The 138717-nt window shown below is 34.8% G+C and overlaps 7 protein-coding genes, 1 long non-coding RNA gene and 1 pseudogene across 10 annotated transcripts; 5 read left to right on the top strand and 4 right to left on the bottom strand.

Annotated features, from left to right (window-relative positions):
* The first annotated feature begins 73876 nt into the window (after positions 1–73876).
* Positions 73877–75940, top strand: LOC112718166 (kinesin-like protein KIN-12C). Its single transcript, XM_072204590.1, has 5 exons — positions 73877–74185; positions 74272–74346; positions 74429–74481; positions 74947–75058; positions 75148–75940. Exons 1-5 carry the CDS (start codon positions 74126–74128, stop codon positions 75253–75255), a joined length of 408 nt encoding a protein of 135 aa, XP_072060691.1. The 5' UTR covers positions 73877–74125; the 3' UTR covers positions 75256–75940.
* Positions 75941–76409: 469 nt separating this feature from the next.
* LOC112715117 (signal recognition particle 19 kDa protein) lies at positions 76410–80926 on the bottom strand. 3 transcript variants are annotated; one of them, XM_072204589.1, is made up of 5 exons: positions 80598–80668; positions 80339–80545; positions 77795–77987; positions 77602–77701; positions 76410–76823 (listed from the first exon to the last, which is right to left on the bottom strand). In XM_072204589.1, exons 3-5 carry the CDS (start codon positions 77975–77977, stop codon positions 76687–76689), a joined length of 420 nt encoding a protein of 139 aa, XP_072060690.1. In that variant the 5' UTR covers positions 77978–77987; positions 80339–80545; positions 80598–80668; the 3' UTR covers positions 76410–76686. The 3 variants fall into 3 exon arrangements, with proteins under 3 accessions (XP_072060690.1, XP_072060689.1, XP_025622656.1); XM_072204588.1 differs by having other exon boundaries at positions 80433–80545; positions 80598–80642; XM_025766871.3 differs by having other exon boundaries at positions 80433–80926.
* Positions 80927–80982: 56 nt separating this feature from the next.
* Positions 80983–83603, top strand: LOC112715116 (small ribosomal subunit protein uS10c). The gene is made up of 4 exons (XM_025766870.3): positions 80983–81291; positions 81797–82157; positions 82828–82887; positions 82989–83603. Exons 2-4 carry the CDS (start codon positions 81900–81902, stop codon positions 83298–83300), a joined length of 630 nt encoding a protein of 209 aa, XP_025622655.1. The 5' UTR covers positions 80983–81291; positions 81797–81899; the 3' UTR covers positions 83301–83603.
* A 756-nt stretch (positions 83604–84359) lies between these two features.
* LOC112717298 (serine acetyltransferase 1, chloroplastic-like) lies at positions 84360–85539 on the top strand (annotated as a pseudogene).
* A 4069-nt stretch (positions 85540–89608) lies between these two features.
* Positions 89609–93735, top strand: LOC112715115 (protein SIEVE ELEMENT OCCLUSION C). The gene is made up of 7 exons (XM_025766869.3): positions 89609–89806; positions 90819–90935; positions 91024–91481; positions 91723–91835; positions 91932–92059; positions 92332–92823; positions 92919–93735. The coding sequence occupies exons 1-7, from the start codon at positions 89639–89641 to the stop codon at positions 93534–93536; spliced, it is 2094 nt and encodes a 697-aa protein (XP_025622654.1). The 5' UTR covers positions 89609–89638; the 3' UTR covers positions 93537–93735.
* A 16734-nt stretch (positions 93736–110469) lies between these two features.
* On the bottom strand, positions 110470–112937 carry LOC112715114 (succinate dehydrogenase subunit 7B, mitochondrial). The gene is made up of 4 exons (XM_025766868.3): positions 112529–112937; positions 112351–112419; positions 111553–111655; positions 110470–110809 (listed from the first exon to the last, which is right to left on the bottom strand). The coding sequence occupies exons 1-4, from the start codon at positions 112583–112585 to the stop codon at positions 110751–110753; spliced, it is 288 nt and encodes a 95-aa protein (XP_025622653.1). The 5' UTR covers positions 112586–112937; the 3' UTR covers positions 110470–110750.
* Positions 112938–114231: 1294 nt separating this feature from the next.
* LOC112715113 (putative multidrug resistance protein) lies at positions 114232–119670 on the bottom strand. The gene is made up of 5 exons (XM_029289362.2): positions 119322–119670; positions 118662–119119; positions 117444–117984; positions 114929–116856; positions 114232–114811 (listed from the first exon to the last, which is right to left on the bottom strand). The coding sequence occupies exons 1-5, from the start codon at positions 119586–119588 to the stop codon at positions 114436–114438; spliced, it is 3570 nt and encodes a 1189-aa protein (XP_029145195.2). The 5' UTR covers positions 119589–119670; the 3' UTR covers positions 114232–114435.
* A 4048-nt stretch (positions 119671–123718) lies between these two features.
* On the bottom strand, positions 123719–124893 carry LOC112718164 (uncharacterized). The gene is made up of 3 exons (XR_003160662.3): positions 124530–124893; positions 124257–124315; positions 123719–123898 (listed from the first exon to the last, which is right to left on the bottom strand). It is a non-coding gene; the product is annotated as an uncharacterized lncRNA (long non-coding RNA).
* Positions 124894–133670: 8777 nt separating this feature from the next.
* On the top strand, positions 133671–135669 carry LOC140175572 (protein MAIN-LIKE 2-like). Its single transcript, XM_072204086.1, has 5 exons — positions 133671–133757; positions 134674–134691; positions 134775–135397; positions 135482–135563; positions 135613–135669. The coding sequence occupies exons 1-5, from the start codon at positions 133671–133673 to the stop codon at positions 135667–135669; spliced, it is 867 nt and encodes a 288-aa protein (XP_072060187.1).
* The last annotated feature ends 3048 nt before the right edge of the window (positions 135670–138717 follow it).

The following is a 138717-nucleotide window of genomic DNA, read 5'->3' as shown; positions in this document are numbered from 1 at the left end:
TTTAGTTACCAAATGTCCACAACTAATTGGTAAACTTCTTTGTAATCACCATAGGTACAATAAGATGATAGGTACCATAGAAGGCACCTTATTATTATTGTTGTTGTATACAGTTTTTTTTTATTATCATTATTATTAGTTAGTAGTTAATTACTTCCAAGTTTTAAAGATGTTATTGTGAGTCTATTTCTTCAATTGAAAATATTTAATTTAAATAAATAAAATTTGCCAAAAACTACCACGTGTAAAATTTTCCTATAAATTAAACCTTTAATTCATTCTATGCTATACAATAAACTGAATAAAGTGCACAACATGTATTATAAAAATATATGTTACATTATGTATGAAAAAAAAATTAAATACACAAAATATTTGTAACATAATCATATTAATAACTTACTCATAATATATTTTAGTGCAAAAATATCAAATAGAATTATTAATTTAGTTTAAAGAGATAAAAAATTAAATTTGTTATTACTTAAAAATATTTTACTATATATTAAATAATGTGTTCATTAGTTTTCACTTTACTGTAAAAATTATCTAGATCATAATACTAATAGTATATCATAGGGTTATTATTATTAATGTATTAACTGTATTTTAAAATTTATTATTTATATATTTAAAAATTATATTTGAGAATTATTTATTTAGTTTTATAATAAATAATATTTTTAAATTTGAATAATTTATTAATTAGTTTGTACTTATTTTACCATATATTTAATAATTTATTAGAAAAATAATATTAATATAATAAATAAAAAATAATTTTAAAAAATATTATTTAAAGAATAAGAAGGACAAATAATCTCTAACCTATTTAAATTTAGAGATAATTAGATCCCTAACCATTTTTAAACCTGACACATCAGCATTTTTTGTTCAGAATTGACGAAAAAATTCTTACAAAAATCGCGTTGTGTGACAAAATTAAAAAATAAAAACCAAAATAGATCAATTTTATTTTGAGAGATCACGTTATCATTCTTAAAAATGGACAAAAACCAAATTGATTGTTCATTCTTATTATCGGTGCATTTAGTTCATAGATTAGTATTAGAGTAAAAGTACAATCAGATTCCTAAAATTTTTGATCTTCCACTATTTAAATTTTAAAGAACAAAATGTATTAATTTAGTTCTTTATAATAGCATATACCAATTACGTGATATTTTTCTATTCATTGATGGTATAAAATTTAAAGATATTATTTATATATACGTTATTTATTACGATGTATTTATTTATAAAAGATTGTGATATAGATAATAATTTTGAAGTGAAATTTTATTTATTTTAATAGAATTTATGATAAATAAAAAATAATTAATAAAAATTATATAAAAATTTAAGAAATAATAATTATTTTATTATCTAAAATTATATTATTTTTATATTTATGTAACGGTAACGGGACATGTTTTATAATAAATAATAAAACACATAGAAAATTTCATTTCGTTTCATACAATCCATTAACAGAAGAAGATACATGTCCATTATTTATTATAATGAATAATTTAATTAGTATTTTTTTTAAAAAAATTAATTAATCCAAAATCAAAATCTTCAAAAATTTAATTATCACTTTACTATTATTATTATTAATACAGAAATAAATAGAATTAATAAGTTAAGTATATTATTTAATTATAATAAAAAATACAATACAAGTCTCATATACTCTTTTTTTTTGTTATATATTAGTCTAAGTCATAAGTCACAAAGATTTTTCTTTCTCTATTAGTATAAATAATCATATACTCTTTTTTTTTATTAAATTGAGTTGAGCTAGTTATATTTAAATAAGTTCTTTGCTTATTTTTCTTTATATTTTTATCATGATAGAATTGTTAATTTCAAATGACATTTTAGCAGCTAATAATAATAATAATAATAATAATAATAATAATATTATTATTATTATTATTATTATTATTATTATTATTATTATTATTATTATTATTATTATTGGAGTAATAACTCTAAAAATACTTCTCAAATTGATTTTGTTTTAATTAACGAATTTAAATATAATTTAAAAAATTCATTAAAACATATATGATTAGTTAAGGGTGTAATTGAAAATAAGAATTTTCTCTATGTTACAAGCAATCATATGAGATATGAGAAAGGGTGTTTCCAATCATTAAAGACATTTGATAGAATATATGATGAGCTATATTGATCACCTCAGAAGGATGGATACTTAATAAAAAATCTCTCAAAAGAAGAGATTGTCGTCTTTGGATCTTGCAAACATACAAAGTTGTAGGGTGTTGTAGCTGAGTTTTAGAGAAATCATGCAGAATGCAATGGTAAAATTTTGGCTCCAAAATATGAACTTGCTTCACACGCTGAAATGTTTGAAATGGAGTCTCTTTCATCTCTGAAAAGCAAATAAATGAGATTTATTACTTTAAAAATTAAATTTCTGAAAATTCTTGTCACATAATTTAGTTCTTCTATTACTTATTATCAACTGTTTAATACATGTGTTGGATAAATTTTATTAGAAGACAATTAAATTTTTAATAATATATATTAGAGAAAATTCTATTTTCTCTTTCGAAATAATGTTAAAATGACATTCTTCTCTCCTCTATTTGTAAAATATACATTTTTTTGTTATAATTTTTAAAAAATCTCTTCTTTAGTTTATTTTAATTTTTTTTGTATTAACTAATGTTAATTTTATCTATTTTTTAAGAAAAAATAAATTATTTTTTATAAAAATATCCTTTAGCAAAAATTTTATTTTTTTGTTATTAAATTTTACGTACCAAAATATCCTTTAATAATTTATCAATAAAAATTTAATCAATTTAATCAATAAAAATTTATCCATTATATTCTACTCCCGATAAAAATATAATTTAATCAATAAAAAGATAATTTATTAACGGATATCTTGGTAAACAAAATTTAATAACAAAAAAAATAAAATTTTTATTAGAAAGTATTTTTGTAAAAATAATTTATTTTTTTAAAATATAGATAAAATTAACATTAGTTAATACAAAAAATTTAAAATAAATTAAAGAGAAAATTTTTTAAAAATTATAAGAAAGGAGAACGTATATTTTACAAATAGAAAGAAAAGTGTTATTTTAACATCTTTTAAGAGAAAAGTAAAATTTTTTTATATATTATTATAAGATAAATTAATTTTTTTATAAAAAATTAATTTATCTTAAATTTTTTTAAAATAATAAAAATTTATTATAAATAAAATATTTAATTTAAAATTAGATAAGAATCTATTTAAATATTTATTTTTTATTTTATTTATTTTTAAAAAAATCCGCAACTTGAGAATCCGATAACGACGATTTAGTGGGTCATTTTGGGTGCAGAAGACTTTGGAGTCATTGCTTAAACACTTTATTGGCCTCAGGTACATGAAGAGATATTATTGGCGAGAAGATTTAATTTGTTCTAAGTGCATAAGCTGAATTGGCTATCCATTTAAATCTTCCAACCGATTTTAATGTTAGATATTATTATCTATGTACAAATACTAATCATACTAATTAACCAATTAAGGTGGCAGCGAATTAGTCAATTACAGTTAATTATTAGTTGAACCGTAAAAAAATTCATTAAAAAACAAAAAATTAATTAAACTCATCATCCAAAGTAAGTTTGACACACCCTTCAGAATAAAAAATACGAAACTTTCTCTTTTTTTCCTCTCATTATTAATAAACATCCAAAATATAAAAAAAATCTAAAACCAAACAAAATAAAAAATTTAAGATAATTGAAAAATAAACATCTAAACTTAACAAAAAAGCTATATTTAGGAGAGATCCAAGGAAGAACTTTATGTCTAGAGGTCAAAATTTCAAGGGAGGAGCGAGGCTATGTTCCACAACCACATCAGGATCAGAATAATTTTTGAAGATTCAACAATAATAACAACAACAAGGATGAGGCAAGAGAAAGCAAATTCAGAATCCTCCTAACAACTTGACATGTAGGAGATGTGGAGCATATCATCTGAATACTCTGTGCAGAGCTGATTTGGGTGTATGCTGTTACTATGGTGGAGTTGGGCATCTGTCCTGAAATTGTCTGGAGAAGAAGAGTCAGAAAGCTGGGAGAGCTCAATAGTAGGAATGCGTATTCATTATGATGGCGGATGGTGCTAAGAGATCGAACACTCTGATCAGAGGTAATTGTGAAATTGGTGACAAAACCTTAATTGCTTTGTTTGATAATGGGGTATCACATTCATTTATATCGTTTAAGAAAGCTAGTGAGCTAGGATTGAGAATATCCATGTTAGCATATAATTTTCAAGTAAATACTCCTGCCTCTAAGGCTGTCGTGACTAGGTTAGGTTGTCAGCAAGTTCTATTTAGAATTGAACACCGAACTTTTGTCCATGACTTGATTTGCTTGCCGATAACTGGACTCGATCTAATTCTGGACTCGGATTGGCTATCAAAGCATCACATACTTCTAGATTCTTTTGACCGGTTAGTGCAATTATCTGAAGGTTCAAAAGGACTGGTGATGGCAAAGGAATATTATCTGAATTATGTTATGGTGGACTATAGTGGGACTAAGCGAATTTTTTGAGAAATTTCCTGAAGACTACTTGAATTTCCTCCTTCTTGAGAAATCGAATTTGCGATTGAACTGGTGCCTGTAGTCGGACTAATTTCAATTGCGCCCTATCGAATGTTGCCTTTGGATTTGGCTGAACTTAAAACTCAGCTAGAAGAGTTAATGAGTAAGAATTTTATTTGTCCAAGCGTTTTTCTGTGGGGAGCACCGTTGTTGTTGGTGAAAAACAAGGATGAAAACATGCGGTTGTACGTAGATTATAGACAAATGAACAAAGTAACCATGAAGAACAAATACCCACTATCGAGAATTGATGATCTAATGGATCAATTGCAAGGAGCTAGAGTCTTGTTTAAGATTGATTTGAGATCTGGTTATCACTAGATAAGGGTAAGAGATGAAGATATCCTTAAGACCGCTTTCAAAATTTGTTATGGCCATTACGAGTATACTGTAATATCTTTTGGGTTGACAAATGTCCCTGCAGTGTTCATGCACTATATGAACCGAATATTCTATTCTTTTCTGGATAAATTCGTCGTCGTCTTCATTGATGACATTCTAATCTATTCTAAGACTGAGGAGGAGCACGCGGAACACTTGTGGATCGTCTTACAGATTCTAAAGGAGAGAAAGCTCTAGGTAAAACTGTCTAAGTGTGAATTCTGGAAAGAGGAAGTGAAGTTCTTGGGTCATATGGTGAGTAAGCAAGGAATAGCTGTGGATCCTTCAAAGATTGAGGCAGTAACTGAATTAAACATATTCTCTAACTTTCCAAACCTCTTTAACACATGTTTAGGGTTCGTTAGCGAATTTTTAAGCTTTGGAACAAGGCTAAATATGTTAAATGAGTTAAGGGGATATTGAGAACGATTTGCGAAGTGATAACTAAGTAATGAGGTGTTGGTAATGCTGAATAAGAAGTGATTGATAAAGATGATGATAATAATGATGAATTATGATTGAATGAGATATGAATTAATGGTGAGAATGACATTGATAAATGATGAACTAAAATCTATTTGGGATGAGCATTTGAAATTATCTGAGACACGAGTTTTCCTGGTAGACGCAGTGGCTTGCCGCAACTTGCTCCAAGTTGAGATTCGATACTCTGTTGAACCTCTGTCGCAAGATGTGACCGGGAACTTTAACTCGACGAATTCTCCCATGGGCATGCATATATATATAAATTTGAGTTTGAAATTTTTCCGTGGATATTTTTTAGCTTGGGGATGCGCGCACAGAGGGACTATCCAATGTTAGCTACCGGACATATCGGGTTTGGCTATATAACCGACAGATGAGACTCATCATTCGTAGGACAGGCATACATTATATTCATTTGTATGTTTTGCTTGATCGGCATTATTTTGGTTTGCCTAACTGCTTAACTATGCTTATCTACTAATTGCTCTACCTACGGTATGTGTAACCTATTTGTGCTTTTTTTGTTTGATTTGTATGTGTATGTATCTAAGATACCCTCTTTTGGCGGAGATGTGAAGGTTGTTCCACCCTGTGGTTAGGAGGTTTGAAGACAGAAGGTGCAGAGTTAGACTAGAACTAGAATCCCTTAGATAGAATACCGAATTTCTGATTTAGTATAATCTGTAAGTTAAATCTGAGTGTTGGAGTTTCAGGAATGCCTTTGCCTTTTCTGGGGTCTTATATATTATCTATGTGGACACCTTGACTATACTAAGAACCCCCAGTTCTCATTCCGTACATATATTGTTGTTTTTTAAATGTAGGTCGAGAAGCACCTCCCTAAGCATTCTGGAGTTTCTTTGAAAGCGAAGAACTATTTTGGGACTTGATGTTTTGTATTTTTCTTTGTGTGTGTGTGTGTGTGTGATGCAAGTCTAGAGCTCGATATTTGTATCTTTCGGAACTCTTATCTTTATGTATATATTTTAGCCTTCTTTTCGATCTTGTTTATCTAATTTATGTTTATCCAGACGAGTGTGATGCGACTTTTTATTTTGACTTTGCTTAACTTTTTATTCAAGGTTACCTAGTTATAATTTTCTTCAACTATATTTATATACGTCTTTTTTTTAGAGGTAGTAATATCTCGCCACCTCTACTTTACGATTTAAGCGTAGGGCTCTGTGTGGCTGGGTGTTACAGAGAACATCTATAATTATCTAGTTTATAGTATTAACTTATGCCTAGTATATCGTTTAATAAGTTGTTATAAAATTCAATTACCATTATTATATAACGAGTATTACGGATTTAATAAACTCCAGAGGCAAAAAAAATAATCTAAAATCATTTTAAAAACATCTAAAATCTAACAAATGAAACATTCAAAATTATTGAAAAAAGAACATCCAAAACATAACAAAAGAAAACATTCAAAATTATTAAAAATAAAAAAAGCATCCGAAAATTAAGAAAAAGAAATATCTAAATTATCCAAAAATAATATAAAGCCTAAAAAGAAGAAAACATACAAAAAACATCTAGAACTTAATAAAAAAACATAAAAAAACAGAATATAGACAGAAGAAAAAGACGTACGAACTTCGTTGTTGGAAAAGAGAAGGGAGACGCCGAAGGATTTGAAGGTATCACAATAAAAAAATTTAGAAAGAGTGATGCGATGTCACGATGAGCAGAGTTGCACACGAAAGACACAGCGAGAAGCGTTCAAGAGCGAGGGCGCGACAACGTAGCAAAAAAAGTTAAAAAAAAGGTACGATGTCGCGACATGAGAAGTTGGAAAGAGAAGTCTCACCATAAAAAATTGAAGTGAGAGAGCGCATGTCTTTTGAGCGCAATTCTAATTTTTAAAATTTTTAGATTTTTTAAAACATTAGCCGCTTGATTATTAGCCAATTTGCTGCGTGCCATATAAATATACTTAGGTGATTTATACTTTTTCTTTTGGAACAGTTATAATATGGAAAAGTATGAGGAGACAATAGCTTTATTGTACAATGCATACAATGGGGGTTTAATTGAAATTAAAATTAAATTATGGATACAAGTATTAATTATAAAGATTTGATAATTTGAGTTTTTTGAAAAATTAGGATTCAGTTATATGAAATCCAAAACCACGAACATCTCTCTCTGAAGGGCAAGGACAGACCAAAAACGCAGCTTCTCCTGCCGACGGTGATAACGCATCTTCTCCCTGGCTCGTGTCTTGTCACCAGAAGTCCGCACCGGTGAACTCCCAGCAGCGCATTCTGGTCGTCCGGCACGTTTTGACGGCACCGCATCAAGTCCACCTGCGAGAAACCCCAGTGCAACCCAGCAGCGGCTGAGCTCTATGCCGCTGCAACGTCGCCTCTGCTACTCCTCTCTTTTCATTCTTCCCCTTTCACCAACGTAGGTTCCATGCTTCCTCCTTCCCGTGTTCTTTCGTTTATTTATGTTAACTAATTTTTAAATCTGTTTTTAGTGTTTAGATTAGGCTTAGATTAATGGATTGATACTTTTTGGATTCCAAAATGTTTGATGGCTGGTTTTTTTGATTTGATTGCTGCATAAATTGAGTGGAAAATCCTTGTTTACATATTGTGCACATCATATGCTCGATGAAATGCCTGAGTGAAACTTTTTATTTAATTCCTATGTTTGGCCAGCATTTATCTTAAATTTTGTTATCTTTAGGCATTCCGTCGCTGCCGGCTTGCGTCTTCCTTGCGACGTCGGCATTCACAAGTTAGAGGGATTACAAGTGGAGTCAGGTTTGAGACGTCCATCACACCTCGGAAGAGCATAAATGGAATTGAATTTCATTCAACCGCTATGTGGTGTTCTATTGGTCGTCAGTAACGGAAATTCATCAAATTCACATAACAATGATCCCAACCATTGCGTAGAAGAGGGTGAGGAATCCAACAAGGTAAGCAATTTATGTGGGGGCATGCATAGCGGATGGTTATTTGTTTATGATTTTTATTCATTCCACTTAGTGAAAGTAGGGGGCTCTTTTTTATGTTAAATGCTTCAGTAGATGCAACAGAAGCACTCCACATGCAACCACTTCTATGATTTTATTAAATTCTTTTTATGATTATATGGACGAAGAATTCGCATGTGATAATTCAATGTCATGTATATTTGATATGTGCAGAATTTGCGTGTGATAATGATTCCAAAGCTCCACTGGAACCGTATTAGTGAAGTATATAATATAAAATATAGCTAATGGAGATGTGGTTATTTAGACTCTCTGTAAAATAATTGTTAAATATTCAAGAGATATGAATTCATGGTTGACTAAATATTTATCCTGCATATTTAGATTAACTATATTTATATGATGAATAAATTAGATAGAGAATAAATTAAATGTCGCTCCGGTACATGATTAAATTAATCCGACCTTGCACGATTATTTAGTACATTACTATGCAAATAGTTAATTGTTGTCATCTTTTTGTGTTGTTTAGCAGGTGGTTCCTCTGGAGGCCTCTCAAAATATGGAATTTGGCTGTTCCGGTTTGTCGGCATGAGCGCCAACAAGCTGGTAGTTACATGTGTTTGTTAAGCTCATTCGACAGCAGTTAGAATCTGTTGGAAATGGTTTCGAGTACCTTTAATATTTTTCTTCATGGATATAGGATTTCAATAGTTATTCATTTGTCAGCAATTGTAGATGAAGATGATATTTTTCAAAGACGCAAATGCCAAGTGTGATGCTTTTGTTGTTAGCAACGGGTGGCTTTATTCTCTAAAGATATTGGTATCCGGTGTGTTCGTAATTGTTGCAAGAAACTAGACTTGATTAATTTCAATAAACCAATTTAATCTAGATAAGTTCCGATGCTTTGTTGTATAAGGAGCTTGATTAATTTCATTCGGTGTGCAGCTAGTCGCTTTAGATAGTAGTTATATGTTTATCTTTACTTATATGTGTTGGATGTTCATTTATGTATGAAATCGAATGTTTACTGTAACTGTATACGTGGATGGTTGTTTTCGGGTATTCAACCCTTGTAAACTGTAGCAGGTACTCAAAACAAATTATAGTATATTGGTTCAAGAACAGTGATAATGAAGTCAACACTTATCAGATTCAAGTAATGTCAGCTTGAAATACAAAAGAGATATCCCTGTACTAAGAAATAGTATACTGGATGTTCGGTTCACCATGTATCTAGATGGTTACTTTCATAAGAAAAATAGATGGTCATTTTCGACTCACTCGTCAGTGTCATGCTTGAATTCTTTTACACCAACAGATTCACATAAGTTCTAAAAAAAAAAGGGATTCACCACAAAAATGTCATCCCAATGTGTCATAAATAAATTCCAAAGACTCTAACTAGTATATAAGGTAAATATTCAAATCTTATCAAGTACGTTATCTTAAGTATGCTAAGTTTTTTTTCTTTTGAACTTTCTCCCTTTTGGCAATCCTTCTGTACGCTATTTCAACGTCCTCGTGCTCGGAGCCGAGAATGGTGATCTCACTTCCTTTTTACCCATCTGATTTATAGCTTGGACTGTAGGAGAATGTATGATCACCGTGAATAAATACTCACTCAATAGGTTCTCTGCAATCCAAGTGAATATTCTTTTCAGTTTATAATCAAGTAAGAAAAATTAAAATAACATGAGACATAAAAATTGTATTCATTCCAGCTGCTAATAAAAAAAATAGCAGCCCCATATAGAGAAAGGAAATCTTCAGCAAGAATTTAACTGGATTTAGAGACCAAATCAACCAATTATAAATACAACAATGAGCATGGTAAATAAGAATCACACAGCACAACAACATATTATTACCAAACAACAATGGCTACAGCAAAAAATAACAACCACAAAATGAATTAAAGTAACCATCTGTTTCAGTAAACGTCAGGACTGAATATCTAAGACTATAACCTGCTTTTCAGCACCATATATACACTAGTTTACGTAGAAAACAGAGACTCTTTTAGCATTACCTTTTAAAAAGGTGCTGTCACTACAATCAAATCAAAATAGCAATCTCCATTATGAAAAATGACCATCCAATTGCCTGAAAAACTAACCATCCGACATATAATTGATCTCATCATGTGTACATCGAGTTAGTAGCAAATACAAAAAAAAGGAATACATCTAATACCAACGCAACAACGATATATGCAAGTACTAATTAATTAAGGAAAAAGAAATAAAATAAAATTTTCTCGTTTCTAACACTCGACTCTCATTCTATCCTCAATTCCAGCAACAATCTAAGATGCTCTCAAAATCAATTTCAGGAGCATTTAACAATAAAAAATGATCTCATAATATATATAGTGACATAAATTCAAAGACGATCACTCATGAAGATCAAACCTCACAATTTTCCTTTTGTAACCATCTATAAATGAGATAAAAAACTAACTCATGAAGACATAGCAGCAAATACGAAATTCAACCATCCAATCCACTATCAAAGCGACCATCCAAGTTCTACAAATAAAATTATTAATAACCCATGAGGAGGAGCACAGCCATCAATTACAAACACACCAAACACAACCACATATCATACACGGTCTATCAAAATAAAGTATCCCAATTTAATAAGTAATTTAATAACCTATTTGGTAGTAGTTAGTATAATAAATCATTTGTTATTTTCAATAAAAAAATGAGTGATGAAACTAGCTAGACAATAGACAGAGTAAGTAAACAGAGACAAGACAGTGAAAAATCATAGTTTTGCAACCTAACAATTAAACAACCATAAGGCAAGTATGGAAGTTGGTGGAATGAGTTAATCTGACTTCTCTTTGAGAGTCCGAAAGAAATTTACTTTATGTAAAGCTGCAGGTAAAATAAGTTACCATGAGTTATAGATACATACATATATGTAATTTCTTCTTAGTTACTCAAAACTCATGCATTTAATGAGGCATATTGCAAAGAATGACTTATATAGCATATTAATAGCAACCTTTGCTATGATCAGAATTTGCAAATATAATCAGAATTTGCTGTCAGGATAATGAGGAGATACCTCAAAAATATGGTCTTAATAAAAATCTTCAAAGAAAAAGAAAATATCAATTTAGAAGAAGAAAATACTACCCAAACTGGAGAAAAAAGAGATATTTTAGAAAAGAAAATAACAATAAAAACAAAAGACAAAGAAATAACTATTGCCCGAATAAAAAAGAAAATTGTAAATGTTGGTATTGCCAAGAAGAAGGACACTACGCAAATGAATGCCCGAAAAAGAAGGATAAAAAGGATCTTACTAAACAAATAGAAATTGCTAAGTCTTGTTTTATGGAACCATTAGAAGAATCTGATGATAACTTAGACTATATTTTTGAATATGTCTCGGAAACAGACTCAGAGACTGAGTAATAATGCTACATTTATTACTATAAAAATAACAGAAAAGTTTATAAATGCTTTCATAGATTCTGGGGCAACACAATGCTTTGCTAGTTCAAGTATAAAACTTGATTGGAAAAAATTAAAGAAACCATTAAAAGTTAGAATAGCTGACAAATCAATACATAAAATTGACCAAAAAGCAGAGATGGTTGAAATTTTTATTCAAAATTATAGGTTCATTGTTCCATCTATATATATGTTAGATTCTGGAATGGATTTTATCATAGGAAATAACTTTTTAAAGCTATATCATCCATTCATTCAAGAATTAACATATATAGTTTTAAAAGCTCCACACGATTCTTTAATAAATCAAAAATTAAAACGTATAAAAATACCAACTACTACTATAGATAAGATCTTAAAGTTTAAAATATTTTCTATATTAGAAACATGTTATTTAAATCTATACTTTCAGATAAATATTCCAAAAAATAATCTTGAAATAAAGATAGAAGAACTCTTGGATGAAATTTGTGCTGAAAATCCTTTAGATATTAAAAATACAAATAACGAATTAGTAAGCATTAAATTAAAAGATCCCACAAAAGAGATAAATGTTCCAAATAAAATTCCTTATTCCGCAAGAGATAGAGAAGAGTTCTCATTAGAGTGTAAAGACCTTTTGGAAAAAGGAATTATAAGATTAAGTAAAAGTCCTCATGCGGCTCCATCTTTTTACGTTGAAAACAATAATGAAATTAAAAGGGGAAAACGAAGAATGGTAATAAACTATAAGAAAATGAATGAAGCAACTATTGGTGATGCTCATAAACTTCCAAGAAAAGATTCTATTTTAGAAAAAATCAAAGGAGCAACTTGGTTTTCATCTCTTGATGCAAAATAGGATATTGGCAACTTCGTTTAGACGAAGAAACAAAGAAATTAACTGCTTTTACTTGCCCAACAAAGGAATCAACAAGTGTGTTGCTTTATGAATGGAATGTATTACCATTCGGATTAAAGCAAGCCCCAGGTATTTATCAAAGATTTATGGAAGAAAATCTAAAAGAGTTAAATGAATTTGTTTTAGTATACATTGATGATATACTAATTTTTACAAAACAGGATAAAGAAGATCATCTTCAAAAATTATTAATAGTTTTAGAAAGATGCAAGGAAAAAAGATTAGTTCTTAGTAAAAAGAAAGCAAGAATAGCAAAACAAGAAATAGAGTTCCTTGGATTAATTCTATCTACTCAAGAAAAGCTAAAACTTCAACCAAATGTTCTAGAAAAGGTAAATTTATTTCCTAATAAAATAGAAGATAGAAAACAATTACAAAGATTTTTAGGGTGTATAAATTATATTTCTGATAAGGGATTTTTAAAGAATATAACAAAATACACTAAAAGCTTATTTTCAAAAATAAGTACTAAAAAAGTATGGAAATGGGATGAAAAAGATAGCATACAAATTCAAAGAATTAAAGAATTATGTGAAAAACTTCCAGAACTTTATATTCCAGAAGAAAATGACTACTTAATAGTAGAAACAGATGCTTCAGACATAACCTGGTCAGGATGTCTAAAAGCTAAGAAAGCTATAAAATGTTTGGAACAAGAAAAAGAATCACTAGATTCTAAATATCCCCCAAAGGAATTACTTTGCAGGTATATTTCAGGGACTTTTACTCCAACAGAACAGAGATATACTACTCATGAAAGGGAAACTCTAGCAGCAATTAAATCTCTTAAGAAATGGAAAATTGATTTACTACCCAAAGAATTTACATTAAGGACAGATTCAAGTTATTTAACAGGTTTCATACGATATAATTTGAAAGTTGATTATAATCATGGACGATTGGTAAGATGGTAATTATTTTTGTTACAATATCCAATAAAAATTGAATATATTAAAGGTGACAAAAATGTTATTGCAGATACATTAACAAGAGAATGGAGTTCGTCTACAACGCATTAAATCAAGAAATTCAAAAATACGAACAAGAACTCGAAAAATGCAAGCATTGTCAGCAAATAAGGACACAGATCCAATCCCTCAAGAAGGCCATCGAAGCAATGAAATTAACACAACAACCAAAACCATCAGAGTTCAGCCAGCTAAGCGTGGTGGACAAATCAGGTGAGAAAAAAATTCCAGAAAATAAAACAATTGCTGAAATTATCAAAAAATCCACCCAAGATAAAAAATATTATGTAATTTATAATGGCCCCATGAAAGGAGTATATGATGCCTGGGAAAACGCAGCACCATTTACACAGCAATCAAGGATAATTCATAAAGGAGGGTTTTTAACATTGGAAGAGGCAAAGGAATCTTTTAGAGAATATGAAGCTCTTCATCCAGAGCAAACCCTAAAAAGAGCAGATAAAGTTCCAATTCAAACCCAGAGAACAGGGATAATAAGAAACATTCCTACAAGGGCTGAAATCAAGGAAAAGAAAAGGGTTTGTAGATCAAATCTCAGAGAAACCCTTAACATAGTCTTGAATTGGACTGCAGAAAAGAGGGGGATCTTGGGATATTATCCTATTGCCAAAGAACAGCTAACAAAGCTGGTTATATTTCCAGAAGCTTCCCCATCTGACACCTATCAGTTTTTCCAGTATGGATTAATTGATACAATCTTAATTTTTAATGATTTGAAAATTATTAGTGAGTTTCCTGCAGGATTTATTGATGCAGTAAAAAGATTTAAAAATATGATTGACAACGTAAATCCAAGGGATATATCCCTAAAATTTACGAATAGTCAACCTATTTTTAATGAAGAAGAAGAATGCTTGGTTCCAGCACATCAAGTGATCTTCATGTTCGTCTTCCCAGGAAATTTTCAACCAATTGATCAAGTTCAAGATTTAACAATCTACAGTCATGAAGGAAGACTAGCCAGCACACTAGCAAGGGTCTTCGAAAGAACTCAAAAGATAACAAGGGAATCTCACACAAGAATCAATTATAAAAGCAGAAATACTTTGCTTGTGTCCAGTAAAAGGAATGAAATTGAAGAAAGAGAGATGAGACTCTTAGTGGAATTTAAATCAGCATTCTACAACTTATCTGGACTCTTAGAAAAGCTCCCCGAAGGGATAAAGAGGAATCTCTGCTATTTGATAAAAGACAGAGAAGACCACAAGTGCCAGATATGTGTCTCAGAGTTATCTGAAGAAAGCAATAATAAAACGGAATCAACCCACATGATAAAGGAAGAAGACAACGCATCTGAAGGTCACATGATGAAAGAGGAGGACAGCACATCTGAAGCATCTCTCAACATTATTGCATAGTGACGTAAGCGCTTAGGTCATAGAGCACCAACAATGTAGCTGGTACAAGATAATAAACAATGACGTAAGCAATGACGTCATAAGAAGGGTAAGGATGGGAATTGTCCATCAGACCCAACCATTATAAATAGGTTGCTTAGGCAATTGTAGAAGGCATCAAACAATAGAAAGCAGAAGGCTAAGAGTACTCATATGCTAGGAGAGCAAGGAGGAAGCGGCCGAGGCGATTCTATATTTTGAAGAAGAATTCCCTTAGGAAAAACCAATTCTAAACTCCCCTCTGGAGTTAGTATCTACAATCTCCCCTCTGGAGATAAAAACATCTTATGTAAAATATTCTAAATAAAGGAAGTTTTTTTCCAGAAAGGTACGCCTTTATCTTAATCTCATAGTTATGAATTATTTAGAAAGTCTAGAATTAATGGAAGAATCTGATTATTATAGACTATCTGCCTTATTAGATAATGAAAAACAAGCTGTTCTAAAAACAGAATTAAATCTCAAATCAAATGAAAATTTTAATAAACAAAATCTTTTAAAAGAAGTTTTTAATAGAAAAAATATAATATACTATGGAAAAATTCAACTTGAAGCCCCTATAAAGATAAAATCTGCTAATGGAGAACTTGAAATAGCTCTGATAAATGATGAAGAATTGAGTAAACAGATTGAGAAAATTAAGGATCAACAAAAAAGATCTAAAATTGGATGGATTCATATTAGTACTATACAAGTCTTAATCAAATCTACATACATGAAAGGAATTAATTCACCAATAAGCTTAGCAATCTGTGACAAAAGAATTACTGATGACCCAATAGATCAAATAATTGGAATTGTTCATGGAAACTTGGCAAACGTAAATGTTAAATTCAATGCCCATCTTGGATATGCTATACCTTTATCAACTGAAAATCTTGGAAGATCTATAAGTTTGGCTTATAAATTTCACAGAAAGAATCTAATGGAACAAGACGATAAACCATTTTCAATTACATATGCAATAAATTATGCTTTAACAAATAGCCATCATAGTATAATATTTAAAAACAGAGAAAGAATTTATGTCGATGAATTATTTCAGAAAATTATAAAAACAGAAATACCAAAATATAAAGCTATTGAAAACCCAGTTCTTTTACTAAAAGAACCATCAGGAAAATTAGTTTCATCGAATTTTCAAATAAGAGAATCCAAAATTAATAGCCCTTTAAGTTTATCTAAGTTAAAGATTAAAGAAGAAAATTCTGAAATAAAAGAATTAACAAAAAAGGTCGAAAAATTAAATGAAATCCTAAACACTAAGTTATGACAATAAATAAAGAGAAAATATATGTAACCTATCAAGACAAGAAACAAGAGCTCTTTGAAAGAAAAAATCGGTTGAATTATTTACAGTTTTCTGAAATAAATCAAAGAGCATTTGAAACTCTAAAAATAATCTATGACAAATTGAAAGGAGAAGTTGAAGTGTTAGAAAAATTAATAGAATCTCTAGAAAATAATGATGAATCGATGATAGAATCTGCAGAAATTCTAAGATAACTAATGAAGTATACAAAGATTGAAAGACCAGAAAATAAAATAAAAAGAAAAAGGGCGAAAAAATTAAAAAGTAAAATAAAGGAATATAAAAGAGAATTAAATAATCTTCAATTCGAAATTAATGACCTTATAATAAAAAGGATAGAAATAAGAACAAATATAAACAAGCTGGAGCTAAACTTAAAAAATTTATAAATGTCTGGAACACCATATTATGATTTAAAAGAATTAAAGCTGTTAAAAGAAAAAATGGAGAAGGAAATTGAAAAATTAAACAGATACTTAGAAACAGGAGAAAGTAAAGAAATAAAAGAAGTTATTGAGGATTTGAGAAATTATATTAAAGAAAAAGACAAACAGATAAAAGATTTTATATACAATAATCCATGCAAAAAAGAATATTATAAACTAAAACAAGATTGAAAAATTATGGTCAATACTTTTTATAAAGCACCTATACAAATAGAAATTTCGAAAAAGAAATTAAAAGAAAAATCCAAATTAAAAATTTGGTATCAGAGCCAAGTTAACGATTAAGGGTAACACTTTCTCTTTAAGCAACACTTTTAGTGATACGCGTTTAGTTACCAAATGTCCACAACTAATTGGTAAACTTCTTTGTAGTCACCATAGGTACAATAAGATGATAGGTACCATAGAAGGCACCTTATTATTATTGTTGTTGTATACAGCTTTTTTTTTATTATCATTATTATTAGTTAGTAGTTAATTACTTCCAAGTTTTAAAGATGTTATTGTGAGTCTATTTCTTCAATTGAAAATATTTAATTTAAATAAATAAAATTTGCCAAAAACTACCACGTGTAAAATTTTCCTATAAATTAAACCTTTAATTCATTCTATGCTATACAATAAACTGAATAAAGTGCACAACATGTATTATAAAAATATATGTTACATTATGTATGAAAAAAAAAATTAAATACACAAAATATTTGTAACATAATCATCATAAGAAAAAAGTTTAAAATATATCAGTATATTGGTGTTTTAATAATTTTAAATCGTTGATTTTAATATTATATATATATATATATATTTTATAATTAAAATCAACGATTAAAAATTATTGAAACACCGATATAATAGTACACTTGAAAGCTTTTCCTCACATATAATATAGAGCAATGCTAGAGGGCCAGCAATTTTTGTGATTGTTAGCCATCAATTAGCCATCAATGATGATTTGATGGTGTGAGATTTCATCCAATGGCTCACCTTCCTCTGCTGATTACATGTTGGCCAAAATTCAACAAAATTACTGGTCCCTGAACTTTTCCTATAATATATACACTCTCGTGCATGCATATATAAGAGCGGAATAATTTGGTCTACTTATAAGTAGCATACTATAAATTAAAAAAAAAATAAATAATTACTCCGTGAGAGAGAGAGAGGGGTTAATTATATTGTTGTTTCTTGGTCCATAGAGTAAATGAGTTTTAGACATTATTAGCTAGCCAGCAGGTTGGAGTAGGTGGATATGTTGCACGGTTGCACCAGAAGCGTGCTTTGCATTTCTTTATATTATTACTATTCACATAAAGTTTTTTAACTTATTAGCTATTAAAGGGATTGGTTATTTAATATTTAATGGCGAGTGGCAGGCATGAAACTTAACACCAAATCAAGAAGTTAAATAGTTTAGTGAGTGAGAATTTAAATGTCTTCATGTCACCTCAAAATCTCTTCTTTGTTGAAAAAACATAATAGGTTTTGTTACCTCAATAGTAAGAGCAGTTGCACAGAAGAAATCAGATTGAACCCAAAGAGTTGCTGTGTTAGACATGCCTAATTCTTGCCCCTCCATTGAACCTTTATCTGATGCCTTAGTGCTATTTGTAATAACAGGTAGTAATAATATGGCACTGCCAATTTCTGTTACATTTATTTACGTCAGTGCCATTCATCGTTATATTATTAGGTTTACGGTTTACCTATAAACTAAATATATGGCTTGCTTTTTGGCACATGCACTCTTTCTCTGCATAAATCAATTCACTATTAACACATTATTATTTCTTAGCTTATATTTATAATCATACATACATATCCTGAAATCTAAATTGTGCATGACATATTCATGTTATTATTCTTTACTAGAATATTTGTATAAATTTCAATAGCAAATTCTACCATATATCAAACTAGGAGGGTGTTTCTTGTAATATCTCTTTTTATTTACTCTATATTTAAAAAAATTAAAGATCAAATTCTAAAATTTTTGGTTATAGATATTTTAAAATTATGTTATGAAATATTTTTAAAAAAAATTTAAATTAATAAAAAAAAGTATAAAATGATTATATCTTTAATATTAAAAATACATAAAATGATGACAATACAAAAAAAAAAAGTTAAAATTGGATGTAAAAATGGCAATAATTATGTACTTGTAAATCTCAGGATAAATATAATCTTGACTCTTTATTGGCGATTATGGTTGTGGCAAAAGGTGATGATGTTGGTAGAAATATGATTAGTTGGGATGATCTAATCATTGATGATGAGAATCTCTCATCATACGATAATGGTGGACAAGTTATTGTGGTTGATCAAGGTCGTAATGGAGATTCAACAACAGTTCAAGGTAGGGGCGAGCACGGATCGATTTAGTTCGGATTTATAGTAAAATTAGAACCGAATCGATCAAAATGTAATTGATTCGGTTTAGTTTAGATTTACATTTTTTTGTACATGTACCTGAATCAAATCAAACCGATTACAAACGGGTTGGTTCAGTTTAGGTAATTGGGTACCCGATGACTTTAAAATTCATAAAAAAAATCAAATTTTTATCTTAAAAATTCAACAAGTACAATAAACATGTAACATCAATAGAAATAATCCAAACATGTTAAACACTAAATACATTAAAAACTAAACTCATTAAAATCTAAACATATTAATAATAATGAATAATCATTGTCTAATAGAAAAGCTATTTATATATATATTTTATTATTTAATTAATATATAATTGAGTTCGCGGGTTGGTTCGGATTCCACATCCCCAAATCGATACTCGAACCAATCACTAACAAAAGCCATCGGTTTGGTTCGGGTTGAACCCAATTATCCGTTGGTTCCAAAACCAATTTAATTGATTCGATTTGGGTTCGGACGAGTAATCGGGTACCCGCTACCTATGCTCACCCCTAGTTCAAGGTGCTGTTGATCAATAATGCTAGGAAACCAAGAGGAGTCCAGCCAAAAACCTACCAACTCCTATTGGGCTGGGACCAGGAAGCCCACTTCACCTCATCAACCTCCAAAATTCACCTAGGTAAACAAAATTAACCTAACTAAACCCTCTCTTCTCTTTTCACCGTTTCACCGTAGCAGAACTCCAAAACCATCCACGACAGTGCCACATTATCGTGTTCATCGTAGGACATTTTTCTCCGTAATGCTTCCATCCCATCAACGTAGTCACTGGCGCATTAATAGGAGTCTCGCCCATCTTCGCCGCAGCGACGTCGTGCCATCCAGGTGCAAGGAATAAGGGGGTTCTTCTTCTTACCAAGAGTGCATCGCTGCTGCTGCATGTCGCTGTTGGCAGCGCCATTAAAGCCTCTCTGTTATGCTCTGACGAACATAGTAGGACTCCCCTACCCCAGCCTCGAAACATCGCTTGACATTACTTATTGGTTAGTGTTTAATAATTGGTGTTGATTGATGTAGGGTTTGAGTACCATAAATGATACTTGTTGGATGTTGCCTTTGATTTGGGTATAATTAAGGATTTGTTAGATGTTACTTTTGATTTCATATGCAGGTTTTATTAAAGAATTCGGTTATGGTATTTCATTTTGCTAGATGATCTTTTCTATTATATTTGCATTCTTTAGGTGGGAACTATTGAATGTATACTACATTAATTGATTTTTTCCTAAAATTGATTTTTTTCAACAAGATGTCCCTGATTTGTTGCTGCAGCTTAGCATCATACATAAACATAGATTTTCTTTCATACTTCATATGCATTTCAACTTGTTCTATTATCATATGTGAATGCATCTTCAAAACAATTTTACACTTAAATTTGAGGTGTTGTTAGATTCTACGTGTGATCATGGCTTTTAAATATGAATCAAATTGTGGTATTTCATATTTCAAAACATGAAGTTGAGGTATGTTTGGGTAATACTAAACTCAGCCCCCTGTTAGTTATGAATAGCAATATGTGAAGGATTACCATGTGTTCATAACACGAAGCGAAAGAAAAGAAAGTAATCCTAAAGATCTATTTTGTGCTTAAATTTTATTCTAAAAATATAATATATAGATCAGATATAAATACCTTTAGACGCTTTAGTAAAAATCACTTTCTTTTTCGATAGTACGAAGGCGCTATGTGTATCCACACCGAGACCAACCTTTGCTGTCAACTATTTGACTAATGGACATCTGATCTAAATTGAGAAACCTCTTGCAACTCTTTGCACGCCATAAAATTCTTGTCCAAGAATCAGACTCACATACGTTTATGTGTGTAGAGGTAAAGGAATAAAACCCTTGTGTTTTATTCTCTTCTCTTTTTCATCTTTTCCTCTACTCTTGGCATACATATATATAGTATGAGATTTGTTACTGATTTTAAATTTGAATCTCAATTCAAATTTAAATCATATATTGAAATTCCAAATATGAATCTTTCAAATTTATGAATCATATCATAACTCAATTTGAAACAGAATCAATTAGGATCTCATCCAAATTTAGAAATAGAATACTAATTATTCTCAAATCTCATTTAATATTCTCAATTATCATATTATTATTACATTCTTGGTGCTAGTAAAGAATATAAAAATATTCTATTTGAATTAATATAATTATTTATTTGATTAAATCAAAACAATAATTAAATAATTCCACAGCAAAGATTAGAGCACTCGTTAGTGTGTGATCCCATAGGTTCAATACTAAGCAAAGATTTGATTAAGTCATACTATATTTACTAATCAAGGTTGGTGTCTAGCAACACTCCTCAACTACCCGATAGTATGAAGTAATATATCTTTACTAAGAACCTTAGAAGAACAAAGTATAATTCCTTCCATCTTTTCAGCTCTTGGTTAACCCTTAGAGTATGGTTTAATTGTCAAACTCTAACTTGTTACCATTATTATAATGAACTGTGAATGACTTAAGAAACTCATTTCTTCATTCATTCAATCCCCTTGGCCAATGTTTTATTCATCTCAATCATTATAATCATAGAGCTCAAACTCTTTACCGAGAGTTGACGGATTCCTTATTGACTAATCATTAATTCTACAAGTATTTAAAATCATACCCAATATCCATTCAACTAGCACCCTAGGATATTAGGTGTCCAGAATCAAAGTATAATAAATACATTGTTAATTATTATGACAGTCGCAGGTCAAAGAAAACTCTATTACTATGTTCATCTTGAGAATATCCTATTGACAAATATACGGTAATTATAACCATTAGGAATTCTCAAAGTGAGTCAGTTCAATGGTCATATCTCTATATACACCATCTATATATATAATTTAATAAATGAGATCTATTAATCTTCATCCAACAAAGACCATTATTTATATATTGATCTTTTCAGATTATTAATGTCCTTTTTAATAATCCTATGACCAAGAACAATTTAGATTAAATTATAAAAGATTTATCTCTGAATATTATAATCATCATCACAATGATAAATCTCTAAATTTAATCAAGGACCTTATTATATTAGCATTTTAATATAATAACAATAACAAATTATTTGACACGTAATTAATTGGATTGTGGTCATATTACTTATTTCTAACAATATGATTTTGAGATGTTTGTGTGTCTTTGGCCATTGGTTGATCCTAGTTTGCTAGTTTTATTCTTATTTTTTTCCCCTTCTCTTTGACCCTACTTACTAATTATATCCAATTAAATGTTAGTCAATGGTTTAGTGGAAGATTGTAATTGATTATATTGTACGCATGCCAATTTTTGTTGGTTTCATTAATTGCGGTTTTAAGCAGGACAATATTTTAGATAGTGAGAAAAAATGGTGATTTATATAGCATGACCAAAATTTTAATTCATTTGAACAATCACTTTGGTAAGAATTTCTATTATATTTGCATTCTTTATGTGGGAACTATTGAATGTATACATTAATTGATTTTGATTCTCACGGGATAAAAGCTAATTTTCTATTTTGCTTTATAATATAGTGTTCTCTCACATGCTTGCAAATTGAACTTGGTTTGCATATATATTTTCCTAAATTATTATTTGATTCAAGATAGTTTACTAGGATTGTGTATTTGATGTGCACAACAGTTTTATACTGATTTAAGAAACAAATTATATGTTCACTATTTAAACTTGAACTAAATTGCTGACATGTTTTCCCATTACATGAATTCCTGTTGTTCATTATTTAAATTTGAACTAAATTGCTGACATATTTTTTTCACTACATGAGTTCCTGTTTGTATGGCTAGTTTAGTTTATAGTTTCAGATTTGTTAGCCAACTTTAGATTCCAATTAATTTCATTCACTGAGATTTGTTTGTGATCAAGTTGAAGACAAATTTCATTCACTCAAATTTAGTTTATTCTTTTCACTGTCATTGTTATAAACGGTTGGATTTCATCTACTTTTATTTCTTTATTCATTGACAATTTTTTGTTCCAATTATTAGAATAAGTTAGTAAGTTACCACAAGTCCTTAGAACTGGTATTTTTTTTTAAACATTCAACTTAAGCAATTGTCTTTAGTTCATTGAATGTTTGAAGCCTTCTCGATTGGGTATTTAATATTTATCACTTTTCATACGAAATGGATCATTTTAAATATGAATATATACTTAATTAAAAACTATCATTTTGTCTCATTCAAAAAAGAACATTACATAAACTATACTGCAGAGTAATTACTAATTAAGGAGTTGTTGGTGGAGGTAAATTATTCATGATATTAACTTGACAAGAGAGTGGTTGTTTCAGATGTAAGAGACAATAATGGACATTTGTAAGTTGTAATAAGGTAATTAAATTATCGAAAATATATCATTAAAAAACAAAAAATAACTTAAATTTATTTTATTTAATATTTATTAATTATTACTAAAATTAATAAATATTAAATAAAATAAATTTAAATAACGGATAATAAATATAATCCATTAGACCATTATGTTTTATCTTTCTTCTTTTTTGTTTTTGATGGGTTAATAGACAATAACAGATGATACTTGGTTAGTGTCGAATAATTAGTGTTGATTGATGTAGGGTTTGAGTACCATAAATCAGACTTGTTTGATGTTGCATCTGATTTGGGTATATTTAAGGAATTATTAGATGATCCTTCTGATTTGGGTTTTATATGCTATTACTTGATTGGGGTTTTATATAGCAGCAACAACAGTGTATAATTAAGGACTTGTTGGATGTTGCTTCTTATTTCATTTGCAGGTTTTATTAAAGGATTTGGGCATGGTATTATGTAACTATTTTTTGTGAACAAGCACCAGGGTTGTGTTGCCGAAAAGTAAATCAAGATGGGAAAAAAGGTAAAATGATATTTACCAATATTGACGTGTCATTCCACATTATCCTATTTGTGACTTACAGCTACTGTTGCCATTGACAGAAATTATTAGAGTCGCGATGCTCACCCAACTACATTCATGACATGATGAACAAGCTAACTAGAAACAACGACATTGAGAAGCTTGCGGAGATTGATGAAACCGGATTCAGATTCTTGAGGCTTGTTCTGAATTGGTCTGTGAAGCAGGCCATCATGGTTCACTTGGCCGAGTCGTATGAGGTTAAGACAAGAACTTTTATACTCGACGTTGGAAACATCTGCCTCAATGCGGAGTTAATCGGGTGGGTTTTCGACATTCCGTCTAGTGGTAAGTTTCGCTCTCCGAATTACTTAAGTGTGTCATAGGCATATTCATGCAAATATCATTGGGTATATATATTTTACCTTGCACTGACGAATGGGAATGTTGTAGGCGATCCATTCCCAACCCTGGATGATGAAAATTTGGCCCATGTGGCCATCAAAAAGAGGTTCCATAGACGGACAACAACTAAACTCTGGGATTTGGTTTATAGCTGTCCTATGGCAACAGAATCAGACAGGATGGAGTTTAGAAGATATTTTCTACTTGTGGTAATGAAAATGTTCCTGTGCCCTACAACACAACAGGTAATTTCGTCATGGCACATTTACCCCGTCTTGGATGTTTCTGATTCTAGAAGATTCAACTGGACGTTACAAACTCTAAAGTGGTTTGATATAATAGTCGAGAAGTATAAGCTTAAAGGGAACAAAACTTGTGAGGGATGCATGTTCGTCATGCTGGTAGGACACATTCAATGACTATTAATAAATTGAGCATGTCATTTTTATTGTAGAGCATAACTTGTTCCCTTCTTCTATCCAGGTACTCTATTTTTAGCGGTTGTAATATGGTCAGCTTGACAACGGTCATGAACATGAGCCATGGCTCACTGCGTGGACCTCGAAAAGTCTAGAAAACAAGGCGCAATATATTATTTTCGAGGTACTTACTTCTTTCTAGAAATCGGTTACTTTATACCAGTGTGTCAGTGGATGCTGCTTCTGAGAGGCAGCATGATATTTTTTTCTTTACTAAATGGTTGTTTCTACATATGTTTTCCGATTTCAGATGTGTTAGTAGTTGGGGATGACTCCATTTTTTTAAGATGTCTATGGTTTTTTTTTGTGTGTTTCTGGTTTTTGTGTTAGTGATACTTGGGTATTTGATTTTGATCCATGATTCTTTTCATTTCTTAAATCGGGGGCACCTCTTGACTAGAAAGGAAAAAAGTGAAGACGTAGAAGACCGATCATCTCAAGCTGAAAGGAGAAAAGCAACAACAAAAAAATCACAACCAAAGCGTGGACGAAAAGCTTCGATTGCACTAAGGGTAAGCACATATTTATGACTTAGCGTGTTAATAAATTGACTTCAGTATTATTTATTTGATTCACACTATTTCTACAAACAGGAAAGCTCTATCGGCAGAGAGAGCGAGCAGGAAGCAATGGAAAGATGACCAACTGGAAGCACAACAAATCCACCTCCAACTAGAAAATGCTCACGGTGCGTGGAGAGATTGAAAACTAGCCCGAAAGTGAGAATACATTTATGGTTGTATATGGATTAAATTCTAGACTAGTTTAAGTATTTTCAAAAGGTTGATTTCAATGTAATTGGATTTTTCTTAAGTAACACATTCGATGTGCATAAAACAGATAAGCAGGTCAGCTACTAAGAAAAGGAGGGGTTAAAAAGGACCGACCACGTAGGTCCAACCCAAAGTCATCTGAAGAAAAAGATCTCCCAATGATCCCAAATGATGACGAGGACAATGAGCCTCTTGCTAAGAGGAGGTGCCGATTGTTTCATCAGGGAGTTGACCAACAGAAAACAAGTTCGGAGACCTCCGATGGCAACCTCAATCAGGAAAACACATCCCATGAAACAACTGACTCCAGAGTTTCCGATGCAGACACACTCTCCGTAGCAATAGTGCAAACATCAAGAATGTGAATTCGACGGGCAAGTTTCCTATGCAAAACTCCTTTTTTTGGGATCTATTTTGCTCGTTAGGGAATTAGGAAATGTATGCATACAAAATTTATTTTTATCTAACATTGGTTGATTTTGACGCAGTAACCCTGATTTCTTGTCGATGCGAGATCCAGAGACCGAAAGAATATGGGAATACCTTGAGCAAATTCAGTACACGGAGCCCCTGTAGACCGTGATGCCAACCACTCCATCTTGCAGGACACCTAGTCCACCGAGCCCCTGGATTTTACCCGGAATGACTCTGATGAAAAAGAACCCTACCCAGTGTACTCCTATAAAGGTGCATCCATTGCTAAAGGGGCGAAACCCCGATGAGGATCATGAGGATTGAGTGCAACGATAGGCTGTCAGTGCATCGTTGGGAAAAGAGCAGGCCGTGGCATCGTATGAAGGAAGGCTACATCTAGTACAGCTCCGAGAGGACCTGTGCACACTGCAACCTCATTGTTGGGTCAACAGCAATGTAAGTAGAACATACTAATACTTTGCTAGAATGAATGAAGTTCTTAATAAAAAGAATCTCTCATAAAGATGACCCTAACCAATTAAAATTGACTGTGCAGATTGTCCAGGGGATGTGTTTCACTTTTAATGACTCAGAATCATCACAATTTACGGATGACTTTTACTGTATTCCTCCAAAAATTTTGGTATGAATGATTTTGTGGATTTTCAGTGTTTAAGATTTGTGTACTTGGTGCACGAAATCACAATCACACTTTTGTAATTCTGCTCAACTAACCAGCAAGTGCACTGGGTCGTCCAAGTAATACCTTACATGAGTAAGGGTCGATCCCACGGAGATTGTCGGCTTGAAGCAAGCTATGGTTATCTTGTAACTCTTAGTCAGGATATCAATAATTCTCAGATTTAATTGTAAAAAGTAAAAGAACATGAAATAAATACTTGTTTTGCAGTAATGGAGAACAGGTTGAGGTTTTGGAGATGCTCTATCTTCTGAATCTCTGCTTTCCTACTGTCTTCTTCTTCATGCACGCAAGGCTCCTTCCATGGCAAGCTGTATGTTGGGTTTCACCGTTGTCAATGGCGACCTCCCGTCCTCTCAGTGAAAATGTTCAACGCGCTCTGTCACAGCACGACTATTCATCTGTCGGTTCTCGATCATGTCGGAATAGAATCAGTGATTCTTTTGCGTCTGTGACTAACGCACCACAATCGCGAGTTTGAAGCTCGTCACAGTCATTCAATCCCTGAATCCTACTCAGAATACCACAGACAAGGTTTAGACCTTCCAGATTCTCAAGAATGGCCGCCAATGGATTCTAGCTTATACCACGAAGATTCTGATTAGGGAATCTAAGAGATACACACTCAATTGAAGGTAGAACGGAGGTGGTTGTCAGGCACACGTTCATAGGTGAGAATGATGATGAGTGTCACGGGTCATCACATTCATCAGGTTGAAGAACAAGTGGTATCTTAGAATAGAAGCAAGCGTGATTGAATGAAAAACAGTAGTAATTGCATTAATCCATCAAGACACAGCAGAGCTCCTCACCCCCAACCATGGGGTTTAGAGACTCATGCCGTAGAAGATACAATATAAAACATGTAAAGTGTCATGAGGTACAGATACAATAGCAAAAAGTCCTATTTATATTGAACTAGTGACCTAGGGTTTACAAGAATGAGTAAATGATGTAAAAATTCACTTCCGGGGTCTACTTGGTTTGTGCTTGGGCTGAGCATTGAAGCTTTCATGTGTAGAGACTTTTTCTGGAGTTAAACGCCAGCTTTTGTGCCAGTTTGGGCGTTTAACTCCAACTTTTGTGCCAGTTCCGGCGTTAAACGCCGGGAATTCTGAAGCTGATTTGGAACACCGGTTTGGGCCATCAAATCTCAGGTAAAGTATAAACTATTATATATTTCTGGAAAGCCCAGGATGTCTACTTTCCAACGCAATTGAGAGCGCACCAATTGGGCTTCTGTAGCTCCAGAAAATCCACTTCGAGTGTAGGGAGGTCAGAATTCAACAGCATCTGCAGTCCTTTTTCAGCCTCTAAATCAGATTTTTGCTCAAGTCCCTCAATTTCAGCTAGAAAATACCTGAAATCATAGAAAAACACACAAACTCATAGTAAAGTCCAGAAAAGTGAATTTTAAATAAAAACTAATAAAAATATAATAAAAACTAACTAAAATATACTAAAAACATACTAAAAACAATGCCAAAAAGCGTATAAATTATCCGCTCATCACAACACCAAACTTAAATTGTTGCTTGTTGGTGCACGAAATTGCAATCACACTTTTGCAATCCCGCACAACTAACCAGCAAGTGTACTGGGTCGTCCAAGTAATACCTTGCGTGAGCAAGGGTCGATCCCACAGAGATTGTCGGCTTGAAGCAAGCTATGGTTATCTTGTAAATCTTAGTCAGGATATCAGAAATTATCAGGATTGATTGTGAAAAGCAAAAGAACATGAAATGATTACTTGTTTTGCAGTAATGGAGAATAGGTTGAGGTTTGGAGATGCTCCATCTTCTGAATCTCTGCTTTCCTACTGTCTTCTTCTTCAAACACGCAAGTCTCCTTCCATGGCAAGCTACATGTAGGGTTTCACCGTTGTCAATGGCTACCTCCCATCCTCTCAGTGAAAGCGATTGCATATGCTCTGTCACAGCATAGCGGAATTTATCTGTCGGTTCTCAATCAGGCCGGAATAGAATCCAGTGATTCTTTTGCGTCTGTCACTAACGCCCCGCCTTCAGGAGTTTGAAGCACGTCACAGTCATTCAATCATTGAATCCTACTCAGAATACCACAGACAAGGTTTAGACCTTCCGGATTCTCTTGAATGCCGCCATCAATTCTAGCTTATACCACGAAGATTCCGGTTAAAGAACCCAAGAGATAACTACTTAATCTAAGGTAGAACGGAGGTGGTTGTCAGGCACGCGTTCATAGTTGAGAATGATGATGATTGTCACGGATCATCACATTCATCCGGATTAAGAACAAGTATTATCTTAGAATGGAAGCAAGCATGATTGAATGGGAAACAGTAGTAATTGCATTAATCCATCAAGACACAGCAGAGCTCCTAACCCCCAACCATGGGGTTTAGAGACTCATGCTGTGAAAGGTACAATGAGAAACGTGTAAAAATGTCATCAGGTCATAAGGTCCAGATAAAATGTCAAATGATCCTATTAATAGTAAACTAGTAGCCTAGGGTGTACAGAAATGAGTAAATGACGTAAAAATCCACTTCTGGGTCCACTTAGTGTGTGCTTGGGCTGAGCATTGAAGCTTTTATGTGTAGAGACGTTTTCTGGAGTTAAACGCCAGTTCTCATGCCAGTTTGGGCGTTTAACTCCAAGTTTCATGCCAGTTCCGGCGTTTAACGCTGGAATTTCTGAGGCTGATTTGCCACGCCGGTTTGGGCCATCAAATCTTGGGCAAAGTATAGACTATCATATATTGCTGGAAAGCCCAGGATGTCTAATTTCCAACGCCGTTGAGAGCGCGCCAATTGGGCTTCTGTAGCTCCAGAAAATCCACTTCGAGTGCAGGGAGGTCAGAATCCAACAGCATCTGCAGTCCTTTTTGGTCTCGGAATCAGATTTTTGCTCAGGACCCTCAATTTCAGCCAGAAAATACCTGAAATCACAGAAAAACACACAAACTCATAGTAAAGTCCAGAAAAGTGAATTTTAGCTAAAAACTAATAAAAATATACTAAAAACTAACTAGATTACACTAAAAACATACTAAAAACAATGCCAAAAAGCATACAAATTATCCGCTCATCACAACACCAAACTTAAATTGTTGCTTGTCCCCAAGCAACTGAAAATCAAAATAGGATAAAAAGAAGAGAATATACTATAGACTCCAAAATATCAAGGAAACATAGCTCCAATTAGATGAGCGGGACTAGTAGCTTTTTGCCTCCGAACAGTTTTGGCATCTCACTCTATCCTTTGAAATTCAGAATGATTGGCATCTATAAGAACTCAGAACTCAGATAGTGTTATTGATTCTCCTAGTTAAGTACAATGATTCTTGAACATAGCCAGTGTATGAGTCTTGGCTGTGGCCCAAAGCACTCTGTTTTCCAGTATTACCACCGGATACATACATGCCACAGACACATAATTGGGTGAACCCTTTCAGATTGTGACTCAGCTTTGCTAAAGTCCCCAATTAGAGGTGTCCAGGGTTCTTAAGCACACTCTTGTTGCCTTGGATTACAACTTTATTTCTTCCCCCTTTTTTTTTTCTTTCTTTCTCTTTTTTTTCACTGCTTTTTCTTGCTTCAAGAATCAATCTGATGATTTTTTTCAGATCCTCAATAACAGTTCTCTTTTTCCTCATTCTTTCAAGAGCCAACAATTTTAACATTCTCAAAACAACAAATTCAAGAGACATATGCACTGTTCAAGCATTCATTCAGAAAACAAAAAGTATTGTCACCACATCAAGCTAATTCAACTAGTTTCAAGGATAAATTTTGAAATCCTGTACTTCTTGTTCTTTTGTGATTAAAGCATTTTTCATTTAAGAGAGGTGATGGATTCATAGGACATTCATAGCTTTAAGGCATAAAATTTCAATCTTATTAATTATGAATTAAAACAAGACTCAAAAATAGATATAAACTGAGACTAGAAAAACGAAAAATAAAAACAAAACAAAGGAAAAAAAAACGCAAACATAGGCTCCTAATGATAGAGGTTTTCACAGAGTTAGGACTCAACAACCTTGATTTTGAGAAGTGGATGCTCCCTCAGCTTGAGAGGAGAACTTTTGGCGTTTCAATTCTTGGAGTTCACGCCCCTGCTTCTCTTGTTCCTTCAGCAATTTGCAGAGCATGCAGTTCTGATTCTGCTGTTCTTCCTTCAGTTGCTCCATAGTCTCTTGCAGCTTGGAGATAGATGCTTCTAGGCTGGTCCAGTAGTCAATTCTTGGGAATTCAGGGAGGAATTCCTGCGCCCTCCTCTTGATAGAGTTGTCTTGCACTTGTCCTTCCATTGACTTCTTGGTGATTGGGTGTTCAATGGGTATGAACTCATCTACTCCCATCTTCACCCCAGCCTCTTTACAGAGCAAGGAGATCAAGCTTGGGTAAGCCAATTTGGCTTCAGTGGAATTCTTATTTGCAATTGTGTAGATCTCACAAGCAATCACATGATGGACCTCCACTTCTTTTCCAAGCATAATGCAATGAATCATCACTGCTCTCTTGATGGTGACCTCAGAACGGTTGCTAGTGGGCAATATGGAACGCCCAATAAAGTCTAGCCAACCTCTTGCAATTGGCTTGAGGTCTCCCCTCTTGAGTTGGTTTGGGACACCCTTTGAATTGGTTATCCACTTAGTCCCAGGGAGGCATATGTCCTCTAGAACTTGATCCAACCCTTTATCTACTCTCACCATCCTCCTATTGAAGGAATCAGGATCATCTTGCAGTTGAGGTAGTTTGAAGATTTCTCTTATTTTGTCCAGATGGAAGTACATAACTTGCCCTCTGACCATGGTTCTGTAGGTATGGTAAGCAGTTCCAGTCATTCTCTGCTTATCTGTTAACCACAGATTTGAGTAGAATTCCTGAACCATGTTCCTTCCAACCTTTATTTCAGGATTGGTCAGAACTTCCCAACCTCTGTTTCGAATTTGCTCTTGGATCTCCGGATATTCATCTTCTTTCAGATCAAATTTAACTTCCGGGATCACTGACCTCAGACCCATTATTTTGTGATAATGGTCTTCATGTTCTTTGGTTAAGAACTTCTCTTGATTCCAAAGATTCTTTGGATTAGTCTCTTTCTTTCCTCTTAAATTGGTTTGTTTTCCCTTAGGAGCCATGATCTTGATGAATCTTGGCTTAGTGATCACGGAAAAGCACACCAAACTTAGAGGTTTGCTTGTCCTCAAGCAAAAAGAAAAGAAAGAAGAGAAGAGAGAGAGAGAGGAAGAGGAAATTCGAATGGTGTGGGGAATGAGGGGTGAGAAAACGTTTATTTATAGAGTGGGGGGAGAGATTTTCGAAAAAAAGCAAAATTTGAAAGGAGATTTGAGGAGATATGGAAAGAAATTGAAAGAAGGGTGAGTTTTGGAACAAAATTTGGGAGTGATTTGAAGAATGATTTAAAATTTTTGAAAATTTGAAAGTGAATAATGAGAGATTGAAATGTATTTTTGTAGAAAAATATGGGTGAGAAAAGGAAAGTTTGAAAAAATCTGATTTGAAAACAAAATTGTGGTCCCCCCACCTTTCTGGCGTTAAACGCCCAGAATGGCACTCATTCTGGCGTTTAACGCCCAATTGGCACCCCTTTTGGGCGTTTAACGCCCAGCCAGGTGCCCTGGCTGGCGTTAAACGCCAGAAAACCTTTATCACTGGGCATTTTTCTGAACGCCCAGGATGCTGCACACCTGGCGTTAAACGCCCAGAATGGTGCCCATTCTGGCGTTTAACGCCCAAAATGGCACCATTCCTGGCGTTAAACGCCCAGAATGGTACCCATTCTGGCGTTTAACGCCCAAAATGCCCCTTACTGGCGTTTTTTCGCCAGTAAGCTCATTTTCTCTGCTTTTTGAGCTGAATCCTTCTGTAACTCTGTGAATTCCTTCATTTTTGATATTTGCCTCTGTAAGAACTAATCATATAACCTCCTAATGACTGGGTTGCCTCCCAGCAAGCGCTTCTTTACTGTCTTTAGCTGGACTTTCATTGAGAATCACTCAAGTCTCAGTTTTGAGCATTCCTGCTCAAAATTCCCTTCAAGATAATGTTTGATTCTCTGTCCATTAACAATGAACTTTTTGTCAGAATCAATATCCTGAAGCTCAACATATCCATATGGTGACACTCCTGTAATCACATACGGACCCCTCCAACGGGATTTGAGTTTTCCTGGAAACAGTCTGAGCCTAGAGTTGAAGAGCAGAACTTTTTGTCCTGGCTCAAAGACTCTGGTTGACAACTTCTTGTCATGCCATTTCTTTGCCTTTTCCTTATAATTTTTTGCATTTTCAAAGGCATTGAGTCTGAACTCCTCTAGCTCATTTAACTGGAGCAATCTTTTTTCACCAGCTAACTGTGCATCCATGTTTAGGAATCTGGTTGCCCAGTAGGCTTTATGTTCCAGTTCCACAGGCAAATGACAGGCCTTCCCATACACCAGTTGGTATGGGGAGGTTCCTATAGGAGTCTTGAATGCTGTTCTGTATGCCCACAGAGCATCATCCAAGCTCTTTGCCCAATCCTTTCTTCGGGCTATCACAGTCCATTCTAGGATTCTTTTTAGTTCTCTGTTAGAGACTTCAGCTTGCCCATTTGTCTGTGGATGATACGGAGTTGCCACTTTGTGGCTAATTCCATATCTAACCATAGCAAGGTGTAGCTGTTTATTGCAGAAATGAGTGCCCCCGTCACTGATTAGCACTCTGGGAACGCCAAACCTGCTGAAAATGTTTTTCTGGAGGAATTTCAGTACGGTCTTTGTATCATTAGTGGGTGTAGCAATTGCTTCTACCCACTTAGATACATAGTCCACTGCCACCAGAATGTAAGTGTTTGAGTATGATGGTGGGAATGGCCCCATGAAGTCAATTCCCCATACATCAAATAATTCTATCTCTAATATCCCTTGTTGAGGCATGGCATATCCATGAGGTAGGTTACCAGCTCTTTGGCAACTGTCACAGTTACGCACAAACTCTCGGGAATCTTTATAGAGAGTAGGCCAGTAGAAGCCACATTGGAGGACTTTAGTGGCTGTTCGCTCACTTCCAAAATGTCCTCCATACTGTGATCCATGGCAGTGCCATAGGATCCTTTGTGCTTCTTCTCTGGGTATACATCTGCGGATCACTCCGTCAGCACATCTCTTAAAGAGATATGATTCATCCCAGAGGTAGTACTTGGCATCTGAAATTAATTTCTTTCTCTGCACGTAGCTGTACTCCTTGGGTATGAACCTCACAGCTTTAAAATTTGCAATATCTGCAAACCATGGAGCTTCCTGAATGGCAAATAGTTGCTCATCTGGGAAAGTCTCAGAGATCTCAGTAGAAGGGAGGGACGCCCCAGCTACTGGTTCTATTCGGGACAGATGATCAGCTACTTGGTTCTCTGTCCCTTTTCTGTCTCTTATTTCTATATCAAACTCTTGCAGAAGCAATACCCATCTTATAAGCCTGGGTTTTGAATCCTGCTTTGTGAGTAAGTATTTAAGAGCAGCATGGTCAGTGTACACAACCACTTTGGATCCCACTAGATAGGACCTAAACTTGTCAATGGCATAGACCACTGCAAGTAACTCTTTTTCTGTGGTTGTGTAGTTCTTCTGTGCGTCATTTAGAACACGGCTGGCATAGTAAACGACGTGCAGAAGCTTGTTATGCCTCTGTCCCAACACTGCACCAATGGCATGGTCACTGGCATCACACATTAGTTCAAATGGCAATGTCCAATCTGGTGCAGAGATAACTGGTGCTGTGACCAGCTTAGCTTTCAGGGTCTCAAATGCCTGCAGACACTGTGTGTCAAACACAAATGGTGTGTCTGCAGCTAACAGGTTACTCAGAGGTTTTGCAATTTTCGAAAAATCCTTTATAAACCTTCTGTAGAATCCTGCATGCCCCAGAAAGCTTCTGATTGCCTTAACATTGGCAGGTGGTGGTAATTTTTCAATTACCTCTACCTTTGCCTTATCCACTTCTATCCCCCTGCTTGAAATTTTGTGCCCAAGGACAATCCCTTCAGTCACCATAAAGTGACATTTCTCCCAGTTTAAAACCAGGTTAGTCTCTTGGCACCTTTTCAGGACAAGGGCTAGGTGATTAAGACAGGAGCTGAATGAGTCTCCATATACTGAGAAGTCATCCATGAAGACTTCCAGAAATTTCTCTACCATATCTGAGAAGATAGAGAGCATGCACCTCTGAAAGGTTGCAGGTGCATTGCACAGACCAAAAGGCATCCTCCTATAGGCAAACACGCCAGAAGGGCAAGTGAATGCTGTTTTCTCTTGGTCCTGAGGGTCTACTGCAATTTGGTTGTAGCCTGAATAGCCATCCAAAAAGCAGTAATAATCATGGCCAGCTAGTCTTTCTAGCATTTGGTCTATGAATGGTAAAGGAAAATGATCCTTTCTGGTGGCTGTATTGAGCCTTCTGTAGTCAATACACATGCGCCACCCTGTGACTGTCCTTGTAGGAACCAGTTCATTTTTTTCATTATGAACCACTGTCATGCCTCCCTTTTTGGGAACAACTTGGACAGGGCTCACCCAGGGGCTATCAGAAATAGGATAAATAATCCCAGCCTCTAGTAATTTAGTGACCTCTTTCTACACCACCTCCTTCATGGCAGGATTTAGCCTCCTCTGTGGTTGGACCACTGGTTTGGCATTGTCCTCCAATAGGATCTTGTGCATGCATCTAGCTGGGCTAATACCCTTAAGATCACTTATGGACCACCCAAGAGCTGTCTTGTGTGTCCTTAGCACTTGAATCAGTGCTTCTTCTTCCTGTGAATTTAAAGCAGAGCTTATAATCACTAGGAAAGTGTCACCCTCTCCCAGAAATGCATATTTCAGGGATGGTGGTAGTGGTTTGAGTTCAGGCTTGGGAGGCTTATCCTCCTCCTGAGGAATTTTCGAAAATTCCTTTGCCTCCTCTAGTTCTTCTTGATCAGGTTGAGCATCTTTGAAGATGTCCTCAAGCTCTGATTCTAGGCTTTCAGCCATATTGATCTCTTCTACCAAGGAGTCAATAATGTCAGCGCCCATGCAGTCATTTGGTGTGTCTGGATGCTGCATAGCTTTTACAGCATTCAACTTGAACTCATCCTCATTGACTCTCAAGGTGACTTCCCCTTTTTGTACATCAATGAGAGTTCGTCCAGTTGCTAGGAAGGGTCTTCCTAGAATGAGAGTTGCACTCTTGTGCTCCTCCATTTCCAGCACTACAAAGTCAGTTGGAAAGGCAAATGGCCCAACCTTGACAATCATATCCTCTATTATGCCTGATGGATATTTAATGGAGCCATCAGCAAGTTGGAGGCATATCCGGGTTGGTTTGACTTCTCCAGTCAACCCAAGCTTTCTGATAGTGGATGCAGGTATTAGATTGATGCTTGCTCCAAGATCACACAGGGCTGTCTTGGTGCAAGCACCTTCTAATGTGCATGGTATCATAAAGCTTCCTGGATCTTGAAGCTTTTCTGGTAAGCTTTTTAGAATGACTGCACTGCATTCTTCAGTGAGAAACACCTTTTCAGTTTCTCTCCAATCCTTCTTATGACTTAAGATTTCTTTCATGAACTTAGCATAAGAAGGTATTTGCTCAAGTGCCTCTGCAAAAGGAATCTTTATTTCAAGAGTCCTTAGATAGTCTGCAAAGCGGGCAAATTGCTTATCCTGTTCCGCTTGGCGGAGTTTTTGAGGATAAGGCATCTTGGCTTTATATTCTTCAACCTTAGATGCTGCTGGTTTATTCCTTACAGAATTGGTTGAAGAAGCCTTGTTAGAGGGATTACTGTCAGCACTCTCAGGTGTCTGATTCTCCCTAGGCGTCTGAACGCCAGGATTGGGAGAAAATTGGGCGTTAAACGCCAACTTTTCCCCCTTTTCTGGCGTTTGAACGCCAGAACTGGGCAAGGAATGGGCGTTTAACGCCAGCTTTTCTTCCCTTTCTGGCGTTTGAACGCCAACAACATTCCTCTCTGGGCTCTTACTGTCCTCAGAGGGATTTTGAACAGTAGTTTGGTTGTCCTCTGTCAATTGTTCCTTGTTTGACTTTTTACTCTTTTGAGCAGAGTTATTCAGGGTCTTCCCACTCCTCAATTGAACTGCTTGACATTCCTCTGTTATCTGTTTAGATATTTGCTGTTTTGCTTGATTCAACTGCAGTTCTATGCTCTTGTTAGCAACTTTAGTTTCATAGAGCATCTCTTTAAAGTCTGCTAACTGTTCTGTCATCAGGAGCAATTGTTGATTAAGCTCAATTATCTGTTTTTGAGGACTAGGGTCAGTGACTACTGTCATGACTTCCTCTTTTGGAGAGAACTCATTGCTAGAATACAAATATTGGTTTCTAGCAACAGTGTCTATAAGCTCTTGAGCTTCTTCAATTGTCTTCCTTATGTGTATAGATCCACCAGCTGAGTGGTCTAAAGACATCTGAGCTTTTTCTGTAAGCCCATAGTAGAAAATGTCTAACTGTACCCACTCTGAAAACATTTCAGAGGGGCATTTCCTTAGCATACCTCTATACCTCTCCCAGGCATTATAAAGGGATTCATTATCCTCTTGTTTAAAGCCTTGGATGTCCAGCCTTAGCTGTGTCATCCTCTTAGGAGGGTAAAAATGATTTAGGAATTTGTCTGACAACTGTTTCCATGTCTTTATGCTTGCTGTAGGTTGGTTATTCAACCACCTTTTTGCTTGATCTTTTACAGCAAATGGAAACAATAATAGTCTGTAGACATCCTGATCTACCTCTTTATCATGTACTGTGTCAGCAATTTGTAAAAACTGTGTCAGAAACTCAGTAGGTTCTTCCTGTGGAAGACCGGAATACTGGCAATTTTGATGCACTATGATAATGAGTTGAGGATTTAGTTCAAAGCTGCTTGCTTTGATGGGAGGTGTACAGATGCTACTCCCATATGCAGCTGTAATGGGGTTAGCATATGACCCTAGAGTCCTTTTGGACTAATTAATCCCACTTAAGTCCATAATGGACAAAAGGGAAATGAGGATGATTGCAAGGAGATAAATTTTGTGTTTTTTTTTTTGAATTTACGAAAAAAAATAGAATAAAATAAAATAAAATAAAAATTCGAAAATAAAAAAGAAAATAAGATCAAAGCAAATTGAAAACTGAATCAATGAGTTAATTAAAAAGATTTTGAAAATAGCAATTAGAAAGATATGATTGAAAAAAATTTTATGAAAAAGATTTGATTTTGAAAAGAGGAAAGAGAAAAACACAAAAAGACACCAAACTTAAAATTTTTAGAAAATCAAACACACAGTTTTCGAAAGTTTTTAAGGGAAAAACACAAAGAGGACACCAAACTTAGAATTTTTATAAATCAAAAAGGGACTAAGAACATGCAAAAATCGAAAATTAAAAGAAAAACAAAAGCATGCAATTGACACCAAACTTAGAATATGAAACTAGACTCAACTAAAAGACTCTAAACCAACAAAAATAAAACAGTCCTAATCTAAGCAACAAGATAAGCCGTCAGTTGTCCAAACTCAACAATCCCCGGCAACGGCGCCAAAAACTTGGTGCACGGAATTGCAATCACACTTTTGCAATCCCGCACAACTAACCAGCAAGTGTACTGGGTCGTCCAAGTAATACCTTGCGTGAGCAAGGGTCGATCCCACAGAGATTGTCGGCTTGAAGCAAGCTATGGTTATCTTGTAAATCTTAGTCAGGATATCAGAAATTATCAGGATTGATTGTGAAAAGCAAAAGAACATGAAATGATTACTTGTTTTGCAGTAATGGAGAATAGGTTGAGGTTTGGAGATGCTCCATCTTCTGAATCTCTGCTTTCCTACTGTCTTCTTCTTCAAACACGCAAGTCTCCTTCCATGGCAAGCTACATGTAGGGTTTCACTGTTGTCAATGGCTACCTCCCATCCTCTCAGTGAAAGCGATTGCATATGCTCTGTCACAGCATAGCGGAATTCATCTGTCGGTTCTCAATCAGGCCGGAATAGAATCCAGTGATTCTTTTGCGTCTGTCACTAACGCCCCGCCTTCAGGAGTTTGAAGCACGTCACAGTCATTCAATCATTGAATCCTACTCAGAATACCACAGACAAGGTTTAGACCTTCCGGATTCTCTTGAATGCCGCCATCAATTCTAGCTTATACCACGAAGATTCCGGTTAAAGAACCCAAGAGATAACTACTTAATCTAAGGTAGAACGGAGGTGGTTGTCAGGCACGCGTTCATAGTTGAGAATGATGATGATTGTCACGGATCATCACATTCATCCGGATTAAGAACAAGTATTATCTTAGAATGGAAGCAAGCATGATTGAATGGGAAACAGTAGTAATTGCATTAATCCATCAAGACACAGCAGAGCTCCTCACCCCCAACCATGGGGTTTAGAGACTCATGCTGTGAAAGGTACAATGAGAAACGTGTAAAAATGTCATCAGGTCATAAGGTCCAGATAAAATGTCAAATGATCCTATTAATAGTAAACTAGTAGCCTAGGGTGTACAGAAATGAGTAAATGACGTAAAAATCCACTTCTGGGTCCACTTGGTGTGTGCTTGGGCTGAGCATTGAAGCTTTTATGTGTAGAGACGTTTTCTGGAGTTAAACGCCAGTTCTCATGCCAGTTTGGGCGTTTAACTCCAAGTTTCATGCCAGTTCCGGCGTTTAACGCTGGAATTTCTGAGGCTGATTTGCCACGCCGGTTTGGGCCATCAAATCTTGGGCAAAGTATGAACTATCAAATATTGCTGGAAAGCCCAGGATGTCTAGTTTCCAACGCCGTTGAGAGCGCGCCAATTGGGCTTCTGTAGCTCCAGAAAATCCACTTCGAGTGCAGGGAGGTCAGAATCCAACAGCATCTGCAGTCCTTTTTGGTCTCGGAATCAGATTTTTGCTCAGGACCCTCAATTTCAGCCAGAAAATACCTGAAATCACAGAAAAACACACAAACTCATAGTAAAGTCCAGAAAAGTGAATTTTAGCTAAAAACTAATAAAAATATACTAAAAACTAACTAGATTACACTAAAAACATACTAAAAACAATGCCAAAAAGCATACAAATTATCCGCTCATCACTTGTCCCCAAGCAACTGAAAATCAAATAGGATAAAAAGAAGGGAATATACCATAGACTCCGAAATATCAATGAAACTTAGCTCCAATTAGATGAGCGGGACTAGAAGCTTTTTGTCTCCGAACAGTTTTGGCATCTCACTTTATCCTTTGAGGTTCAAAATGATTGGCATCTATAGGAACTCAGAATTCAGATAGTGTTATTGATTCTCCTAGTTAAGTATATTGATTCTTGAACACAGCTACTTTATGAGTCTTGACCGTGGCCCAAAGCACTCTGTTTTCCAGTATTACCACCGGATACATACATGCCACAGACACATAACTGGGTGAACCTTTTCAGATTGTGACTCAGCTTTGCTAGAGTCCCCAATTAGAGGTATCCAGGGTTCTTAAGTACACTCTTTTTGCTCTGGATCACAACTTTAACCGCTCAGTCTCAAGTTTTCACTTGACACCTTCACGCCACAAGCACATAGTTAGGGACAGCTTGGTTCAGCCGCTTAGGCCAGGATTTTATTCCTGTGGGCCCTCCTATCCACTGATGCTCAAAGCCTTGGATCCTTTTTATTTTACCCTTGCCTTTTGGTTTAAAGGGCTATTGGCTTTTCTGCTTGCTTTTTTTTCTTTTTTTCTTTTTTTTCTTTTCTTTTGTATTCACTGCTTTTTCTTGCTTCAAGAATCAATTTGATGATTTTTCAGATCCTCAATAACATTTCTCGTTTTCCATCATTCTTTCAAGAGCCAACAATTTTAACATTCTTAAAACAACAAATTCAAAAGACATATGCACTGTTCAAGCATTCATTCAGAAAACAAAAAGTATTGTCACCACATCAAAATAATTAAACTAGTTTCAAGGATGAATTCGAAATCATGTACTTCTTGTTCTTTTGTAATAAAAATATTTTTCATTTAAGAAAAGTGATGGATTCATAGGACATTCATAGCTTTAAGGCATAGACACTAAGATACTAATGATCATGTAGTGAAGACACAAACATAGATAGAACATCAAGCATAGAAATCGAAAAACAGAATAATAAGAACAAGAAAATTAAGGAATGGGTCCACCTTAGTGATGACGGCTAGTTCTCCTTCTTGAAGATCCTATGGAGTGCTTGATCTCCTCAATGTCTCTTTCTTACCCTTGTTTCTCCTCTCTGATTTCATGGAGGATAATGGTTGCTTTTGTTGAGGTCCATGAGTGGGCTCTTTTGTTTGCTCCATCCTCTTTCTTAATGATGGGCTTTTGAGATGAATCTCTCCATCTCTCATGACTCGGAGTTGGAAGCAACTGCCTTCCCTTTCCTATTCCTAGAGGTTTCTCCGGCCTTAAGTGCCATCTATGGTTATGGAAAAATAAAAAGCAACGCTTTTGCCACACCAAACTTAGAAGGTTTGCTCGTCCTCGAGCAAAAGAAGAAAGAATAAAGGAAAAGAAGAAAATAGAGGAGATGGAGAGGTGTGAGTGGTTAAGAGGTGATGGGAAAGAGTATTTGGGGAAGGGTATTATTGGAATGTGTGAAGAAGAGAGAGTGTGAACTGAGGTTGGTGGGGATCCTGTGGGGTCCACAGATCCTGAGGTGTCAAGGATTTCTCATCCCTGCACCAATTAGGCTTGCAAAATGCCCCTTGCTGCCAATCCTGGCATTAAACGCCAGGTTGCTGCCCCTTTCTGACATTTAACGCCAGCTTCCTACCCTTTTCTGGCATTAAACGCCAGCTCTGTGCCCATTTCTGGCGTTAAACGCCCAGAATGGTGCCAAACTGGGCGTTTAACGCCCAATCTGCTGCCCTTACTGGCGTTTAAACGCCATCAAGTTTCTCCTCCAAGGTGTGCTATTTTTCATTCTATTTTTGCTTTTTCAGTTGTTTTTGTGACTTCACATGAACATCAACCTACAGAAGACATAAAATAACAATAGAAGCTAAATAGATAGAATTGGGTTGCCTCCCAACAAGCGCTTCTTTAATGTCAGTAGCTTGACAGTGGGCTCTCTTGGAGCCTCACGAATACTCAGAGCATGATGATGGCCTCTCAACACCAAACTTAGAGTTTGGTTGTGGCCTCCCAACACCAAACTTAGAGTTTGAATGTGGGGGTTTTATTTGACTCTGTATTGAGAGAAGCCTTTCATGCTTCTTCCCTTTCCTGTCTGCAAACCATGGTACTTCCTGAATGGCGAAGAGTTGCTCATCCAGAAAGGTTTCAGAGATCTCAATAGGAGGGTGGGGCGCTCCTGCTACTGGTTCTATCCGGGACAGGTGATCAGCTACTTGATTCTCTGTCCCTTTTCTATCTCTTATTTCTATATCAAACTCTTTCAGAAGCAACACCCATCTTATGAGCCTGGGTTTTGAATCCTGCTTTGTGAGTAGATATTTAAGAGCAGCATGGTCAGTGTACACAATCACTTTTGATCCTACTAGATAGGATCTAAACTTGTCAATGGCATAAACCACTACAAGTAACTCTTTTTCTGTGGTTGTGTAATTCTTCTGTGCATCATTTAAAACATGGCTAGCATAATAAATGACGTGCAGAAGCTTGTTATGCCTCTGTCCCAACACTGCACCTATGGTATGGTCACTGGCATCACACATTAGTTCGAATGGTAATGTCCAGTCTGGTACAGAGATGACTGGTGCTGTGACCAGCTTAGCTTTCAGAGTCTCAAACACCTGCAGACACTCCTTATCAAAGATAAATGGCGTGTCAGCAGCTAGCAGATTACTCAGAGGTTTGGAAATTTTTGAAAAATCCTTTATAAACCTTCCGTAGAATCCTGCATGCCCCAGAAAGCTTCTGATTGCCTTAACATTGGCAGGTGGTGGTAATTTTTCAATTACCTCCACCTTAGCTTGATTCACCTCTATTCCTTTGTTCGAAATTTTGTGCCCAAGGACAATTCCTTCAGTAACCATAAAGTGACATTTTCCTCAATTTAAGACCAGGTTAGTCTCTTGGCACCTTTTCAGGACAAGTGCTAAATGATCAAGACAGGAGCTGAATGAGTCTCCAAATACTGAGAAGTCATCCATGAAGACTTCCAGGAACTTCTCTACCATATCAAAGAAGATAGAGAGCATGCACCTCTGAAAGGTTGTAGGTGCATTGCACAGACCAAAGGGCATCCTTCTGTAGGCAAATACTCCAGAAGGACATGTGGATGCTGTTTTCTCTTGGTCCTGAGGATCTACTGCAATTTGGTTGTAACCTGAATAGCCATCCAAAAAGCAGTAGTATCCATGACCTGCTAGTCTCTCTAGCATCTGGTCTATGAATGGTAAAGGAAAATGATCCTTTCTGGTGGCTATATTGAGCCTTCTGTAGTCAATACACATACGCCACCCTGTAACAGTTCTTGTAGGAACCAGTTCATTCTTTTCCTTATGAACCACTGTCATGCCTCTCTTTTTGGGGACAACGTGGACAGGGCTCACCCAGGGGCTATCAGAAATAGGATAAATAATCCCAGCCTCTAGTAACTTAGTGACCTCTTTCTGCACCACCTCCTTCATGGCTGGATTTAGCCGCCTCTGTGGTTGAACCACTGGCTTAGCATCATCCTCCAATAGGATCTTGTGCATGCATCTTACTGGGCTAATGCCCTTAAGATCACTTATGGACCACCCAAGAGTTGTCTTGTGTGTCCTTAGCACTTGAATTAGTGCTTCCTCTTCCTATGGATTTAAAGCAGAGCTTATGATCACTGGAAAAGTGTCACCTTCTCCCAGAAATTCATATTTCAGGGATGGTGGTAATGGCTTGAGCTCGGGTTTAGGAGGCTTATCCTCTTCCTGAGGAATTTTCAGAATTTCTTTTATTTTCTCTGGTTCCTCCAGGTCAGGCTGAACATCTTCAAAAATGTCCTCTAGCTCTGATTCGAGACTCTCAGTCATATTAACCTCTTCCACCAAAGAGTCTATAATATCAACGCTCATACAGTCATTTGGGGTGTCTGGATGCTGCATAGCTTTGACAACATTCAACTTAAACTCATCCTCATTGACTCTTAGGGTTAATTCCCCTTTTTGGACGTCAATGAGGGTTCGTCCAGTTGCTAGGAAAGGTCTTCCTAGAATGAGAGTTGCACTCTTGTGCTCCTCCATTTCCAGTACTACAAAGTCAGTGGGAAAGGCAAATGGCCCAACCTTGACAATCATGTCCTCAATTACGCCTGATGGATATTTAATAGAGCCATCAACAAGTTGGAGGCATATTCGGGTTGGTTTGACTTCTTCAGCCAAGCCAAGCTTTCTGATAGTGGATGCAGGTATTATGTTGATACTTGCCCCAAGATCACATAGAGCTTTCTTGGTACAAGTACCCTCTAATGTGTATGGTATCATAAAGCTTCCAGGATCTTTAAGCTTCTCTGGTAAGCTCTTTAAAATGACTGCACTGCATTCTTCATTGAGAAAAACTTTTTCAGTTTCTCTCTGATGAGCGGATAATTTATACGCTTTTTGGCATTGTTTTCATATAGTTTTTAGTAAGTTTAAGCTACTTTTAGGGATGTTTTCACTAGTTTTTATGTTAAATTCACATTTCTGGACTTTACTATGAGTTTGTGTGTTTTTCTGTGATTTCAGGTAAATTCTGACTGAAATTGAGGGATTTGAGCAAAACTCTGAAGAAGGCTGACAAAAGGACTGCTGATGCTGATGGAATCTGACCTCCCTGCACTCGAAATGGATTTTCTGGAGCTACAGAACTCCAATTGGCGCGCTCTTAACGGCGTTGGAAAGTAGACATCCAGGGCTTTCCAGAAATATATAATAGTCCATACTTTATTCGAAGAATGACGACGTAACTTGGCGTTAAACGCCAAGTACACGCTGCTGTCTGGAGTTAAACGCCAGAAAAACGTCATTATCCGGAGTTGAACGCCCAAAACACGTCAAAACCTGGAGTTTGACGCCAAGAAATGCCTTAGCTCATGAATTAATCAAGCTCAGCCCAAGCATACACCAAGTGGGCCCCGGAAGTGGATTTATGCATCAATTACTTACTCATGTAAACCCTAGTAGCTAGTCTAGTATATATAGGACATTTATCTATTGTATTAGACATCTTTGGTCTCAGTTTTGTTTTACTCTTCATCTTAGGAGATCATTGATCACGTTTAGGGAGGCTGGCCATTCGGCCATGCCTGAACCCTTTGCTTATGTATTTTCAACGGTGGAGTTTCTGCACACCATAGATTAAGGGTGTGGAGCTCTGCTGTACCTCAAGTATTAATGAAATTCTATTATCTCTTATTCGGTTTCTATCTTATTCTTATTCCAAGATATTCATTCGTACCCAAGAACAGGATGAATGTTATGAGTCAGATTACCCTCATTATCATTCTCATTTATGAACGCGCGTGATTGACAACCACTTCCGTTCTACATGCAACAGAGCTTGAATGTATATCTCTTAGATTCCCCAACAGAATCTTCGTGGTATAAGCTAGATAGATGGCGGCATTTATGAGGATCCGGAAAGTCTCACCTTGTCTGTGGTATTCCGAGTAGGATCCTGGGAATCCGGAAAGTCTAACCTTGTCTGTGGTATTCCGAGTAGGATTCCGGTAATGAATGACTGTGACGTGCTTCAAACTTTAACCTGCTGGGCGTTAGTGACAGACGCAAAAGAGGGATTCTATTCCAGTAGGAGCGGGAACCAACCGGTGATTAGCCGTACTGTGACAGAGTGCGTTAGCATTAGTTTTCACTGCGAGGATGGGATGTAGCCATCAGCCATGGATGATGCCTCCAGACTGGTTAGCTGTGCGAGTGACAGCCGCACAGGATATTTCCCCGAGAGGAAGAAAGTAGCCACAGTTGATGGTGAACCCCTAAACAAAGCTTGCCATGGAAAGGAGTAAGAAGGATTGAGTAGAAGCAGTAGGAGAGCAGGCGTCCCTGGGCTCTACAGCATCTCCATCCGCTTATCTGAAATTCCCACCAATGAATCTGCATAAGTCTTCTATCCTTTTATTATTCCTTTTTATTATTAATTATTCTAAAAAATCATAAACCAATTTAATCTGCCTAACTGAGATTTGCAAGGTGACCATAGCTTGCTTCATACCAACAATCTCTGTGGATTCGACCCTTACTCACGTAAGTTTTATTACTTGGACGACCCAGTACACTTGCTGGTTAGTTGAACGGAGTTGTGAATCCAAATAAAGACAATTTTTGAATAAATCCATACAAGCACAAAGAATAGTGATCACAATTTCGTCCACCAAGTTTTTGGCGCCGTTGCCGGGGATTGTTCGAGTATGGACAACTGACGGTTCATCTTGTTGCTCAGATTAGGTAATTTTCTTTTCAAAAATCTTTTTTAAAAAAAAAATTCTTTTCTTTTATTTTTCATTTTTTCCAACTTTGTTTTCGAAAAAAATCAATAAAAATACAAAAAAATTAGAAAATCATAAAAATCAAAAATATTTTGTGTTTCTTGTTTGAGTCATGTGTTAATTTTTAAGTTTGGTGTCAATTGCATGCTTTTAAAATTTTTCTTGCATTTTTCGAAAATCCCATGCATTCATAGTGTTCTTCATGATCTTCAAGTTGTTCTTGACAAGTCTTCTTGTTTGATCTTGATGATTTCTTGTTTTGTGTCTTTTGTTGTTTTTCATGTGCATTTTTGCATTCATATTTTCCATGCATTAAAGATTTCTAAGTTTGGTGTCTTGCATGTTTTCTTTGCATTAAAAATTTTTCAAAATTATGTTCTTGATGTTCATCATGATCTTCAAAGTGTTCTTGGTGTTCATCTTGACATTCATAGCATTCTTGCATGCATTCATTGTTTTGATCTAAAAATTTCATGCATTGAATATTTTTGTTGTTTTTCTCTTTCATAATTAAAAATTCAAAAAATCAAAAAATATCTTTTCCTTATTTTCCTCCAAATTTTCGAAATTTTGGGTTGACTTGGTCAAAAATTTTTAAAATTAGTTGTTTCTTACAAGTCAAGTCAAAATTTCAATTTTAAAAATCATATCTTTTTCATTTTTTATAATTTTCGAAAATTTCAAAAATCTTTTTCAAAATATTTTCAAAATCTTTTTCTTATCTTTTTATCAAATTTTCGAAAATTAAGCTAACAATTAATGTGATTGGTTCAAAAATTTGAAGTTTGTTACTTTCTTGTTAAGAAAGGTTCAATCTTTAAGTTCTAAAATCCTATCTTGTAGTTTCTTGTTAGTTAAGTAATTTTTAAAATTAAATCTTTTTTCAAAATATCTTTTTCAAATATATCTTTTTATCTTTTTATCTTATCTTTTTCAAAAACTTTATCTTTTTCAAAATTTGATTTCAAAATATCTTATCTAACTTCTTATCCTCTTATCTTTTTCAAAATTTGATTTCAAATCTTTTTCAATCAACTAACTAACTTTTTGTTTGTTTCTTATCTTTTTCAAAACCACCTAACTACTTTTCCCTCTCTAATTTTCGAAAATTCTCCCTCTCTTTTTCAAAAATTCTTTGTTTTAAATTTTTAATTTTAATTACATTTCATCTTTAATTTTCGAAAATACTAACCCCTTTTTCAAAATTTATTTTCGAAATTTCTCTTCTCTTCTCTTATTCTATTTAATTATTTAATTACTAACACTTCTCTTCACCTCTCTTCATCTAAAAATCCGAATTCTTCTTCTTTCTTATACCCCTTTCTTTTTCAACTAACATAAAGGAATCTCTATACTATGACATAGAGGATTCCTTTTTCTTTTCTTGTTTTCTTCTCTTTCATATGAGCAGGAACAGGGAAAAAGACACTCTTGTTGAAATTGATCCAGAACCTGAAAGGACTCTGAAGAGAAAATTAAGAGAAGCTAAATTACAACAATCCAGAAATAACCTTTCAGAAATTTTCGAACAAGAGAAGGAGATGGCAGCCGAAAATAATAATAATAATAATGCAAGGAGAATGCTTGGTGACTTCACAAAGCCAACATCCAAGTTTGATGGAAGAAGCATCTCCATTCCTGCCATTGGAGCCAATAACTTTGAGCTTAAGCCTCAACTAGTTGCTTTAATGCAACAAAACTGCAAGTTTTATGGACTTCCATCTGAAGATCCTTATCAGTTCTTAACTGAATTCTTGCAAGCATGTGATACTGTAAAGACGAATGGAGTTAATCCTGAAGTCTACAGACTCATGCTTTTCCCTTTTGCTGTAGGAGACAGAGCTAGAACATGGTTGGATTCACAACCTAAGGATAGCCTGGATTCCTGGGATAAGCTGGTCACTGCCTTCTTAGATAAGTTCTTTCCTCCTCAAAAGCTGAGCAAGCTGAGAGTGGATGTTCAAACCTTCAAACAAAAAGATGGTGAATCCCTCTATGAAGCTTGGGAAAGATACAAGCAGCTGACCAAAAGATGTCCATCTGACATGTTTTCAGAATGGACCATGTTAGATATATTCTATTATGGTCTCTCTGAATTTTCGAAAATGTCATTGGACCATTCTGCAGGTGGATCTATTCACCTGAAGAAAACGCCTGAAGAGGCTCAAGAACTCATTGACATGGTTGCAAACAACCAGTTCATGTATACCTCTGAGAGGAATTCCGTGAACAATGGGATACCTCAGAAGAAAGGAGTTCTTGAAATTGATGCTCTGAATGCCATATTGGCTCAGAACAAAATGTTGACCCAACAGGTCAACATAATCTCTCAAAATCTGAATGGATTGCAACATGCATCCAACAATACTAGAGAGGCAGCTTCTGAAGAAGCTTATGATCCTGAGAACCCTACCATGGCAGAGGTTAATTACATGGGTGAACCATATGGAAATACCTATAACCCATCATGGAGAAATCATCCAAATTTCTCCTGGAAGGATCAACAAAAGCCTCAACAAGGCTTTAACAATGGTGGACGCAATAGGCTGAACAATAGTAAGCCATATCCATCATCTTCTCAGCAACAGACAGAGAATTCTGAACAAAACACTTCTAATTTAGCCAATATAGTCTCTGATCTGTCAAAGGCCACTTTCAGTTTCATGAATGAAACAAGATCCTCCATTAGAAATTTGGAGGCACAAGTAGGCCAGCTGAGTAAGAAAGTTATTGAAACTCCTCCCAGTACTCTCCCAAGCAATACAGAAGAAAATCCAAAAGGAGAGTGCAAGGCCATTGATTTAATCAAAGTGGCCGAATGCATAGGGGAGGAGGAGGACGAAAATTCTAGTGAGGAAGACCTCCTGGGGCGTCCTTCAAGCAAGAAGGAGTTTCCTACTAAGGATCCTGAGGAATCTGAGGCTCATATAGAGACCATAGAGATTCCATTAAATCTCCTTCTGCCATTCATGAGCTCTGAAGACTATTCTTCCTCTGAAGAGGATGAAGATGTGACTGGAGAGCAAGTTGCTCAATATTTAGGAGCTATCATGAAGCTGAATGCCAAGCTGTTTGGTAATGAGACTTGGGAAAGTGAACCTCCCTTGCTCATTAGTGAACTAGATACTTGGATTCAGAAAACTCTACCTCAAAAGAAACAAGATCCTGGCAAGTTCCTAATACCTTGTACCATAGGCACCATGAGCTTTGAAAAAGCTCTATGTGATCTGGGGTCAGGGATAAATCTTATGCCACTCTCTGTAATGGAGAAGCTGGGGATCATTGAGGTACAACCTGCCTTGTTCTCATTACAATTGGCAGATAAGTCTTTGAGACAAACTTATGGAATGGTAGAGGACGTTTTAGTAAAGGTTGAAGGCCTTTACATCCCTGCTGATTTCATAATCCTAGACACTAAGAAGGAAGATGATGAATGCATCATCCTAGGAAGACCTTTCCTAGCCACAGCAGAAGCTGTGATAGATGTCAATAGAGGAGAGTTAGTCCTTCAATTGAATGGGGACTACCTTGTGTTTAAGGCACATGGCCATCCCTCTGTGACAAAAGAGAGTAAGCATGAAGAGCTTCTCTCAGTTCAAGGTCAAGAAGAGCTCACACAGTCAAACTCTAAGTTTGGTGTTGTGAGGCCACAACCAAACTCTAAGTTTGGTGTTAAGACCCCATATCCAAACTCTAAGTTTGGTGTTGGCAACTATACAACATTGACCTGATCAACTTGTGGCTCCATGAGAGCCACTGTCAAGCTATTGACATTAAAGAAGCGCTTGTTGGGAGGCAACCCAATTTTATTTATCTAATTTTATTTTATTTTGTTTTGGTGTTATTTTTGTGTTGAATTAGGTACATGATCATGAGGAGTCACGAAAAAATCAAAAAAAATTAAAAACAGAGTCAAAAACAGAAGAAAAAAAATTTTTCACCCTGGAGGACGCACGGGCTGGCGTTCAACGCCCAGAAGGTGCATCTGGCCGGCGTTTAACGCCAGAACAGAGCACCATTCTGGCGCTGAACGCCCAAAACAAGCAACAACCTGGCGTTAAACGCCAGGATGGTGCACAGAGAGGACAAACTGGCGCTGAACGCCAGAAACAAGCATGAAACTGGCGTTCAACGCCAGAAACATGCATTACATGGGCGTTGAACGCCCAGAACATGCACCAATGGGCGTTTGAACGCCAGAATGATGCATGAAGGCATTTTACATGCCTATATGGTGAAGGAATGGTATTTCTTTTCACCTCAGGATCTGTGGACCCCACAGGATCCCCACCTACCTCGCCCTCTCTCTCTCCATTCATGGTCATCCCTTCTGTTTTTCATTCACCACCCACATTTATCCACTCTTCCCCATGTCACAATTCCCAATCTTCTTCATCAATCACCCCATTCACCATTCACATCAACCTCCTCTTGCCCACCCAATCGCACCCATATAGCCGAATTCATCTCCCCTCACTCACCTCCATTTTCTTCTTCTTCTTCTTCCTCTCTTCTTTCTTCTCTTGCTCGAGGGCGAGCAATACTTTAAGTTTGGTGTGGTAAAAGCATAGCTTTTTTGCTTTTCCATTACCATTAATGGCACCTAAGGCCAGAGAAACCTCAAAGGGAAGACAAAAGCTTCCACCTCTGAGTCTTGGGAGATGGTAAAAATATAAGCCGTCATAGCTCAGTGGTAGAACATTTGAATGCAAATCCAAGAAATCCCTGAGATACCTCAGGGAATAAATGGTCCTCCACACAACTATTGGGAGCAACTATGGATAGGAGTACCAAAATCACTAGGAATCATTCAACAGAAACAAGGAAGAGACATAAAGGAGCTCAAAAAGCACCATTGGACCTTCAAGAAGGCGCCACCCTCACTCAGGTGGATTCATTCCTTGCTCTTATTTCTTTCTGTTTTCGGTTTTTAATATTGTGTTTATCTATGTTTTGTGTCTTTACTTCATGATCATTAGTATGTAACCATGCCTTAAAGCTATGAATAAAATCCATTAGTCCTTCACTTCTCTTAAATGAAAAATGTTTTAATTCAAAAGAACAAGAAGTACATAAATTTCGAATTTATCTTTGAATTTAATTTAATTATATTGATGTGGTGGCAATAATTTTTGTTTTCTGAATGAATGATTAAACAGTGCATATTTTTGATCTTGTTGTTTATGAGTGTTAAAATTGTTGGCTCTTGAAAGAATGATGAACAAAGAGAAATGTTATTGATGAACTGAAAAATTCATGAATTGATTCTTGAAGCAAGAGAAAGCAGTGAAAAAGTAAGCTTGCGAAAAAAAATAATATATATTTGGCGAAAAGAAAAAGAAGGAGCAGTAGAAAAAGCCAATAGCCCTTAAAACCAAAAGGCAAGGGTAAAAAGGATCCAAGGCTTTGAGCATCAATGGATAGGAGGGCCCAAGGAAATTAAATCCAGGCCTAAGCGGCTAAATCAAGCTGTCCCTAACCATGTGCTTGTGTCATGAAGGTCCAAGTGAAAAGCTTGAGACTGAATGGTTAAAGTTGTGATCCAAAGTAAAAGAGTGTGCTTAAGAGCTCTGGACACCACTAACTGGGGACTTTAGCAAAGCTGAGTCACAATCTGAAAAGGTTCACCCAGTTATGTGTCTGTGGCATTTGTGTATCCGGTGGTAATACTGGAAGACAAAGTGCTTAGGGCCACAGCCAAGACTCATAAGTAGCTGTGTTCAAGAATCAACATGCTTAACTAGGAAAGTCAATAACACTATCCAAAATTCTAAGTTCCTAGAGATGCCAATCCCTCTAAACTACAAAGGAGAAAGTGAGATGCCAAAACTGTTCAGAAGCAAAAAGCTACAAGTCCCGCTCATGTAATTAAATTAATATTCATTGATATTTTGGACTTTATAGTATATTCTCTTCTTTTTATCCTATTTGATTTTCAGTTGCTTGGGGACAAGCAACAATTTAAGTTTGGTGTTGTGATGAGCGGATAATTTATACGCTTTTTGGCATTGTTTTCATATAGTTTTTAGTAAGTTTAAGCTACTTTTAGGGATGTTTTCACTAGTTTTTATGTTAAATTCACATTTCTGGACTTTACTATGAGTTTGTGTGTTTTTCTATGATTTCAGGTAAATTCTGACTGAAATTGAGGGATTTGAGCAAAACTCTGAAGAAGGCTGACAAAAGGACTGCTGATGCTGATGGAATCTGACCTCCCTGCACTCGAAATGGAATTTCTGGAGCTACAGAACTCCAATTGGCGCGATCTCAACGGCGTTGGAAAGTAGACATCCAGGGCTTTCCAGAAATATATAATAGTCCATACTTTATTCGAATAATGACGACGTAACTTGGCGTTAAACGCCAAGTACACGCTGCTGTCTGGAGTTAAACGCCAGAAAAACGTCATTATCCGGAGTTGAACGCCCAAAACACGTCAAAACCTGGAGTTTGACGCCAAGAAATGCCTTAGCTCGTGAATTAATCAAGCTCAGCCCAAGCATACACCAAGTGGGCCCCGGAAGTGGATTTATGCATCAATTACTTACTCATGTAAACCCTAGTAGCTAGTCTAGTATATATAGGACATTTATCTATTGTATTAGACATCTTTGGTCTCAGTTTTGTTTTACTCTTCATCTTAGGAGATCATTGATCACGTTTAGGGAGGCTGGCCATTCGGCCATGCCTGAACCCTTTGCTTATGTATTTTCAACGGTGGAGTTTCTGCACACCATAGATTAAGGGTGTGGAGCTCTGCTGTACCTCAAGTATTAATGAAATTCTATTATCTCTTATTCGGTTTCTATCTTATTCTTATTCCAAGATATTCATTCGTACCCAAGAACAGGATGAATGTTATGAGTCAGATTACCCTCATTATCATTCTCATTTATGAACGCGCGTGATTGACAACCACTTCCGTTCTACATGCAACAGAGCTTGAATGTATATCTCTTAGATTCCCCAACAGAATCTTCGTGGTATAAGCTAGATAGATGGCGGCATTTATGAGGATCCGGAAAGTCTCACCTTGTCTGTGGTATTCCGAGTAGGATCCTGGGAATCCGGAAAGTCTAACCTTGTCTGTGGTATTCCGAGTAGGATTCCGGTAATGAATGACTGTGACGTGCTTCAAACTTTAACCTGCTAGGCGTTAGTGACAGACGCAAAAGAGGGATTCTATTCCAGTAGGAGCGGGAACCAACCGGTGATTAGCCGTACTGTGACAGAGTGCGTTAGCATTAGTTTTCACTGCGAGGATGGGATGTAGCCATCAGCCATGGATGATGCCTCCAGACTGGTTAGCTGTGCGAGTGACAGCCGCACAGGATATTTCCCCGAGAGGAAGAAAGTAGCCACAGTTGATGGTGAACCCCTAAACAAAGCTTGCCATGGAAAGGAGTAAGAAGGATTGAGTAGAAGCAGTAGGAGAGCAGGCGTCCCTGGGCTCTACAGCATCTCCATCCGCTTATCTGAAATTCCCACCAATGAATCTGCATAAGTCTTCTATCCTTTTATTATTCCTTTTTATTATTAATTATTCTAAAAAATCATAAACCAATTTAATCTGCCTAACTGAGATTTGCAAGGTGACCATAGCTTGCTTCATACCAACAATCTCTGTGGATTCGACCCTTACTCACGTAAGTTTTATTACTTGGACGACCCAGTACACTTGCTGGTTAGTTGAACGGAGTTGTGAATCCAAATAAAGACAATTTTTGAATAAATCCATACAAGCACAAAGAATAGTGATCACAATTTCGTCCACCAAGTTTTTGGCGCCGTTGCCGGGGATTGTTCGAGTATGGACAACTGACGGTTCATCTTGTTGCTCAGATTAGGTAATTTTCTTTTCAAAAATCTTTTTTAAAAAAAAATTTCTTTTCTTTTATTTTTCATTTTTTCCAACTTTGTTTTCGAAAAAAATCAATAAAAATACAAAAAAATTAGAAAATCATAAAAATCAAAAATATTTTGTGTTTCTTGTTTGAGTCATGTGTTAATTTTTAAGTTTGGTGTCAATTGCATGCTTTTAAAATTTTTCTTGCATTTTTCGAAAATCCCATGCATTCATAGTGTTCTTCATGATCTTCAAGTTGTTCTTGACAAGTCTTCTTGTTTGATCTTGATGATTTCTTGTTTTGTGTCTTTTGTTGTTTTTCATGTGCATTTTTGCATTCATATTTTCCATGCATTAAAGATTTCTAAGTTTGGTGTCTTGCATGTTTTCTTTGCATTAAAAATTTTTCAAAATTATGTTCTTGATGTTCATCATGATCTTCAAAGTGTTCTTGGTGTTCATCTTGACATTCATAGCATTCTTGCATGCATTCATTGTTTTGATCTAAAAATTTCATGCATTGAATATTTTTGTTGTTTTTCTCTTTCATAATTAAAAATTCAAAAAATCAAAAAATATCTTTTCCTTATTTTCCTCCAAATTTTCGAAATTTTGGGTTGACTTGGTCAAAAATTTTTAAAATTAGTTGTTTCTTACAAGTCAAGTCAAAATTTCAATTTTAAAAATCATATCTTTTTCATTTTTTATAATTTTCGAAAATTTCAAAAATCTTTTTCAAAATATTTTCAAAATCTTTTTCTTATCTTTTTATCAAATTTTCGAAAATTAAGCTAACAATTAATGTGATTGGTTCAAAAATTTGAAGTTTGTTACTTTCTTGTTAAGAAAGGTTCAATCTTTAAGTTCTAAAATCCTATCTTGTAGTTTCTTGTTAGTTAAGTAATTTTTAAAATTAAATCTTTTTCAAAATATCTTTTTCAAATATATCTTTTTATCTTTTTATCTTATCTTTTTCAAAAACTTTATCTTTTTCAAAATTTGATTTCAAAATATCTTATCTAACTTCTTATCCTCTTATCTTTTTCAAAATTTGATTTCAAATCTTTTTCAATCAACTAACTAACTTTTTGTTTGTTTCTTATCTTTTTCAAAACCACCTAACTACTTTTCCCTCTCTAATTTTCGAAAATTCTCCCTCTCTTTTTCAAAAATTCTTTGTTTTAAATTTTTAATTTTAATTACATTTCATCTTTAATTTTCGAAAATACTAACCCCTTTTTCAAAATTTATTTTCGAAATTTCTCTTCTCTTCTCTTATTCTATTTAATTATTTAATTACTAACACTTCTCTTCACCTCTCTTCATCTAAAAATCCGAATTCTTCTTCTTTCTTATACCCCTTTCTTTTTCAACTAACATAAAGGAATCTCTATACTATGACATAGAGGATTCCTTTTTCTTTTCTTGTTTTCTTCTCTTTCATATGAGCAGGAACAGGGAAAAAGACACTCTTGTTGAAATTGATCCAGAACCTGAAAGGACTCTGAAGAGAAAATTAAGAGAAGCTAAATTACAACAATCCAGAAATAACCTTTCAGAAATTTTCGAACAAGAGAAGGAGATGGCAGCCGAAAATAATAATAATAATAATGCAAGGAGAATGCTTGGTGACTTCACAAAGCCAACATCCAAGTTTGATGGAAGAAGCATCTCCATTCCTGCCATTGGAGCCAATAACTTTGAGCTTAAGCCTCAACTAGTTGCTTTAATGCAACAAAACTGCAAGTTTTATGGACTTCCATCTGAAGATCCTTATCAGTTCTTAACTGAATTCTTGCAAGCATGTGATACTGTAAAGACGAATGGAGTTAATCCTGAAGTCTACAGACTCATGCTTTTCCCTTTTGCTGTAGGAGACAGAGCTAGAACATGGTTGGATTCACAACCTAAGGATAGCCTGGATTCCTGGGATAAGCTGGTCACTGCCTTCTTAGATAAGTTCTTTCCTCCTCAAAAGCTGAGCAAGCTGAGAGTGGATGTTCAAACCTTCAAACAAAAAGATGGTGAATCCCTCTATGAAGCTTGGGAAAGATACAAGCAGCTGACCAAAAGATGTCCATCTGACATGTTTTCAGAATGGACCATGTTAGATATATTCTATTATGGTCTCTCTGAATTTTCGAAAATGTCATTGGACCATTCTGCAGGTGGATCTATTCACCTGAAGAAAACGCCTGAAGAGGCTCAAGAACTCATTGACATGGTTGCAAACAACCAGTTCATGTATACCTCTGAGAGGAATTCCGTGAACAATGGGATACCTCAGAAGAAAGGAGTTCTTGAAATTGATGCTCTGAATGCCATATTGGCTCAGAACAAAATGTTGACCCAACAGGTCAACATAATCTCTCAAAATCTGAATGGATTGCAACATGCATCCAACAATACTAGAGAGGCAGCTTCTGAAGAAGCTTATGATCCTGAGAACCCTACCATGGCAGAGGTTAATTACATGGGTGAACCATATGGAAATACCTATAACCCATCATGGAGAAATCATCCAAATTTCTCCTGGAAGGATCAACAAAAGCCTCAACAAGGCTTTAACAATGGTGGACGCAATAGGCTGAACAATAGTAAGCCATATCCATCATCTTCTCAGCAACAGACAGAGAATTCTGAACAAAACACTTCTAATTTAGCCAATATAGTCTCTGATCTGTCAAAGGCCACTTTCAGTTTCATGAATGAAACAAGATCCTCCATTAGAAATTTGGAGGCACAAGTAGGCCAGCTGAGTAAGAAAGTTATTGAAACTCCTCCCAGTACTCTCCCAAGCAATACAGAAGAAAATCCAAAAGGAGAGTGCAAGGCCATTGATTTAATCAAAGTGGCCGAATGCATAGGGGAGGAGGAGGACGAAAATTCTAGTGAGGAAGACCTCCTGGGGCGTCCTTCAAGCAAGAAGGAGTTTTCTACTAAGGATCCTGAGGAATCTGAGGCTCATATAGAGACCATAGAGATTCCATTAAATCTCCTTCTGCCATTCATGAGCTCTGAAGACTATTCTTCCTCTGAAGAGGATGAAGATGTGACTGGAGAGCAAGTTGCTCAATATTTAGGAGCTATCATGAAGCTGAATGCCAAGCTGTTTGGTAATGAGACTTGGGAAAGTGAACCTCCCTTGCTCATTAGTGAACTAGATACTTGGATTCAGAAAACTCTACCTCAAAAGAAACAAGATCCTGGCAAGTTCCTAATACCTTGTACCATAGGCACCATGAGCTTTGAAAAAGCTCTATGTGATCTGGGGTCAGGGATAAATCTTATGCCACTCTCTGTAATGGAGAAGCTGGGGATCATTGAGGTACAACCTGCCTTGTTCTCATTACAATTGGCAAATAAGTCTTTGAGACAAACTTATGGAATGGTAGAGGACGTTTTAGTAAAGGTTGAAGGCCTTTACATCCCTGCTGATTTCATAATCCTAGACACTAGGAAGGAAGATGATGAATGCATCATCCTAGGAAGACCTTTCCTAGCCACAGCAGAAGCTGTGATAGATGTCAATAGAGGGGTTGTTATCAGCACTTGCAAGTGTCTGACCCCTTTGTGGTGCTTGAACGCCAGGATTGGGTGCTTTTTGGGCGTTTAACGCCAGATTGCAACCCTTTTCTGGCGTTTGAACGCCAGAATTGGCTACCCATTGAGCGTTTAACGCCACTTTCTTACCCTTTTCTGGCGTTTGAATGCCAGAATCATTCCTCTCTGGGCTCTTACTATCCTCAGAGGGATTTTGGGTAGTTGGTTGGTCATCCTCTGTCAGTTGTTCCTTTCTTAGCTTTCTGCTGCTTTGAGTTGATACATGCAATGTCTTCCCACTCCTTAATTTAACAGCTTGGCATTCTTCAATTATCTGTTTAGATAATTACTGTCTTGTCTGATTCAATTGTGCTTCCATATTCTTGTTAGCATTTTTAGTGTCTTGGAGCATCTCTTTAAATTCTACCAATTGTTTTGTCATAAGGAGTAATTGTTGATTAAGCTCAATAATCTGTTCTTGAGGATTAAGATCAGTAATCACTGCCCTGGCCTCTTCCTTTATGTAGGACTCACTGCTAGAGTACAAATGTTGATTTCTAGCAACAGTATCTATGAGTTCTTGAGCCTCTTCAATCGTCTTTCTCATGTGTATAGATCCACCAGCTGAGTGGTCTAAAGACATCTAAGCTTTTTCTATAAGCCCATAGTAGAAGATGTCTAACTGTACCCACTCTGAAAACATTTCAGAGGGGCATTTCCTTAGCATACCTCTGTACCTCTCACAGGCATTATAAAGGGATTCATTATCCTCTTGTTTAAAGCCTTGGATGTCCAGCCTCAGCTGTGTCATCCTTTTTGGAGGGTAAAATTGATTCAGGAATTTATTTGATAACTGTTTCCATGTTTTTATGCTTGCTGTGGGTTGGTTATTTAACCATCTCTTAGCTTGATCTTTTACAGCAAATGGAAACAGTAATAATCTGTAGACATCCTGATCCACTTCTTTATCACGTACTGTGTCAGCAATTTGTAAGAACTGTGCCAGAAACTCAGTAGGTTCTTCCTGTGGAAGACCGGAATACTGGCAATTTTGTTGCACCATGATAATGAGTTGAGGATTTAGCTCAAAACTGATTGCTTTGATGGGAGGTATACAAATGCTACTCCCATATGCATCTGTAATGGGGTTAGCATATGACCCCAGAGTCCTTCTAGACTGCTCAATTCCACTTAGGTCCATGATGGAGAAAGGAAAATGATGTGGATTGCAAGTAAATTATATTTTTATTTTTTATTTTTTTATTTTATTTAATTAAAAGTGACCGAAAATAATAAAATAAAATAAATAGAAAATAAAATAAAATTTTGAAAACTAAAAGAAATTAAAATCAAAGCAAATTGAAAACTAAATTAATTAATTAATTAAAAAGATTTTGGAATTAGCAATTAAAAAGATATGATTGAAAATTATTTTGAAAAAGATATGATTGAGAACATATGATTGCAATTAAAAAAAATGATTGAAAAGATATGATTGAAGAAATTAAAAAGATTTGATTTTTGAAAAAGATTTGAAAAGATCAATTTTTGAAATTAGAATTTTGACTTGACTAAAACAAAAATATGATTTTGAAAATCTTTGACTAATTTAATGCAAAATTTCAAAAATTATGAGTAAAATAAGGAAATGATATTTTTTATTTTTAAATTTTAATGAGGAAAGAGAAAAACAACAAAACGACACTAAACTTAGATATTTTAGATCAAAACAAAGAGAACAAACAAGAAAATTTTGAATGTCAAGATGAACACCAAGAACACTTTGAAGATCAAGATGAACACCAAGAACAAAATTTTTTTTTAAAAAATTTTTAAGTGAATAAAAGCACAAAAGACACCAAACTTAAAATTTTTAGAAAATCAAACACAAATTTTCGAAAATTTAAAGGAAAACACAAAGAAGACACCAAACTTAGAATTTTTAAAGATCAAGAAACAACTAAGACTATGCAAATTTGAAAAATTAAAAGAAAGTAAAAGCATGCAATTGACACCAAACTTAAAATATGAAACTAAACTCAATAAAAACTCTAAACCAACAAAAATAAAATATTCCTAATCTAAGCAACAAGATAAACCGTCAGTTGTCCAAACTCGAACAATCCCCGGCAACGGCGCCAAAAACTTGGTGCACGAAATCACAATCACACTTTTGTAATTCCACACAACTAACCAGCAAGTGCACTGGGTCGTCCAAGTAATACCTTACGTGAGTAAGGGTCGATCCCACGGAGATTGTCGGCTTGAAGCAAGCTATGGTTATCTTGTAACTCTTAGTCAGGATATCAATAATTCTCAGATTTAATTGTAAAAAGTAAAAGAACATGAAATAAATACTTGTTTTGCAGTAATGGAGAACAGGTTGAGGTTTTGGAGATGCTCTATCTTCTGAATCTCTGCTTTCCTACTGTCTTCTTCTTCATGCACGCAAGGCTCCTTCCATGGCAAGCTGTATGTTGGGTTTCACCGTTGTCAATGGCGACCTCCCGTCCTCTCAGTGAAAATGTTCAACGCGCTCTGTCGCAGCACGGCTATTTATCTGTCGGTTCTCGATCATGTCGGAATAGAATCAGTGATTCTTTTGCGTCTGTCACTAACACGCCACAATCGCGAGTTTGAAGCTCGTCACAGTCATTCAATCCCTGAATCCTACTCAGAATACCACAGACAAGGTTTAGACCTTCCGGATTCTCAAGAATGGCCGCCAATGGATTCTAGCTTATACCACGAAGATTCTGATTAGGGAATCTAAGAGATACACACTCAATCAAAGGTAGAACGGAGGTGGTTGTCAGGCACACGTTCACAGGTGAGAATGATGATGAGTGTCACGGGTCATCACATTCATCAGGTTGAAGAACAAGTGGTATCTTAGAATAGAAGCAAGCGTGATTGAATGAAAAACAGTAGTAATTGCATTAATCCATCAAGACACAGTAGAGCTCCTCACCCCCAACCATGGGGTTTAGAGACTCATGCCGTAGAAGATACAATATGAAACGTGTAAAGTGTCATGAGGTACAGATACAATAGCAAAAAGTCCTATTTATATTGAACTAGTGACCTAGGGTTTACAAGAATGAGTAAATGATGTAAAAATTCACTTCCGGGGTCCACTTGATTTGTGCTTGGGATGAGCATTGAAGCTTTCATGTGTAGAGACTTTTTCTGGAGTTAAACGCCAGCTTTTGTGCCAGTTTGGGCGTTTAACTCCAACTTTTGTGCCAGTTCCGGCGTTAAACACCGGGAATTCTGAAGCTGATTTGGAACGCCGGTTTGGACCATCAAATCTCAGACATAGTATAAACTATTATATATTGCTGGAAAGCCCAGGATGTCTACTTTTCAAAGCAATTGAGAGCGCACCAATTGGGCTTCTGTAACTCTAGAAAATCCACTTCGAGTGGAGGGAGGTCAGAATCCAACAGCATCTGCAGTCCTTTTTCAGCCTCTGAATCAGATTTTTGCTTAGGTCCCTCAATTTCAGCTAGAAAATACCTGAAATCACAGAAAAACACACAAACTCATAGTAAAGTCTAGAAAAGTGAATTTTAAATAAAAACTAATAAAAATATAATAAAAAATAACTAAAATATACTAAAAACATACTAAAAACAATGCCAAAAAGCGTATAAATTATCCGCTCATCAGTAATGAAACTAAATAGGGTTATTTTAACAGGAAATGGTGTTATAAAAGAGGAACCTAGATTCTTTCTGGGAGATCCCGACCTTGACTTATGTGGGGCTGGATCCTCACTTTGGTGCTGATTCCAGATATTTTGACAAGGTAGCACCTTCCAGGAGAAAATGGGTAAGTCAATGCGCGAGATGACTAAAAATTGTATGGTACTTGCCTCTTATTCTACGGCATTTGATTACATTGAATGAGCTAATACTTGCATGTTACTGTTTTGATACGTTTGTTTACAACGTAGTGGTTTTTAGGTGGATGTTACTTCTGATAGGCATTAGGATGTTTTTTTTTTCATTGCGAATTGGATGGTTCTAAATTTGATTATGATTTTTTATGTCTGACATGTTTGTGGTTGCGTGTACTTAATTGAGCATTGAAGGTTGTAGAAGGCTTAGAGAAGGGGGGTTGAATCTCTGACCTTCTTTTATGTTACTGAAATAACCCTTTAAAACAAACTTTCCATTCTGATTCTGTTTGAACTCAGCAGCAGAAAATTTAGGAGACAATTTATTTTTGTCTCATGAATATCAGAAAACAGAATAGAGCAAGAAAGAGAGAAGCTGACACCATTATGTATCCTGATTCAGTTGCCTTGTGCAATGCAACCTACATCCAGTCTCCACCACAACAGTGGTCGAATTTCCACTATAGTTAAAGTATTACAGACACCAATTCCACAAGATTGACATAATTTTTTCACTCTCAAGTTATAACCTAACTTGACTTGATTATGCTAATACCTAACTATTCACTCTTAGTGCTAACCCAACTAAGAAAGGGGTACCTCACAAATACAAGATACAAGATACAGACTTAACCTAAAGAAATCTGAAATAACTCTAGGCTTTTCACTCATGTGTATCTTTTTGCCTTTTTTCACTCATAGGCTCTTTCAATGACTTTCTCATTCAGCCTTTTACCTTAAGAAATTACAGAAAGATAAACATTAAAAAGAGAATTACAATCTGTAAAACATGAAGGAGATTGATGTTTCAACAACCTCTTTGCTATGTGATAAACCAGATTTGCTAGCCTCTAATTCAGTTATTCATTCTAGCGGAATGCTCCTTTGACTTGGAAGCACTGTCCAAGTGGATGAACTTCTTTAGAGAGCTCTTCTCAGAACATACACCTCAAGAACACTGGTTATCTCTCCTTGGCTTCTAAATGATGAACCCACTTCTTTTGTATCTCCTTGCATGTTGCTGAGTTGCTCTCTCCTAGGTCAACTCTCGAGCTTTATGCTTCACCAACCCACCCTATCACTTTTTCCCATTAATCCTCAAGATAGGAACTTTGGTTCCGACCTTCTCTTGTTGACCAAAAGCCACAAAACAGCAGAAACATATATCTTCAATGGTAAACACAGATCTTGGCCATTGAAAAACAACTTAGTCCCCAAGACACACTTGTGACCGTAGATGCACAGCAGTGAAGAACAGAAATCATCTTTCCTATGTATCCCATTTTGGACTGGCAGAGAGTTGGGAAGAAGGAGAAGAAAGCAATATGCATGCAATAGGAAATGTGTTACCTTTAACCTTTGTCTTAGCTTGATTTGGTTTGATTTTTGCTGATTTGACCTCAACCTTTTTTGCCTAACCTTCTCTTTCTTTCTTCTTCTGTGAATAGCTTAGAAACTAAGTATTCTCTCACTTTTCTGATTTTTGACCAAGAGGGAAAAAGTGAACGTCGCTTTTGGTGAAAGCAAATTAGAGGGATTTGCTTGCCAATGAGCTTGGATCGGATATCCATCAAGCAACCCATTTGATTTCTTTAGCTCAACTAGTTTCATTGCTTTGAATCCTTTTGGGCTTCCTTTGTTTGTATAGCCCACCAGTGGATTTCACTTGTTTTATATTGGGCTGCTACAATAATGATATTTATCTTGGAACAATTAATAATAAATAATCAAAACTAATTATTTAACTTGCCCAATAGAATAATGTTTGTTATCATTAATTAATTTAGTTAATTTCTTAACTCAACAATCTCCCCCTTGATGACAAACATAATTAAATGATTAAAAAGGAATTGAATTTTAAATAAAGTTAAGAAACTTCCCTTTGATTGATGTCACTTGCTTTTGTGTTGCTCCCCCTTTCCTTTTCAAGAGTAGCCCCCTAGATTTATGCTCTTCTTTTCGTCCCTATTTACATTATTCTTATAGAGAGCACAATACAGAGCTATACACAATTCAACTTAACTAAGAGATATTACATAACTAGCAACACATATCCATCCCAATATTGAACACATCATGTTAGCAACAAAACATAGCATCAAGTTTAACCAATGCATGATAAAGCAACAAAACTTGTAAGGTAAGGTTAAATTAACCTTATCACAGCCTTATCAAGCTTTCTCAGCAGCAAGTGTCAGATTTATTTTTCAAGAAAATGACCACAACAATAGCAATTAGAATGCATAATAAAATTCAGCAGCATTCAGAATACACAAAAAATAGTAGCAGTAATCAAAATTCATGCTACTCATGCTATTACTCCCCTTTTGTCATCAAGGGAGGAAAATAGGCAAGCTTAAGTAAAAAATCTGCACCTTTAAGCCTGCAAGAAAGTGTTAGTGCACAATGTAAATTACCAAAATAATTTAAAGTAAGTGCAGCAGTAATTAACGTATTACAGTCATTCGAAAAGACAAAAAATAGTTTAAAAGCAACAAGAGAAATAGTTTTCATGAGACAAAAGTGAGCAGACAGCAGCAGCTTCATGAGACAAATCTAGGCATCTGAACCATTCTCCTCTGAATCCGCTTCCTCTTCAGCATCAGTGGCAGTATCCTCATCTTGTTGAAGATTATCAATGAACTTCATGAAGACAACCACTCTATCTCTTGATTTTCGAAGGAAATTCTCATGCTTACTTGCTAGCTTCCTTTGTTTCTTACTCTTGGCAATCATATGATTGGATTGGGAGATAAACTTCTGGATTACATCCTTGACAATATTAAACAGAGCAGATTTTTGTCCAGTGGAAATCGAAGTGCCCTCGGTGGAAGGAGGAGGAGATTCCTCAGGAATGAACTCATCATCTTCATCATTTAGCACAACCCTTTCAGTACGAGTAGGTCTCTTATGCTGTTTCACTGAACCACCTCCCTTTAGGTAAGAGTGTCTATTCTCATATGACTCATTAGACAAATCAACACCAAAATATTCAAAAATGCAAGTTAAGAACATGCCATAATGAAGAGCTTTATCTTTTTCACTTCTAACAGAATCAAACATGTATCTTACCATTAGGTAAGCAAAAGAGATTTTTGTTTTAGTGAGAAGGGGATATAAAACAAGAGTGTCGGTATATGAAACCCTTTGATATGAACCACTTTGAGGGAGTATGATATGATTTACAATACGGTGCAACTGAGCACATTCATAACCCAGGGCTTTATGAGTGGGAGTGATGCCATCAATCAGAGAAACATGTTCACAAATATGAGCCAAGGCATCACTGTAAGAGATACCAACTCCTTCATCCCACTTAACAGAAGTATAGGCACAAGGCCCAACATCAGTATACTTCAATGAATCACTGATTGTTTCATCATTTAAAACAATGTATCAACCCTTAACATAAGAGTAAACACTTCTCTCATGATATGTCATGTTAGCATAAAACTCTTTGACCAAAAGTGGGTAAACAGGCTTTTTTGATGTTAAAGAGATAATTCCAGTCTAAAAATTCTAAATTTTCAACAAAAAGAAAACTTTTCTTTTTCAGGTTTGGCAAATCAGCAAGAAAAGAGGGACACAAGGGACGACACTTAATAACCCTTCATAAAAATCATTGTTCATGGCAGACTTGAATCTTTAAGGGTTATAGTTTGAGTGGGAAGTCAAGAAATGAGATTTGTGGTCAAAAGGGCCAATGTCTGGTTCTTTAACAGATTTGAGAGGGAGTTGAGGTTTACCTTTTTGAGGACGCAAGGGAACGGACCTTGTCTTAGGTTGAGAGGGCTCAGAGGTAGGTTCAGTAGCAGCTGGGCATTTCCCCTTCGATGAACCAGGTTTGGATGGAGGTTCCTTCGGTGGTGGCGTCTGTTTGGCTAAAGGTGGAACCCTTGATGGGTTTTTGGTGCGAGCCACTGGATCCGAACGTGGAGGAGAGGTTGGAGGAGAAGAAGAAGTTGTGAAGGTTTGGTCCTGAGAACGAGTTGAGGGTTTCTGTTTTGCAGGAAGCTTGTATATCTTTCTCGTGGTGGCTTTTGACAGACAGTTTTCTTCCTCATTTAGTTGGTTTCTGGTTTTTGAAGGAAGAGATACAGTAAAGGTAATGGGGAGAAACTGAAGGGTTGAAGGAGTAATGGAGGGAGAAGAAGAAGTATAGGTAATCGTGCCCCAAAAGAATTTTTTTAAAAAAACATGCAACTGCATCATCTCTGATTTGACTATGAAAAGACTTGACATCATAAAAGAAAGATTTGATTTTATTTAAAACTAAAACAGAAAGTAATTTCAAATTTGAAATCTTTTGACCAAAAAGAAAACAAAAAAAGGAATAAAACAAAACACACAAGACAGATTAAAAAAAAACTAAATGGATCATGTAACACTCATATTGGGCCCAGAGGTGGTTTGGTTTAATGAAACATGTTGGACCACCCAGATTCTGATTTTTGAGGTTGGCCCAGATGACTCTGCACGTGCAACAAGGCTTGAGAACGCTGATTTGGGAGAAAGTTCTTCACTTGCCCAGAATTGTCTCATACATGTTTATGAGACAAAAACTTCAACAAAGACATAAGCAATTTTCAAACAATGAATCATGGCTTAAAATCCCTTGACTAGTCCTAAACATGAAAAATCTGTCCTCAGCTAGTGCTCTAGTGAAAATATCAGCTAATTGCTCCTCTGATTTAACAAATTGAATGATAATATCCCCCTTTTGAACATGTTCTCTAATTGAGTGAAATTTCACTTCAATATGTTTAGTCCTAGAGTGCAAAACTGGGTTTTTAAAAATATTGATGGCACTCATATTATCACAGAATAAGGGAATATTTTTAGCATTTAACTTATAATCAGCAAGTTGTGTTTTTAACCACATGAGCTGGGAACAATAAGAAGAAGCAGCTATATACTCAGCCTCTACAGTGGATAAAGCCACTGTTGGCTGCTTCTTACTAGACCAAACATTCAGGGACTTTCCAAGAAAACAACATAAGCCTGATGTGCTTCTTCTATCGACTCTATCACCGGCAAAATCTGCATCACAATAACCAACTGCAGAAAAATCATCAATCTTAGGATACCAAAGACCAAAATTGGATGTGCCATGAACATATCTGATGATCCTCTTAACTGCAGAAAGATGGGACTCTTTTGGTTTAGATTGGAATCTTGAACACATTCCAACACTTTGCACAATATCGAGTCTAGAGGAAGTTAAGTACATAAGAGAGCCAATCATTCCTCTATAACTAGTCTCATCTACATCTTTCTCAGTTTCTCCCTTGTCTAATTTTGAATTAGGGTGCATGGGAGTTCCCATAGGTTTGGCATTTTCCATACCAAATTCCTTAACTAGTTCTTTGGCATACTTCTCTTGATGAATGAAAGTACCATTTTCAGTTTGTTTAATTTGTAGCCCAAGAAAAAAAAATTAAGTTCACCCATCATACTCATGTCAAATTCACTTGTTATGAGATTTCCAAATTCAGTATAAAGAGATTCATTGGCTGATCCAAAAATAATGTCATCAACATATATTTGGACTAGAATGAATGAATCATTAGAATTTTTTATAAAGAAAGTAGTGTCTGTGGTGCCTCTTTGGAAACTATTTTTCAAAAGAAAAGTACTAAGTCTCTCATACCAAGCTCTAAGAGCTTTTCTCAAACCATAGAGAGCTTTTGATAATTTGAAAATATGGTTGGAAAATTCTTTATTTTTAAAACCTGGTGGCTGCTCCACATACACTTCCCTATCTATCACACTATTTAAGAATGCACATTTCACATCCATTTGATATAATTTAAAACCACAAAACGCAGCATAAGCTAAAAGGAGTCTTATGGCTTCCATTCGGGCAACATGGGCAAAAGATTCATCAAAGTCTATTCCTTCTTCTTGGTCATATCCTTGTGCCACTAGCCTTGCCTTGTTTCTTGCAACGCTACCATCCTCTCCTAACTTGTTCCGAAAAATCCACTTGGTGCCAGTCACTTTCTTTCCATTCGGCCTTGGAACCTATGTCCAAACTTGGTTCTTCTCAAACTCATAATGCTCATCTTTCGTTGCCTTTACCCAAGAAGGGTCATCAAGGACTTCCTTGACATTTTGAGACTCCATTTGAGAGAGAAGGGATCGGAAATGTTAGTTCCTTCATTTGCCTTTCTAGTTGAAGACCGAGTTTTAACTCCATGAGAGACATCCCCCAATAACAAATTCCTCAGGATAATTCTTCAAGAATCTCCATTTACGAGGTCTAGTAAACTTGGAGGCAGATTCAGTCATCAAGGGATTCTGGGTACTACTGGTTTAAGGAATTCCTTTAGATTCATGAGACAAAATGGAATTGTCTCTTAAATTTTCAGCCACTGCAGTTTCTGGTTCAGCTTTTTCAGAATTTTCATTTTCATGATTTTGTGTAGTTTCATCATCCTTTTGAGCTTGATTTCCTGCATCACAGTCTTCGAAAATACTTTGCACCAAGTTAGAATCACAAAATGTAACATGTATGGACTCCTCAATAATCCTAGCATTTTGATGATAAACTCTATATGCTTTACTGGTTGGGAAATATCCTACAAATAAGCACTCATATGCCTTTGGATCAAATTTTCCCAAATTGTCTTTGTTATTTAGAACAAAATATTTACATCCAAAGATATGCAAGTAGTCCAAGTTTGGTGGGTAACCTTTCCAAAGTTCATAAGGGGTTTTCTTCAAAAATTTTCTTATGATAGTTCTATTCAAAATGTGGCAAGCTGTGTTAACCGCTTCAGCCCAAAGGAATTTCGAAACATTGCTCTCATAAAGCATAGCTCTTGTCATTTCTTGAATGCTTTTATTTCTTCTTTCTACAACACCATTTTATTGTGGTGTCCTTGGACAAGAGAAGTTGTGAGATATTCCAAATTCCTCACAAAAGGATTCAAATAAATGGTTTTCAAATTCGGTTCCATGGTCACTTCTTATAGAAGCGATCTTTAAATCCTTTTCATTTTGAATTTCCTTGCAAAAGATTTCAAAGGCGGAAAAGGCTTCATTTTTTTGCAATAAATAAAATCCAACCAGACCTAGAATAGTCATCCACAATCACTAAACCATAATGTTTACCTCCTAGACTTTGAGTTCTTGTTGGACCAAACAAATCAATATGTAGCAATTCAAGTGGTCTTTTAGTAGAGATGTCTTCCTTTGATTTAAATGAACTTTTTGTTTGTTTTTTCATTTGGCAAGCATCACAAGTGATGTCTTTGTCAAACCTTATCAAAGGAAGACCTCTTACTAACCCTTTCTTTACAAGTTTGTTTATTTGAAACATACTTGCATGGCCCAATCTCTTGTGCCATAGCCACTTTTCAGATTCTTTATAATAAAAACAAGCTACATTTTGATCCTTTAGTTCATCAAGGGTAAGTCCATACACATTATTACAACACTTGGCAACAAAAAGCACTTCATTGGTCTTTTCATTTACAACACAGCATTCAAGTCTTTTGAAAGTCACTAATATCCTAAATCACACAGCTGACTTATACTCAAAAGATTGTGCTTCAAGCCACTTACCAAAAAGACATCATCTCCAACAGTAAAGTGATTATTACCTACTTTTCTAACAGTAACTATTTTACCTTTTCCATCATCTCCAAAGGTCACAAAACCTCCATCATACTTGTTTAGTTTGATGAAGTAAGTTAACCTTCCAGTCATGTGCCTTGAGCATCCATTATCCAAGTACCACATATCCCTTTTGTTCTTGGATGCTAGGAAAATCTGCATTAAAAAACTTTAAGTAACCTTAGGTATCCAAATTAATTTGGATCCTTTGAAGTTAATCCATCTTGGTTGCCCAAGTGCATTGAAATCACAAAAAATATTGTAAATTTGGTTTCCCACAATTCTCTTTTCAATGAAACATTGTGAATGTGAGTGACCAAATTTCTTGCAATTAAAACAGTAATTTTCTGATGCATATTGCTGAAATTGAGGTGATTTATTATGCTGGAAATGATTAGGGGGCCAAAATTTTCTGGTTTTTGGAAGAGGTGCATTTCTTTTAACAAACTGATTTTTGTTATAATTGTTCCTCTTTGCAAAAGCCTTTGCACCAGAATTTTTGAAAACTTTTGGACTTTTCGAATATGAGATTTTGTTGTAAAATGGTGACTTTTTGAAAGCAACCTCATTATTCGAAATGTATCCCAAACCTGACCTATTTGAAGTAGGTTCGGTTCTTGGTGAAGGCTCAGTTTCACTGGTGTAAACTTCATCAAATTTCTCCTCAAGTGTGAGAACATATCCAATACCAGATTTGTTGGATGTGGATTTAGTATTTGATGAAGAAGGCACAAATTTCATAGAGGAATCATTAAAAACTGCACTTTCCTTGGTTACATAACCTAAACTAGATTTTTTAAACAATGGTTTTTGACTTGCAAGCAATTTATCCAAGTTACTAGAACTTTGAGCAAATTTTGCTAAGTCTCTATTCATCCTTTTAATCATTTTATTTAATCTTTCATTTTTAGAAATTAACTCTTGAGAAGGATCCACAATGTGCTTTCCTTTTAATTTTTCAAGTTCAAATTTTAGAAATCTGTTTTCTTCAATGATATCAAAAGCACATTCAGTTTCCTTCACCTTTTCTCTTAAAAAATCATTTTCAGCTTTTAACACATCTTTTTCAGATTTGCATTTATTATACTTATCCAACAGTTTTGAGGTGTTTAGTATAAGATCATCAATTATAACATGTAAATCATCTATAGACAAGTCATAGTAATTTACTTCATCAAGATGATTGTTACCAGCCATAAAGCAGATTTTATTTTCACCTTCAGAATCTTCTTCCTCATTTGAGTCATTCTCAAGATTCTCCCAAGCTGCCATGAGCACTCTTTTCTTTTCTTTCTTCCTTTGTCCTCCTTCTTGAGCTTCAGACAGTTTAGCTTGTAATGTCCAGCCTCCTTGTAATGATGACAAGTCACCATGCTCAAGTCCATCTTGTGTCCCTTTGAGCTTGAACCCTTGTACTTGCCCTTGTTCTTCATCATCCTTCTAAATTTCATAACAAAAAATATAAGCTCATTATCTGAAATACCATCACTAGACTCACTCTCTTTTGATTCTATTTTTGATTTGAGGGCTGCTCCTTTTTTCTTTGAGTCCGGGTTTGTGTGTGATTTCATAGGCAAGGAGTTTTCCTGTTAGCTCATCATAGGTTATAGGGCTTAGGTTATTGCTCTCGGTTAGGACAGTAGTAGTGGTTTCCCATTCTTTTGTGAGGCTTCTAAAGAGTTTTCTCACTAGGATTTGTTTTGAGTAGTTTGCACCCATAGCATCAAGGTTGTTGATTATGATTGAGAATCTCTCAAGCACTTCATCAATGCTTTCTCCATCCTTTGTATTAAACATCTCGTACTCTTTTCGCAGCATATCAATTCTCGTTTCTTTGACCTGTTTAGTGCCTTCGTGTGTAACCTGGAGTTTTTTCTAGATTTCTTTGGCTGTCTTGCATCTAGACACTTTTCGATACTCTTCAAAGCTGATAGCACAGTGAAAAAGGTAAATGGCTTTAGCATTCAGCTCCATTTTCTTCTTGTCGTCCTCATTCCATTCAGCTTCTTCTTTTGGAGTCACCACTCCATCAACACTTATTTTTGTTGGAATCTTGGGACCGCTTACAACAATCTTTCATATGTTGTAGTCAATGGATTGGATGAAGATTCTCATCCTCTCTTTCCAGTAGGCATAGTTCTTCCCGTTGAAGAAGGGTGGCCTGTTGTTTGACTAACCTTCAGTTAGAATATAGGCAACTGTGGTTGTGCCTAAGTTGTTTGCCATTGGACCTTTGCTCCAAGCGGTGAAGCTTGATTCTTGAGACCTTGGCTCTAGATACCAATTGAAGGTTGTAGAAGGCTTAGACAAAGGGGGTTAAATCTATGACCTTCTTTTATGTTACTGAAATAACCCTTTAAAACAAACTTTCAATTCTGATTCTGTTTGAACTCAGCAGCGAAAAATTTATGAGACAATTTATTTTTGCCTCATGAATATCAAAAAACAGAATAGAGTAGAGAAGAGAGAAGCTGACACCATCATGTATCCTAGTTCAGTTGCCTTCTGCAATGCAATCTACATCCAGTCTCCACCACAACAATGGTGGAATTTCCACTATAATTAAAGTATTACATACACCAATTCCACAGAATTGACACAATCCTTTCACTCTTAAGTTCTAACCTAACTTGACTTGATTATGCTAATATCTAACTATTTACTCTTAGTGCTAACCCAACTAAGAAAGGGTACCTCACAAGTACAATATACAAGACACAGACTTAACCTAAAGAAACATGAAATAACTCTAGGCTTTTCACTCATGTGTATCTCTTTGCCTTTTTCCACTCATAGGCTCTTTCAATGACTTTCTCATTCAGCCTTTTTACCTCAAGAAATTACAGAAAGATAAACATTAAAAAGAGAATTACAATCTGTAAAACATGAAGGAGATTGATGCTTCAACAACCTCTTTGCTATGTGATAAACCAGATTTGCTAGTCTCTGATTCAGTTCTTCATTCTGGCAGAATTCTTCTTTGACTAGGAAGCACTGTCCAAGTGGATGAAATTCTTCAGAGAGCTCTTCTCAGAACATACACCTCAAGAACACTGGTTATCTCTCCTTGGCTTCTGAATGGTGAACCCACTTCTTTTTTATCTCCTTGCATGTTGCTGAGTTGCTCTCTCCTAGGTCAACTCTCGAGCTTTGTGCTTCACCAACCCACCATCTCACTTATTCCCATTAATCCTCAAGATAGAAACTTTGGTTCTGGCCTTCTCTTATTGACCAAAAGCCACAGAACAACAGAAACAGATATCTTTAATGGTAAACCCATATCTTTGCCATTGAAAAATAACTTGGTCCCCAAGACACACTTGTGACCGTAGATGCACAGCAGTGAAGAACAGAAATCATCTTTCCCATGTATCCCATTTTGGACTGGCAGAGAGTTGGGAAGAAGGAGAAGAAAGCAATATGTATACAATAGAAAATGTGTTGCCTTTAACCTTTGCCTTAGCTTGATTTTGTTTGATTTTTGCTGATTTGACCTCAACCTTTCTTGCCTAACCTTCTCTTTCTTTCTTCTTTTGTGAATAGTTTAGGAACTAAGCACTCTCTCACTTTTCTGATTTCTGACCAAGAGAAAAAAAGTGAACATTGATTTTGGTGAAAGCAAATTGGAGGGATTTGCTTGCCAATGGGCTTGGATCGGATATCCATCAAGTAACCCATTTGATTTCTTTGGCTCAGCTGGTTTCATTGCTTTGAATTATTTTGGGCTTCCTTTGTTTGTATAGCCCACCAGTGGATTTCACTTGTTTTATATTGGGCTGCTACAATAATAATATTTAGCCTGCAACAATTAATCATAAATAATCAAAACTAATTATTTAACTTGCCCAATAGAATAATGTTTATCATCATTAATTAATTTAGTTAATTTCTTAACTCAACAAGCATTGATTGGCTTTTGTTTCCTTAGTTATTTCTCAACAGGTTTCATGTGTTAAGATTTTTGTGACTGTATGTTTTTAGTGATGAAATTGTGGATGTCTCTGGTTCAGTAAGCATTGCATTGCCTTATTATACTAAAAATTGTATGGTTCTTGCCTCTTATTTAGGTGTTTGATACCATTGAACGAACTAATGCTTGCATGTTACTGTTTTGATACGTTTGTTTACAACGCAATGGTTTTTACGTGGATGTTGCTTCTGAACGGCATTAGAATATTTTTTTTTTCATTGCGAATTGGATGGTTCTAAATATGTTTCTGAGTTTTCATGTCTTAAGTATTTGCGATTGTGTGTACTTAATTGAGAAGTGATTGGCTTTTGTTTCCTTAGATATTTCTCAACAGGTTTCAGGTGTTAAGAATTTTGTGATTGTTTGTTTTTAGCGATGAAATTGTGGATGTCTCTGGTTCATTAAGCAATGCATTGCCTAATTATACTAAAAACTCTATGGTTCTTGCCTCTTATTCTAGGTGTTTGATGCCATTGAACGAACTAATGCTTGCATGTTACTATTTTGATACATTTGTTTACAACGCAGTGGTTTTTCCACCTCTATATTGATCGTTATTGGTGGCTGTATGCCTTTGAGGTTCCTCAAAAATGGTTGTGGGTACGGGATAGTATGTATTCTAAAGCGCATAATGATGAAAATGGATTAAAATTTTATATTGGATTAGGTGTGAAGGCTGCAAACAAGGCTTGCTGCTGTTGAAAGCATGACTCAAGATGTCATTCGAGACCCTCTAGGTGTCAAACTGGACATTACCAACTATGCTGTAAGTTTCAGCTTCTTTCTCAAATTGTGGGATTTCCTGGATGCAATTCCTGATTGTGTTGCAATTTTGCTTGTGATATGTTTTAGGATTTGATAGATCAAAATCAAATTGTAAAATGGTTAGAAGATGCTCATCATCAAAGAGAAGAATATTCTGCAAAGGTACCTAGTGCTGAGATTATGACCCAACTATTTTTCACCCTTCAGTCACCTGTTTATCTTAGTTTTCACAATTTGTCATTAGGAAAAAGAGAACCTCAACCTGAGGCTGAATGATCTCCTTGAAGAAAGAGAAAGGTTAGTACATTTGGAAAATCATCTGTCAGCAAAGTTATTTTCCTGTATATTTGTAGAATCTATTAGTTTTCTGTTTTTGTAGTATTACTGCTGTTTCCTATCAATCTATCATATAACTTATATCCTTAATGTTTACTTATCAACCAGGCATAGGAACTTCTTATTTTGTAAAATTCCATATAAATGGTGGCATGCTACTCTCGCTTAATGTTTACTGAAACACACCACATTTAGGGTTTAGGGTGTGCAACTAGCGTATTGCATTTTTTCGAATCTGAATGACTAAAATAGTACAATTAGGATCTGAGGAAATATGTCAGTGCAAGTCAGCAATTTCAGAGACAACTTTAGAGGTTAACTCTAATTTATAAACTTAAAGTTGCACCAAATTTGTTTTTCAATTTTCTTACTACTTTTTTATGGGGGAGAGTACATAATTTTCTTACTGCTAAATTTGTCACCCAGCTGCATATCGGAACTCAAAACTAAAGACGAAGATGTAATTGCTGCTCAAATTGCAGTGCAGCAACTTCAAGAGCGAGATCAGTTGCTTTCTGCACAGAATGAAATGTTGAAGGTATGACACAAGATGCAATTGTGAGCAACACACATCCACACTAGAATTACAAATTTGTTGTTCACCGTATTTACTGCCTCTTCTTGTAGACGAATAAGACCAACCTAATGAGGAAGATTGCAGAATTGGATGACATGCTCAAAAAACTTATTGGGAAACAAATCACCCAACATCTTTCTCAGTTGTTAAGGATTTAGGCATGCTTCTTAACCTTCAGTGCTTGGTACTTTTTACCCCTCTTCTTACTCATGTTCCTTTTATTTTGTGGTTTATAGGTACAGGGTAAGGGTGCTTTGGATTCCAGTAACAATGGACTCAATAGGAGGTTTTCACAAGCTGAACGACTTTCTCGAGTTAGTGAAGAACTTGCTTGGTATTGTAAATCAGCTGGCAGTGATTCACACGGGTATAAACTGGATTTCTCTTGTTTGAAGCTGCAGGATTTAACTTCAACTATACAGATGCCAGTCTGGTTTTTGAATTGATTCAACCAAAATTGAATCCTTCAATTTTGTACATTTATTTCCTTGTGTATTTGGTTGCATAAAAATGTGAGTGCATAGAACAATTGTAATATTGGCATTTGCAAACACTTCACAGCCAAATAGTGAGGGAAAAAGTCTGGAATTTTTTGAAAAGGTGCATTTTCACTTGCTTTGTATTTTGTATGCGTTCAATAAATTAGGACAACATTGTTGTCATTGTCTTGTGAACACTGGGAAGTTGTGAGAAGGGAAGAGGCTTGTAATTCAATTGATTCATAGTATATTTGTTGAATTCATGCACGCCGATGTATCATGTTTGAATATTTTTAATTAAACAGAATGTACAATGTGTTTTGGTTTCTGTAGCAAGTAAAACGAGGACAACACTCTTCATAAACATGCTTGTACCGCTTTATCTGGCATAGACTTCTGAAACCAGAATAGAAATCTATTCTTCAATATAACCCTTGTCACACTAGCAAAGCAACTTCTCAAAACTATGTTCATACTATTTAATTAAAAGACAGCTTTTGGAATCATAAAAATCAAGAAATTAATTGAGTTTAATTTTCATGCATTGATACTGTAAAATATGTGGTGCAATCATATCCAATCTTTTGGATCACTATTCACATGGTCAATGTAAAAAATAGTTACTTTTGTTAATTTACTATTATGTTATTAGATACATATGTAAAACTACTCTACACTAAGAGTGTTTCAACAAACTTCACAAACTTTGAAGAAACCATAATACAAACTAGAAATAAAAATTAGTTTTGTATTCAACATTGATATATGATGGATGCACAATTATATACTTTTGCATATATGCGATTAAATGTCTTTTATAATGGATCCAGAAAAAACAAAATGCATGTTCTATTAGTTGTTTCTTGATTGTAAAGTACAAACATAATGTGATTCTTCCTCGACAAAAGGGAAGAAAAAGAGTTTTACCAATGTGGCAATGTTGGATTATATGAATAAAATGTCCTATAATCAAGTGCACTACCCTTGAAACTGTTTGGTGAAGGTTTATAAATACATTGACACTCATTCGGGTGGTAAAAACTTGAACTCAATTAGGACAAATTACCCCTACAACAATACATCCAATAATTAAGATAATATTTTTAAAAATCATCTCCTCTTTTTTCCACCTTTCCCAGATTTGTTGGAAGCTCCTGCATTTGATGTTGACACAGCCGCCTCCTGCTTCTTTGTCCTTCCATGATGTTTGGGTACCATGTCTGCAACACGAAGCATTAGCTGTTTTCCTGCAAGAAAAATAACAACCAGTTTCAATAATTTGTCATGTATGTGCAACAAATGAGAAGTAACTATAAAAATGTTTTTCTCAACATTCTAATATGGACTCTAAACTTTAGCCTCGGTGAAGCAGCTCTCTCTCATCTATGGAAAAGGGAAAACTAATAGCAGTAACCTACCACATGGTAAAACCATGGAGCAGCATAAGAAAAATCTACCACGACCTCATGTCGTGGTTAATGTTATTTGGAATAAATTACTATCAACAACTAAGACCATCCAACATCAAGACATGATTCTCATCAACTCCAAAGCTAGCAACAAGTAAATACATCAAGATTCGAAAGTATTAGGATACTACCAATGCTACAAAGGGAAACGACATTTTACGAATTGAGTCTTGTCAAACTTTCAACTCTATAGTCACCAATAAACATGACCTAAAAATATGCCACCCTAATAAGCAACACCTGGGCTAGACTTTAATCTAATTGATTTAGGGGAATTTCATATTGAGGTTTGCAACCCAATCCATGACTATTTGTAGATAACAAAAGTCAAGGAACACTTGGATTGAACATTCAACAGTAAACAATTCAATTTTACAAGTGACAATATCATACACATCAAGAACTATCTAAGACACATGATTCAGCCAATACCCAACAGCTATTGATGTTAGAGAAAAACAATATCAGAGTACTACATTGATTTAACTTTACATAAACATAAAGTAAAATGGGTAGTCACAAAAATTTGATTACAAATCTATATTGAACAACTTACTGGATGAGATAGTGGGATTAAAAAGAGTGTCATCTTCCTTCTTTAGCAACACCCTCACTCTCCCTTTTTGCATGAAATCACGCGGGTAAGCCTTGTCAATCTGTGTTCATCAACAAAGTTATCATACATAAATAAAAATCTAATAGCAATAAATATTCATAAAACCCAAAAATTTTAAATTTTTTAAAGATACCTCAATTGCAAAAGGGAGTTTCAGATAGCTGCAGCAATCGCCAATTTCAGCACACGTGGGATTCTCGCAAGCTTTGCTGAGTCCAATTCGTCTTCCTTCTGCCATCGTCTTCTTCGAATTCATGTAAATAGGGTACAACACAATCCACCTCTTTATATTCGGCAATTCACCATCCACGTTCATTATCAAGGTTCTGAAAATCGGTCCAGTCATCAAACCGCATTAAGTCATTGATTCACTGGTCTAACCGATTCAACCATGGTTCAACCGGAATAATCGTTTTATAATAAAATAATAAATAAAATATAAATAAACACAATAAAACATAATTATAGTCTTAATATAAACCAAAGTTCTGAAAACTGGATCGGTCATCAAGCTGCTCTAGTCACTGTTTCACTGGTTCACTAGTTCAACCAGTCCAACCGTGGTTCAACTAGAAAAATTATTTATAGTAAAATAATAAATAAATTATAAATAAATATCCTAAAAAAGTCCAAACATCAAAATATTAACAATCAATCTTTAATCTCTGAAGAAATAATGTAGCATTTGTCAAAACTCAAATAAATAATGTAGCATTTGCCGAAACTTGAATAAATGAAGTCTCGAAGTATTAAAAGGGATAGCCAAGAAACTGATGAACTTCCCAGAAAATAAGAAGCAAACATCCAAGTACCATGATGTATATCATTTGATGACTAAGATTAAATTATTATTATTGCATAATGACATGATACTCATACTTTATATGGGAAAATAAGATAGAAACAAAGATAAAACTTTGTCACCATATCACCATATTTAAAAAACTCATATCCACCTTAAACTAAGACAAATGAAGTAGAGGCAATAAAATAAATTGGAGTTCAATTAATCACTGATGAATGACAATAATGAAGCTAGAGGCATAGTACCTAACAGACGAATTGAATGACTTAGAATTAAAAAATAATTAAATATTCATATATAAAAACAGCATCATAGAAAAGTTTATCTAAGTCAAATGCCGGCTTATTCACAACCAAAAAGAAAGCCTTCAAATAAGAAGAATTCGTACCACAAGGACAAACACAACAAAGAATTAAAACAAGTTAACATATAACACAAGAACAATTAACAAATTATAAGATCAGCACACTAAGAAAAAATTACACGAAATTATAGCAAATTACAACTTACAAGACAACAACACCAATTAAAATTTAAAATAAAGCAACACCAATAATCAAATCACAATAACACAATAAAAAGTTACACAAGAGCAACAAACTTTTTCAAAGATTAACAAGGATTATCAAAATTTCAGGCAGCATCAGTACTTTCTTTGATTGATCATGATTAAGGTGGTGGTTGTTGTTCTTGAAGCAATTCGGGTTATCTAAGAGTATGCTTTGAGAAAAGGGTACTTGAAGCTTTCTATGCTTCCTCACTCTTGCATGACCCAAACCATTGTGAAGCAAAAAAGCAACTTTCTTGAACCTTAATAACACAGCTTTCACCAGTTTCCACCATTAAATTCCTATTCTGAACTTGATCCCCTGGCTGAGATAAAATACTAAGAACTCTGACATCTTTCAACAACTAATCTATTAGTTTGTTCAACTTCCTTCATTCTTAACTAACTAACTTATCTAAGTTAATCAAAAACTCTCAAATCAAAAGCTAAACATGCCTTAATACTAGAAAAACATGAACATCTGAGTTATCAACACAGATACCATACATTCAGTCATAAGTGGCATACAAAAAGACCCAGATGTAAAGAATCCCATTTTTTTCAAAGGGAGCCACAAAAATAGGATTTTTCATGTTCAAGTCTCAATTCCATCAAAGGATGAAAAAGGGTAAATTTTTTTCTTTTATGTTTATGTTTTCTATTGTTGGTAGAACAAACAAAGAGCCTGGGATCAGAACTAACTAATAGGAGTTAGAAGAAGTTGCAGCATATCCATATTTGCTTTAGAAAATAAATAAAAATAAAAAATTTAACCGAAATTCAACCGAGGGTCAACCAGTTTAGTTAAATATAAAATAAATTATTAAAAATTTAATATATAATTTTAAATATTTAAATTTAATAATTTTTAAATTAATAAAATTTAAAATTTTATAATTTTATATAATAAATTATTTATAATTTATCATTAAAAATTTATTTTAAGTTGTTCCATCTCCACACCACAATTAGAATTGGTTTTAAACAAATTAACTCAGCAAAATACATAACACCACGATCAGAAGATTAACTCAGCAAAAAAAAATTAACCATCAAAAAGTTTAACAAAGTACTACCATCAACAGAGCCATTTAACAAACAGAACAGCATCAACAATAAGGACATGAAATCAATTATTATCATAATTTTTCATACAAAATTAATTAAAAAAAATAACAAAATAATCAGACACTCATTAATTGAATATTTCAGGTTCAGAATCATACAAACAAAGAAATTTAAAATCATAGAAATTAACAAAGAAAAAAATGAACCAAGTATACGGTGACGGAGGAGGAACGAAATCCGCGAAGGAGGAACCATACATATGGTGAAAGAGGAACGAAACCCGCGAGAGAGAAACCAAGCTGACGGCGAGGGAGGAAAGGCGAGACACAGACGAGGATCGAGCAAACTTACCAGCGAGGGAGGAATCAAACTGATCGGGCTTGAAGAGGAGACTATGTCGACGTAGAGAAGACGGCCACAAGCTTCGATCTGCAAGTCCAGAGGCGACGACGTAGAGGAGAAGAACTTCGATCTGACCCTCTGTCTGTCACTGCCGACGACAATGTGAGGAGAAGAGTTCGGCGACGGCGGGGCTGGGCGCCGGCTGCAGCTGCTGGTTGGGCATGAAGTCTTAGAGAGAGAGAGAGGGTATTCACAGTTAGTGGGTTAAGGACTTAAGGTTATTGCTTAGTGTTATTGTTTTTTTTTTTTTTTTGGTCAAGTGGATTAGACAACCCCAATTTTAGGCATTACATCCATACACCTATGTATTACACACCCACACAACACACTCACACACACTACATGGGAGTACACTTAAATAGTTCTATATTCCTCCATGAGGACTTGAACCCGGTGCAGCTCTATGGGAGGCACACAAGGTGACCATCCAACCCAAGCCTCGGCTGCGCTTAGTGTTATTGTTAAAATATAAAATTGTTACTGTCGAAATAAATAGAATGTAACAAAAATTGAAATTGGGCAGTACCGTTTTTGGTCAATAAATTGGGCTGTATCTTCAACAATGATCCACATGAAGTTGAACACTGAGTTATGGGCCTCGAACAGTAATTAGGCCCAAACTATTTTCTAAATAATAATTTAGAAAACAAATGGATAAAGAAGGAAACCACCGCAGCCACACCTACTCACACAGCCACCGCAGCCGTCGCCGTCGTTTGGAAGCTCGTTGGCCGTCTCCTCTGTTCGAGATCTCTCTCTCTGTGTGTCGCCGTTGTGTTTCTGTCACTGCCCTTCCTCGTCGCAGCCGGTGAGTACTCTGATAAATTGAGAACATTGAATATTGAGAATATTGAATGCTGTGTAGTTTGTTAAACACAGTCACTTTGCTGTTCATAATTTTGTTCACTTTTTTATTTATACTTGTTCATAAGCACTAATAATATTGAATGCTGTGTAGTTTGTGAATTTTGTTCATAAAATTTCTGTTTGCTGTTCATAATTTTGCTCATATTTGTTCATAAACAATGATAATATTAAATGTTGTGTAGTTTGTTAATTTTGTTCATAAAATTTCTGTTTGCTGTTCATAATTTTATTCATAATTTTGTTCATATTTGTTCATAAGCACTGTGATAATTCTGTTGCTGAGTTAATTGACTTAATTCTATTCATAAATTTTTTGTTTGCTGAGTTAATTTGGTTTGCTGAGTAGTTTTGTAAGCACTGTGATGAAAGTTTGTAAGCTGAGTTAATTTTTTTTGCTAAACGCTGTGATAATTAATTAAATCGGTTGAATTCTGATTGAATTCCAGTCGAATCAGTGAGCCGTTAAACCAGTGACCTTATCGGTTTATTGACTGGTCCGGTTCTCGCAAACTTAGTGTAGAGGAGCTTCTTCACCTCAGAGCTTCTTCGATGGCGATGGTTTCTTCTCTCTCTGCGGCGCTACTTCCTCCTCTTTCTCTCTCTACCTCTTCCTCCTCGCTCTCTTCCAACCCAAAGTTTTCGGCTTTGTGCTTTCAATCTGGTAACACCTTCAAGCTCAGAACCCCTAAGCTGCTTCACTCATCAACTAGGGTTTATGCCGCGCCTGAAGTTTTGGATTCCGAGGAACCGCTAGACGTACCTCCAGAAACCCTTGGTGATGATGAATCTGAGGCCACCACCTTTCAGGTCTGTGCATATCGCATTTCTTCATTTTTTGTTCATTCGAATTCGGATAACTTGAGTTTTCTGGATGGTGAAAATGATAATTGGAAATTGTGCAATGTAATATAGTATATATCTATATATGTTGTTTGATTTGTTTCTCAGAGTGCTTGGTCACTAGAATGAGATTGAATTCAACGTTGAATGAATGAACTTAGCGAATGAATGATCTTAGCTCTATGATTTTCCTTTAGTTTTGTGGATTCAATTATGGATTAGGACAAGGAGCCTAGATAGAAAATTTCTACCATTAGGTGGATATAATGTTCTAGGAAAGGATAGCTATGCATATGTTTAGGTTAAAATTTTATAGTTCAAGCTAAGAGACACACTTATCAAAGGCAAGTTTCTGTTGAGGGTTTAAGATTGGAATGTACAATGAACTTGTAAGTACTGATTTATAAATATAATCCTTTCCCACTAGATTGAGTTGTATACATGAATCAAACAATGTTATTTGGTCTTTGTAAATTCACAGTTTTTGGAACTGAATTTCCAAGAGTGTTAATAAGAAATCATATTCTGTGAAAAAAAGAAAATGATATCCGGCCTAGCTATGAATGAATGATATCCATTCATACTTCTCCTGAATCAATTTGGTGGTTTTGTTGATTTTGTTGTGTTGTTTTTTAAGGTTGGAGATTCAGACACTCGTACCACTTCCTCAATTAGCATTGGTGGTGATCCGGATACGGTATATTCATCAACTTTGTTATATCTTGTTCCCGATTGGTAACTGTTTTCCTTAATTCCTTATCAATTTCAGTTTATCTGAAATTTTCCCTCCATTTTCAGATGGCGCCTAAGCAGAAGATTAGAATCAAACTTAGGTCTTACTGGGTGCCCTTGATAGAGGATTCTTGCAAGCAGATACTAGATGCAGCAAGGAATACCAATGCAAAAACCATGGGTCCTGTACCATTGCCAACTAAGAAGAGAATTTATTGTGTTCTTAAATCGCCACATGTACATAAGGATGCTCGATTCCATTTTGAGATCAGAACACATCAGCGTCTCATTGATATTTTGTATCCTACAGCACAAACAATAGATTCTCTGATGCAGCTTGATCTTCCTGCTGGTGTGGATGTAGAGGTCAAGCTCTGAGCTATCGACATTTTACGGCATGTAAGGTGTGAATTTTTATTCTGTGTTTGTAATGTGATTGATCCACATGCAAATCAAGTGTAATTTATAATGAAGGAATCCTAGAATATTTTACTTTTTCAAGTTAGTAAAGCCTGTATTTACCTATATCTATTTATTTATATCATTATTTATTTCAACCCTATAGACTTAGTCCACAGAGTTGTAACATTTAAACATTTCAAATTGTAATGCTTGTAGAATGAATTACAACAATATTTTGGTTAAAATAATCTTTATAAAAAAGAGGTGCATTAATATGAATTTTGACCTTACATGGAGCATGTTTTTTAATCATTTCATATATAATTGTTTGTAAATTGGTACTTATCGCTAACTGAAGTTATAGTCATATACAATAATACTCTAAACAGGTAAAATTGATGAAAACAAGCAAGTATATTTCTTTCGTTATGTAGACTGGTCTAAAGATGATGAATTCATCGGTGAGATTTCATTACAAAAAAGTTAAGAATTGCAAAACACATACTTTTAATTTCTTTGCAATCCTTCACTAACCTTTAGTAAATGAATAAAATAACATGATAGTTCTTAAAAGAAGTTAATATAATTATGAGTTTACGAATACAAAAGAGGGCGAAAATTAAAACATATACAAGTTTGTAGCTACTTCTTCTTTATGTTGCTTGACCACAATTATTGCTGCTGCTTTTTTTTTTTTTTTGTTGGTTTATATTGATGTTCCGGTCAAGAATAAGATAAGCTTGCTTTCTAATTCAAAGATTGTGCAAACGAAATTATTATATGATTTTGTAGGCCCTAGACCTTTCTGACCTTATATAAAAAGTATATAGTATATACAACATAAAGCATCAAATAATACATTATTTGGTAATTAATAAAACCTTTCTGACCTTTGTCAACCCAACACTAACCCAATTCTCTCTTCTGTTTCTTCTCAATCCAAAGTTCTTAACTCGCCACACCCCTTTTTCTCCTCTCACTCCTCTTCCTTCACCTAAAACCTTGCCTTCTAAGTCTTCTGCTTCAATTGATGCTTCAAGTTCAAAGTTGACCAAAAATAATTCAAGGGGTCAAAAATCTTCAGAAACAATTTCACTGATGGTGTTTGCAAGTACCAGGTGAAAACTCTTCAGACTACCCCTACTTTTCTTGAGGAAGTTCAAGAAAATGAAGCTGTGGATCTATGGCCGAAGATGAAGGAAGAGGCTGAACTTGATGTAACTGAGGAACCTATTCTGAATAGTTACTACCAATCCTCAATTCTGTCTCATGATTCATTGGAATCTGCTTTGGCCAATCACCTTGCTAACAGATTAAGCAGTGCAAGCCTTCCATCCAAGTAACACACTCTTTGATCTTTTTGTTGGGATCTTGAAATCTGACCAAGAAATCATGGATTCTGTGAAGGATGATCTCAAAGCAGTTAAGGAAAGAGACCCTGCTTGCATAAGCCATGTGCCTTGCTTCTTGAACTTCAAAGGCTTCTTAGCATGCCAATCTCATAGAGTTGCTCATAAGCTATGGCTTCAAGGAAGAAAAGTCTTGGCAGTTATGGTCCAGAACCGAGTTTCCGAGGTTTTCGCGGTTGATATTCATCCCGGTACTAAGATTGGAAGCGGGATTCTGCTTGATCATGTAACTGGATTAGTGGTTGGTGAAACTGCAGTGATTGGTAACAATGTGCCAATTTTGCATAGTGTGACTTTGGGTGGAACTGGTAAAGCTTCTGGTGATAGGCATCCAAAGATTGGTGATGGGGTTTTGATTGGTGCAGGACTTGTATTTTGGGGAACATTAAGGTTGGTGAATGTGCTAAGATTGGTGCTGGTTCTGTGGTGATTAAGGATGTTCCTCCTAGGACTACTGTTGTTGGGAATCCTGCTAAGTTGGTTGGAGGCAAGAACAACCCTGTTAAGCTGGACAAGATGCCTAGCTTCACCATGGATCATACTTCAAATATTACTGAATTTTATGATTACTGTATTTAGATTTTAGCATGCATTTACTCTTTGGTAGGTGTCTCAGGATATAGAACATATGAAAACAGGATACAAGGACAAGAAAAGATAGAAGAATTCTGTCTGTGTGATAAATTGTCTTGAGATAGAGAGATTTTGCCTATTTCTCCGAATAAGTTCGTTTTCCATGTGTTTCTCTGTATTTCTGTCCTGAGATAATTACCGAATAAGTCGGCTTAGAGTTGAAGCTTGAAACATGGTTTAGGGTTATATTCTTGATTTTGGGGAGGGTGGCTTCTTGTTTGTTATGTAAGAGTGAATCCATGTTCTCCTGCTAACAATAGACAAAAGGAAAACAATAACAGCAAAGTGCCCTCAAGACCATTGTATTAGTCTATCAGAAATATATAGTATGCAGAACAACAAAGCTGTATCTATAATATGCAGGGATTTTGTTGTTGTAAGGTTTCAGAACCACCTTTCTGTAATAAATACTACAATAATTTAGGTTGTGTTGCTTATATAGTATCTTACATAGTATGTTCTTGTTATGTGGTTCTCCTTGTGAGACCTGCTTGTTTAATAAATTGCAACCAAATTGTGTGCAGTTATGTAATAAGATCAGTAAAAATCATAGATAAAAACTTGCAGCCTCAAATAGTCTTCCACCAGGACCACAGGAACTATCAAGCTTTGGTAGCATACATCACTTCATCGGCCATAGTTCTCGCTTCGCCGGAGATTGCCAAAGAGATCTTGAGACACTGCCTTTGCATAGAGACCTTGCTTTCTTGCTGCAGAAGTTGTTTGCTTCACAAAAGTGGCTACATGTGATTAGTGGAGTGATGCATAAAGTGAAGGAGATGTATAGAACTAGTGATATGATTCTTGATAATATATCAAGACAAAATCAACAACCAAGAATGTTGATAAAAGATGGTAGTTTTCTGTCTTTTGATATGATATATAAATGTACTCAAATTATCTTGATGCTGACAAAAGTGCTCTCGAATTTCGTTATCATAAAAATATCTTCAAATTATTTTAGAACGTGTCAAAAATGCGACAAAAAGTAGAGCAAATCTATGATCACGGTGGAGTATTTTTGTCACGTTTCTAAATTCCAAAGTATTTTTGTTAACGACAAAATTATTCGAATGTATTATCCCAAGTGAGAACATTTTTCATCTCAGTTTCTATTCTTCCTCTGCACATTGTCTCCTTCCCGAACTCTCTCATTTTCGATTTGTTCGATTCTGGTTCTCTTATCTAGCAAACCATAGAGTTAGGATATCTTTATTTATTAGGTATACAATTTGTTCAGGACTGACTTTGAATGATGGGATCTGCAACTTGACAAGGTCGTCAAGCAGTTTTCCAGATTTCGTGCAAGCGGCGGAACACTCAAACGCTCAAATTAGAGGGAATCTCCCAAAATTAAGATTTAGGATTTTTTGGTGTGCCATACCTGGGAGAGTCCGAAGCTCCCCTTATATGGATTACTTTGATTCCAAAATCATGCTTATATAAGAAGATACGATTTCGTATCAGATTTCGTATCAGAATATGATTGATGGAATGATTTGCGACGGATCGAGAGGTCTTGGGTAATTGGGCCAAGGGGGACGAATTGGGCCCAAGGGCCAGATTTTTGTCGAGCCTGGTTGAGAGGCCGGGTCCGTAACACAATTACATTCATTACAATAATGAAACCTAAATTACTTCTCAAGATTTCAGTATAATAACGGACCTCTCCATATTGCTCGCTCTTCCTGTCATTGCTTTTTCTGGTTGTCATTACCTTTTCTCTAGGTACCTTCAATGCACTAATAATTATCATACCTACCATTGATTTAAAGATTTAGTTGTCCCATTTTGAATTAGTAAGAATTTGGTTGTCTCATTTATCAAATCATTATTTTTAACCGTGAAGGAACAAGTGATCTTTTTGTGATATGAATAATGTAAGAGTCAGGATGAGTTTCTAGATAGTACCGAGAATCTGGTCATTCCTCAACACTCTCCTTATTAATGATGAAATGAGATGCTTCTTTGTTCTTCTCCATCTTTATGCATCCAAAAGCAAAAGTAAAAGCAGTAGTTCCATACATACTGAGACTCATTTTTGGTGACCCACGCAAAATAATGTATTAGAGAAAGAAAAGTTGTATATATAGATCACATCCCTTTTTTTATTGAAAGATCTTTTTGATAATATAATTCCATTAGGTTGGTAATCTCACACTGAAGATGGAACTGCAAATGCAATTATTAATGAGTCACAAATGTACGAGTTAACATGTGTCATTTTTAAAATGGTACAACATTATATTATTATTACTTACATATTCTACCCTCAACAAATCACTGACTATTAATGTCATTAAAACATTTTACAATATAATTACATGCTAATTAATACACTATCGTATTAAAATTAGTCAACAAAATTAATTATTATTTATGTATAAATAATATATAAAATTTAATTTATTTTTAATATATATTTTATATTTTAATAATGTGTATTCTACATTAATATTAATTAATTTTGATGACTAATTTTAATATACGTCTAGCATGATTAAATAAAAAACAACAATTAAAATCATAAAAAGTAATTTGCTAAACTTTGAAAAAAAAATTAGAATCTTAATTAGGAGTGACAACGGGACGGATAGGAACATGATTTTGCTCTACCCGATTCCACCCAGCAATAACCTGCATAAAATCACCCCGCTCTTACCTTACCTGCGAGTAGTAAAAGATTGACTTTAATCTGTCCCCGCCCCCTATCCGTCCTTATAATTATTAAAATCTAATAAACAAAATTAAATTTCAAAATTTATATAACCATCATCACATACATATTATAAATTAAAGTAAAATTTTAAATATAATACAATATTACCAATCATTTTACAAATTATTTTACATATATTACACATATTATATATTAAAATTATATATTATATATATACCAGGGTGGATAGTATCTAAACCCACCCCGTTCCACTAAAAATCCGTCCCGATGCAGAATACGTAATTGTCCGCCTCAAGCGGATAAGAACAGAGTGGGTACCCACAAATTCGAGTAGTGTTGCCATCCTAATCTTAATTATTTTGATAATTAAATTCAACTAAGATGGTTCAAAAGTTTAAGAATTAATAATTAAAAATTTTAATTAAAAAATAAAAAATATAATAAAAGACTTAATTAAACTTAATTATAAAATTAATTTATTCTCTTATCATTTTTCTAATTGGCCTAACAGCTTCACGTTGAAAGAAATTTGTTCCAAATAATGTAAAGATAAAGAGAAAACAAAAAGTAAAAGTGAAGAGACATTCCTTTTAATCTTTTGGGAGATATTAACAATTTAGCATATAGCGTAGATATATTATTTGTGCTTATTTTTCTCTTATATATTGAAATGATATTTTTTTAATGAGATATGAGATTTAGACAATACAATTTACGCGTTTTAATAATAATAATAATAATAATAATAATAATAATAATAATAATAATAATAATAATAATAATAATAATAATAATAATAATAATAAGAAATTAAAGTAGATATTATTTTAATCAACTATGTTAAGTATATGCAAAAAAAGTATATACAAAAAAAAGTATATACTAAAAATCAGTTATAAAATTAATTATCTGTATAAAATATATATTTAAATAATATAAAATATATTTTAAAAATAAATTAAACAATATTTATATTCATACACAAATATATAATAGCTAATTTTGTAATTAATTTTTAGTAATATTATTTGTAAGTTAAAATTTAGTCACAAATCTTTAATGTATTTATTTATAAATATATATATTATTTAATTTAATTTTAATGTATATTTATATTGCAATATGTATTTTATATTAAAAAAATGCTAAAAGATAAGTAAAGTTTATTGTTTTTGACTAATACTTTTAGCCATTAGTCTAAATGATTTTTGTTTAACAATCTAATAACATACTTTTAATCTACACACTTAAATATTGCTGATTTACTAGTGACCAAAACTAATAAATTTTATTAATTATTTAATATTTTTTTATATTAATAGTTAATTTTAATAACTAATTTTAATATATACTATTAAATATTTTTATATTTCAATATACAAAACAAAATAAATATACCAAATATTTATAGAGGCATACATATGAACTATTATGGACCCTATTTAAGTATAGCAAAGAAGTAACCTCATGGGGAAAAAAAAAGGAAGTAACCTCATGCGTGTGTCGCATAAAAAGAAGATACTTGATTCTTTTTTACATAGCATGCTTAAATAGTGGGATTATTTTCACCATTATATTGCATTGTTTCAGCCATGGATTTCCATAAAAGGCACTCGGTTTCCCTGCTTTCAACTTCTAACATGCTAGATGATATTCTCATAAAGAAGCTTCTCCTCACACACGATCCAGATGGTCGTTGGTTGGATTCTGAGACTATGCTGCAGGCTGTTGGAAGTGTTATGTTTCATGCTTCAACAATAGTTAGTAATCATATTTTCACCCCCAAATGCATTCACACTATTAAACTCTTTATTTATTAATAACTCTCACTCTTCTTTTTCTCTTTGTCTTGTTTAGGATATAGATCCATAAACAATAATATCGTTTTGGAATATAGATACTTACACCATCTATCAAGGATGATGAGGTCGTGAGATCCAGAATTTGGATCATTTAAATTTTGAATTTTTACTTTAAAGGATAAAGTGTAATCTCTCACTCTTATATTTTTTCTTGGTCCTACTTATGAAATAAATGGTGAGAGATTATACTTTACATTCTAAAATAAAATTCAAAATTTTGAGATTCATAACTATTTTCAACACTATCCAAGATAGATGGTATAGATTTGGTGTCTATATGTCAAAAAATAATTAGGGAACTAACTTTTTTTTCAACCAACATCAACCAACTTTTTTAAACTTAAATTCTAGATTATAAATTATAAATTCTTAACCCTAAATATTAGATTATGCCTAATTCTAAAGTTGGCTAATATTTACCAACTAAAAGTTGGTTCCTGTACTTTCTCTATGTGAAATCCATTTGTATGGGTTTATTATGTAAGGTGCATTGTTATTTTGATATAAATAATTGATCATTTTTTAAGATGAAAATGTTCAGCATTAATATTTAGTAAGAAGTACCTAAAAACTGAAAATATATGATCATAATAGTTTCGTTAATAGTGTCTTATTAATTTAACAAGTGCAAGTATCCATCTATAACAGATGGATCATTGATATGATTATTCAAATGTAATTTGATATACAAGAAAAATTCAACAGTTGAATGATGATACCATACATTATTGAACATAGAGATCTTAACCTTTTCCAATCAGAATATCATTAGATTCATAGTTTTGCAAGCACTGCTCAAAAAATATATTGACATAAAAAGTAATAATAAATAATAATAGTGCCTTTTTTTTTCTTTTACCTTACTGAAATGTTCAGATAATGATTTCTCAATTGGCTTTGTTTGCTTCAGGTGGCTTCTAATTTATCCTCTGCCTTCTTTCCAATTCTGAAGAACGACATAACCGAAATTGAACAGCTTGATTGTCCTGAACCATTAGGATGCATCATCAGCAAAATTTCATACAAGGTATTACTTCAATTTGCTAAATTCGACAACTTGGATCACTCGACACATTCCTTGTAACACAAGTAATTAACATCTATTATATTGGCAGATTTTCTGCAACTGTAAATGCTCCGCGGACGGCGATCTCAATTCAAGGATATTGAGTTTGTTTGATTTGATTAAGGATTATAGATGGGATGCGAAAGTAGTTCTAGTCCTAGCTGCTTTCGCTGCAAGATATGGCGAATTCTGGCAACTCATACAGCTTCGGCCACAGAACACTTTGGCCGATTCAATAGCGAGGATTAAGCAACTACCCTTCAATTTAAGGCCACTGCGGCCACAAATCAAGGCATTGAGCTTGTTGGTTAAGACAATGATGGATGTGGCAATGTGCATTATTGAGTTTGAATCTTTTCTACCACATCAGCATTTAGAGCTTGGAAATGAGAAAGTAACTGCCACAAAGTCTCTGGTGTATGTTGCTGTTTACTGGATCATTAGAAGCAGCTTTGCATGCTTTTGTCAACTCATGGATCTCAGAACCAAGAACAAACATGACCAAGTGCATGTTCTTTCCCTTGAGGCTTGAGGCTTAGTGATTAATTAATTCTAAAAACATATTCTTTTTGCTTACTAAATATAGTTACTGTAGATATTATACATGATAGTAGGATAAGGCTTTGTTGTTCTCGTAAATTATATCTAAATTTATGTAAGGCTAATATTGTAATTAGCATAATTTCTTACATTTACTAATATTATATATATATTTTTTTGTCCTAACCTGTGTGTTGTTTGGTTTCAGGTATTCAGATTCAACAATAATTGCTGCTTGGGAGCTCTCAAGTTTGGCATATAGGTTAGGAAGTATATGCAACATTCTCAGAGCACAGGTGGATTTGTGTCACCAAGAAATAGGTTACTTTTCTGGTTCATAAGTGTTGTTTCTTCTTATAATGGAACTATAGTTATATATTAAAACAATTATGAGTTATCCACTAATTAATGTTTCAGAGAGAAACGTACAAGACAAGCTATTGAATCTTGCTGATGAGGTTCACATTGATAATCAGAAGGTTCTCAATTTATTGTTTCCTTCAAAGAATTACTTGCCATTGAAGGATTGCTCAAAAAAAGTGAAGGTATAAGCAGATCAATAGGCATATGAAATTCAAAAATACTATTTGTATATCAAAATTAACCACTAAAATCAGCCACCACCAATGTATTTGTGTATGAATATATGTGTGGTTTAATTTATTTTTAATATGTATTTGTATTCTAACATGTATTTTATACTGGTAGCTGACTTTAGTAACTGATTTTGGTGTACACGTAGCATAGTTGTATTAAATTATATTGAAAGTGATAAATATAGGAACATGATAATACAGTGATTCTCCTAATTTTGCAGCTTGGTGTGACTAAACTGAAAGATAAGATAGTTCTTCTTTTAATCTCAAAGTCGAAGCTACTTGCGCTCGAAGAATTACTCTTACTAGTTCAGCAAACATGTGATCATCCTTTGAATGAGAGATTCAAGGACAGTTATGAGATTGTGTGGATTCCATTTCCATCTTCTGGTACATCATGGACTGATGCTGAACAGAGTAGTTTCGAATTCTTATCGAATTCTCTGCCTTGGTATGCTGTTTGGAAGCCAAGGCTACTAAGCTCAGCTGTCGTGAAGTACATCAAAGACAAATGGAACTACAGAGATGATCCTGTAATCGTCACACTCGATTCGAATGGAACGGTTGCAAATTGCAATGCTCTTGATATGATCATGATTTGGGGCGTTCGAGCTTATCCGTTTTCAGCTTCAAAAGAGGCAGAGCTCTGGGAAGACCAGAATCTCACAATGCAACTTTTGCTAGGTGATATCAACCCTCTTCTTGCATATTGGGTAGGAGTTTGTTTCATAGTGTATTTAGATAAGAAGAATATTTGTCTCTTGATATTTCTATATTTCTAAGCCAATCACCTTAACAACTTTGTCAGGTTGAAAAAGGCAAAAACATTTGCATTTATGGGAGTGAAAACCTGCCATGGATCCAACAATTCAGTGACTGCATAACCAAGCTCAAACAACAAGGTCTGCAGCTAGAAACAATATATGTTGGTTATAGTAACCTCACTGAACAAATAAAAAATATAATGTCAAGTTCTACTGAGATTAATGAGAGTAGCCAACTTTCCTTTACAAAAATGCAACTCTTCTGGATTCGGTTGGCGAGTATGAGAAGATCGAAAATCAGACTAGGAAAGACACCAAGTTCTGATCAAGTTTTGGCAGAGTTATCAGCAATGCTTGACATGAATGATAAAAAGGAAGGTTGGGCAGTGATTGGAAGTTGTTGTAAAGAAGATAATATTATAAGGCTTCAAGGAATGGTTTTGATGGATTTTTTAGGGAGATTTGACGAGTGGGGTGAAGATCTAGAAAGGTTTGGTTTGGTTGGTACTGCAAGAAAGTTCTTAGACCCTAACTTTGTTGTTGAAGGTCCTTGCAATCACTCTTACATGGTTTCATCAAGTGAAGGTTCAACTCAAGGGAGTGTTGTAACTTGTCCAGTGTGCAACTGTCCTATGAAGAAGTTTGTGGTGTATCAACCATGATTGATTATCATAAAAGACAATTAAGAGTTGAATTCCTTGGCTTTGTTATTCTTATAACCGTAAACTGTCTCTAGTTTCGGCCTATGCTTGTTTTTGGTTGTTTTGTTTGTGGGGCCAACATGAACTATGATATTAAAATGGGTGACAATTGTAATAATATTTCTAACCTAAACCATTTTAGTTTTCGATGGTTATTTTACTTTTGTTTTGGTTCTTTTTCTTTTTTTTTTTTTTGAGTTGGAGACGGGAGAAGTTTGGGGAGTTGTTTCCTATTTCCACTTCTCTCTGTATTGTCATATTTAACCATATTTTTATTTATAAACTTCTGTAATAGTCCAGTTTGGTGTCTTCTAATTCTTTTGGACAGATAAAGAATTAGATTTTAAATCTATAATTACTTAATTACTATGGTTTTGACAACCGAATTGAATTGGTCCCTTTTTCCAGTTATGTTACACATAAGGGTGGCAACGGGACGGGTTTTTATATATATTATATATATTATATATTAAAATTATATATTATATATATATATATATATATATATATATATATATATACCGGGGCGGGTATTATCTAAACCCGATCCCGACCTGCCCCTCCCAAGAATCCGCCCCACTAAAAACCCGTCCTGGTGCGGGGTGGGCGATTATCTGCTCCGAGCGGATAGGGGCGGGGTGGGTACCCGCGGGTTCGGGTGGTGTTGTCATCCCTAGTTACACATCCATATAATTTTTCATACAAGTCTATTCAAGCTGGCTCAATACAAAAAAAATCCAATCTTATTAAATGAAACGTGATTCCACGCACCCAAATACACGAAACGTTAACATATTCATTCGCGCCTTGAATATGAAACAACCTTTCTTCTTCAATATTGAAACTGCTACTAGAGAAGTTTGAATCTCTCTCAAAGTCTCTCAAACTTCACTCGTGTTCTCTGCAAAAATCGTTACTGGAGAAGAATCACGAGAAGATTTCGAAAGGAAGAAGAAGAAAATACGAACGAAAAGAGGAACAGAGACTGCGAAAAGGTATGATAAAAACTACTATTTATTTAAATCTTGCAATCTCGCATTTCTCTTAGTTGCATTTTAGGTTTACTGAATTGAGTTACTTCGTTTAGTAGATTGACTTAATCTAATTCCATTTTTTTGGCGTAACTAGGGCATAGAAATGGAAATGTGTTCTTATTTTCTTTCTGTTCAGTGGAGTTGCTCATTTTCATTCATTTGATTGTTAGCGTGTTTAGTTGAGTCATTTTGCATGCAGAAATAATTTACTTGATGATTGAACGTTTATCACGTTTTATTCAGCACATGATTGGTGTTCGGTTCACTGGTGTTTGTCATTTGATTCACCTGATTGTTAGTGCGTTTAGTTGAGTTCTTTTGAATGCAGAAATAATTTACTTGATGATTGAATGTTTATCATGTTATATTCAGCATATGATTGGTGTTTGGTTCACAGGTGTTTGTCATTTGATTCACCTGATTGTTAGTGCATTCAGTTGAGTTCTTGTGCATACAGAAATATTTTTCTTGCTGATTGAATATTTTTCAAGTTTTAATTAGAACATCAATGAAATTCAGTTCAGTGGAGTTGGTTATTTTAATTCATTTTATTATTAGTGTGTTTAGTTGAGTCCTTTTACATATAGAAATAATTTACTTGATGATTGAATGTTTATCACGTTTCATTCAGCACATGATTGCTGTTCGGTTCACTGGTATTTGTCATTTGATTCACCTGATTGTTATGTGTTCAGTTGAGTTCTTTTGCATGCAGAAAAGTTTTTCTTGATGATTGAATATTTATCACGTTTTATTCAGCACATGAATGGTGTTTGGTTCAGTTGCGTTGGCCATTTTGATTCACTTGATTAAAATATGCATGATTGTGCTTGTCGGTGTATTGAGTGAAGTATTGACCAAATTTTTGTGGCTTCAGGCTCGAATATGGTCCAAATATTCTGTTGCACAAACTGAACAAAATCAGAGACCAAGTGATTCGGGCATCTAAAGAAATAAGACTCCCAAAGCCATTTGTTGTCCTCTCCAACCCTTATTGTAAATTCACATCTGGGATATAGATAGTAAATAGGATATACTTTGTTTGACTGGTTATAATTAACACTATTTTGTCTAACTTGTTTAAAAAACCAAACAATGTATATATGTGAATATTAATGTAAATGTTATTGGAAATTTAATGTTAATGTATATATCTGATTCAAGATGAATTAGTCCTTGTCCTGTTGGTCTAAGATGTTTATATATATATATTGTGTGTGTGTGTATTTATCAAACATTAAGAGCCCCAAAAAAATAAATGAACCGAAATTAATGTACAAGGTGAACCGAAAAAGTGCATATATCAATATAGCAGAGAGATAATTTTAAAAAAACTGTTGCTATTAGTATTCAGTTTCAGAAACTCCTGAACTCTTTAGAATAATTTTTGTAGAATTTTCTGGCTTCTTCTAGTGTCTTGAAAATCATCCAGACCTTTGGGACAAATTGTTCATCCACAACATACCTGGTCTACAGAATGAACCGAACATGTTATTATGGTGAAACAATTGTATAGTACTAAATGAATGGAACATTATCCATTATATAAATTCAAATTCAAACAGTTTTTCGCATAATGAACCGAACACGTCATTATGGTGAAACATTTGTATAGTACTAAATGAAGGGAACATTATCCATTATATAAAATCAAATTCAAATAGATTTCTGCATAATGAACCGAACACGTTATTAAGATGAAACAATTGTATAGTACTAAATGAACAAAACATTATCCATTATATAAAATCAAATTCAAATAGCTTTCTGTAGAATGAACCGAACACGTTATTATGGTGAAACAATTGTATATTACTAAATGAACGAAATATTATCCATTATATAAATTCAAAACACATGTGTCTACAATTGACAGATTATTAATTCAATTCAATTCAGAACACATGCGTACATTCAACTCAATTCAGTTTAACAATTGCATTCCATTCAATTTAATAATTACATTCCATTCAATTTTATTAAAAAAATTCAAACCTCGTCTGCTTGATTCATTTTAAAAGAATAATCCAAAATGCTCTCATTCAACTGATTTGAAGTTGAATCATTCATTGTTTTGATAGAATATTAAAATCTGAAAACGAAGAAGATAAATCCACAAAATCAAAGAAGAAAAAGAAGAAGAAGGACGAGCAACAGAGAAGAACAACGAGCAAAAGAGAAGAAAAAAGAAGAACGACAAGCAGCAGAGATTGTAGATCCGAAAATTACAATGCAAATTATTAACATTGAAGAAGAGAAAAAGAAGAAGAATGTTTACGTTAAAGAAGAGGTATACGTAAATCTGTTACATTGATAGGAGGGAGAGAGGGGCGTGCGTATATTTCACGTAACTTCGGGGGGTGCGTTAAAGAAAAAGTGCTTGGATGACTTGGATAGGTTTTTTATATGGATGTGACCATTATTGCTTTTTTTTTTGTAGATAAACGGGATTTAAAACCAAAAACTAGACATTAGAAACAGAAATTAAATGGAGTAGTGACACGCCCCTGCCATCATCAGCTAAAATCTGCTTGAGTTGGGGGATGGGAAATCAACAAAGTGAAATCCTGGATCAGCATGCACACTAGTCCTTGCTAGCAGATTAGCTCCTCGATTGTCTTCACGGTAGGTATACTTGAATATAACATCCCAATCTTGAGCTACAAGACCTCTGACCATTCTAATTAGGGGTTTTAGATGACTTCGAGCCTTTCCTTCATTAGTGATAATCTTTATAACAGAATGTGAATCATCTTTCACAATTATTCTTCTAAATCGCAACTGTTGTGTTGTTCTCAATTCATGGATAATGTCCTATATTTTTGCTTGAAAAAGCAATATACATTCCCAGGTTAGCCATATAACCTGCTACCAAATCACCATTTTCGTCTCTAAAAAATCCTCCACAGCCTGACCTTCCCCGGTTGCCCAATAAAGCACCATCAGAATTAATTTCACCCAACCATATGGAAGGGGGTCCAAGCTATATGAATTTTTTCTCCTTTGTCCCTAGCACCTGTGACCAACCTAGCTTTGTTAAACGCTCTCATAACCGCTTCCACATAAGGGATGGTACCATTTTCATCTCTAAACAATCCTCCACAACCTGACCTTCCCGGGTTGCCCAATGAAGCACTATCAGAATTAATTTCAACCAACCATATGGAAGGAGGTCTAGGCTATATGAATTTTTTCTCTTTTGTCCCTAGCACCTGTGACCAACCTAGCTTTGTTAAACGCTGTCATAACCGCTTCCACATAAGGAATGGTTGCAATTCTAGCACTTTCAGGCCTTATGTATAGTGGGGAGAAGATTTCTCTAGTTTCAAATCTTTCAAGTGGTTACCATAAATATGGAAGTCCACTTAATTTGGCTGTGTTGTCTGATTTTCGTTGTTAAATTCTAGCGGTACTAGACACCAAAAGTGTAAGAACTGGGTTTTTATTTAACAAGTTAATTAAAATAAAATAATAATTAAATTATCCAAAATAGGTTCAAAATTTAGAAATATTAATTTGAAATTTTAACTATGATATTTGGATTTAGTAGATTTTTTCAAGTTGGAAAATGTAATTTTCTGCAGAAAATTACGTAAAAATGCGTACCGGTAAATTAGTCGACAGTACTGGCTTAAGTCTGTTCAGTATTGCGTGAGAGTAATAGAAACGATAGAAAAACTTAGCAGCAACTTTAAAATTAAAAACTAGGCACTAATTTTAAAGGTTTAGCCCAAAGTTGGATCAAACGGACCAAAAACGCTAACGGATTGGACCAGATCCAAACCGGGCCCAAGGCCCAACTTATAAATTCATGCATTCAGCCTTCTCTCCTCCACTTCTTCCCCATCCACGCTGCACACACAAAAGGGAGAAGAGAGATTATGTTTCTATTTATCTCCCTTTTCTTTCGCTTGTAACTTGAGCTACGGTGCTCCGATTGATGAGCAGTTTGCAGTCACGTGAAACTCTCTCCGAACCGTCATTCTAGCTAGGAATTGCTGGTAAAAACTCAAAATTCACACTCCTTTCTTCAGTCCTAACAGAAATCATGATTTTGGGTTTCAATATTGAGTGAGTTTTGTAATTTTAATTGTTTAGGTGAACTCTAGTAGTGGGTAATTGTTGGACCTTGTCTCAATCACTGTTAGATAAGGTAAGGAACCTCTATACCCTTGTGATTTGGTGTATTGTGAACTTTAGTTATTAACGTATGGTAAAATTGTATGTGTGAAGCTTGAATTTGGTGATTTTGGAGTTGGTTGTGGCATTTGGTTTGACTTTGGTGGATTAGAGCTTGGTGAAAGTTTGGTTGGAGGTCATTTGGTAGATTTGAGCATATTGGGAATCGCCAAGGTATGGTTTCGATTTTCTTTATGTAATATGTAATGTTTCTAGAAACTGAGGCTAGTAGATCTTAAGATAGGATTGAATGTTTGGGTGTGTGATTAAATGTATGTGAATTGTTGTGTTAGAGGAAGGGCGGATATGTTGGGTTGGCAGTTGAACTGACATATGATATCACAGCCAATAGGATAGGCATTCATCATATGCATCTCTTATGTGCTTATTTTCTTTGATTACTTGCAGTTTGCCTAAATATATAATATGCCTACTTGCTTCTTGAATTACATGCTATACATAAATATTACCTGTGTATTACTTGTTTGCATATACTTGTGATTGTCTAGTGCCGAGGAGGTTAGGTAGGCGGCGGCGATGGGATCGCATGGAGGGTAGATTGGCGAAGGCTGTGGGATACAACGTTGTGATTGGTATTAGTTAGAAATTCCCTAAGTTTAGATAACCCTGTTTATGGTTTACGGTTTAAGTTATTTATTTTGTTAAGTTTGAGTATTTTGTATCGATGTGAAGTTCTAGGATTCCCTTTGGCATCCTAGAATCTTATATCTTACATATTGGGCACTGTTACCATACTGAGAACCTTTGGTTTTCATACAATATATTGTTGTTATTTTTCAACTGCAGGTCACAACCCACCTCGGTGAGTTTGCGCGATGGTAACAGAGCGGAGGATCACGCTTATCTTTTGTAATTTGGTTTATTTTGCTTTAGTATTCTCTCATTTTTGTATTTTATGCTTTGTTGCTTTAGAGGCTTAACTTGAGAGACAAGATGTATAAGCTTTAACCTTTTTAAACTCTATTATATCTGAATTAACTAGTCAGCCTAAACTCTGCAGGCTGCAGCTAGTATTCTTTTGACTATTGTATATATATACCTATATATCTTGTGATCTTGTATGTTACCCTTTTTGTGTTTAGTTATCGCGTGTGTAAATACTTCGTGCTTTTGTATCTCTATTTTCTGAGTCTTTGAGCTTTATTTCTTTATCGGACTTCTAGTATATTATATCCCTTGACTATATATTATAATATTGAGTTTTAGAACTGTCGTGGCACTTTGTTATCCTTTGCTTTACGGCTAGAGGTAAGGTTTAGGGTGATGGGGTGTTACATTTAGTGGTATCAGAGGGTTCGTCCTTGTGAGCCTGAGGGATGGACCGATTGTGCTTCATTAGATACCCTGGGTCATTTTTTTATGCTATTTAGGATATCTGCTTGATATGCATAGCATGCTTGTTTGTGAGCACATTTAGGGGTAATTGAAGCACTAGGCTTGAGATATTGAGGCTGATTACCTTGATATCGATTGTTTGGTGTGAATAGGAGACCCAAATAATGCCTTGCAGGCAAGGTCGATCATGTACACGAAGAAAGAATGAGAGTAATCACATTTGATTTTGGTTTACGTGTAGATTATAGGATTAATTGTTGAGTGCAGATGCATGTAGAAGTGGAGGGAAACAAGTGAACATGATTTTAGATTTGAATTTGTCTGGGTTTAACATTTGATTTTAATTATGATAAGTAGAACTTCATTAGTTGTTTTATATGTTTAAGGGAGATTTGAATTGTATACATTGGTGGAATTTTAAATGGAAGCTATGAATGAATTGAATAATTAAATATGGAATAAACGGTATGGTGGTATTGTGGACTTTGGGATTTTGTTGAATAAGTAAAAAAAATGGAGAATTTAATATTTTAGGTGTTAGAGTATTGAGTATGTTGTGAGTGTGATTGTGTGGATGGTATTGGAATTGTGGTTAGTATATGAATTGTTGTTAGGTTTGAGTGATTTATTGTAATGGATTGAATATGAATTGTTAGGCCTTGAAAGTGTTGGATGGTTAAAAATTGATGGATTAGTACTTAGAAGTATGGAAAGTTGTTTAGAATTGGAAAATTGGCATGGTTGGAATTGAATTGGATTGAGAGTTTTGAAAACTTAAAAATTTTTCTGATTTGCTGTTGAGGTTCTAAGTAGTGTGATTATTAAGAATGAGGATTTAATGGGATATTGATTTAAGTATAGAGATATTCTAATATCCTAAATTGCGACTGAATCTTAGGATGAACGTAACCATTAGGTGGGGTCAGGTAAAGAAAATTTAGAAGTAAGCCTAGGTTTTTGTAATCCGATTATGAAGTATGACCGGGATAATGGATTAGATTCTGGATGGTTAAGAATCAGAGTGAGGCAGAAAAAGTTTACGGGATGCAATGGCACATGATGCTTGCGAATATGAGTAATAAAATAGTGACTAGAAATATCTTAGGCTTTGAATACCTACAAGGTTAGCGGATTAATGAAAATAATAATTTCCAGGAAACTAAGTTTGAATTTAACTGTAAGATTAGATTGATTCCAAAATGGTTGTGGAGATGAATGTAGGTAAGTAAATTGGATTTGGGTGATAAGTGAGTACATTTTCCGTGTTTGAAATATAAGGATTGCGATAATTGATCATGATGACTTTGGGTTTAGATTAAAATAGGAAATGATTGATTTGAAAGACAGATTAGGAACATATTGAGTTGAAATGCTAATGTGGTATTGAGGTTGATTTGAGGGAGCTAAAGGTAAGAAGGATGTGTATGGCATAGGCTTGAATTTGGTTGAGTCATGGCGTGGTACTTAGGAATGAAGGATATAAATATGAATTTGAGCCGATGTTGAGGATATAAGTATATTTCATTTTAAAAGTTAGAGAAAAATTGAGGAACTAGGAGTTAGAGAAAAAGAAAACCAAGATTGATTAAGTTTCGAATTGGTGCCAATGGACGTTGCGGAAAGGAAGTTCCACTGGTTAAGGTCGCTCGGAGGCGAGGTGGAATGGACGAAAATTACCCTCGCGTATTTTGTGGAGGTTAATATTTTCGAGGGCGAAAATTTTATTAGGAGGAGACAACGTAAGAACCGGGTTTTTATTTAACATGTTAATTAAAATAAATTAATAATTAAATTGCTCGAAATAGGTTTGAAATTTAGAAATGTTAATATGAAATTTTAACTATGATATTTGGACTCAATAGATTTTTCCGAGTTGGGAAAAGTAATTTTCTACGGTAAATTGCGTAAAAATACGTACCGATAAATTAGCCAGTAGTACCGGCTTAAGTCTGTCCGGTACTGTGTGAGAGTAATAGAAACTGTAGAAAAACTTAGCAACAACTTTAAAATTGAAAACCGGATACTAATTTTAAAGGTTTAGCGCAAAGTTGGACTAAACGGGCCAAAAACTCTAATGGGTTGGACTGGACCAAAACCGAACCCATGGCCCAACTTATAACTTCATTCATTCAACCTTCTCTCTTCCATTTCTTCCCCATCCACACTGCACACACAAAAGGGGAGAAGATGGATTATGTTACTATTCATCTCCCTCTTCTTTTGCTTATAACTTGAGTTACGGTGTTTCGATTGACGAACAGTTTGTGGCCACGCAAAGCTCTCTCTAAGTTCGTAATTTCTAGCTAGACATTGCTGGTAAGAACTCAAAATTCACATCCCTTTCTTTAGCCCTAATAGAAACTACGATTTTGGGTTTCAATATTGAGTGAGTTTTGTGATTTTGATTGTTTAGGTGAACTCTAATAGCGGGTAATTATCGAGCCATGCCCCAATCACCGTTGGGTAAGGTAAGAAACCTTTATACCCTTTGTGATTTGGTGTATTGTGAGCTTTAGTTATTAATGTATGGTAAAACTATATGTGTGAAGCTTAAATTTGGTTGTTAGTTGTGGCATTTGGTTTGACTTTGGTGGATTAGAGTTATCTAACAATCTCATCAGCTTTCTGATCGTTATATTTGGTTTCATATAGTAGGGTGATATCAGGATTATTTTGTTTTCTAATTTCTTTCAAAGTACGCACAGATGTCTTATTAGCAATATCTCTGATATTTTAAGATAATGTTATAAAGTGTAAAAGGAGAGAAGAGTTAGGAAGTAACTCACAGAAAGTGCATTACGCACATTGCATACCATCGTCCAAAAGAGAGTTTCCCTCTTGGTTTTGCTCACCTCTATGCACAACATCCTCTTCAAAATTTTTCATGACTTGTACGACAACCTTTGTCTCAATGGAGTTGTAGTCTGAGGACTTTGGATCAAGGGGATCCTCTCCTGTCTCCACTATTTCCATCGAGCAATCTAGACTATTTGCACTTTGTGATACCTAGTTCTCCTAGAATCATTGTGGTATTTCCACCACAATAGTGATTATGCCAGAGTTTTGATTGGGATGTGGTATTCTTGTGTGAGGCTATTTAAGTGGGTAGCAGGTTGAGGTCCATGGGTGGCTTTAAGAGGTTTATAATTGTTGCCAAACGGCATGACTACAAATTCATAGTGGCCTATACAAGACCTGAATGCTGTCTTGTCTATGTCCTCCTCTTGTATCTAATATAATGATAGTCACTCCTCAGATCAATCTTGAAAAAGAATTTTGCCACATTGAGTTTGACTCTTAATGAAAGTACTAATAGTAGGTACTACAAACATTAATAGAAATTCATAACAATCACAGTAGCAATATGGCAAAGTAATATAAGTGTACTCTATTGACAAATAAAGTACTCAATTGATATATAAGGCAAGAATCAATGAAACAGTATACTAATACCACCCTGAGCTCAAGGGAGGTCTGCACTATCAAATAGCAAACATAATACGTATATCATTTTCTTACACTATAATTCCCTTTTTATATCACAACCAATTTTTTAATCTGTTGTAATTAACTCTGACTTCAGCAGAAGATAATAATTTTCTGTGATGCACTCTTATTTACATCTCGTAGTCTTTCATCTATATGGGTGGTTTTCTCACCCTTTTGTTACTTAGGTTATTCTGTATAATAGTTTCATTAGGCCCATCCTCTTATTTCTTTTGGACCTCACGCCTTGTGCATGCAGCAACTCATTGGCCAGCGACAAACCCTTAAATGGAGCTCAATACCGTGGCGAATTAGTCCTTGACTTGCTGGACTGAAAAATACCGTGGGACACCAAAAATAAAAAATAATAATGGTGGTGGTGCTAATGCCACAGCTAAGACAAAATTTGACAACCTTCTTTACAAATTATTCTAAAAGTTATGCCAAATATATGCTTCTTTCCATCTTGCCCCACATAAGGTGGGAGAAATAGTTCAACAATTTTTCTTTAAAGAAAGAGGTTAACACAATAAAATAGAACTTACTTCGAGAACTGAAAATGAATGAGTTGAGAAATTACTGTAAGAAAAAAAAAACTAAATGATTGTTTAGATTTATGAATGTTGAATATATATATATATATATATATATATATATATATATATATATATATATATATATTGTAAAAGTCTGCTTAACGTATGCTAAAAATAATTAAGATAGAAATACAAAGAAAATGAGATACAAATAAATAAATAGAAATAGATTTTTTATGAGAGAAATAGATATTTATGTCCTTACTTAAAAACAAAAAGAAATTTATATTTCTATTATGAACTCTGTTTCTACAATCAAACAGATACCAATGTTTATTACTTTTGTCTCGGTAACAGAATCTAAACACTACCTAAGAAATCATAAATGCGTTTGCTTCGACCATGATTGTGTAAAGTTTAGTTTGACGGATATCCAATATCCATGAATGCTACTATTTAATTAAATCAAGCTTTACCGTTACAAATTCTTAGAGATGTCTACTTTATCTTGGGATCCATTTTAAGAGAATATGATCGAAAATGTCCTACTGTTCCCAAAGAAAAAGAGGATAACTATTTCATTCATGTTGACATCTTAACTAAAAGAGTATTTACTCAATTTGGTCCTCAAAGAATTTTGCACCAGATACTTTAGTTCCCAACTAAAATTAATTACTCGATTGGTCCCTAATAATTAACTCTATCAGTCACTTAGGTCTTTTACTCCGTCAACTCTAACAGAGGACAAAATAGTCCTTGACAACTCTAATAGAGGACAAAATGGTCCCTGACCTCCTCTGTTTGGAAACGACATTATTCTCTCCCATTTTCCATCGTATCTCGCATAACACTAACAGTTTAATACTGTAACTTCAAGTTACACAATGCACACTCTACAACTTCAATGTTCACAAGAAGAAAAATTCTCAACTTGTTCTCAACCAATTCATTCTCAAGAAACTAATGACTATGTCTCTCAAGTACTTGTCGTCTTCGATGGATCCCATGAATCTAGACAGCAAGTCTGATTTGTTAAGAACCGTCGTCGCTACCTCCCTCCTCCTCTGCCCTATCATCTCCATGACTATATTGTCCACCACTGCAATTACTTCCTTCAATTTTTCTCCGAACCAATGTTCAGTAATCGCTTCAGTTTTCATATGAGCGGCAATGGCAACATTGCTCATTGTACAGATAGTTTGAATGTGAGGTCGAAGCAGTCTGTCAACTTGGACTTTGGAAAAGAAGGAGTGAAGCACTCGGGGTCCATTTCAAATGAGAATTTGCATATGATGTCGAAGGAGAATATCTTCTCATGATGTTCTAATATCCAACAATCTATATTACTTGCCGGAGAGTGGAGAAAGGCATGCCCTTGGGGTAGTTGTTGAACTTGGTCTTGAGGATGTAGTGGACATTGTCGGGGTTGGAGGTGATGCTGTTATCGAGGACGTGGAAGTGGATACTTCTGGTGGGTGAAGTGCGGAAGAGGTGGGTGTACCAGTTATAGAGATTTAGGAAGTGTGTGGTCCATGACATGTTGAGGTAGGTGCGATACGCGTGGCAGTTACACAATGGCCTTATCTTGTAGCTGAAGCGAAGGAAGGAAAAGATGAAAATGAAGACTGTGAAGGTGAAGAAGGAGAATATGAATGTTAAGGTTATGCGAGATATAATGAAAATTGAGTAAGAACAGTATCGTTTTCGAAGAAAGGGTTCAGGGATCATTTTGTCCCCTGTTAGAGTTGTCAGGGACCATTTTGTCTTCCGTTAGAGTTGACGGAGCCAAGAACCTAAGTGACTAACGGTATTAATTATTAGGGACCAATCGAGTAATTAATTTTAGTTTGGGACTAAAGTGTCTGATACGAAATTCTTTAAGGACCAAAATGGGTAAATACTCCAACTAAAAATTATATTCCTTTGTGTCTTCTGTATATATAGGCGTACGCATGGTGAACAAATAAATAAATAAATAAAATAGAGCAGTGCCAGTGATGAATAACTGAGTAGGACTGTTCCACGGTTAAGATGCTGCCAAGTGCCATTATTTTGAATTTATTATTTAAAATTTAATAATCTTTAAAATAATTATGTTCACGCTAAACAAGGATAACTAACACAATGTTAACCAATTTAGGTTGGTCTAATGGTTAGTTTATTAATCTGTCTAAATAAGTGTCAAAAATTTCAAACTTACTTTATGCATATAGTAACTTAGTGGCTGTTACAATACTCTCTAAATGTTTAGAGTTTCAAAACTCCATAATATATAACACAAAAAATAAAAAAAAATCAAAATAAAAAACTTATTTTAATATTTTTCTTTTAATTTTTTAAATGTTTATTTTATCCTAAAAGTAAAAATTACTATTTCAGCCATTGTTGCGGCTTGCTAGGTTGTTGCAATTTTCGGGTGAATTTTCAGTGGAAGGTTTCTCTCCCTCTCTTCTCACTTTCAATCCCACTGTCACGCCACCTCGCCATTGCCATGCTGCTCCATCCCACCACTTTACCTTTTCCTTTGTCTTGCCATACTTACTCTCTCCATTATACCTTTCTATACTTATTTTGCTTCTTTCCTTTCATCTAAAATACCTAATTTTAACCATTGTTTTTGCTGGTTGCTGTCATTTACAGGACAAACAAGGTTGCTTGTAAGATTTTTCATAATCACTTCTTCATTGTGTCGCCTTCACCACTCACGTTGCCTGCGTTGACGTCGTGCCGCCACTATGTCGCGTCGCCACCTCTTCTCAATTGTCTCATTCTCTGATCGAAAGCTCCCTTTTGTACGGAGTTGATTTCATTAATAATATTTGTTTAAGATATGGAGTGTTAATTTAACCATAACACTGCAATTGATGTATGCAAAATTCTAATGATAAATTAAAAAATGGTTATGTGAATTTTGTGTATTTTCAGGATTGAAGAAATACATATAAAATTGGTAAAATTTTGTGTTTTTTTTAATTGTTCACACTTATAGATAGAAGAATTTAAAATGTTGAACTTAATCCTGATTCAAACTATAAAATTAGTGCACCTGGTCAAATCAGGAAGGTAAGGTAGATTTACTAAAAGGAAAAAATTAATTTTGTAGAAGAAGTTATAATCTTATATTCTCAAAAGCACAATATTAATATTAAATAGATATTTTAGTCTTTTCAAAATTAATCCTAAATAGAATATCTTAGTTTTTTTAATATTAAATTTAAATATTTAATTTTTAATACATTTAAACATTATTAATACTAAAAGAATATTTTTGTCTTTTTAATTAATCTTTAAATAGTTATTTTAGAATTAATCTATAAAAAGAGATAATTTTGTTTCTTTATTTTTAAAACAATCAAACAACTGTAATTTTAAAAGAATTTTTTTTAAATTAACTAAAATTGTATTTTACTCTTTTTAAAATTAAAAGATATTTTAGTTTTTTAAAATTTATCTAATTTGAATTATCTTTTTTTCTTCGACACTTCGAATATTCTGTCTTTCTTTCTTTTTTTTGTGGAATTCGTCTTTCTAATATTTAACTCTCTACTTTTATTTTTGTGATAATTTTATAAGAGTCTTTTTTTGTTGCCCACGGTATCCCCCAACCCGACAGGTTAAGGACTAATCCGTCAAGGATCTGAGCTCCATTTAAGGGTCTGCTGCTGGCTAATGGGTTGCTGGCTTGCTGCATGCACGAGGTGGATTCGAACCACCGACACTTGTTTAAGCGGACGAGTGAGTTGACCACTCGACCAACCCAAATTGGTTAAGAGTTTTTTTTTCATATAAAATAGCTTAATATCAATCCAGAAAGAAAATAGGCCCAACTTGGCAAAGAAAGTCCTGATCCAAATAATTTTAAATTAAAAAAATCATAAAATAGATATAAATATCAACTTTTTCTTAACTTTGATTAAAGAGTGTTGAAACTCCATATAACTTTGGAGCATTAAATCGCATGCCTAGTAATTTATTGATCGCACACTTTAAAAGAAACTCCAATAGTTATTTCTTAGAGTAAACTACCATTTCTACTTACAAAAGTTGAAGACGCTAACATATTTACTCATAAAAGAAGGAAATTACCATATGTACCATGAAATATGGATTCTGCACAACAAAATTATCCAAATACTAAAAAATCACCTAAAATTCCTAAATTACCCTTATTTTCACCACCATTTTTCTAATCTCAAATCCCACCACCACCCAAACTCTTCTTCACAACCACTCTCATCCCACCTACCACCACCACAACCAGCTCGCCGCCCTTCTCTCTGCAGCCCTCCCCTCCGACAACAATACTCCCACTCCCTCCTCCTCCACCACCTTCGTCTCATCGGTCGCACTCTCAGACCCTTCCCCTCGCCTCGCCGCCATCGCTTCCCTCCATCGCGCCATCCTCTACCCTCATAACTCTCTCCTCGTTACTCACTCCGCTCACTTTCTCTCCCAAGGTCTCTCCCAACTCCTCTCCGACAAGTAAGTTAAACCCTAATCCCCACTCTCCAATTTTCAGTTTTCAAAAGTTTTCCCAACTTTTTAATAAAAATTTCATCTTTTGTCGTTCTTTGCTTTAAGTTGTATGAGGTTAGGCAAGCGGCTGTTGTAGCGTATGGCACACTATGTGCAGTGATCTGTTTGGTTCCCATGACATCAAATGGGAGACAAAATCATGTTATACTTGGTGGTTTGGTTGACCGTTTCAATGTCAACGCCGTTGATGGGACGAAGGAATTGGCATTGAAAGGTTTGCGTGAGTTTCTTAATATTGGGGATATTGGTGGAGCTGAGAGATATGCTTTGCCAATTCTCAAAGCTTATCAGGTGCTACTTGAGGAACAGAGAATTTCATTGAGCTTGTTGCATAGGTTTGTTGGAGTTATCACTTTGATATCATTAAAGTTCTTAAGGTGCTTTCAGCCTCATTTCCCTAATATTGTTGATTTGCTTCTCGGTTGGGCGTTGGTACCGGACCTTGCTAATTCGGATAGGAAGGTCTGATCGTGGGTTCCGACAACGTCACTAGAGAGAACAATAACACGTAATAGAGAGAGAAGAGAAAAGGGAGAGACTAACTCTCTGGAACAGATTTTGGTCTGGGAAGGAGTGAAAAGGAAGAGGAGGAAAGACGATGTTAGTAGTGGTGGAGACTGAAGAGAAGGATAGTTTAAGAATTTTATTTAATTTTTTAGGGTTTGGATAATTTTACTTGTAAAAATCATTTTTTATGGGTTCAAATAGTAATTTTTGTCTTCGGTAGGTAAATATGTTAGCGTCTTCAATTTTTGTGGATAGAAATGAAAATTTACTTTGGGAATACCTTGGGAAAATAAAACTAAAACAATGTTCTTTGGATAAATTTTTTGGTGACAGTTCTTAGGATAATTTTGCAAATAGTGGACTAAAAATATAACGGCCTTTACCTTTTTAAATTAATCAAAAGAAAAAAACATGAATAGATCACAATGTTAAACAATGGGTCAAAACATAGTAAACCCACAAAAAAAAAAGAAAGACTCACCTTGATCTCCCACTGTCTTTTGCCCTGGACTCGTCTTTCCCAAATGGCATCCCAGTTCGCCGAATATATCCTCTATACCTCTATCTACCTGGTAGTGCCGGAAGATTAACTAGCCAACATCATTTATTGTGCCACTTGATAGCCCAAATTTCACACAAAGTCTAAAATCCCTTGAATTTTGAAATTCCCTCTATAAATTATTCAAACATATTATTTTGCCATTAAAAATTTCAGGATGCATTTAGTTTGTATTTTTATTTTTAATGTTTTTTGTTTTCAGAATTTTGTGAAAAAAAAAACAGGTAAAAATAAAAAATAATTTTATTGTTTTCTCTTTTCATTCACAACCCAAAAATAAAAAATAAAAAACAATAAAAACAAAAATAAAAAATAAAAAATAAAACCACAAACCAAACACACTCTTAAATATTCTTTAAAATTAATCTTTAAAATTAATCTCTTTTAATTACTCCAACACATTCTAAGAACAATTTTGTGCTCAACATTTTTTTTCATATTTGAAGTCATATGTCATTAAATTTGTACTAGAAGTAACAACAAATCTTTCTCAGTATAAATAACTAGATTATCTTTAAGAAACACATCATCCATTTTATTTTGAAATATTATTTTGACAATTCTCATGGCTAAGAGTATCCTTTCCAATGTTACTGCAAATCAGTCTAATGATCGAATGATATGTTCCTGATTTTCCTATTGCTTTTGGTTTCGTTGAATTCAGATCAGTTCATGGTGCAGAAAAAAAGCCAAACCATGAGTAGCCAGGAGAACTAATCACCTTTGGTTAATTCATCAGACCAAAACTGTGTCTAGATACATCATCAAATTCAAGTTCATCAGAAAGTTTTAAATCTTGAACGATGAAGTAACTACTATTGATGCATAATCATTTTGGGTTGAAATACATTTCTGCTTATTCGGTTATTCCAACACGGCAAAGCATACGACCCAAATTGTTATTACCATTGAAAATAAAACATTAAAATGGAACAGAAGCTAGCGTCCAACAATATTCACTTCATTCTGCAATTCTGGAATGTTACTGTTTCCGAGCTGCTTCTCTCATAGCTGCCTTGACATATATTTCATAGCAGCATCCTGAAACATCATAAAAGAATGCAAGACATTGAAGAATCGAAGAATGTGTGATTGCATAGGAGTAAGACCTACCATCTTAATCACAAACAGACCTCAGAGAAATGACAATATTGGAAATGCCCCAGACCACAAGGATAGAGAGAATAACATCCACATTTTATTGGCATTATTTATTGGAAATTCCTTGATAGTATATTTTTCTCTTCTAACATCGAAATGTGAAAGCAACTTTGCAGATTCTCAGAAAGGTGCTTAAGAACCCTGGAAATTAAGACTCTGTAGGATGAATAAAATACAATGAGGAGAGTAAGAGCCCTCAGTTCTATAAAACTACAAAATGTTTCTCAAACTAACAAACCGTGTGTTCTGCTATGTATCCCAACCTCCCAGCAACAGACTTTCCCTCCCAAATTCTGCCCTTCCCTTTATTCTTATTCTGACTATTAACTATTTCATTACGTGGGTCTCCAACAGCCAAGATATATGGAGTTGGGAGAGCTCGTAACAATGACAACAACAAAGCCTTTTCTCACTGTACAGGGTGAAAGCCAGGCTCATAAGCAACCATAAAATTTCCAACATATAAACAACGAATTTTAAGCCTTGAGAGAGAACAAAGCATCCATGATGGTTTCATTAGTCAAAATCAAAGACATCAGAAAAAAAAATGTTATTCTACTTCCACTCATAAACCAAAACAAAAACAGGAAAAATAAAATAGAAAAAAATAAAATATGACTTACCTGCAACGACAACAATTGTTAGAATATCGCCAATCTTTTTGAGCTTCTTCACACTCTGTTTGTATGACTTAAATGGCTTCAAAGCTGCATCTTCAGCCAAGAGCTGCAACAATTGAGTGCCATAACTATAAGCAAACATTAAAGAATAAAATAAAGATAAAAAAAATCATAAAAACCATGACTGCAAGACAGGAAAAAAGTTATCAGAAAGATTAGCGCATTAACTAAAGTTCTCTAATGTAGTCATAAGATAAAACTTTATGGGGATTCGATCAGTACTCCTATCAAATTGGGAGGTTCATACCCTTATATTGTGTTGTGTGTCCAAGAAGTTGCCACTGGTTTTATTAACTAAAATGATTAAATTTTTAAAATTCATATAATTTGTGATCAAATCTTAACCATTGATTGGATAAGAGGTACTTAAACCCTAGTTTTTTTATACATGAACATTGCGCAGTAATACATCTACCCTAAGTCACTAACCCTAACCCTATTCATTGCACCATTGGAGCCAAACCAACAAGATCTTGAAGCCAGATTCAAGAGATCATTTCAACAGTTTGCTTTAATTCAGCCAAATATTTTACTACATATTCAATCAATGAAATATTCGAAGGTATACACAACGTTTTATTGACCAACATCGTTCAGTAATGGGGGAAAAGAAAGAAGTAAAACTTAATAAATCGAAGTAACTAAAGATAAGTGAAATACAGTCGTTCAATTATTTGAAGACAACAAAATTTTAGAAAACCTAAATAAAATAAACAGAAAAGAAAGGGTTTTAAAGCTTACCGCTTTTTCACGAGGCCCAGGTTCGATATGGTATTGACGGCGCGAGAGTGAAAGCAGATCTTCCCCCTTCTGCTCTCTCAAAAATAATAATCAGAAAGAAAATGATATTTTATATTAAATAAATATTAAGTATTAATCAAAAAGAAAAGAAGAGAAAGGAAGAGGGGATTTTAGAAACCTGGGAGTGAGATCGGAAATGGGAAGCAATGGTGGTCTTGTTAAGCAGGAAGGCCATTTGATTGTGTTGGTCAAAGTTCAGAGTTCTGAGAAGATAGAAACGAGAGAGCTGAGTGAAAGTCGAAAGGAATCTTTTATAGTTTGTTACTGTCGGGATGGGGGTTGGGAAGGACGAAGAGGAACTTCTCGTTCTTAACTAGTTTTCGATACGGTCGAAACTTAGGTGGCGTTGATATCATCTATCAACTTCACGTGTCAACCACCTGAGTTTTCACTTTTTGTTAGCCAAAAATCAAAGATGAAGTTGTAAATATTCAAATAGGGAATGCCAAGGAACACATAGGAGATTTTCTTTTCAGAGCCTTAAAAAAAACCTGAAAAGGTTACTATTTAACAGTTGGATTGGACAACCAATCTTAAGTATTCTAATAGATTAGACAACTTTTAATTTTAGGTACACAATATATTACACATTCATACACTTTTTATACATTTATAAGATTTTCTCTTCATTTGTACTCTCTAGGATTTGAATCCTAGATTTTTGATGTGAGGAGAGGGAGATATGCCATGTGAGTTAAAGATTATTGGCAGATATTTCTTCTTTAAATTAATTCTATTTGTAGGCGACCAGTTCGTTTACCCAATTAAATAGGCGGGCTTTACTTTTAAATTAGGCCCGTTTAAATTTCGTGTTAAACGGGTTGAGCCCGATTAACCCGAAAAAAATGACGGATTAAACGGGCAAGCTTGTCAGTTAAATGGTTGGTTCGTCTATTTTTTTATATTTTTTCAAAAAAAAGTAGCATTTTTAGTCGATATTTCTCTCTATCCAGCCCAGTTAACCCACGCACTTAACGGGCCAGCCTAAATGGGTCGGATTAACCCGTTTGACAGCCCTATCTATTTGTCTCTATTTAAAAGCAGAAGAAATTATAAATAACAAGAGTTTTGTTAGGTAGACAATGACTTTGGTAAACAATGGGTTTTATACTCCACCCCCAAATTATCTCCTAAATCTTAACATTAGGATAACCATCTATACACTTAATAAATTGAACATCTAGCCATTATCAAAAGAAATAACCATCCAATTAAAAATAATCACTATAATTATCTGCATATCTATTGAATTAAACAACATATCTATTGTTCATATTATTTAGTATTTTCTTTGTCTACTTATACTTTTTCAAATAAAAATCATCTCAATCTGAGTAAACACTCTCTTCCACAATAAAATGCACAGTTTGAGAAGAAAAACAATATATAATAATGTCTGCTATGAAAATAACACCTCTAATTATACTACATTAGCATCCCAACCAAATTCAAAGTGACGGGTCCAAACACATACAACAACAAATAAAGGAGCATGCTTGTGCCAATTAGATCAGATTTAACAAAGAAAATTGAAAACGCCACAAAGCTGAGATTACATACAAATAAAGAAAGGACAAAAATGAAAAATGCATAGATAACATACCGCTCTTGATAACAATTCTTTTGCTCTTGGAATATAATAGAATTAATTATTCACCAACCATTATTCTTTTCTGCACCTCTCTTAATGTTGTTCTTTCATCTCACTGGTTCTTGCTGATCTCTTCGAAATTGCATGTTTAATGAGTTATATTTTCTCATTGTATAAAATTTCTTGGTTGTGAAAATTCCTGAGATTCAAAAGTCATCACAGACAGAGAATTTTCTTCTTAGGCCCATCTTCCTATAAACATCATAAGATGCCAAACATTCCCGTATTACAACGTTGACATAAAGTCATAAACAGATAAACTAGCGGGTAAAGTGATTTTTTTCTTTTACAAGAGAATGTACTTCTTTTAACTAACATGATTTAGTAACAATGCTTGTAAATCAAAAGGTAATGTTACATGATCAACATTTCACTCAGCTAGTAGAGTTAGTCCCATGTTGTAACCTAATCATGGAGTAGTAAGCACCCTTTGTTCCAACATTCATTAACTCGGAGTGTGAACCTTGCTCCACCAATTTCCCATTCTTGATCACAGCAATGGTGTCCACATTCTGAATTGTAGACAAACGATGAGCAATAACCACACATGTTCTTCCAACCATCATTTTCTCCAGGGAATCTTGCACTAGATTCTCTGAAACGCTGTCGAGAGCACTTGTTGCTTCGTCCATGAGAAGGATTGATGGGTTCTTTAGTATTGCTCTGGCAATTGCAATTCTTTGCTTTTGTCCCCCTGAAAGCTGCACTCCTCTTTCTCCACAGTATGTGTCATATCCATCTCTCATTGAACTGCATTATTAGATAAATTGAATAGGAGTGCTAACTAGTTCAAGAACTTGTTACAAATAGTTGAGAAATCAAGCAAAAAGATAAACAATGATAATAATAATAATAATAATAATGTACCTTATAAACTCATGAGCATTTGCAAGACGCACTGCCTTTCTTATTTCATCTTCAGATGCATCAATCTTTCCATACACAATGTTATCACGTATAGTTCCACCAAAGAGTGTAGGCTCTTGACTCACCAATGCAATATGTAACCTCAAACTTCTCAAATCAAATTCCCTAATGTCACAACCATCTATAAATATTGATCCATTAATTGGGTCATAAAATCTTTCAATTAGTCCAATGATAGTGGATTTCCCTGACCCACTTTGTCCCACCAATGCAATTGTTTTCCCAGCTTCAATTTCAAGACTAAGACCCTTTAGGATCATTTGTTCTGGCCTTGATGGGTATGAAAAGAACACATCTTTTAACTTCACATGACCCTTTATGTTGTTGTTCTTTCTGAACTTCATAAGCCTAAGATCTTCAGGTTCAATCTGAGTTTTCCTGTCCAAAATTGCAAAAATCGAGCTAACGGCTTTCCCGCTTTTCGCTATGTCCGAAGTCATGCTTACTGTCTCAGCAATTTGTCTTCCAGTTCCCATCAGTATTAAGAAAACTTGCAAAAGGTCATTTGAATTCACCATCTTTTTGTTTAGTAGCAATCCTCCATACCAAAATGTTAAGGTTATAGAAGCTGTAGTTATGAACTGTGACAATGACAAAATTGCAGCTGAAATCCATGATTGCTTTACGGTTTCCAAATGAGGTCCTTTCATTGAATTTTTGAACAAATTCAATACCCTTTTCTCTGATGAAAATGCAGCAATAGTTCTATGGTTAATGGTAGCTTCCATTGCTAATTGACTACCTTCACTTTGAGCCTTTCTTGCTTTACCTGACATACTTTTCATAAGCATGAATTTGGAATAGAAACAAGCAATGATCAAGGGCTGCATAGCTATCATTACCATTGCCACCTTCCATGAGACATATAAACCGAGTGCGAAAGCCAGGGTGGCAGTGACAAATACTTGAACTAGTAATGACATTCTTTCTGCTACAAGAGACCTGACCAAGTTTGCATCTAACGCCAAACGAGCGCAGATGGCTGCACTGCTGTTATCTTCTTGATCAAACCATCCTATTTCAAATGTAAGGATTTTCTCTAGCAGATTCTCGCGCACCCTCTTTAGCAATTTCTCGCCCATGATGGCGAAGCTCGAGTGCTGAATTAGGCCTGATATGAAGTTGACAACTGCTATGATGCAGAAAATTGATGAGTACAGCCTGATTTGTGAGACGATGCGCGAGTGATCGGTTATGAAGTAGATAGAAGCAATGAATCCAAGGCAATAAGAGTAAAAAGGTTGGCAAATTCCAGAGCCAATAGCACCTAAGCATCCTATCAGAGCATACTTCCACTCAGGGGAATTCATTCTTATCAAACGCCATTGCGAGAAACTTGCTTTTGAAGAAATCTCAGAATTCTCAGTGTAGTCATCAAAAGGGGACCCCAGAACACTGATTGAGTATATTGGTGTCGGTGAGGTGAATGAATGATGAGTTGGAGTACCTGGCATTGATCTTGGACTTGTTAAATATGACATAACTTGGGGACTCTTGCTCACATCATTCAATGTTGAATCTTCATTTTGATTTGTTTGTTGTAGTTTTAGCATTTTGCTATAAGCACCCCCTTGTCCATTGTTAAGTTTGAGTAGCTCAACATGGGAGCCAGATTCAACAACTCTTCCTGATTGAAGGACTACTATCGAGTCAGCATTTCGAATCGTCGATAAGCGATGAGCTACAATGATTGTTGTTCTGCCTCTTGAAGCCAAATCAAGGGCCTCTTGCACTATTCTTTCAGACTCTGAATCCAATGCACTTGTGGCTTCATCAAGGAGTAGGATTTTCGGGTTGCGAATTAGGGCCCTTGCTATTGCAATTCTTTGCTTTTGTCCTCCAGATAACTGAGTCCCAAGTTGTCCCACCTGATAAAAAAATTAATTTTCCTAAGTAATCAAATTGATTAAGATGAAAAATACTATCTAGGATACTGCATATCATAATTCAAATGGATTAAACAAGATAGAAAGTATGGTTCAAGAGGAGCAATTTTTTAGTTGATTTCAAGTAATTTTGACTTGTTACTTCAAAAAGGGTCTCAAATTGATTCTTGTGAATAGAAAAGAACTAGCATTAGTCCTCAACTTGGAGTAAAATCAATTGGAATCTAGGTGAGTTTAGGTATTAATGATCTAAACATTCTAAACAAATATTAAATCCCAATCTCATCTATAATCAAAATATACAGAGATGGTCATTCTTAAAAATTTTAAATAATAAAATTATTTCTCAATAATCAGAAAACAGCGCCAAATTGACCTTTCATAAAAAATGTCAACGCATGTAAAAAACTAATATATCTTTTTTAAATATAAAGGACAAATTTGTTTGATAAGAAAATAATAACGGACAAATTTGTCACTTTCAACATATGATTTTTTTGTCCGGACCAGATTGAGAATTTACTTGTAAATAAATAAAGTGTCTACATAGGAGAGTACTTATGTCTTACTTGAGTTTCATATCCACTAGGAAGTTTAACAATGAAACCATGTGCATTTGCAGCCTTAGCTGCATTTATAACAGCTTCCATTGAAGCACCTTCCTTGCCAAACAGAATATTCTCCCTAATTGATGTTGCAAACAGAATAGGCTCCTGATTAACAAGTCCCATTTGTGACCTTAGCCACTTAAGCTCAAGCCTCTTTATATCATGTCCATCAAGCAATATCTCACCATATAAAGGATCATAGAATCTTTCAATCAAAGAGATGATTGTGGATTTTCCAGAACCACTGCCTCCAACTAGGCCTATTGTTTTACATGCTGGAAACTTCAGATCCAGTCCTTGGAGAATCGGTGTGTCCGGTCGTGATGGGTAAGTGAAGTCAATTTTTGTGAATGTGATTTCTCCTCTCACATGGCTTAAGATCCTTCCTTTTTGTTTGTGTGAGTTTATGATTGGTATTTGCTCAATCATTTGGAAAATTCTGGTTGTTGCTACTTTTGCCTCTACAATGAAAGTTAGATTTGGAAGTGCATTCATCAGAGACCTGTATGGTTTTTAAATTGAAGTTATCATCAATGTCACGTGAACATTTTCTTCCAATATAATCTTGATGGGTTTTTATTCATTTACAAGTTCACTTGCTTATAAAACAAGAAGGATATTTGAACATTCCCAGTTCTAGATTTTACAATGAGAAACATGCTAAAAGTTGTTGAAGGAAGTACAGAATGAGAATTGATTTGTAAATCGATTTAGTGAGAGGATAATCATATTTTAGACAGAGACTGAAAGACAAAAACTAAAATAAGTATCAGTATTGTGTTTGGTATAAAATAGGAGACAGAGACTGAAATAAGAATGAAACTCTAATTTAATTTGCACAAAGAATAAAGTTAGAATTAATTAATTGAAATTGAAGTATTTTAGGTATAAAATGTTATTAAAGTTTCAGTCTCCATTCATAACAATTTCAGTCTCTTGTGTCTCCACTTTTTGGAGGTACTGAAATACTGAAATTTTAAGAACAAAAATTGAAATTTTAGTATTAATCTCTAGACCAACAAATATGATATTGAGTCTTAGTCTTCTAGTCTCCATCCCATTATCTCAAAACAAACACTATCTTAGACAGCCGTCTATACTATCCATGGTAGTTAGCCGAATAGTTTAAACTTTTGGAAGAAAATCATATATAAAAAGAAAAATTGAAGATGTACTTACAGTCCTCCCCAAATCATGCAAATTTGAGCAGCAAACACAAGTCCACCTCTTTCACCTTTAGTCCTAACCACAACACTTCCAACCCAAGATTGAAATGCCCAAGTAGCATAAAGCAACCCAAAGCTACCAACTACAACACCCTTTGTTCTCCCTAGCTTTATTCCCAGCTCCATACTCCTTTCAAGAGCAGAGCTATACCTCTTTAGTGTTTCTTTCTCGGCAACATATGAATAAACCGTTCGAATCGACAAGATAGCTTGTTCCGCTATGCTCCCTGCTATGCCATATGCATCCTTCATTTTCTCCCCAAGATCTTTCATTGCCTTCCCAAATATGATTGCTGGCATGATCATCATTATTGAGAATGGAAATGCAGCTATTACAAGCCTCCATGAGAGGAAGAGTCCTACTATGAAGCTAGAAAAAAATGCTGACAGGTGAACTAGACAGTTCGGTATCTGTAACAATACATCAAGTTTGTTTATTCAAATATGTTAACTGTAAAGATAATAAATAGTCACAAATACAAGCCTCCATGTAACAAGATTCCTCCTTTGTTTGTGTATTTGTTGCTTGAGTTTTCAATTTGAAAAATTAAACATAAAAGCAATAATATTATTGAACAGGAAGAAGAAAGGTTCCGCAAATTCAAAACAGCACCTTATCAGCCATGGTGTCTTGGATTGTTTGGGCATCAGAAGTTATGGTAGAAATTACTTGGAAGGTCTTTGAAGAATCACTATCGGTTTGCTTGTCAAAGAAGCCAACATCTTGTTTCAGAACTGATTTAAGATATTCAATTCTCATGCGACAACTTTGTCTTTCTGCACTTCTTGTCCAACATACTGCTTCTGCAAAATAATAGCGTGTTTGTGTTATTCTCTTGGAATATATATACGGATTAACTCGTTTCAAAAAATATATCATATATTCATATGTTTTTATAGTAAATTATCAAGAGTCTTAAAAACTAGTTAACAAACTGTAGCAAGAATAGTGCATAATATAAAAAAAAAAAAAAAACTATAAGTCAACTTGTATTTACTTGACTCTAATCCGTTTAACTCGTGAGTTATCCAAATTAAACCAAATTAACTCCTAAACAAATCGTGATTTTACTATTTCGATTAGCCTTACTGTAACATAGATTTGTCACTGAAGATTTGCGCACATACAAATACTGTGAATAAGAATATTAAACTCACTAAATTTAGGAATTCATTTATGGCCCTAACACATATCCATGATTTTAAGATAAGAGACCAAAAAAAGAGGGAGAAAGTGTCTAGCAGGCCACATTGTCTAATGTCTATGGAACAAAATGTCGAGAATTGCAAGAATAAATGAATAATACATACCAACAAAAGCACATACAGCAACCCCGATGGAAATATACAGCAACTTGAGAGCGTACTGAAATAATCATAAACAAAATTTAGTGAGATGCTTATGCCTTATACAATGGAATCACCCATCAAATCAATGTCCTATAAAATACTTGTTAAAATATAAAATATATATTAAAAATAGATTAATAACATATATATTTATCCACAAATATATAATATGTGAACTTTTGTTTGGATATAGTACTTTTGCAATGACATACTATCTGACTGAACTTTAAAATTGTTTCACACCTGACTACATGCCTACATATAAAAAGAAAATGCTTAAATAATTTTTGGTACTTATAAAATATTTTAATCATTAACCAACTTTAGGTAACAAATTTTAGTCTCGGCAAATTTTTTTTAAAATCTTTTAGAATTAATCTAGTTAAACAAATTAATTCATTTGTTGCTTCAATCAAATTTTTAGTGTGTATTGGATGAATAAATTCCTAAAAAAACAATTATATTGAGAAAACGTCATTATAAAATAAATTAAATTTTTTTTTTAAATAACAAAGAGATCAATGATGGAAAAAAAATGTCAAGATAGACACCGGTAAAGACTTATCCCAATGAATAAACATGGAAAGGGGCAGAGACACCCATCCCATAAATACTCACGAAATGAATGCAGGATGTGAAATTACCAGATGCCCTTTAATTTATGTATTAACTAACTAAATGCTTAGAATTTGGAATGACACGGATGAAGATGGAACTTTATGTAATTTTCTTTTAAACTAATAATTTTTTTTATATTTAATGTATCATTATTTTTAGTGTGTAAATTGGATCGTATTGGATAGGTTAAATTTGGTTATGATTATTTTGTTATGTCATTTTTGTGGTTAGATTTAAGAAAAAAAAATCAACTAATATCTAAGAATACCCGGAGATAAAATGCCTTTCATAAAGGCACAAATAAAAAAGAATTTGCATTTCTCTTAAATGAGGTGTGGCGGGAGTAGGCTCTCATGGATCCCCACCATAAATCCCTAGTCTAACATGAATAATTTTCAATGATTTGTAAAGAATAACATTTATTGAAAAACAAAATGTCTGATTTAAAATTTTTTAAAGATTAATTTAAATATTTAGTCGGCCCAAAAATTAATAGTAGAGACTAAAACTAGAACCCAAAAAAATTAAAGAGACCAAAACCAAAAGACCAATATTTTATAAAAACCAAAAACTTATTTAAGCTGCTATTTTTCGGAAGTATATATATATATATATATATATATATATATATATATATATATATATATATGTGTGTGTGTGTGTGTAAAAATACTTCAGATAATTAATCGTTTATTGCTATGTAAGCAGAAGTAACAAAAGAAGAAAGACACAGTTATGAAAAGAAGAAAAATAAACTATTGAGTATGTGAATTTCAATAATTTATTTTCAAAAAAAGAAGTAATAATTATATGTTATGGTAGCTAATTCGCTATACTAGTAAAAGAAATAATGGATCAAAATTTTGAGTCTCCCCACAATCGCAGTTCATGTATGTTTATTGATTTTCAAAGATACAAGTAATAAATTACCTTGTCTATGATATGCTTAGGAACAGAATCTCCAGAACCACGTGCATAATCATCAATCAAACTCCCAAAAACAAACATTGTGATAGGTGTTTGTAGCCCATCCCCTATGCAACCCATAGTCCCAAACAACAATAGCAATTTGTCAACTCCATCAGCATAACGAAACAATCCACCTTTCTTTCCCATTTCGCTCACAGCATCACCAGCACAATTGTTAGCACATGTTAATGTCATAAAAATTATTCTAGTGTCTTGCTTTTATGCATAGTCATCTATGATTCTAGTGTTTGTCTATTATGACAATGGATTGGCTTATTATATGCTGGATTTTCCAGTTGGCCGGCTCTCGTTTTAATATTGGGGGGTTCTTCATTTGGTGTCACAATATGAGACGTTGCAGGTTCTTCTAAGCAATGTTGCATTGTTGCTTTTGTAATTTAGTGTAACTTGATAGTTACTGTAACAATGAAAAAGCCAAAAGGGTAATTTTCTCGTAAGCTTGTATTGAAAGATAACAAATAACTTTTTTAAATAACATGTTAATATAACGATGATTTATGTATGTTATTTTTGTCATATTATTTTAAAAAAATTACTATTAGTACACCAAATATCATTGACATCCATATAAAAATTTAATTATTGTTAATTAATTACAATTGTCACAACTAGAAAATGGATTAATACAGACAGATTTATAGACAGATTTAGTCTTTATTACAGACGAATTTTTGGTTACCGACGAAATTACCGACGGATTTTGTCCCTCTGTAAAAGCCCCGTCGGAAATTATTTACCGACGGATTTTTACTAGTTACCGACGAATTTTTCCTCTGTAAATTCTCCCTCCATTTCCTAAAGGCGACAAACTTACAGACGAATTTTCTGTCTGTAATTACAGACGGATTTTTTGACGAATTTTCTGTCTGTAATTACAGACGGTTTTTTAGACAGATTTTCCGTCTGTAACTACAGACGGATTTTCAGACGGATTTTCCGTCTGTAATTACAGATAGATTTTCTGACGAATTTTCCGTCTGTAATTACAGACGGATTTTCCGACAGATTTTTCGTCTGTAATTTAAACTTTGAAAAATCATGATTACAGACAAAAATTCCGTTTGTAAATCCGTCTGTAAGGTAAAATAGAATTTTTTTTACTTTTTCTAATTATAAAATAAACTTTTTTCATACAAAATAAATATAAATGTAATACAAATTTTTACCTAATTTATATTCGAATATTTACAATATTTCAAAAAAAATAAATTCATCGTATTAAAAATAAACAATATTTACAATAAATTATTCAATATGAATTGAAGATACAGCTGAAGTGATTTCATTTGTTCTAGGGTCAGCACTTTCTAAAGAAACGCCACATGGATCTTCTTTAACCAGAAGGGCAAGAACATTGAATGAGCTCCATGTTTTTGTCACATTGCTGCTTGAATCTTCCAAAGTAACAGCAAAGACAGCATCAAATCCTCCTGCTCCTGGAACTCCAACCAACAACACTGCTTTAATAACTGCTTCCTTGTTGGGTTCAGAAGCTTGCTCTATCCACTGTAAGAATTGCATTTTCAACATCAACACAAGAAGAAAAGCAAGAACATGAGAGCCTAAAGTGTAATCTCAAGACATGATATCACATATGTGCATTAGAAATTCAGTCACACCACTTGAAACTGAAAACCAGGCAAACAGTAAAGTTGGATATATAATCTCTTTCAAACCCATCAAAAGTCAACTTAATTGTATAAGTCTAATAGTAAAGATGCCATATCTCATTAAAATAACTAATAAACAGGAATGTAGAAATTTAATCTAATGCAAGGCATACCACAAGGCCAAAATGTTCTAGTTATTTAACAGTGAGCATTATCAATCAGTTTACTCTACATCCACAGGAGTAAAAATTCTAATTTTGATGTTACTTCCATTAATTAAAATAGTATAAGTTTGAGATTTCATGACAATGCTATTCATCTTGACTTGAATCCACTTTGGTCTTAGTCTTATTGATTAGCTTTTTATACTTGATTTCTTTCATTTATTAACTAAAATTCTTAGTATTGTTTGGATCTATATAATTTTCAGTTTGTAGTGAGAATTACCTGTTTATTTAAATCATCTAAAGTTTCCTCATTAAGATCATTACTAGCTGTAATACTAGTCTTCCCAAAGCCAGACACCGCGAATTCCTTTTCAATGCAGCAAAAGATCTTCTTGGCTTGACAAGACAAATAGGCAAGGTCACCAGAGTCCAGTCTAATGCCAACTGCTTTGTATCTGCACCACAAAGCAACTAATGTTTTATTTTAGGGGGTTGAAGATGCTTAGACACTATTCAAAAACCAAAACCAATCTGCAATCCTTAAAGTGAAAACAAGGAATGCTTAGAAACTAATCAAAGCCAAAACAAATCTGCAATCCTTAAACCAGAAACAAGGAACACCAAGGCATAATAGAACACATTAGCTAATAATGAAGGAAGTAATTCATGGAAGGAAAATAAGAAACGAATAACGAAATTGTGTCTCCCGATTAATCAAAATCAACAGGGAAAACTAACAAACCACAATATGAAACTTCTAACCAAGTATTGACAATAAAAATGAAGGGGAGGAATAATCAACTTCGGACATACCCTAACTCATTGAGAGCTAATGCAACTGCACAGAAGTTGGGGATTCCACTTCGTATGACCTGCCAAGAAATGCAAAGGTGATTATATGGAGAAACAGCTAAGCTAAACTAAACCAGAAGTAATTCAGAACAGCGAGATTTGCACACAAGGATGGAACATTGCTGACAAATATTCTTGATCTCACGACTTTAGAATATAGATTAATCTTCTCATAATAGCTAATCTTTCTTTTGCGACACATTTAACTTGGACAATAAGAGCTATATTTCTCACCGGAAGTGCTAGTTTCCACAACAGGACTTCTGGTTGCCACAGGAGAAGAATCAGGTGATTGTTTCTTCTTCTCAGCAGTAAGAACTTGAGAGAGAGCAGCTACTGCTGCTGCTCTTTGTGATCCTTGACTTCTTCCAGTTGTCTTAGGGCTAGAACTTTTGGTTCCGGATGATGATTTAAATGCAAAGTTTAAAGCAGCCAAAGCTTCTGCTCTTTGTCTTGGTCCTCCTTGATTCAGCCCATTCAATCTATCCTGTGACTGTAGCACAATATTTTTATAATCAACAAAAGAATCATTTTTTGTCTTGAGTTGCTAGCAGAGAAGTAGATCTACTCATTAGGCAAAATATTTAAAAGGTAGTAGCCAATGAATCTCTTTGTTGTGGATATCTAGATCAGCAATTAATTAAGCATTGTATATCTAGTGATTACATAATTGACCAGTCAATGAGTCAAGTAAATCTGTATTCTCATATTAGATTAGTGAGCACGAAAAGCATAGAACTAAGTACACATTTCCAAGAACTATTAGCCCCTAAAAATGCTTAGAAATTAAAACTAGATTAAGAAACACTCATAATTAAAAGCAGAAACTACCTGGCCAGCAATCATTCCAAGTCCTGTGCTTTGCATTAAAAACTTTACACCCACGCCATCACCAAGTTTTTGACTAGCTGCTCGGAACTCTTCCATAGATTTCTCAGGGTTATTGCACTAAGATCAAGGGGCGTGACTTCTCTTTTTCCCATAGAATGTAAACATGTCAGTTACTATTGATAGAAATTCCTACTATATATATATAGTCTATGATTTTTAAATTGCTTTTATAAAATAATTGACACCAGTAGTATAATACTTGACTCAAGTTTCAGCCCAAGAAAAAAAAACCATTAAGTTGCTGTTTGTAGCAACGGAAGTTGAACTCCACAAGCTTTCCATAGCTTTTAGATTGAACCTTTCTGCCTACTATATATATATATATATATATATATGTATGTATGTATGTATGTATGTATGTATGTTATATTTCAAAACCTTGAGCCTAAGTTGTTTATTCATATCTCTAAGATGGCGCTCCTGCAAGATCAATGAAAAATACAAAAATTGAGAATAATAGCATGCAAGTTCAAGTGAACTCCTTATACACTTTTGCAAATATTCCTATATGAAAATGCACTTTTACTAAAATTCCAACCAGAAGAACCTTTACAAAATCTCAATCAAAAGAAGAGGTCGAACATATTAGTTGGATGCACATGGGGACCATCACTCTTTCAACAAGACAACAACAATCTAAGGCAAGAGAGTAATATTCTCCATCTTCCTCAAAATATACATATATCTCCATTTCCCTTAGAAAAATAATGCCAAAAATTAAGTTTGATATATGGTCGTTCAACTTTATGGTTTAGGATATAGAAAAATATTTAGATTTACGGTTCAAGACAACATGATTTTTCCATTGGTATGCCATTTTCTCCCTTAGTTGAGCTTGCTCTTTCATTGCCTGTGCCTGTAAATGACAGTCTAGAAGTGTGAGAAGAAAAGGACCTTGACATCAAGAAAATAATCTAAGAATAGGAGTCACATCAACATAAAAAAACAATCTGGTAAAAACTAACCATTCCACTTTGCTGAATAAAAAAGTAATCAAAAGCTCAATAAAGCAGCAAGGCAAATCCAAAAGAGCGAAAATAAGTACATTAGAGATTTACTATACAGAGCAGGTATGACTGATGCTAAATCTGTACCAACTCCAATCTGTCCTTTGAAAAATTATCCAAACATGGCTCTGAGTCCTATCCAGATCCTTCTATTGGTGCCTTGTAATATTGTACCCTAACAAGGCCTGAATTGTCTTTCTCTGTTAACAAAGTTAGTCAATTCATGCAAAATCCATTGATAACTCACTGGAAATCAGTGAAAAGAATATTAAGATATCTGGCCAGTTCAATAGATCATGGTTTATTGTTTCATCCATCAGCTAATTTTCAAATTTTTAGTTTTGCTGATGCAGATTGGGCTTCTGACATTTATAATCGAAGATCTACATTTGGTTATTGTGTCTTTCTTGGGAGAAATCTGTTAGCATGGTCAAGTCGAAAGCAACATGTTGTAAGTAGGTCCAGTGTTGAATCAGAGTTTCGAAGTCTGGCAGCAGCAACCACTTATCTTATTTGGTTACAAAATCTTCTTTTTGAACTTGGTTTCAAGCATTCTAGTACACCAACTCTTTATTGTGATAATGCAAGTGCTATGAAAATGTCAGCTAATCTAATTCAGCACTCAAACCACAATATCTCTTTCACCCCTTCTGCTACTGTCATGTACTCAGTCTCTGTAGAAGATAGTGCCACTATAGTTTGTAACATCAATCGCCAACTAATTAGAGCACTATATATTTTATATACATAACTAGTTGTAGATCATCGTCTATCTAGATCACCAGCATAATCAGAATCAACAAAACCACTAATTTGACATGATGATTTACCACCAAAGCATAAACATGTGCCAATGGTACCTTTAAAGTACCTTAATATCTACTTGACTACTTCCCAATGTGTCTTCTCTGGGTTTGCCATAAATTTGCTAACAACACTAATTGCTTGTGAAATGTCTGGACGTTTGTATATCATAGCATACATTAGGCTGCCTGCAGTACTTGCGTAAGGTACATTGTCTATGTAAGCCTTATTTTCTACTGTTGTAGGAGATTGTTTACCTGAGAGCCTAAAATGTGGAGCCAATGGAGTCACCACCGGCTTAGCATTTTTCATCCCAAACTTTTCGATAACCCGTTCAATGTAGCCTTTTGGCTTAGGAACAATTTTTGACTTGATCTCTCTCTTCTAATCTCCATGCCTAAAATTTTGTTCGTAACACCCAAATCTTTTGTTTCAAACTCTTCACCAAATTAAAATTTTAACCTATCTATATCCACCTTGCTCTTGGAAGCAATGAGCATGTCATCCACATACAATAAAAGATAGATATAATCACCTCCAGAAAGCTTACAAATGTATACATAACAATTATAGTTACTTCTAAAGAAATCTTGTTTTAAAATAAAGAAATTAAATCGCTTGTACTACTGCCGAGGAGATTATTTCAATCCATAAAGCGATTTTCTCAAGCGACAAACCTGGCCTTCTTTACCCTCAACCTTGAAACCCTCAGGTTGATACATGTAAATTTCTTCCTCTAAATCACCGTGTAAGAACGCTGTCTTCACATCTAGTTATTCTAACTCAAGCTCCCCATGAGCTACAAGACTTAAAAGCATATGAATGGAAGTGTGTTTCACCACAGGAGAAAATATCTCATTATAATCAACTCCTTCTTTCTGTGCGAATTCCTTGGCCACTAATCTAGCCTTGAATCTTGTACTATCCGATTTAGTAGGATGTTCTTTTTTTTTATACACCCACTTACAACCAATATCAGTATTTTTCACAGGCAATGGGATCACCTCCCATGTGTTATGTTTATGAAGAGACTGCATCTCTTCTTCCATAACAACTAACCAGCTCTCACTATCCTTGTTCTTGATAGCTTGTTTGAATGTGACTGGCTTATCATCCTTCACCGAAAGTACATACTCTACCAAATTTAACTGCCCATAATGTCTCAGAGGCTTGTCTGACCCAAGCTTTTGTACGAGTTTGTAATTTCTCTTTGGCCTACTGGATGCCAAAGGATCCTACTGTTGCTGTTGTAATACATGTATGTTTTTCCGCTGAATCTCCTCATGATCAATTTCATCGTCCTCCTCATCTTCGTGAGTAGCATTAGGATGCTCCACCTGAACATGACTAGAGTCTATTGGTTGGTTTCTAGACTCTATCTCCACCACTTGAGTGTTTATAGTTTTTCCAACATCACCATCATCTGGCGTCATAACTTTAGACAAAGCTACCATGGATCTTTCATTAAAGGTCACATCCCTACTGATTACAAATTTAGAATCACTTACGCTCCAAAGGCGATAGCCTTGAACCCCTCTTGGATACCCCAAAAATATTACCTTTTTAGCTCTTTCATCAAGTTTATTGTCTTTGACATGATAATAAACCGTGCATCCAGAAAGTCTCTGAGTTTCTCGTAATTTGCATGTTTCCTTGACCACACCTTATAAGGTGTGTCTTCATCTAAAGAAGAACGTGGAGATCGATTCACTATGCAGCACGCTGTAGCAACTGACTCAGCCCACCATTCTCTGCCTAACCCAAAATTAGAGCGCATACACCTTGCCTTCTCAAGTAGTGTACGATTCAGTCTTTTCGTGACTTTTTTATGTTGTGGTGTGTCTCTAACTGTCTAGTGTCTTACAATGCATTCCTGATCATAGAACTCCTTAAAAGTTCTACCTGTATACTCTGTGCTATTATCAGATTGCAGAGTTTTTAGCTTCCCACCTATTCTGTTTTCAACCATTGCTCTCCATTGCTTAAAAGTGTCGAATATCTCATTCTTATGCTTGAGGAAGTAAACCCAAGCATACCTTGAATAATCATCAACAAACGTAATAAAGTACCTGGAACCACCCTTGGAAGTAACTTTAGCCGGACCCCAAACATCAGTATGTCAGTAGTCTAACAACCCTCTGTTTTTGTGTTTGCTTGTAGAAAACTTCACCCTATGTGCCTTTCCATATATACAGTGTTCACAAAACTCAATTTATGATTTCTTCATATTTTTCAGCAAACCTTTTCTGCTAAACAATGATAGACCCTTTTCTGACATATGTCCAAGTCACATGTGCCAAATCCTCATGCAGTTTGTTTGGTCTTTACTTCCACCGATTCCAACTGCTAGCTCACCTGTAACAGTTGTCCCCAAAAGAGGATAAAGATTACCATGACGAACCCCCTTCATAATTACCAAAGAACCACGAACAACTTTTAAAACTCATTTTCAGCAACAATTTTGCAACCATTTTTCTCTAACAAATCTATAGAGATTAGATTTTTCCGCAAGTCAGGAATATGTTTCCCATCCTTCAAGGTTCTTACAATTCCATCATGCATCTTGATTCTTATAGTACCTACCCTTATAGCTTTGCAAGTATGATTGTTGCCCATTAAAACTATGCCGCCATTAGTGCTTTTATAGGTAGTAAACCACTTTCTATTAGGACACATATGGTGAGAAGCTCTAGAATCAACCATCCACTTACCGAATATTTCATAAGAATCATCTATTACACAGTAACAATCTTCATCATTATTTGAGAGGTAATTTGCTTCTTGTTTTTCTTTTGAGCTGTCATTGTTCTGTTTCTTGGAATTTATCTTCTTATTTGGGCAATTTGCTTTAAAATGTCGAGGCTCACCACATTTAAAGCATGTTCTCTCTGCGTGAGGTCTAGATTTTAGCCTAGACTTTCCACGCTTTCCTTTTCCTCTTTCAGTACTCCTCTCTCTAGATGCAAACAATCCTTATGCTTGATCATTATACTCTCTTCCATTTGAAGATGACATTACACTCGTAGCAACCTTACGTAGATCATCTACTAAAAGTGATGCCCCCGACTCATCCATGGTTAGAGTGTCACCCATCAGCATCAAAGTCTACACCAGATTTTCATAGAACTTCGATAATGAAAGTAATAATATGAGTGCCTAATCCTCATCATCAATCTTCACATCTATATCATTTAAGTTTAATATAATCCTATCAAACTTATTGATATATTCTTGGATTGAGGTGCCTTTCTCCATCTTGCATGTATACAATTTGAATTTTAAGTAAATCCTGTTAGTTAGAGTCTTTGTCATGAAGTTACTCTCTAACTTTAACCAGACACCTACTACAGTTGCTTCTTCATTCACCAAGAAAGCAACATCTCTCTCAAGGCATAAGATTATTGCAACCTGAGCTTCAAGATCTAATTCTTTCAAATTCTCATCATTCATATCCTCTAGCTTTTTCTCTTTTCCCGCCAGTGCCTTGTGCAATTTCTATGATATAAGCAAATTTTTCATCTGCATCCTCTAATAAAAAAAATTATTTTTCTCATTAAACTTCTCGATTTCATATTTGCCTACTTTGACATTTTCACTAGTAGAAAGTTATGGTATTCAAACTTGAATTTTACCACTCAAATAATGAATAATATAATATTAGCTATAATACCAATTGTTGAGTCTACAACGAAATTTGGACTTCTAATAAATACAAAGTAATATGAAATTAATCACTACCTACAATAATGCACTTTCTATATATTTTGCAGAGACAAACCAATATGAAAGATTGATTATATTAACTCTATAATATAATGTAAATACTACATTTTTTATTTGATACAAAATTTTTATAATGCTTGAAACAACTAAAGAAAGAACGACTAACATTGTTTCTTAATTAAAGAATGGTTTATGTGACATAAAAAATAAAGCTCCACTATTTTTTTTGTTAAATTTCTCATGATTCTCGTGGCCTTACTACACACCTATTATTTCTACCGTTACTTTTAAGGTTTACTCTTAATGGCATTACAAAAAAAAAAATCAATTGTTATATATTTTCATGAAAAATATGATGTCCAATTAATATATCAGAATCTTCCTGCTATCCAAGCTGATGCAAAACCCTCCTATTTGTTTATAGAGGTTTATCTCTTAGCTAACACTCTTGTTTATAATGATTGTTTATACACTTACATACTACTCATTGTTATAGACTTCAGTTTTGTTTACCCCCTCTTTTTTTCTTTCTATTTTTTTTTATGTTTGTTTTAGACAGAGATACACTAAAAAATTAACGGAGACATGGATAATTTCACGTCTGGAGACAAATTTTATAAATATAAATAATAATTTTTATAAAATAAATATTCTTGTAGAAAATAAAAAAAATTATTAGATATAAAGAAATATTTATTTTTTAAATTAAGTGTTAAAAAATATTTAAAATCATGAATAAAAACTTTGATAATCAAGATATTATTCACTATTAATATCAAGAAAGTTATACATGTATCAGCATTTTTTTTGGACAAAATTAAAGATAGTTATAATATAATTAATATTTGACTGCTGATATAATAATATTATTATTTATTAAATAAGAAAAATACCAATAAACTAAGAATTGAATGTGATGTTGTCTGGTAGTAACAATAAATTTAATCTTACATACTTTTTAATGAATAAAAATTTAAGATTTTTACTATCATTCAATTAAATTTATCAATTTTTTTTATATGACTATATACGATTGGTTATAGTTGCAAACTTCTTTTATCTTCGTAGAACTTAAAATGTTAAATTCTTTCCTTAAACACTTTCAAAAAGTAATAAAAATAATTTTTAATATTTTTATTAGAAAATAATTTTAAATATGTTTTTTTATACATATTTATTGTTACTTCTAGAATAAAAATAAAATTTTTAAATTTTACCACAGTAGTGTTTTGTAAAAATAAATTATTTGGATAAGTTAAATTTTAAAATTTTAAAATGATATATTTTCAAAGAATTTTTAAAAATAAATTAATTTTTTTAAAAACAGAGTTGAATATTATACTCTTATTATTGTCTAAAATAAAAGAGTATTGTGCTTTTTATTTTTTTAAGTAAATAAAGGTAATTACTATTTACTTAAAGAATAAAGAGTACATTTTTAAAATTATTTTCTAAAAATATTAAAAATAGATAAATTTAATTGAATGATAGTAAAAATTTTAAATTTTTATTTATTAAAAAATATGTAAAATTAAACTTATTGTTGCTACCACGCAACACCACCTTCGATTCCTAGTTTAATGGTATTTTTTCTTATTTGATAAATAATCATATTATTATTTCAGCGTAAATGTTGATTATATTATAACTATTTTTAATTGTGAAAAAATATTGATAGAATTTATTTATGCATAAACTGCTACAGTATGCCACAGATTTACCTATCTTTATTTGTGTATAAACTGCTATAGCCAACAACAATTTATGTACGTTGTACCTTCTTTAGAAATTCTATTGCTTATAGTGATTTCTGTCCAATTCTATTTTAATCGTTACTTGGAACAAATTATGTTTAGTTTTAAATTTGTTGGTGCAAGTAGCGATTTATATAATTATAGAAAATTTGTAAATAAATATAAAATTTCAAGAAGTTGTAATTTGATAAAGTTAATTTTTAATTATTTTATTTAAATAACTTGTCTTTTTCCTAATGATGTAATTCGTTTTTGTTAAAATAGTAGGTAAGAATGGTTTCATATAATGAAAGAAAAAAATGGTCAAGAGAAATTAAATAAATTTACTCTCTCTTCTATTTTAAACTTTTATATTTTTGTAATTTTAAATTGAAGAATCAAGAGAAAAATGGAATATAATTTCATATTTTGTTGACTTGTATATAATTCTTTTGTTCTATTGTTAAACCTTTTACATATATACAGTTAATTTTAACCTCATACCTAATGGGTAATTTGACTAATTTCTAAGCTTCATGTTTCTTATTATTGTTTTTCAATTTCTGTAATGTTTTTAAGTAGATATAAAACTAATTTAATTTATAAACATAAAATGCGTAATAAATTCTAAGTCTTAAAAAAGTCTTTAAATTTTGTTATTTTTATTAATGTTGCAAGTATAAGATATATAGAATTAGTTCTATATTAAAAAAAATAAAAAAATAATAAATTTATAAGATAAAAGATACATTAATTTATTATTTTAATATTTTAAGTTAGATATGACATCTTTTTATTTTATATTTTTTTACTTAATGAGCTCTTCACAAAGATCCAACAATTTTGAGGGACCAAATTAATTTATGTATACGTTTTTGAAGATACTTTTAACATTAACTCTTTTCTGTTATCTAATATAGAGTAGGTTTCAAATAATAATAATAATAATAATAATAATAATAATAATAATTTATATACTACTACATAATAGGACACCCAAAACAAAATAACAGAATTTATTTTTATTATGGAAAAGCAAGTGGTGTTTTGGGAGAATATTGGAGGCTGGGGTGATTTACCGGGTGGTGGGATAGCCAGTCAACACGCAGGGGCGAGGTGACGCGGCAACCAACGAAGCTTCTGACACCACGTAGGGGCGTGGTGAAGCTGACAGACTTCATGTCACCACCACGCAGGGGCGAGGTGACGCGGCGACCATGCATGCGTCTGACACCACGCAGGGGCGAGGTGCAGCTGGCGTTGCGGAGTTCCAAGGTCCTTCACCTCGGGGGGGCGTGGTGCAGGTGCCGGCATGCAGGGGACAGGCTCCCCGATAAACAGCAAAGCGTGGCCTCTTCAAGCTCTATATAAAGAGCATTCCCCTCCCTCCATCATTCATATACAAGAGAGTTTCAAGTTACTTTGAGAGAGAGCTCCGAAAGGGTAGTAGTGAGAGGTAGTAGTGAGAGGGAAGAAGGGTTTTGTAGGGAAAGGGGTTGCTGTTAGGAGCATAGTGGATAGAGTGAAAAAATAAGAGTCAGTAAAAAAAAAATTATTTTGTATTTATTTTGAAAAATGGTTTGTAATTATAATGCTCCGGAGGATCATATAATAAATTATTTGGATCATCCTATATATGTAAGTTGGTAAATTATATTTTTATTGTATATATTTTATCTGTTATTTTTTGTTATTTAATATGTTAAATAATAATTTTTTGTTAATTTTAAATTAATTTTCTAATATAAAAATACTAAAATAAAATATTATATTATACAATACAATACTATACTATAATATACTATACTATACGATATAGTAAAATTTTTTTAAAAAAATATATTTCTCTACGATATAAATATAAACTCTAATAAAATAAAAATATATATATACTGTAAGTAAATAAATATGTATATTTTGAACATATTCAAAAGTTTAGCATGTAAATGTGGTAATGTTAAAGTAATAAATAAATATTAAAAATATATATAAGTTGTTATTTATAATATTAAAATATTAGAAAAAATATTTTAATTATGTTAATGGTACTGCAGTCTACGTTAATAATTTTAATAAATAAAATATTAAAATAAATAAATATGTAAATAATATTATTAATTGAAGTGATTACATACATTTTATAAATAGATATGGTAATATTTGTTTATTAATAAATGAATAGTTATAACTAATATAACAAATATATTTTTGTTGATGCAGCCTAACAGAAATTTGTTGGTGCGTAAATTGGATCCGCCACAGAGTTGGAATCCGAGGGTCGAAAACTACTTACGCGCCACTGGATTCTACCACGTATCTAGGATTGGGATGATAAGAGGATTTCACCGTTGTTAGCTGCTCTGGTTGAAAGGTGGAGGCCGGAGACTCACACTTTTGTGTTGCCGGTGGGTGAGGTTACAGTGACATTGGAAGATGTCGCACATATATTTGGGTTACCAATTGATGGAGAGCCTGTAAGTGGATGGACTGATAGTAGTAGTGATTTCGTTCAGAGTCAGAGCATGGCAATATTCGGACGTCAACCGGTGCTCAGTCGTAACTCGAAATCCTATATAAAGCTTAGTTGGGTTCGAAGTATCAGAGATGAAGAGTCGTTGGATACTGAAGAGTCCATAATGAGATACGTGAGATGTCAGATTTTCTGTCTGTTAGGGTCGACCCTATTCACAGATAAGTCGACCGCATACGCCCATGCGAAGTATCTACCGTTGCTTCGCGATTTCGACCGGATCCATACTTATAGTTGGGGTTCAGCATGTCTTGCACATCTTTATAGAGCACTATGCCGTGCATCACGATATGATACGAAGGAGATGGATGACCCTCTTAATCTGTTGTTTGTTTGGGCGTGGGAGCGAATGCCGTGTATTGCGCCTGTACCGAGATATATCCTTCCACCTGCTGAGATACCAGTTGCCATGAGGTAAATATTTATGGTTCTTGTCAGAGATTATATTCATTATGCATGTTTCAATTAGGGGTATTAACGTAAATACACATGTTTCAGGTGGAGTCATTCGGAACGGAGCGCAGCATGGTTAGAGAAGACCGTTGAGACATTTAGGAATGACATAGACTACATGCAGGAGGTAAATATTTATGGTTCTAATGAATCCTAGTTCCATACATTACTGTTAGGGTTTTGACATTGGAATTATCTGTGGCAGTTTGAGTGGCGGCCGTACGAAGGAATAATCGTACCCGTTGAGTTACATGTACATCTTGATGTGTGTGATATCGTTGCTCCGTTGTTGTCATTCGAGTGTATCGAGTGGCACCCTGCGGACCGAGTTATGCGTCAGTTTGGGTTCGCACAGCCCCCCCCCCCCCCCCCGCGAATACCAAGGGTCATTCCACTGGAGCAGCATTGCATGGCTCTTCGCGGAGTGCAGCTTCATGACTGGACAGTTTTGCATGCGGGTTGGATAGAGGAGTGGGGCAATAGGCGAAACGCTCGACTGCGGGATCTGCACCCCCTTCCGACAGTCACACGTACGTCGAGCAAGATCGACGACTAACACCTTTCCGCTAGTCATTTCGCGCACCTCAAATACTTCATTCCGTCTGTCAAAACGGTGCACAACTATATTCCCAGCCTGTTGCATACTTGCCTCTATCCGCTGTTGTGCGAATACGGAGTAAGTATATCCAGCATGTTTGCGTTCGTGAGATTCAGCACTCTTCCGTGTGAAAAGTTCATTCAACCGATAATACGTTGCTCGGACTAACACCAACACAGGTAGATTACGGGCACCCTTCAACACTGAGTTAATGCACTCGACAAGGTTCGTCGTCATATGGCCCCATCGATGTCCCTCGTCGAATGCCAGTACCCAATGTCTAAGTCCAATGGCATCGCACCACCTGGCGTATGCCTCGCCTCGCTCTTCCAACCTCTTATAGTTGATGTTATACTCTTCCACCGTTCTTGAATACCCAATATTGACCACAAGCTTTTGCAAGTGAGGGACTTTGAATGCTCGTAGGAAGTTGCTGCCGATGTGCCTTATACAAAACATCCACCATGCTCTTGGAGGTTGCCAGTCACCTCCGGAACGATTTACTGCTGCTCGAATTGACTCATGCCGGTCCGAGATCATACCCACACCATCTTTTCTGACAACATGCATTCGCAGATTCCTTAGAAAGAAGTGCCACGCATCAGCTGTCTCCCCTTCCACCAAGGCAAAAGCGATAGGCACAATGTTTTGGTTCCCATCCTGTGCAACAGCTACCAGAAGTGTACCTTTGTACTTTCCATATAGGTGTGTTCCATCTACCTGAACTAGGGGCTTGCAATGCCTGAATGCCCTAACGTATGGATTGAAACTCCAAAATACGCGATGAAGTATTTTTACCCCTTGCGCCTCTTCATTCCCATTGTAGAGTGGCCGTGTTTCTATCTGGACAACTGACCCAGGCATCTTCTGAACCATAACCGAGAGCCACCACGACAAGGCTTGGTAACTCTCCTCCCAATCACCGAAAACTTTCGCTATGGACTTCTGCTTTGCCAACCAAGCCTTTCGGTAACTGATGGTATAGTTGAACCTTGACTGGACTTCGGCTATTATAGTTTTCACCTTTATGGACGGATCAGTCTAGACCAATGGCCTTATAACCTCAGCAACTGTGTCCGAGTCCAACTTGGAATGATCCTGTGAAATCACTCCCATCGTGCACGTGTGCCTACCGTTGTATCTGCGTATCTCCCAATACCCTTTTTTCCGTATCAAGCTGGCTCGGATAAGCCAGTCGCACCCGCGCCCATACATCTTGCACTTTGCATAGAACGTCTGTGGCTCAGACTCATACACGTCGTAGTCAACTCCTCTAGCAATAGTGTAACTTCTAATTGCTGCCACGACTGACTTTCTAGAACTGTATTCCACTCCAATGCGGAACTCTCCGTCCTCGGGATCAGCAACGCCTACAGAAAGTGCCCATTATCGTTTGTTAATCAATCCGAAGTATATATTAAAGATAACAAATTATTCGGTCATCACGTACCTATGTTTGAATATTCCGGAAACTCCGGTGCATGCATGGCGTCGAGATCCAACTCACGCATAAAAGGTGGCACGTTCATCGGTTGACTGATCGATGGGTGAACCACTACATTATCAGCTGCTGTCTCAACTCCCACATCACCATCCTCGTCTTCGTCGCCGGCTTCATAAGTGGCTTCGAAGTCCTCTTCTCTGTCACTATTCATTTCCTCGTACACTGCAGCTCTATCATCCTCCACCTCTAAGTCATTTTGAATCCCTTCTGCCACTTTGGTTTCAAACTCAACATACAGCTCAATATGTGGCTGTCGCATCTGAGTCTGCCGGTGAATTTGAAACATATTATGCATAGTCACTTCGTCAGTGATTGGCATGGTATCAAACTGTATTACGCCACCAAAAACTACAACCGGATTACGGTACAGAATTCTGCTGACTCTCATTAACGTACCGTTCTCCATGCTTTGACAGAGACCATTCCGAAGTTCCATAAACGTCATGGTGCATGGAACCACAAACAAAAATGGATTCTGACACACAAACCTCACTCCCTCATGAGTATTACGTATTATCTCACCGTCGCGATACACTACCAAGTTTGCAGTACCCTCCATTACCCCAGAAACACCCTCAAAGAACACTCACACACTTCCTTAGAATGAAAATGAATCCGTGCACTGCCTTATATAGAGAGTAGCCTTCACCACGCCCCCACGTTTTGATTGCGCCAGGCGAATCACGTTCTGCCACGTGTCATGACGCTCCCACGTGATACGACATCACGCCCCCACGTGATGCATAGGTGGACCAACCACGTGCCGCCACGTCAGCAACACGCCCCACGTGATGCCAACGTGGCAATTTCTTCCAGCGCCACGTCATCAACACGCCCCCACGTGGTGCTTGCGTGGCCCATTCACCTTTCGCCACGTCATCACCACGCCCCCACGTGCTAGGTTAGCACGCCCCCACGTGCTGCCACCGTGTCCCAATCATCCTGCGCCACGTCAACTCACCTTACACTTGTCGCAGCCTCCACGCCCCTGCGTGTTGAACTTGAATCCATCATTGGGTAAAACACCCTATTCCCCCATTTCTAACCAAAACACCACTTTACTTCCCATATTAAAATTTTTGAGCCACAAAATAAGGATATAGGATTTTTTTTTCTTTTTTTTTTTTCGTCACACACACATCAACTCACACATACTAAAGATTCTTTTCTATCACAACC

The sequence above is a fragment of the Arachis hypogaea genome, chromosome 10 (genome assembly GCF_003086295.3).
Source record: "Arachis hypogaea cultivar Tifrunner chromosome 10, arahy.Tifrunner.gnm2.J5K5, whole genome shotgun sequence".
NCBI lineage: Eukaryota > Viridiplantae > Streptophyta > Magnoliopsida > Fabales > Fabaceae > Arachis > Arachis hypogaea.
This window is presented reverse-complemented; position numbering and strand designations above follow the sequence as displayed.

Excerpts from the sequence above, each read along its gene's own strand:
- LOC112715116 (XM_025766870.3), top strand. The coding sequence starts at position 81,900 with ATGGCGATGGTTTCTTCTCTCTCTGCGGCGCTACTTCCTCCTCTTTCT. Across the intron at positions 82,158-82,827 it reads CTGAGGCCACCACCTTTCAG|GTTGGAGATTCAGACACTCG; the intron begins GTCTGTGCATAT and ends TTGTTTTTTAAG. Across the intron at positions 82,888-82,988 it reads TTGGTGGTGATCCGGATACG|ATGGCGCCTAAGCAGAAGAT; the intron begins GTATATTCATCA and ends CTCCATTTTCAG.
- LOC112718166 (XM_072204590.1), top strand. The coding sequence starts at position 74,126 with ATGACTCAAGATGTCATTCGAGACCCTCTAGGTGTCAAACTGGACATT. Across the intron at positions 74,186-74,271 it reads TGGACATTACCAACTATGCT|GATTTGATAGATCAAAATCA; the intron begins GTAAGTTTCAGC and ends GATATGTTTTAG. Across the intron at positions 75,059-75,147 it reads CACAGAATGAAATGTTGAAG|ACGAATAAGACCAACCTAAT; the intron begins GTATGACACAAG and ends CTCTTCTTGTAG.
- LOC112715113 (XM_029289362.2), bottom strand. The coding sequence starts at position 119,588 with ATGATATATTTTTTGAAACGAGTTAATCCGTATATATATTCCAAGAGA. Across the intron at positions 116,857-117,443 it reads CTAGTGGATATGAAACTCAA|GTGGGACAACTTGGGACTCA; the intron begins GTAAGACATAAG and ends TTTTTTTATCAG. Across the intron at positions 114,812-114,928 it reads AATGCTCATGAGTTTATAAG|TTCAATGAGAGATGGATATG; the intron begins GTACATTATTAT and ends CTAATAATGCAG.
- LOC140175572 (XM_072204086.1), top strand. The coding sequence starts at position 133,671 with ATGCATGCGTCTGACACCACGCAGGGGCGAGGTGCAGCTGGCGTTGCG. Across the intron at positions 135,398-135,481 it reads GAGATACCAGTTGCCATGAG|GTGGAGTCATTCGGAACGGA; the intron begins GTAAATATTTAT and ends CACATGTTTCAG. Across the intron at positions 135,564-135,612 it reads ACATAGACTACATGCAGGAG|GGTTTTGACATTGGAATTAT; the intron begins GTAAATATTTAT and ends CATTACTGTTAG.
- LOC112715114 (XM_025766868.3), bottom strand. The coding sequence starts at position 112,585 with ATGGCCTTCCTGCTTAACAAGACCACCATTGCTTCCCATTTCCGATCT. Across the intron at positions 112,420-112,528 it reads ATTTCCGATCTCACTCCCAG|AAGGGGGAAGATCTGCTTTC; the intron begins GTTTCTAAAATC and ends TTGAGAGAGCAG. Across the intron at positions 110,810-111,552 it reads AACAATTGTTGTCGTTGCAG|GATGCTGCTATGAAATATAT; the intron begins GTAAGTCATATT and ends ATGATGTTTCAG.
- LOC112715117 (XM_025766871.3), bottom strand. The coding sequence starts at position 77,977 with ATGAACGTGGATGGTGAATTGCCGAATATAAAGAGGTGGATTGTGTTG. Across the intron at positions 77,702-77,794 it reads AACTCCCTTTTGCAATTGAG|ATTGACAAGGCTTACCCGCG; the intron begins GTATCTTTAAAA and ends TGATGAACACAG. Across the intron at positions 76,824-77,601 it reads TAATCCCACTATCTCATCCA|GAAAACAGCTAATGCTTCGT; the intron begins GTAAGTTGTTCA and ends TTTTTCTTGCAG.
- LOC112715115 (XM_025766869.3), top strand. The coding sequence starts at position 89,639 with ATGGATTTCCATAAAAGGCACTCGGTTTCCCTGCTTTCAACTTCTAAC. Across the intron at positions 91,482-91,722 it reads AAGAACAAACATGACCAAGT|GTATTCAGATTCAACAATAA; the intron begins GCATGTTCTTTC and ends GTTTGGTTTCAG. Across the intron at positions 91,836-91,931 it reads TTTGTGTCACCAAGAAATAG|AGAGAAACGTACAAGACAAG; the intron begins GTTACTTTTCTG and ends TTAATGTTTCAG.